The 142832-nt window shown below is 39.1% G+C and overlaps 11 protein-coding genes across 23 annotated transcripts; 5 read left to right on the top strand and 6 right to left on the bottom strand.

Moving 5' to 3' along the window:
* Positions 1-51067: 51067 nt before the first annotated feature.
* On the top strand, positions 51068-56102 carry LOC121745895 (peptide chain release factor 1-like). Of its 4 annotated transcripts, none has more exons than XM_042139836.1 (8): positions 51068-51323; positions 52025-52516; positions 52606-52681; positions 52805-52932; positions 53027-53097; positions 53206-53287; positions 54563-54612; positions 55972-56102. In XM_042139836.1, the coding sequence occupies exons 2-7, from the start codon at positions 52106-52108 to the stop codon at positions 54581-54583; spliced, it is 789 nt and encodes a 262-aa protein (XP_041995770.1). In that variant the 5' UTR covers positions 51068-51323; positions 52025-52105; the 3' UTR covers positions 54584-54612; positions 55972-56102. The 4 variants fall into 4 exon arrangements, with proteins under 4 accessions (XP_041995770.1, XP_041995772.1, XP_041995768.1 ...); XM_042139838.1 differs by lacking the exon at positions 55972-56102 and adding an exon at positions 54731-55196; XM_042139834.1 differs by lacking the exon at positions 55972-56102 and adding an exon at positions 54976-55196 and having other exon boundaries at positions 51069-51323.
* A 26-nt stretch (positions 56103-56128) lies between these two features.
* On the bottom strand, positions 56129-57523 carry LOC121760060. Its single transcript, XM_042155701.1, has 3 exons — positions 57434-57523; positions 56925-57150; positions 56129-56826 (listed from the first exon to the last, which is right to left on the bottom strand). The coding sequence occupies exons 1-3, from the start codon at positions 57521-57523 to the stop codon at positions 56240-56242; spliced, it is 903 nt and encodes a 300-aa protein (XP_042011635.1). The 3' UTR covers positions 56129-56239.
* Positions 57524-60795: 3272 nt separating this feature from the next.
* On the bottom strand, positions 60796-68295 carry LOC121745891 (mitochondrial import receptor subunit TOM40-1-like). Its single transcript, XM_042139831.1, has 11 exons — positions 67997-68295; positions 67144-67225; positions 66920-67019; positions 66088-66183; positions 65927-65977; positions 65700-65765; positions 63092-63193; positions 62294-62362; positions 62117-62200; positions 61193-61288; positions 60796-61074 (listed from the first exon to the last, which is right to left on the bottom strand). The coding sequence occupies exons 1-11, from the start codon at positions 68130-68132 to the stop codon at positions 61018-61020; spliced, it is 939 nt and encodes a 312-aa protein (XP_041995765.1). The 5' UTR covers positions 68133-68295; the 3' UTR covers positions 60796-61017.
* A 4108-nt stretch (positions 68296-72403) lies between these two features.
* LOC121797573 (adenine DNA glycosylase-like) lies at positions 72404-75892 on the top strand. Of its 2 annotated transcripts, none has more exons than XM_042196252.1 (7): positions 72404-72785; positions 72862-72921; positions 73585-73704; positions 73765-73862; positions 74060-74580; positions 74695-74792; positions 74959-75892. In XM_042196252.1, exons 1-7 carry the CDS (start codon positions 72456-72458, stop codon positions 75064-75066), a joined length of 1335 nt encoding a protein of 444 aa, XP_042052186.1. In that variant the 5' UTR covers positions 72404-72455; the 3' UTR covers positions 75067-75892. The 2 variants fall into 2 exon arrangements, with proteins under 2 accessions (XP_042052186.1, XP_042052185.1); XM_042196251.1 differs by having other exon boundaries at positions 74692-74792.
* Positions 75893-76196: 304 nt separating this feature from the next.
* On the top strand, positions 76197-77465 carry LOC121745874. The gene is made up of 5 exons (XM_042139818.1): positions 76197-76491; positions 76565-76634; positions 76700-76905; positions 76975-77047; positions 77114-77465. Exons 1-5 carry the CDS (start codon positions 76405-76407, stop codon positions 77269-77271), a joined length of 594 nt encoding a protein of 197 aa, XP_041995752.1. The 5' UTR covers positions 76197-76404; the 3' UTR covers positions 77272-77465.
* Positions 76437-81925, bottom strand: LOC121745879. 4 transcript variants are annotated; one of them, XR_006038897.1, is made up of 8 exons: positions 81846-81925; positions 81701-81735; positions 78595-79504; positions 78309-78373; positions 77916-78144; positions 77006-77251; positions 76677-76928; positions 76437-76578 (listed from the first exon to the last, which is right to left on the bottom strand). XR_006038897.1 is itself a non-coding variant. In XM_042139824.1 (2 exons), exons 1-2 carry the CDS (start codon positions 79870-79872, stop codon positions 79281-79283), a joined length of 345 nt encoding a protein of 114 aa, XP_041995758.1. In that variant the 5' UTR covers positions 79873-79901; the 3' UTR covers positions 79070-79280. The 4 variants fall into 4 exon arrangements, 1 of the variants encoding a protein (XP_041995758.1); XR_006038896.1 differs by lacking the exons at positions 81701-81735; positions 81846-81925 and adding an exon at positions 79752-79901; XR_006038898.1 differs by lacking the exons at positions 81701-81735; positions 81846-81925 and adding an exon at positions 79752-79901 and having other exon boundaries at positions 77916-78105.
* A 2082-nt stretch (positions 81926-84007) lies between these two features.
* Positions 84008-89155, top strand: LOC121745869. The gene is made up of 6 exons (XM_042139813.1): positions 84008-84144; positions 84237-84335; positions 85258-85483; positions 86540-86631; positions 87738-87845; positions 88738-89155. The coding sequence occupies exons 1-6, from the start codon at positions 84049-84051 to the stop codon at positions 88897-88899; spliced, it is 783 nt and encodes a 260-aa protein (XP_041995747.1). The 5' UTR covers positions 84008-84048; the 3' UTR covers positions 88900-89155.
* A 295-nt stretch (positions 89156-89450) lies between these two features.
* On the bottom strand, positions 89451-94798 carry LOC121745865 (auxilin-related protein 2-like). Its single transcript, XM_042139809.1, has 8 exons — positions 93939-94798; positions 91540-93163; positions 91314-91455; positions 91118-91212; positions 90922-90987; positions 90382-90471; positions 90063-90239; positions 89451-89793 (listed from the first exon to the last, which is right to left on the bottom strand). Exons 1-8 carry the CDS (start codon positions 94403-94405, stop codon positions 89755-89757), a joined length of 2700 nt encoding a protein of 899 aa, XP_041995743.1. The 5' UTR covers positions 94406-94798; the 3' UTR covers positions 89451-89754.
* Positions 94799-99687: 4889 nt separating this feature from the next.
* On the top strand, positions 99688-102500 carry LOC121797557 (60S ribosomal protein L5-like). The gene is made up of 9 exons (XM_042196250.1): positions 99688-99766; positions 100336-100405; positions 100494-100585; positions 100760-100886; positions 100966-101045; positions 101144-101260; positions 101532-101666; positions 101786-101955; positions 102120-102500. The coding sequence occupies exons 1-9, from the start codon at positions 99764-99766 to the stop codon at positions 102238-102240; spliced, it is 915 nt and encodes a 304-aa protein (XP_042052184.1). The 5' UTR covers positions 99688-99763; the 3' UTR covers positions 102241-102500.
* Positions 102501-113132: 10632 nt separating this feature from the next.
* LOC121745856 (probably inactive leucine-rich repeat receptor-like protein kinase At5g48380) lies at positions 113133-116074 on the bottom strand. Its single transcript, XM_042139804.1, has 3 exons — positions 115853-116074; positions 114447-115344; positions 113133-114340 (listed from the first exon to the last, which is right to left on the bottom strand). The coding sequence occupies exons 2-3, from the start codon at positions 115275-115277 to the stop codon at positions 113339-113341; spliced, it is 1833 nt and encodes a 610-aa protein (XP_041995738.1). The 5' UTR covers positions 115278-115344; positions 115853-116074; the 3' UTR covers positions 113133-113338.
* A 5053-nt stretch (positions 116075-121127) lies between these two features.
* On the bottom strand, positions 121128-126913 carry LOC121745826 (pumilio homolog 2-like). 6 transcript variants are annotated; one of them, XM_042139791.1, is made up of 11 exons: positions 126468-126913; positions 125731-126364; positions 124044-124704; positions 123179-123959; positions 122954-123095; positions 122740-122847; positions 122448-122660; positions 122241-122351; positions 121921-122115; positions 121555-121729; positions 121128-121474 (listed from the first exon to the last, which is right to left on the bottom strand). In XM_042139791.1, the coding sequence occupies exons 2-11, from the start codon at positions 126355-126357 to the stop codon at positions 121434-121436; spliced, it is 3054 nt and encodes a 1017-aa protein (XP_041995725.1). In that variant the 5' UTR covers positions 126358-126364; positions 126468-126913; the 3' UTR covers positions 121128-121433. The 6 variants fall into 6 exon arrangements, with proteins under 6 accessions (XP_041995725.1, XP_041995714.1, XP_041995721.1 ...); XM_042139780.1 differs by having other exon boundaries at positions 125731-126405; positions 126578-126913; XM_042139787.1 differs by having other exon boundaries at positions 124062-124704; positions 125731-126405; positions 126578-126913.
* Positions 126914-142832: the final 15919 nt, after the last annotated feature.

The raw sequence follows: 142832 nt of genomic DNA, 5'->3' as shown, positions 1-142832 counted from the left end.
AACAGAAATTCTGAAAAACATTGAGTAGCGGAAGCAATTTTGAGAGTTTAGCTACTACTATGTATGAAGACATAATAGTATCCGGAACAGTGATTTAATACGTTCTTGGATCATCGCTCAACATCCTCCGCCTCCCGACCTCGCTCAAACTGCACCTAGGGAAAACATATGCAGGGGCTGAGTACTTGATGCACCCAGTGAACTCACTCCCGACAAACATTCATCATTAAGATATGTCAAGCCATCATCGTGTGAATCCCGGGATTTACTTGAAAAAGAACCGAGAAGCACAAAAATTCATTTCCCCTAAAACAGTGTCCGCGCGGACTAACATCATCCTCCGTCATATACCATATCTGAACCATCATGTGAAACGAGACTGTGGCCACAATCTCGATCACTGGACCGGCCGACCTAGGGGACGGCTCACGATCCCCATCAGTGCACTAGTCTAAGTAGGGCGTAGACCCTAGTTAGACCCGAATTCGTTAACCATCAAGTCTAGTAGAGTTTGGTTCTAGTAGACAAACAGATAGGCAGTTTCAAAACATAAACACGGCATGACATACTTATAGAAACATCCTTATAACACCGAAAACATATTGATTTAAAATAAACGTTAAAGAATAAAGCCCACCTCAAAAGCTTAAGTTTTCCGTAAAAATTTCCTCGTTCCGACTTTCAGCGTGCGTGCGAACCACCTTTTCGGAAAACACATAAAATTCATATCAAACCTCTGTAACGACGATAATTAGAATGCATGCACTCTAATTAAAATCTTTTAAATTTTCTTTCTCGATTTTCGCCCATTTTCGGTTATTTGGCGGCCGCCCAAGGCGTCGCGTGCGACGCCGGTCGGCCGCTTACGCTCGTTCTTTCCTTCGTTGGCTCCTCGTATTTTCCATATCGTCGAAAATAATTTCAAAAAAAATATTTATGCGCATACCTTAACTTTTCTTAATTAATTCACCGTTGAGAAGTATTACTTCATACTTAGGTAAATTATTCTCCTTCAAAAAGCCTTCCGGAAATTAATGAAATAATTTCCCCCGATTACATTTTAATTATCGGCCCAAGAGATTAAATTTCTTAGCCACTTTATTTCTCCAAAATTAATTAGTGAGCCCATCAAAGCTTAAATTAAAGAGGCCCAATTTTATTTTAAACTTCCAATTTTTATTAACAAGGCCCCAACTAAAAAAAACAAAGGCCCAATTCCACAAAAACCAAAAGAGGCCCAATCTTCTTCACTCTCCTCTTATCTTCTTCTCTATCTTCTCTCTAACCGCCTCTCTCTCTCGGAAAAAAAAACGCAGCAGCCGCCTCTGCCGTGAAGACACGCCGCCGTAGCTGCTGAACCGGCCTGCTGTTCGTCGGCGTCTCCACTCCTCGGCGGAAATCGCCGCTGCAGCGAGGAGGGAGGACGCCGTTCGTTGCCATCCCTGCTCACTGCCGTCGCTGTGCGGTCGCTGCCGCCGCTGACCGCCACTGCTGCTCCGTCGCCGCCTGGAGTCAGCCGCCGCCGCTGCTCCGTCGACAGTTGCTGCTGCCACGAGGAGGAGCCGCTGCTGTCACCGGCCAGCTCGCCGCTGCCGGCTGCTTCCTCTTCTCCGGAAACACTCCGAACCAACCCGAAACTACCCCGAAACGTCCCGCAACACGCGTTATGGTTAAAAAGTTAAGTTCTTTCTTAGTGTCGATTAAGTACGGCGATCGTTCGGTCGATTCTTAAAGGTTTGCTATTTGGTTTTGGTTATGGAACAAGATTGTGTGGAAACAATAAGCAAGGCTATAATAATCTCATGCTTTGAGGATGGAGAAGAATTATACCTCCAAGAGCTTGAATTTGATGGTGGTTGAACAAAAATGGTGGAACCAACTCCTTCTTCTCCCTCCTTCCTCTCGGCTATCTCTCGCAAGTCTTCCTCTTTTTTTTTTTGAAATGCAAATGGTTACAAGAGTAAGTGGGGGTGGTTTTTGGGGTGTAGATATTGATGGGGAAAATGGAGAGGTAGATCAATGAGGAGTCTCCTCCTTGAAGAGGAAAAAAAACCGTCGAACATCATGGGGGGGGAAGGAAGGAACCGACGGACGTGGGGGGGGGAAAGAATTAATTTGGGCTTAGGTAAATTAAATCCATACTTGGGCTCCCATGATTTAAATTCAATTGGGCTAAAATCAAAAAAAAAAAATACAAGCCCAAGTAAAAAAAAAACTATCACTTGATGGATTTAAAGAGTTATTAAAATTCAAGTTATTTCATATTTCATTGGACTTCAAATTTATTTTTGGAGAGTCCAAAATAAATTCATACATTTATATATTTTTTGTATTTTCCTTCGTTAATTAAAATTCACGGTCCTTTATTAAATTTTGTTATCTCGTTCTTCATAACCAAGAATTAAAGTTCGAGAAATCCTACATAATTTATTTTTGGTGTTGTTCCAAAAAAAATAATATTCATTCAACCGTTCCTCGCTTTACGCACGTCGTTATCCATAAAACATATATTTCTTTCCATTTAATTCATTCGTCTTGCTAAAGAGTAGCAATTTCATCATCGACCTTTCAACGAGACCTTAAACGTGTCTCCCAACGTTCATGTTTAAAAAGAAACACATTCCTTTTCACATCAAACCCATAACCATATTTTTTCCATATCACATTTATCGAGAAGCATAACATTTCGAAATAATTTTATCAATTATTTCGTTACATAAGATTAACTTCGTACTTAAGGTACGGGTGTTACATTCCACCCACCTTAACAGAAATTTCGTCCCGAAATTTACTCATTTCTAACGAAAAGTTCCGGGTATTTCTCTTTCATTTTATCCTCGAGTTCCCAAGTAGCCTCCTCGTGGCCATGGTGTTTCCAAAGTACTTTCACGGACACGATCGATTTGTTCCTCAACTTTTGCACTTTCCTGTCCAGAATAGCTTCGGGCTTCTCCTCGTAACTCAAGTCAGGATTTAAAATCATTTCCTCTTGATGAACCACGTGTTTGGGATCGAACACGTACTTTCGTAACTGTGACACATGGAAAACATTGTGCACAGTCCCAAAACTTGGTGGTAGTGCCAGCCTATACGCTACGGGTCCCACCTTCTCAAGGATTTCATAAGGCCCTACGTATCGTGGCTTCAACTTCCCCTTTACACCGAACCTCGTTATCCCCTTTGACGGAGATACTTTCAAGAACACCTTATCTCTCATATTGAACTGTAAATCTGTACGCCAGACATCAGCGTACGACTTCTATCGGTATTGAGCTTCTTTTATCCTTTGTCAAATTTGTCGCACGATCTCTATCATTTCTTCGACCGAATCTAGTCCGAGTATTCTTCTTTCACCAACCTCATCCCAGTAAAGTGGTGATCTACATTTCCTCCCATACAATGCTTCATCCCGGTCTGACGTGATTGTTACTGGCACCCCATGTAGCCGAATGATTTCTTTTACATAAATCCGAGCTAGCTTGTCAGATCCATGAGTTATAAGGATAGGTATAAAATGCGCACTCTTGGTGAGGCGGTCTATGATTACCCAAATGGCCGTATTCCCTTGCCGAGTCTTTGGTAAACCTGTCACAAAATCCATAGTGATATGTTCCCATTTCCACTCCGGAATCTCCAACGGTTGCAACTTCCCATAGGGTCGTTGATGTAAAGCTTTTACTTGTTGACATGCCAAACATCTCTCTACAAACGAAGCTATGTCCCTCTTCATTCCATCCCACCAAAATGATCCCTTCAAGTCCTGGTACATCTTTGTACTTCCAGGATGAGCGGTGTATGGAGTCTCGTGTGCTTCGGTCAAAATTTCATTTTGAAGTCCTTCGTCGCCTGGCACACATAGTCTCCCCTCGTAGGTGAGAGCATCATTATCCTCTTCTCGAAACTTCTCTTGTTCGCCCTTCCTCACCTTCAGTCGAACTTTCTCCAAATTTTCATCATTGCGTTGCCCTTCTATTATCCTTGTTCGTAGATCGGACGCAATTACCAAGGTGGCAATCTTTCCCTTCACAGTTTCCGGAGTTCTCACCACCTCCAATCGCATCTTGCTAAATTCGCGAATCAACTCCGCTTCCTGAGTGAGAAAAGTAGCCAACTGCGGTTGAGCTTTCCGGCTCAAAGCATCCGCCACCACGTTTGCTTTACCCGGATGATAGTTAATACCACAATCATAATCCTTGACTAGCTCGAGCCATCTGCGTTGCCTCATGTTCAAATCTTTCTGCTCAAAGAAGTATTTCAGACTCTTGTGGTCGGTAAAAATCTCACACCGAACTCCATAGAGATGGTGCCTCCAAATCTTCAATGCGTGCACCACAGCCGCTAGTTCTAAGTCATGAGTAGGGTAGTTCAACTCGTGTGGTCTCAACTGCAGCGAAGCGTAGGCAATCACCTTACCATTCTGCATCAGAACACACCCCAGTCCAATCTTCGATGCATCAGTGTAAACCACATAGTCTACTCCCGGTTCCGGCACGGCTAGAACAGGTGCGGTGGTCAATTTCTCTTTCAACAACTGGAAGCTAGCTTCACACTCCGGTGTCCAATTGACCTTGGTCCCCTTCTTCAATTGTTGAGTCATTGGCCTTGCGATTTTAGAAAATCCTTCAATAAATCTTCGGTAGTATCCTGCCAGTCCAAGGAAACTCCGAATCTCGTTTGGGGTCTTTGGCGCCTTCCACTGTTGTACGGCCTCCACCTTTGCGGGGTCAACTCGAATCCCTTCGGCCGTCACAACATGCCCCAGAAAATTCACTTCCTTTAGCCAGAATTCACACTTACTGAACTTGGCGTATAACTTCTCTGTTCTGAGTGTTTCCAGTGTGATCCTTAGATGCTCCTCATGTTCCTTTTCATCCTTCGAGTAAACTAGCACATCATCTATGAATACCAGGACGAACTTGTCCAAGTATGGATGGAATACTCGATTCATTAAGTCCATAAATACCGCCGGTGCATTTGTCAGTCCAAACGGCATTACTACGAACTCATAATGCCCATACCTCGTTCGGAATGCCGTCTTGGGTATGTCCTCCCTTCGTACCCTCAACTGATGATATCCCGACCTTAAATCCATCTTCGAAAATACTCCTGCTCCCCTGAGTTGATCGAACAGGTCGTCTATTCTCGGCAGAGGATACTTGTTCTTGAGAGTCAACTTGTTCAATTCCCGATAGTCTAAGCACATTCTCAGTGTCCCGTCTTTCTTCTTCACAAACAGCACAGGTGCTCCCCACGGTGATACACTTGGTCGGATAAAACCCAAGTCCAGTAGTTCTTGTAGCTGGATTTTGAGTTCTTCCAACTCTTTCGGTGCCATCCTATATGGTGCTTTCGATACTGGTGCGGCTCCTGGTTCCAGATCGATAGTAAACTCCAACTGTCGGTCAGGCGGAGGGCCTGGCAACGCATCGGGAAATACGTCGGGAAACTCACGTACCACCGCCATATCTTCAATTTTCCTCTCCTTCTTGTCATGTCCTTGTAAATACACCAGATAGGCCGGACTCCCCTTTCTAATCATCGTGGTTGCTTGAAGTGCCGATATCACACAGGTTCGTTGATTCATTGAAATTCCGTGGAAGGTAGAGGGCTCCTTCCCCGGGGTTTGTAACGAGATTTGCCTCTCTTGGCATCGGATAGTGGCATAGTTTTCAGCTAGCCAGTCCATCCCCAGAATAATGTCCACATTATCCATCGGCATAACGTGTAAGTTGTGCGCCACTAAACTAAGTTCTCCCACCGTGAGTTCTATGTTCGAACAAGATCGTGAAATTTCTATAAGGCCTCCTACCGGTGAGTTCACATTCATCTTATGTTCAAGTTCATCAACAGGCAGTCTTAAAGCTTTCACGCAGGAGTGCGATATAAAAGAGTGCGACGCACCCGTATCAAACAGAACAGCAACAGGCATGTCAAGTAATGTTCCCATACCTGCCAGATTATCTTGTTTTGGCTCTCCCTGTGGGGCTCTTGCTTGATTGCGTCCCAAGGCATAGGCCCTGGCTTGAGTCGGGTATGGCTGGCGACGCTGCTGCTGCTGTGGAGGTGGTATAGGATTCCCTCGAGGTCCGTTCGGCGTTCCCCCACCTCCAGTATTGTTCTTGCTCGGGCACTCTTTGGCGAAATGTCCGACTCCACCACACTTGTAGCACACGTTGGTCCCGACTCTGCACTCTCCCATGTGGTTCTTCTGACATTTGGCACAAGGAGGTGCTCTCTGACGGAAATCTCCACTTTGGAATGGAGCAGCTTGTTTTCCTTTTCCCTGGGAAGAGTTTGGGGTACTCTGGAACCTCTTGTTGTCGAAGGGTGCGCGGTTCCCGTCCCATTTCCTCTTATCCCGGAAATTCTGCTGTGAGGCCGGCGGTGTTGGGGTAGTGGGTGTAACCGTCCTTTCCCGTGGCATCGCTTCCTCCACGTCCAATGCACGAGATAATGACTCGGCATACGAGAGTCTACCACGGCATGCCAACGCCATCCTGATTTCGTGTCTCATACCGGCACAAAACTTCTCCGCCATCTTCTCGTCGGTGTTTACTTGCTCGGGTGCATATCGAGACATGTCACATAGGGCACGGTCATATTCTGTCACAGTCATCCGCCCCTGTTTTAAATTGTAGAACTCGGCCTCCTTTGCCTTACGGTAGCTCCTTGGAATGTATTTGTCATACAGTTCCTCCTTAAAGTCTTCCCACGTCAGAGTGTCTAACTGTTCCGGCGTTATTGTCCGCTGCTTAGTCTCCCACCAGAATTCTGCGGACCCGGTGAGCTGATAAGTCACGCACGATAGGCGCTCCTGGTCAGTGCACCTCAAGAACTTAAAGATGCGTTCTATGGCCCGAATCCAGGTCTCGGCCTTGGTTGGATCTCCCATTCCATCGAACACGGGAGGACGTTCCTTTCGGAACTCTTTCTCGATGTTCCGTTCCGGCTGTGGCGGTGGTGGAGGTGGTGGTGGTGGTTGTCCTTCAGGACCCACACTGCTTTGGGTCTCGTTGCTTGCCCCATTCTCGTGGTGAACTGCGGCACGTCGGGGAGGCATTCTGTTCAATACATGCATTAGTATAAAATTCAACTTTACCATCACCACTCCACACAACCTTTCCAAAGCAATAACACAACTTTCCATACACAACGTGGTAAAACGAACACAACGATAAAACAACGTGAAACTTTATTATCTTAAAACCAACAAGTACGTGTTTCCACAAAGTCTTTGAAACAAGGAAGGAAAAACAAACGGCAAAAGAAACTACTACATAGTTCGTCAAAACAAAACATTCGAAACTAACAAAACAGCAACAGAAACACTACTCCTCGGGAGCTCTCTCGTAATTCGCCCCTTCCTCGCTATCAACTTCAACCTCTCTCGCAAGGGGCTCTTCTTCAGGGTCTTCCTCATCCTCCATGGGATCCTCCTCGTCTTCAAGGGGATCTTCTTCCTCTTCCTCATCACTCTCCCGCACATCAGTAGCGTCGTCGATATGCTCATCAACCACAAGGACTTCCGTCGCGGGAGGTGCGGAGGTACGCATCCCAAGCCTTCTCCTCTTAGGGCAGTTTGGTTGCGGCGTCTCACTCTCGTATCGACCCCCGCTGTAGGGACTGCGGCTCGATGAGGACGTCTCCTTCCTAGAAGGAGCATAGGGTGGCGGTCCACCACGAGCATCGACCAGTGCTTCCAAGAGAACCTTCACAAAACCATGCATGTCTCCCTGCATGCTGTAGTCGGGAAGCTTATGCCAGATGTATGACCGTGAAGCCTCGTCGGCCCACCTATTCCAAGGTGCTGGTAGTCCATCAATCAATCTCTTGATTCCCTCATAGTGCCTCACTCCACAGCCATGAGCATCCCGCCATAAGGTCAAGTAATCGGCGACATAAGATATCAAAGGGGCCCTCGCGTCCCTCTCGAACTCGCGATACATTTCCACTGCCTGCAATCCATTCTTTACGTACCTTCCCCTTAGCGGTGCGTGGATCGTGATTGCCATCTACAAAAAGTAAGTTCCCTTAGCAACCACTCGCAGAAAAAAGAAAAAAAACAAAAAGGGCGAGGTAGAAAAAAAAATAAAAAAAATACAAGCCCAAGTAAAAAAAAAAACTATCACTTGATGGATTTAAAGAGTTATTAAAATTCAAGTTATTTCATATTTCATTGGACTTCAAATTTATTTTTGGAGAGTCCAAAATAAATTCATACATTTATATATTTTTCGTATTTTCCTTCGTTAATTAAAATTCACGGTCCTTTATTAAATTTTGTTATCTCGTTCTTCATAACCAAGAATTAAAGTTCGAGAAATCGTACATAATTTATTTTTGGTGTTGTTCCAAAAAAAATAATATTCATTCAACCGTTCTTCGCTTTACGCACGTCGTTATCCATAAAACATATATTTCTTTCCATTTAATTCATTCGTCTTGCTAAAGAGTAGCAATTTCATCATCGACCTTTCAACGAGACCTTAAACGTGTCTCCCAACGTTCATGTTTAAAAAGAAACACATTCCTTTTCACATCAAACCCATAACCATATTTTTTCCATATCACATTTATCGAGAAGCATAACATTTCGAAATAATTTTATCAATTATTTCGTTACATAAGATTAACTTCGTACTTAAGGTACGGGTGTTACAATGATACTTTTGGCTTATAAATGTTAGGTTTACTGCATAAAATTATAGTTTTGCCGGATAGAATGATACTCTGAGTTGATAAAATGATAGTTTTGCCGGATAGAATGATACTCTGAGTTGATAAAATGGTAGTTTTGCCGGATAGAATGATACTCTGAGTTGATAAAATGATAGTTTTGCCGGATAGAATGATACTCTGAGTTGATAAAATGATAGTTTTACTGATTTGTAGGTATGTACATTCCTGTTTGTGATGATGCTTTGAAGCCAATGATTGGTATGAAATTCAATACATTAGTAGAAGCAGCTGATTTCTATGAACATTATGCTCGTTAAGTTGGTTTTGGCATTCGTAAACTGGGCAACAAATCAGTTCATGATATTATGTAATTATATTATGCATTGCCGATTATGTGTTAACATGATACTTTTGGCTTATAAATGTTAGGTTTACTGCATAAAATAATAGTTTTTCCGGATAGAATGATACTCTGAGTTGATAAAATGATAGTTTTGCCGGATATAATGATACTCTGAGTTGATAAAATGATAGTTTTGCCGGATAGAATGATACTCTGAGTTGATAAAATGATAGTTTTACTGATTTGTAGGTATGTACATTCCTGTTTGTGATGATGCTTTGAAGCCAATGATTGGTATGAAATTCAATACATTAGTAGAAGCAGCTGATTTCTATCCATTGTATCATTTTATCATTTGAAACTATCATTTTATCCCCTGAAACTATCATTTTATAATTTAAAACAATAATTCATCATGGAATAAGGTATGAATTGATGATACAAAACCAAGTATTAAGTAAATTCAAAGTAAATTCATCATGATGTCATATGTAACTCTAAATCTACACTAAAAAACTATAGAATCTAAAAAAACGAGAATCTCTGGCAAAATGATAAAATCGAGCAAAAACAAAAGTGAAATAAGTAATAAACTTCATCCAGCCTTCCTTCGATGATGCTTGAGCGTTTTCCTTCGACATATTCCAGAATTTGGATGATTTTTCCTTCGAAACTGAAGAAGCAAGGGTTTGAAATGCTATTCGGAGGCTTTGAGTGTGAGAGAAATTGAATGCAGCGTTTAATTCACGTTTTCTTCTTACCCGCACAATTTCACAACGAAATGTCAATTTTTCCCTTAATATATCCGAAATATGATAGTTTTATTTGATAAAATGATAGTTTTGTTAGAATAAATCTAGACCACATATTTTAAAAATGTGTGGTGGAGATTTAGTTATAGGGTTATCACACAAATTGGTGTTATCATTATAGTGCACCATATATATATATATATATATATATATATATATAGGGTTGTGATCAAGATAGAACCATTCTTAAACGTAGAACCATTCTTAAATGTAGAACCAATATTAATTAAATATGTGATGTGACGGTTATGTATATTAGTATATTGAATTTAATGGATTTATGTGTATATATATGCACGAGTCACTAAATTCAATGAATGGAAAGTGTCGGTTAATTTGATAAGAAGTAAGAAGTTATAATTATTCAAATTGATGGCAGTTATGATTGATCTTGGCCGTCCTTTTTCCTCATCCAAGGGATCAAATATAGTTCTATGTTCTACACTTTAGGATTGGTTTGTTTATAAGACAACCCTATATATATATATATATATATATATATATATATATATATATATATATATATATATATATATATGGATGTATTCATTTCCTTTTTGTATCTTTTGTTCTATTGTTCTTTTTAATCTCAGCCCCACGATTTTGTCATCCGACGGTTAGATTGATGCCACGTGTCATTTAATAATGCAGATTTTCAGTTGAATAATGCACACGATATTGAGTATCTACTACTTTGACTTACCAAAGGTGCGGGTTTTTCGTAGCCCAACGATCCAGGTATATTGGGTAGTGGCGATCATTATCTAGCGGTGCTATGATTGCTATTACGTTGAATCGTGCGTGAGGGGAGTCTCGTTTGATAACATCCACAAGAGGAGCTCGAAACAAGGTTTTATTATTCAGAACCTAGCTAGTTGGAGTTTAATTACTCCATGAATAATAAATAAGAGTTTCTTGCTAAGTCCACTCTTGGAGATTAAAATATGTGAATTAATTAAGTCCATAGCAGACAATAATTAATTAATGGATGTTTCTATCTTAAGCGTGGGAAATAAATTAAATGCAATTAAAGGAAACCCAGAATACTTGTAATTTCGGATTTGGAAGGCAGTGCAATATTACTTCTGTAGTGGCTGCTTGTAATATTCCAATATAAGCTTATATTAAATTGTGGGTTCAATTTAATTGGTAAAAAGCTAATTGGGTGAGGCATGTTCCAAATTCTTCCTTAGATCCCTGACTGGACCCAATATGTGACTTAATATAAATAGGAGAATAAAGGAGACAGAAAATACACATTATTACTCTATCAAATTTTCATCCCCCTCTAAGAAAGAGAGAGCTCGAAATTTTACCTCTTCCGTGAGCTGAGTTCTGTCTTCGTTATTCATGTCCTAGTACGTTGGTGAGATTTTCCCCCACAAATATCAGCGTATAGTCCGGGACACCAGTCAAAAGATCCAAGGTCGAGTATTGAAGATCTTCAAGTGGAGACGGAGCAAGCCTTCATCGATTCTTGATTGAATCAAACCCATAACCATATTTTTTCCATATCACATTTATCGAGAAGCATAACATTTTGAAATAATTTTATCAATTATTTCGTTACATAAGATTAACTTCGTACTTAAGGTACGGGTGTTACAATGATACTTTTGGCTTATAAATGTTAGGTTTACTGCATAAAATTATAGTTTTGCCGGATAGAATGATACTCTGAGTTGATAAAATGATAGTTTTGCCGGATAGAATGATACTCTGAGTTGATAAAATGGTAGTTTTGCCGGATAGAATGATACTCTGAGTTGATAAAATGATAGTTTTGCCGGATAGAATGATACTCTGAGTTGATAAAATGATAGTTTTACTGATTTGTAGGTATGTACATTCCTGTTTGTGATGATGCTTTGAAGCCAATGATTGGTATGAAATTCAATACATTAGTAGAAGCAGCTGATTTCTATGAACATTATGCTCGTTAAGTTGGTTTTGGCATTCGTAAACTGGGCAACAAATCAGTTCATGATATTATGTAATTATATTATGCATTGCCGATTATGTGTTAACATGATACTTTTGGCTTATAAATGTTAGGTTTACTGCATAAAATAATAGTTTTTCCGGATAGAATGATACTCTGAGTTGATAAAATGATAGTTTTGCCGGATATAATGATACTCTGAGTTGATAAAATGATAGATTTGCCAGATAGAATGATACTCTGAGTTGATAAAATGATAGTTTTACTGATTTGTAGGTATGTACATTCCTGTTTGTGATGATGCTTTGAAGCCAATGATTGGTATGAAATTCAATACATTAGTAGAAGCAGCTGATTTCTATTCATGGTATCATTTTATCATTTGAAACTATCATTTTATCCCCTGAAACTATCATTTTATAATTTAAAACAATAATTCATCATGGAATAAGGTATGAATTGATGATACAAAACCAAGTATTAAGTAAATTCAAAGTAAATTCATCATGATGTCATATGTAACTCTAAATCTACACTAAAAAACTATAGAATCTAAAAAAACGAGAATCTCTGGCAAAATGATAAAATCGAGCAAAAACAAAAGTGAAATAAGTAATAAACTTCATCCAGCCTTCCTTCGATGATGCTTGAGCGTTTTCCTTCGACATATTCCAGAATTTGGATGATTTTTCCTTCGAAACTGAAGAAGCAAGGGTTTGAAATGCTATTCGGAGGCTTTGAGTGTGAGAGAAATTGAATGCAGCGTTTAATTCACGTTTTCTTCTTACCCGCACAATTTCACAACGAAATGTCAATTTTTCCCTTAATATATCCGAAATATGATAGTTTTATTTGATAAAATGATAGTTTTGTTAGAATAAATCTAGACCACATATTTTAAAAATGTGTGGTGGAGATTTAGTTATAGGGTTATCACACAAATTGGTGTTATCATTATAGTGCACCATATATATATATATATATATATATATATATGGATGTATTCATTTCCTTTTTGTATCTTTTGTTCTATTGTTCTTTTTAATCTCAGCCCCACGATTTTGTCATCCGACGGTTAGATTGATGCCACGTGTCATTTAATAATGCAGATTTTCAGTTGAATAATGCACACGATATTGAGTATCTACTACTTTGACTTACCAAAGGTGCGGGTTTTTCGTAGCCCAACGATCCAGGTATATTGGGTAGTGGCGATCATTATCTAGCGGTGCTATGATTGCTATTACGTTGAATCGTGCGTGAGGGGAGTCTCGTTTGATAACATCCACAAGAGGAGCTCGAAACAAGGTTTTATTATTCAGAACCTAGCTAGTTGGAGTTTAATTACTCCATGAATAATAAATAAGAGTTTCTTGCTAAGTCCACTCTTGGAGATTAAAATATGTGAATTAATTAAGTCCATAGCAGACAATAATTAATTAATGGATGTTTCTATCTTAAGCGTGGGAAATAAATTAAATGCAATTAAAGGAAACCCAGAATACTTGTAATTTCGGATTTGGAAGGCAGTGCAATATTACTTCTGTAGTGGCTGCTTGTAATATTCCAATATAAGCTTATATTAAATTGTGGGTTCAATTTAATTGGTAAAAAGCTAATTGGGTGAGGCATGTTCCAAATTCTTCCTTAGATCCCTGACTGGACCCAATATGTGACTTAATATAAATAGGAGAATAAAGGAGACAGAAAATACACATTATTACTCTATCAAATTTTCATCCCCCTCTAAAAAAGAGAGAGCTCGAAATTTTACCTCTTCCGTGAGCTGAGTTCTGTCTTCGTTATTCATGTCCTAGTACGTTGGTGAGATTTTCCCCCACAAATATCAGCGTATAGTCCGGGACACCAGTCAAAAGATCCAAGGTCGAGTATTGAAGATCTTCAAGTGGAGACGGAGCAAGCCATCATCGATTCTTGATTGAATCAACGAGGTAAATTGGCTAATTCCCTAGTAAGCATGTTTTAGGGATTTTATATGCTAAAGCATGTTTTAATTCAAGTTATGAGCATGATATATGTGATAATTACATGTGATAATTACGCGAATAGAATTTGTCTAAATAATCTGCTAAATAGATCAAATTTATGTGATCATTAAATATTGCAAGCTTCCGCTGCCAACCCCTTCAGGGATCACTTTCCCGTTCCAATCCCATATTTGACCAAGGTCGATACGTGGGACAATAAGGCCAATTGGAAGCTTGACACCGCCGCCCAGCGGAGAGCCAGTGAGGCTAACCCATTCAAGGGGAGTTTAAGAAGAGGAGCATGCCGTTGCGTACCCCCATCTTCGACCCGGAGGAAGACTCCGCCTTCGATGCCATCAGTCAATACCACGAGGGATGAGAGCATTCGCATGCTCAAGGAAGTGAGGCGCTGCCGCAACAAGAATTCCACCGCCGCCGCAATAGGAGGAACCGCCGACGAGGGAGGCCGGATCCTCAAGAAGAATTCCAAGCCGGTACTTCCGCCCAACTAAGAGATATGTTCTCCTACACGCAAAACATTTCCAACACTTGGGACAACCGTTGGGTGGAACAACAACAAGTCAACGCCTTTAATCAACAAGGTTGGGAGGCGCAAGTCGATTGGCGGGCGACGGAGCAAGATTTTTGGGAGTCTCAAAGGCTCGCGGATGTGCAACAACGTCAACAAATCACCGAGCTCCAAAGGATGGCCGCCAAGGCTCGAGAGGAGCGCCGAACCATGAGGGGTGACATCACCTATCTCATTGGCGCCTTTGAAGACCTCAATGCCCGTTTCCCTCCTCCCCAAGAATGATGAAGTCAAGCTCATGACTTTAAATGAGCAATTGTATCATTTGTTTTTGTTTTAAGACAACTTTATTTTTGTGTTTTGACGATTATTGGTTATGTTTTTGAGTACTTTTTGGTTTAATTTTCATTTTTTTTTTGTTAATAAAAATTTTCGCAGGTTTTTGGACTACCGCCAGCGACCGCTGCAGAGTCTGCAGCGGCCCGCTGGCCGCTCTCTGGAAAGGCTCTGAATCGTCGCAGCGACCGCTGGTGGACTCCCAGCGACCGCTGCGCAAATGCAGTTTCCAGCGCGATTTTTTTCAAAGTTTTCGAATTTTCGCTCCTTCCGGTCACTACGTGAAAAATTTTCAAGGTACGTTTTCTTTTTAGTAGTTTAGTCACGTCCCTACCGACTCTACAAATTTATTTTACACTTCGTTGTAAATAAGTTTGGGGGATGAAGTGGTGGACCGTGAGTTTAGATTTTTGTTTTGGGTTTTTAATTTAAGTTTTTGTTTTAAAAACCCGAAGGTGAATCCATGTCATGAACTTAGCATGAAGAACTTAGAAACATGCATGCTTAGGGACACATTAGACCAAGTTGCTGATGATATTTAATTCCATCTATGTTTTAAGTATGGCTTGACGTCTTGATTTGATGGTTTGGTGAAAAGGTGCATAATTAGTGAATTGTTTGGTCGCCTTGAATCATGCTTGTACCTTATGAGATTTGAGCCTTAATTTCTTTCTTGTGTGATTTATCTGCATTCATGTATATGTTTCTAGAACTTGCTCTTAGTCTGCCTAAGTTTACATAGTGTTTAAGTTGATTTAGGATGATGTTAGACCATCTTTTCTTAGCGACTTTTATACCCAAATTTTCGACCCTCTCAAATTTTCCCTTTGGAGCCAATTTTGAGCCTTTAAGGCAATTCTTTGGAAACCAAATAAATTTGGACAATTCCTTGGGTTAGTTTAGTTTTTGATATCTTTTGTAAAGGAATTGGAGAGATAAGGAGGAAAGTATAAAAAGTAGTGTGCTTAATGTAGAAAAGTGCAAGTTGTGAAATAGAAAAATTCAAAATATGTGCTTGATCTAGAAAGGATGTTTATGAGAAGAATTGAAAAAGAAAAGAAAGAAAAAGAAAAGTTGTGAAAGGTTATGAAGAAAAGAAAAGAAAATCAAAGGATTGGAAAAGTGAGTTGAAGGAGAAAAATAAGTGTTAAAAGTGTTTTGGGTTTTTAGAAAAAGTGGAGTCATTTTAACTCTACTTGGGATATTTTTATGTTTAAAGTCACTTTTTAGCCAAATACTCCTCACCTACCAAAGAGCCTACATTACAACAAAAAATAAAAACCTTTCGGACTGTTGATGCTTAATCACATCTAGTAGACTTTGAGCAAGCCTATGGTAAACTTTGCATGATGCATGATTTGAGTGCTTATACACTTTACCTTTATACACTTTGAGAGTGAGAGAAAGAATCATTTCCCATCTTTGGAAGTTTGTCACATGTGAGTGCATGAATTCAAGGTGTTCCACGAGTTAGTAATGAAAGTGCACTAATAAGTCTTGCTTGATTTGATTGCATTAATTTGTGCTTAATCTATTTTTCCATCTTTTGAGGCAATTACGACGTCTAGTCCTTGTGCATTCCGTGCATCTATTTTGTGTCTTTTATGTTTTGTTCGAGGACAAACAAAAATGTAAGTTTTGGGGAGTTGATACGCTCGAATTTGTTTTAAGGCATTTATTTGGTCTGTTTTTAATGTCAAAATCACAATCCATATTTTATATATTTTCTCTATTTTGGAATTTTGACATGTTTTGTGAGATTTGTGCATATTTGAGCCTAAAAAGAAGGAAAAAGTTGAAGTTGGAAATCTGGAGCATTCGAGATGCCCAGCGGTCCACTGCAACATGCACAGTGACCGCCGAAGCTATTAGCGGTCCGCTCCGGAGAAAGTTTTGCTGAAATGAAGAACACGCTCAACGACTGTTGGGTAGTGCGCAGCGACCGCTCGAAGAGTTTCCGAAGCTATTGGAATATTCACAGCGGCCGCTGCAACACAATGTAGCGACCGCTATCTAAGAAGCAGAGTTTACAGATCAAGGTGCAGCGACCACTGGCCTAGGTGCAGTGGTCCGCTGCGAAAATGTGGCGCACGAATTTGACCTACTTTCTCCCCAAGATTTACCAAACTTAGCCACTTTTTGCCTTATTTGATGGAGCTCGATTTTTCCTCTATAAATACCCCCTAAAACCTCTTCATTATCATCTTATTTTTGCCATATAATTCTAGAGCATAAAATTGAGAGAGTTCTTCATTGTGCAAGATGTTGAAGAAGGAATCAAGAGAAGATCAAGGCTACAAGGATTCAACCTTTGGGTTTTATTGCTTTAGTTCTTATGTTCACTTTGTTTTCCCTTCATTCTATGTTTTTAGCTTATTCAAATATGTGTAACTAAATTCATAGGATTCTAGGGATGTGTTAGTAACGACTTTGGTTATACAATTTCGTTTTGCTATTTATTATCCGTTTTTTACTTCGTTTCTTTCCTAAGTTGTTCCATAATACTTCACGTTTGAGTGACACATTTGGTGATGATTTAATATAACTTGCTACATAATCGTGAGAGGAGGTTGGCGAGTTAGATCTACTTGGTAGACACTACAATTAGCTTCCCTTAAAACGTCACTGTTAATTGAGAGTGTTGACTTTTCAAGGGTCTTAGGAGCTTTTAGGAGTTACGGATCTAGGATTGACAACCCTAGTGTTAGTAATCTACGCTTGTATCGCATGGGCAAAACTTATGTGACTCATTCTATCGAAGTATAAATTGTGCTAGGGTATTGTAGTTGGAATTTGTATAACCATAACTGTGAACGCACATCCCTGGAATTCTCTTATCTGTCATACTTTTACCTCTTTGATTATTTGCAATTACTTGTTCTATTGCTTTCAAATTGCTTTTAGTTTTCAAAATTTTAAAAATTCTCGTTTTTCCAAATAGTGAACGGGGCTTAGTAGAAGGTAGCCAGTCTGTGACTTTATTCCCGTGTTCGATATCCGATACTGACCTTTAGCTATACTATATATACTTTGTATACTTGCAGGTTTATTTAGTGCTAATAAAAAAGTGCATCAGCTGCCAACCCATTCAATTGGTATCAGAGCAAGGTTTTGGCTATGATTATTTTGATTAAATCTCGCGAAATTCATGTATACATGTGTTATTTGATTTCGAAGTATGTTCTTGTATTTAGTTATTATTATTTTATGCATGATGAACTCAAGAACAATCGAATCACAGAACTTGAATTTTGGGCAAACGAGATGTGCGATTCGTCGGCGTATGCGCCTAGATGGATCGCGCTACATGTGTTCGAAGCGAGGGTTGTATGAACAGTGGGAGCAAGGGCGCCGATCAAAGGGCGACGCGCTGACGAGCGAGGGCTCGTGCGCACCGCCGATCGAGATCGGAAACCCTAGGCGTGTCCCGTGACTAGACGACGAAAGGAGTATGGCGTGATGCGGTGGTTCGACTGAGAACCAGCCGGGCATGGCTCCAAACGCTGGCCGAGAGCGACGAGCGAAGGTGTGCGATGCTGGCCGAAGCAGTGGGAGCTTCGGGTCTCAGGATGCCGAAACGAGCAGCGCCGTGCTAGCCGAGAACAGCCGCACATCCGTGCACGCTGCTAGCCAAGAGACAGCGCGACCCGGTGAGCCGGTGTGCGTGATGACTGGCCGAGACGCTGGCGCGCGATATGCGTGCTGCGGGCTGAGAGTCGTGTGCACGGAAATTTTCTAGCGACTTCTTCGCCGGTATTCTTCATCGTTCATCGTTCAAACATAGAACGATGAGATATCGATGAAGGGATTATTTTCATGATTATTTAATTCATGTAATTAAAAGAAATTATTAAAATATTATTATTTAATGTTAAAATATATTTTTGGGAAGATTTCCCTAGATTTTTGGAATATTTTAAGTATTGACTATATCAATGGAAATAAATATATTTTATTTATTCCTAGATGATATGGACTAGAATAATTTAATAGTTTCCTAAATATTATATATCTAAAATCGTAATAAGGATAGATATGTAGGAGTACATTAAATAATATAATTATTCTCTTCTTAATCTTGAACATGAAATTAATTTACATTTAATTTTTCATGTCTGTCCATGATATAAATAATTCAATTTATTTTAGATATATCTTATAAAAGACATGAATGAGAATTAAATTTTAGCATATTAATATAACTTCCTTAATTAAGATACTAAATATTATAAAAGTTTTAATTATCCAGTGAATTAAATACCAACATAATTTAATCAAGCCTTTTATGCCTTAAGGCTAAGGATAATTAATGAAAAACCATAACTAAAATATCTAAGCGATAATTACAAACCTCGTTTGTATATGGTCTCCATCGATTGGTCCACAACTTTTATGAAGCCATTTTCTTAATATTATCGCCACCCATGCTCCGGGGACAATAATCCTACGAACTAGCAAGTTCATATAAGTGGACTTCTTAAATATAAATAGTGTGAACTAGAAAGTAGTTTCGAATATTATCGTCACCCATGCTATGGGGACAATAATCCTAAGAAATTACGAGTTTCAGAAGTTCAAACAGAATTTATGAGATAGCTTGGTTTTGTTATCAACACACGAGCATTGTTATGAGAGTGTGTTGTAGAAATAAGATTTTGTAATGCTAAATCTGATGGTCGTGCTTAGGCAACATTTGGCGGCCATGCCGTATTGCAGTCTCTGGACTATTCGTCTGTGTTGTGACCAGTAAAAATGTTAAAGTTTTAATGCGTATTGACCTCTGCTTCAATGTGGTAATTGGCCAGCAGTTGCTGGTAGTGTTAGAGTTTGTATACTAGTAATCACCTTTCGAGTTATTGAATACTGTAAAAACTCTTATTTTATTTTCCAAGGAATAAAATAGATTATTTTTGTCGTAATTTTTACATTTAATGGATGCTTATTGCATATTTAAATGTATAAGCAACTTTACAAAGTCTAAGTCTTTGTTTTAGTAACCGGTTGTGGGCAACGTCCACATTAAGGTAACACGGTCAGTTCTTAACAAAGAAAAAGAAGAATTTCACAACCCAGATAGGCCTAGACTACCTATCATGAAATATTGCAATGTCAGTCCATATATTTCTAAGCCTTACTAAAATAAGATGACATTGGTGTGGTAGAGCACTGAACGGATCTAACAGCAAGACGAGTATTTATGCTATCTACTGAAAGACGAGGTCTTGATAAATGTTTACTTCTTAATCAATGTACGTTAGCATTGAGCATACGGTATTGATTATGCACTACTTTGACTTATCAAATGGTGCGGGTTTTTTGCAACCTAATAATCCTAATATATTGGGTATTGGTGATTAATATCTAGCGGTGCTAGGATTGCTATTATGTTGAATCGTGCGTGAGGTGAGTCTCATTTGATCCCGCCTCTACCTACATCAATAAGAGCTTTGCAAGTGGCTTGAAAATTTCTGCCAAGGATTAGAAGTACTTGCTTATCTACTTCTATATCAAGAATAATAAAATCAGTTGGGAAGATGAAGTCATCAACCTTTACCAATACATTCTCGATTGCTTCTACAACCTTTACCGCAATGTTATCGGCCATCCTTAAGATCACATTAGTTGTTTTGAGTGGCCTGATCTTCAGCTTTTCATAGTACTTCAAAGGCATGATGTTTATACTAGCCCCCAAGTCGCAGAGAGCTTTATCCGCCTTGTCTGCAATGTATCAATAAGAGGAAAGTTAGCGTGGACTTTGTAGAACTTATTTAAGAAGTGTCTAAACTGCTCTTCAAGCTTGAACTTCATTTTAGGTTGAAAAGGGAGAACAATCCCATTATGTTACACATGTTGTTTTGAGTCGGCTGCGTCTGACTCTTTTCCAGCGGCCCACTGGATTTCGCACAGTACCCAGATTTCATTTCGGAGGTGCTGACTTTGTCTCTTGGCTTCTTTGCAACCCACTTTTTATTGATCTCAGCGACCCATGAAACTTCCTTGGCTCTTTTCTCCTCTGCCTTCTTTGGACTTGGTCCATTTGAGTTTTGATAATCGAGACAGTGGAGGCAATGGTGTTTGTTCCCGCCTCAAGCTTGTTCAATCTTGATTCAACAACCCCAATCTTGGTGTCGTGGGCTTTTCTGCCTCCACTCGCGCTTTCAAAATTTTGAGGATCTTTTGCTTGTATTTCTCCTCCTTCTTAATTGTCTCAACTACTCTCCCTTTGCTCACATCAAATCCTACAAGAGGTTGCAGAAAAATATTGTTAGAATATGAAAGGTTAGGATGAGGACGGTTTCCACTATAATTATTGAAATTACCCCCCTGGACAAGGGCGATAATTGTTGTTATATGGACTATTTGGATCACCCACATTTTGAACATAGTTGATATCTCAGTCGGAGTAGGCGGGATGTCGGGTTGAGTGACTGTGATGTCAGAAGTTGGTGGAATTGGCTCCTCTCTCTTGGTCGTGTCCATCTTGTCTACTCTCACCCTAAGCTCGGCCAATTCCTTACCAAAGGAACTCTCCCCAGCTTCTTCTATGACAGCTACCCTTCTCGAGTTATGCCTCTCCTTTGACCATCTCTGCTATTGACGACGAACTCCTCTATGACTGCCATAGCCTCCGGTCCACTCTTCCATAGAAATCCTCCATTAGCCCCTGAATCCAACATGACATCAATCTTTTCAGTAAAACCATTATATAATATGCCTACCTGATGATCCCCGGTAAAACTAGAGGTGTCAAGTGGGCCGGGCCGACCCAACCCGGCCCAAGCCCAGCTGGGTCGACCAATATTTAGGCCGGCCTGGATTTTGGTTTATATTAGTAGGCCCGACACAGCCCGAGCCCATTTAGCAAGTGGGCCGGTTCTGGGCCGGGCCAAATTTTCATACTATTTTATAACAAAAATGCAGTTTTTTATATTCTTAATAAGCCAATGCAGTTTTATAGTATATTCCTAATAAACAAATATATTATAACTCCTATATTATAGTCTTGATATGTAATATATACATATAGGGATGTATTCAGATTCATAAGCTAAATAGTTTCAAAATCAAAACACTTGTAGTCCATTGGATCTTGTGATCTAACGGTTAGATTAATGTCACGTGTCATCTAATAATGTAGATTATTAGTCTAATAATATAACTTAGCTAATAATGTACTATTTTAGTAACATAATGTATCATTTTAGTCTAATAATATAGCTAGACTAATAATGTACCATCTTAGGCTAAAATGTTGCTTATCACAACCATCGAATCCAAGGGTCTAAGGGCTGAGATTTGCTTTGATTTTTAACAGAATTTCACTTATTGACCATAGTGCACCGATATATATATATAAGTAATAATAATCCCACGAAGTTAGGAATCAAGATCTACTAATCTAACTTGATGTTTATATACATACACGCATAAAAAATTCAATAATTCATTACTATAATTATGGAACTAATTTTGATATAGATAAGCTAATTAACAATTAATATCTATAATTATGCAAATCACTATTAATTCAAAAATTCACTATTTCAAAGAGATATACAGATAACAATTAATCTCTATGATTAGGCAAATCATGATTAATTCTAGATATAGGCTCCACTAGTTTATATAAAAAGAAATTAGTTAACAACTAATCACTATAATTAGGCAAATCAAATTTGAATGTATCGTATTTGTTGAAAACTTGAAATAGCCAAGATATCATTAATCATGGATCTTAATATATATTCAAATAATATCTAATCAAGATATCATTATTAGCTAAGTTACATTATTAGACTAATAATCTATATTATTAGATGACACGTGGCATTAATCTAACCGTTAGATCACAAGATCCAATGGACTACAAGTGTTTTGATTTTGAAACTATTTAGCTTATGAATCTGAATACATCCCTATATGTATATATTACATATCAAGACTATAATATAGGAGTTATAATATATTTGTTTATTAGGAATATACTATAAATCTGCATTGGCTTATTAAGAATATAAAAAACTGCATTTTTGTTATAAAATAGTATGAAAATTTGGCCCGGCCCAGAACCGGCCCACTTGCTAAATGGGCTCGGGCTGTGTTGGGCCTATTAATATAAACCAAAACCCAGGCCGACCTAAATATTGGCCGACCCAGCTGGGCCTGGGCCGGGCTGACCCAGCCCGGCCCACTTGACACCTCTAGTTTTACCGGGGATCATCAGGTAGGCATTTTATATAATGGTTTTACTGAAAAGATTGATGTCATGTTGGATTCAGGGGCTAATGGAGGATTTCTATGGAAGAGTGGACCGGAGGCTATGGCAGTCATAGAGGAGTTCGCCGTCAATAGCAGAGATGGTCAAAGGAGAGACATAACTCGAGAAGGGTAGCAGTCATAGAAGAAGCTGAGGAGAGTTCCTTTGCTAAGGAATTGGCCGAGCTTAGGGTGAGAGTAGACAAGATGGACACGTCCAAGAGAGAGGATCCAATTCCACCAACTTCTGACATCACAGTCACTCAACCCGACATCCCGCCTACTCCGACTGAGATGTCAACTATGTTCAAAATGTGGGTGATCCAAATAGTCCATATAACAACAATTATCGCCCTTGTCAGGGGGGGTAATTTCAATAATTATAATGGAAACCGTCCTCATCCTAACCTTTCATATTCTAACAATATTTTTCCGCAACCTCCTGTAGGATTTGATGTGAGCAAAGGGAGAGTAGTTGAGACAATTAAGAAGGAGAAGAAATACAAGCAAGAGATCCTCAAAATTTTGAAAGCGCGAGTGGAGGCAGAAAAGCCCACGACACAAAGATTGGGGTTGTTGAATCAAGATTGAACAAGCTTGAGGCGGGAATAAACATCATTGCCTCCACTGTCTCGATTATCAAAACTCAAATGGACCAAGTCCAAAGAAGGCAGAGGAGGAAAGAGCCAAGGAAGTTGCATGGGTCGCTGAGATCAATAAAAAGTGGGTTGCAAAGAAGCCAAGAGATAAAGTCAGCACCTCTGAAATGAAATGTGGGTATTTTGCGAAATCCAGAGGGCCGCTGGAAAAAAGTCAGACGCAGCCGACTCAAAACGACATGTGTAACATAATGGGATTGTTCTCCTTTTTCAACCTAAAATGAAGTTCAAGCTTGAAGAGCAGTTTAGACACTTCTTAAATAAGTTCTACAAAGTCCACGCTAACTTTCCTCTTATTGATACATTGCAGACAAGGCGGATAAAGCTCTCTGCGACTTGGGGGCTAGTATAAACATCATGCCTTTGAAGTACTATGAAAAGCTGAAGATCAGGCCACTCAAAACAACTAATGTGATCTTAAGGATGGCCGATAACATTGCGGTAAAGGTTGTAGAAGCAATCGAGAATGTATTGGTAAAGGTTGATGACTTCATCTTCCCAACTGATTTTATTATTCTTGATATAGAAGTAGATAAGCAAGTACTTCTAATCCTTGGCAGAAATTTTCAAGCCACTTGCAAAGCTCTTATTGATGTAGGTAGAGGCGAGATCAAATGAGACTCACCTCACGCACGATTCAACATAATAGCAATCCTAGCACCGCTAGATATTAATCACCAATACCCAATATATTAGGATTATTAGGTTGCAAAAAAACCGCACCATTTGATAAGTCAAAGTAGTGCATAATCAATACCGTATGCTCAATGCTAACGTACATTGATTAAGAAGTAAACATTTATCAAGACCTCGTCTTTCAGTAGATAGCATAAATACTCGTCTTGCTGTTAGATCCGTTCAGTGCTCTACCACACCAATGTCATCTTATTTCAGTAAGGCTTAGAAATATATGGACTGACATTGCAATCTTTCATGATAGGTAGTCTAGGCCTATCTGGGTTGTGAAATTCTTCTTTTTCTTTGTTCAGAACTGACTGTGTTACCTTAATGTGGACGTTGCCCACAACCGGTTACTAAAACAAAGACTTAGACTTTGTAAAGTTGCTTATACATTTAAATATGCAATAAGCATCCATTAAATGTAAAAATTACGACAAAAATAATAAAATCCCTAAAACATGCTTTCTACGGAATTAGCCAATTTACCTCGTTGATTCAATCAAGAATCGATGATGGCTTGCTCCGTCTCCACGTGAAGATCTTCAATACTCGACCTTGGATCTTCTGACTGGTGTCCCGGAACGCTGATATTTGTGTGGGCAAATCTCACCAACGTACTAGGACTTGAATAACGAAGACAGAACTCAGCTCACGGAGGAGGCAAAATTTCGAGCCCTCTCTTTCTTAGAGGGGGACGAAAATTTGATAGAGTAATAATGTGTATTTTCTGTCTCCTTTATTCTCCTATTTATATTAAGTCACATATTGGGCCCAGTCAGGGATCTAAGGAAGAATTTGGAACCAGCCTCACCCAATTAGCTTTTTACCAATTAAATTGAACCCACAATTTAATATAAGCTTATATTGGAATATTACAAGCAGCTACTACAGAAGTAATATTGCACTGCCTTCCAAATCCGAAATTACAAGTATTCCGGGTTTCCTTTAATTGCATTTAATTTATTTCCCGCTCTTAAGATAGAAACATCCATTAATTAATTATTGTCTGCTATGGACTTAATTAATTAACATATTTTAATCTCCATGAGTGGACTTAGCAAGAAACTCTTATTTATTATTCATGGAGTAATTAAACTCCAACTAGCTAGGTTCCGAATAATAAAACCTTGTTTCGAGCTCCTCTTGTGGATGTTATCAAACGAGACTCCCCTCGCGCACGATTCAACGTAATAGCAATCCTAGCACCGCTAGTAATGATCGCCACTACCCAATATACCTGGATCGTTGAGTGAAGAAAAACCCGCACCTTTGGTAAGTCAAAGTAGTAGATACTCAATATCGTATGCTAAATGCTAACGTACATTGATTAAGAAATTAATTATCAAGACCTCGTCTTTCAGTAGATAGCATAAAGACTCGTCTTTCTGTTAGATCCATTCAGTGCTATACCACACCAACGTCATCTTATTTCAATAAGGCTTAGAAATAATCGGACTGACATTGCAACCTTTCACGTTAGGTAGTCTAGGCCTATCTAGGTTATGAAATTCTTATTTCTCTTTGTTTAGAACTGACCGTGTTACCTTAAATTGGACGACGCCCACAACCGGTCTACTAAAACAAAGACTTAGACTTTGTTAAGTTTTCTTATACATTTAAATATGCAATCAACAACCATTAAATTTAAAACATAACAACATTATGATAAAAAATAATCTGTTGCATTTATTAGAAAATAACACTTAGAGTTTTACAGTATCCAATCACTCGAAAGGTGATTTCTAGTATACAAAACTCTAACAATCCAACTCCACTTGGAGAAAGAAAGCTTGGCCATTTAAGTCGGTCTTCAAAAACCTTACTGCAAAAAGCACTTCATGGGTGATAAACATCTCACCCATGTCCGGAGTGAAGTCCGTGGTCGGGATGCCGAGGTGTTCGGCAATCGTCGTGATCAAGCCCCCGCAACATATGGTGCTCCCCTTCTTGTTGAGGAGACTCCACATCACGTCCAACTCAGTTTGGGAGACACTTCCACCGTCGGTCCGAGCAAACATCAATTGAGTCATCGCCCGGTGGAGGTATCGTAGGATGGGGTTGCGGATGAAGAAAGACTTGGCATAAGCCGGGATGAAGTCCTCCCCCTCGATAGTCATGGCACCCCAAACATCGGAGTAGTCGTACTCCACTTCCTCCCCGGGATTGAGGTTGTAGCATTGAAACACCTCACATAAAACCTCCATGGAGAAGGAATGGTTGCGGTTGCCGAGGCGAAAATCTATGGACTCGGGGATCCGGAAACGGTGGTTTTTGTGCACCTTGAGGGTCCTAAGACACTCGAGGGTGAGTCTCCTATAGGACAGCCACCTCCCTTGGAACATGTGGCTCAAGCCATTCCCTTCCTTGACGTCGCACAATGCCCAAAAATCTTCAATGATCCCCAAGGTGGCGAGGGGAAGCTCGTGAGGGTACCTAGACGGCATCGTGTCTCTAGCAGAGACCTTCTTCCACATTGCCTTGTGGTTATCCAACAAAAGGCTAATTCCATAGCTCTTCGCATTCTCGGGCTTCCCTCGTGTTGTCATCTTCCTACAAAAGCAAATCAAACTCTTAAGAGAGCACCAAACAAGTAGACAAACAACAAGGGTTTCCCCCAAACTTGCACTCAACCAAACATATATCAAGAATCAACAAAGATGTGCAAGTTTGTACCAATAAGTGTTTCAAAGTGTAGTATGTGAACATGTAAAAAAACTTCATCACAAAGGAACAACAATAATCCATCCCCCAACGTGAATTAATCCTCCATGCAGAGACGTATCAACATAAAATAACAAAACAACAATCTCTATAATCTACACAAGCATTGCAATTCATGGAAGTAATAATAGTCTCTCAATGTTATTAACATGATTGCAATTTATAAACAATAAAGAACAAGAGAGAATTCACCAACAAAAACCAACAATTCACCATCCTTCACAACAATCTAACCATGAAAAACAAGTATAAACATCATCACAGTCATCCCCCATACTAAAACATGCTTTTCATCCGAACAATTTTAACAATAGAGAGCAAAATCCATGAAAGAATTGAAACTAAACTCAGAGATTAAAGTGAGGATTCATACCTTGTCTTGGAGTGAATTGGACGATGAAAGCTTGAAATGAGATGCAATGGATGAATGAGCGCGTGGGTGTGTGGAATTGATGAAGAATTTGAGTTGGGGTCGTATGCAAGAGAGAATGGAGAGAAAAGATGATGAAAAGAATGAGAAACATACTTTATAAGTACGCAGTTCGCGTCACTAACTCTCGCGTAGCAACCGCTGCTGGTCTTCTAAAAAACGGCGCGCTCTCCCGGACCGCTGTGGCCCGCACAATGACCCTCCCTAGGGCCCGACCCTGCACCTGCACACGTGTAAACGAGTAGCGAACGTTGTGGCTTGTGCAGCGGCTGCTACGGGTTAAATTTTTTTTATGTGCTAAATGCACGAAAATTGTAGGAAAAGAAAATTAACGAAAAATAAAGAAAAGAAGAAGTTGGGTTGCCTCCCGACAAATGTCTTTGTTTTAAGTCGTTGGCTCGACTTGAAGTGATCCAACTAGGTGGGCAAATCGACGACCCTTGTACTGAAAACCGCGAATAGGACCAATTTAGTGCCCAACTTTTTCCATCATTTGTATTTCCCTTTCGCGGTCTTGATCACATAGATTTCGGGGTCGACTTGTGGTTGAGTTTTCTTCTTTTTCATCTTTGATTTTTCCTTCGACGGAACCTTAGGATGATTAGGCTTGCCCTTTTTAGGAGCTTGAGGCAAAGCATTAACAGCAAAATTAGAAGGGTTAGAACGATCTTCCCCTTTTGTGGTCCCTTAGGCTTTGTTGTGTCGGTAATCAAAACCACCCTGCATTCGTACTCCATCTTTGCTCATTGCGCCTCTTCATACTTGAGCATCGCACTCTCTGTCTTGTAGGTGGACTTGCTAACATTGTCGCTAAGCGTGATCTCCCTCCTACCTACATCAATAAGAGCTTTGCTTGTGGCTAGAAAATCTCTGCCTAGGATTAAAGGTACATTCTTATCTACTTTCATATCGAGCACAATGAAATCAGCAGGGAAAATAAAATCATCTACCTTTACCAACACATCCTCGATCATGCCCACCGCATTGATTGCAGAGTTATCGGCCAACCTTATGATCACATCCGAAGTTTTGAGTGGTCCGATGTTGAGCTTTTCATAGTACTTCAATGGCATGATGTTTATGCTAGCTCCAAGATCGCAGAGAGCCTTATCCACTTTTCCTTGCCCAATTGAGCATCTAATGATGAATTGACATGGATCTCTTTGCTTCACGGCCTTCTCCCTTTGTATGATCCCGTTGCAGTGATGAGGCAACTTAAGGTTGGCTTTTGTAGGCTTCTTCTTCTTTAACACGGCCTCCCTTAGTAGCTTTGCATACGTAGGTATTTCCTGCAACGATTCGACAAGAGGAATGTTAGTATGGACTTTATAAAACATGTTCAAAAAGTGCTTGAACTGCTCTTCAAGCTTAAACTTCCTCTTCGGCTGGAAAGGGAGTATGATTCCATTGTGTCGCACGAGTCCATCCGACGCGGGTGCTTCTGCCTGATCGGTAGCGGCCCGTTGCGGAGCTTGCAGCGTTCTGTTAAGCGTTGGGCAGACACCAGAATTCATTCCGCAGTTGCTGACTTCGCCCGTTTTCTGCTTTGCAACCCACTTTTTGTTGATGTCGGCCACTCGTGTTGCTGCCTTTGCCTTGTCCTCCTCTATCTTTTGTTGGACTTGGTCCATTTGGTTCTTGATGTTGGTGACGGCGCTGGCAATGGTGATGATCCCGGCCTCGAGGTTGTTCAACCTTGCTTCAACGACCCCAATCTTGGTGTCATTGGTCTTTCTATCTTACACTAGCACCTCCAAGATCTTCATGATCCCCTTGTTATACTTCTCTTCCTTCTTCACGGGCTCAACTATCCCACCTTTGCTCACATTAAATCCTGCAGGGGGTTGCAAGAAGTTATTGTTAGAATAAGAAAGGTTGGGATGAGGACGGTTCCCATTATAATTATTAAAGTTACCGCCCCCTGGCCAGGGCGATAATTGTTGTTGTTATAATGCCTATTGGGACCGCCTCCTTGTTGCACATAGTTGACTTCCTCAGACGTAACCGGAGGAAAGTCGGGTTTGGTGACCGCTCTGACGGAGGTCGGTGGAACCGGATCCTCTCTTCTTGATGTGTCCATTTGGTCGACTCACACTCTAAGCTCGGCCAACTCTTTAGCAAGAGGATTCTCTTCGGCTGCGTTGATGGCAGCTATCCTTCGCGAGATATGTCTCTCCTTCGACCACCCTCTGCTGTTAGTGGCAAACTCCTCAATCACCGCCATGGCTTCCGGTCCACTCTTCCGCAGATATCCTCTATTGGCCCCTGAATCCAACATAGCACATATTTGTTCATTGAAACCATTGTAAAGTATGCCTACCTGATGGTCCATGGTAAAACTGTGGTTGGGGCATTTGCGGAGGAGGCCTTTGAAAGAAGCAACGGCCTCGTAGAAAGGCTCGTCGGGGCGTTGAATGAACTAGAATATTTCACTCTTCAATTTCAGAATGGTGCCTGGCGGATAGTACTTATCGAGGAATGCTGCCACTATACCCTTCCATGTGGAGACTTGCTCTGTAGGTAAACACTCAAACCACTCTTTAGCAAAATCTGTTAATGGAAAGGGAAAGAGTCTTACCCTAATGGCGTCGTTGTCGACACCATTCAGTTTCAGCGTGTTTGCAATCTCCACGAACTTCGAGAGGTGGCGGTTTGCATCCTCTGTAGCCCTACCTGCAAAAGGATGCTGCTCAACCCTTTGTATAACGGGTATTCACAGCTCAAAATTATTAGCATCTACACGAGGACCTTCAGGAAAGGTGATCATGTTCCCGTGATTAAACATATGCATAACATGAACTATCTACATGTTTTTCTTTTCTTGGGCCTCTCGGGCAATCTTTTCGTCCATCAACTGCTTTACTTGGGCTTGCAGCCTTTCCAACTCAACTCTAGTCTCGTCATCCATTGTGGTTCGATCACTTCTTATTTTCCTACGTGTCCTTTCAAGTTCGAGATCGAGCGGCTCTAAGATGTCCTTCCCAGACGCGTTCGCATACACTACTTGAAAAAGACAAAACTAAAATTAAAAACAGAAAGCAATTAAAATCCAAATTAGCAAATATGTCCGTTTGAAGATATCAATCACAAAGTGAATGTATTCCCCGGCAACGGCGCCAAAAACTTGATGCACTTATTATTAACACTAAATAAACCTGCAAGTATACAGAGTATATATAGTATAGCTAAAGGTCAGTACCGAATATCGAACACGGGGAATAAAGTCACAGACTGGCTACCTTCTACTAATCTTCGTTCACTATTTGGAAAAACTAGAATTTTTGAAATTTTGAAAAATAAAAGCAATTTGAAAGCAATAGAACAACTAATTGCAAATAATCAAAGAGGTAAAAGTATGAGAGATAAGAATTCCAGGGATGTGAGTTCACAGTTATGGTTATACAAATTCCAACTACAATACCCTAGCACAGTTTATACTTCGATAGAACGAGTCACATAAGTTATGCTCATGCGGTACAAGCGTAGATTACTAACACTAGGGTTGTCAATCCTAGATCCGTAACTCCTAAAACCTCCTAAGACCCTTGAAAAGTCCTCACTCTCAATTAACAGTGACGTTTTAAGGGAAGCTAATTGTAGTGTCTACTAAGTGGATCTAACTCGCCAACCTCCTCTCACGATTATGTAGCAAGTTATATTAAATCATCACCGAATGTGTCACTCAAACGTTAAGTATTATGGAATAACTTAGGGAATAAACGAAGTAAAAACAAAACGGATATTAAAAAGCAAAACGGAATTGTATAACCAAAGTCGTTACTAACACATCCCTAGAATCCTATGAATTTAGTTACACATATTTGAGTAAGCTAAAAACATAGAATGAAGGGAAAACAAAGTGAACATAAGAACTAAAACAATAAAACCCAAAGGTTGAATCCTTGTAGCCTTGATCTTCTCTTGATTCCTTCTTCAACCTCTTACACAATGAAGAACTCTCTCAATTTTATGCTCTAGAATTATATGGCAAAAAGAAAATGATAATGAAGAGGTTTTAGGGGGTATTTATAGAGGAAAAATCGAGCTCCATCAAATAAGGCAAAAAGTGGCTAAGTTTGGTAAATCTTGGGGAGAAAGTAGGTCAAATTCGTGCGCCGCACCTTGGCCAGCGGTCGTTGCACCTTGATCTGTAGTCTCTGCCTCTTAGATAGTTGTCGCTACACTGTGTTGCAGCGGTCGGTGTGAATATTCCAGTAGCTTCGAAAACTCTTTAAGCGGTCGTTTTGCACTACCCAGCAGTCGTTGGGCGTGTTCTTTGTTTCAGCACAACTTTCTTCGTAGCAGACAGCTAATGGCTTCGGCGGTCGCTGTGCATGTTGCAGCGGACCGCTGTGCATCTCGAATGCTCCAGAATTCCAACTTCGACTTTTTCTTATCTTTTTAGGCTCAAATATGCACAAATCTCACAAAACACGTCAAAATACTAAAATAGAGAAAATATATAAAATATGGACATGAATTGTGATTTTGACATTAAAAACAGACCAAATAAAGGTCTTAAAACGGTGTAAAACCCGAGCGTATCAGCAGCGGAAGCGCATACAAATAAATCAGATAAATAATTTTGATCTATTTAACATATTATTTAGACAAATTCTATTCGCGTAATTATCACATGTATCGTGCTCATAATTTGAAATAAAACATGTTTTAGCATAATTGATACCTAAAACATGTTTTTCTACGGAGTAGGAATAATACCTTAATGATTCTCCAAAGAATCGATGATTGTTCGCTACTTCTCCTCGTGAAGATGCTGAGTACTAAACCATGAATCTTCTGACTGGTTCCCGAACTGTATCCCGATATCAGTGTGGGATGATCTCAGTGAGATACTAGGACTTGAATAAATAGGGCAGAAAAATTCGATCTCCAGAAGGATAGCTGATGAGAAAAAATTGTCCCTCACAGTGTAGGAGAGGGGGACGAAAATTTTGGAGAAAAATAATGTGTGTATTTTCTGTCTCGTTTATTCTCCTATTTTATATTAAGTTCATTTTGGGCCCAGACAAGAATCTATGGAAGGTTTTGGATATGGCATCCCCCAATTAGCATTTTACCAATTAAATTGAACCCATAATTTAATATGAGCTTATATTGGAATATTACGAGCAGCCACTACAAAAGTAATATTGACCTGTCCATCCTAATCCGAAATTATAAGTAATCCGGGTTTCCGTTTTGACTTTTATTTCTCGCGCTTAAGATATAAATGTCCATTAACTAATTAAAGTCTGCTATGGACTTAATTAATTAACATCTTATTAATTCCAAAAGTGGACTTAGCATGGAATGCTTATTTATAATTCATAGAGTAATTAAACTCCAACTAGCTAGGTTCCGAATAATAAAACCTTATCAAATGAGACTCACCTCGCGCATGTTTTAGTATAATAGCAATCCTAGCACCGCTAGATATTAATCACCACTACCCAATATATCAGGATTATTGGGTTGCGAAAAACCCGCACCATTTGATAAGTCAAAGTAGTGAATAATCAATATCGTATGCTCAATGCTCGCTGTTAGATCCATTCAGTGTTGTACCACGCCAATGTCATTTTATTTCAGTAAGGCTTAGAAATATGCGGACTGACATTGCAACCTTTCACGATAGGTAGTCTAAGCCTATCTAGGTTGTGAAATTCTATTTTTTCTTTGTTCAGAACTGACCGTGTTACCTTAAAGTTGACGTCGCCCACAGCCGGACTACTAAAACAAGGACTTAGACTTTGTTAAGATTCTTATACATTTAAATATGTAATAAAACAACCATTAAATGTAAAATATAACAACTTTACGATAAAAATAATTTGTTTTATTCCTTGGAAAATAAAATAAGAGTTTTTATAGTATTCAATCACTCGAACGGTGATTTCTAGTATACAAACTCTAACACTTAACGTTTTGATTTGATGGTTTGGTGAAAAGATGCATAATAGTGAATTTCTTATTCGCCTTGAATCATGCTTTTTCCTTGTGAGATTTGAGCCTTAATTCTCTCTTGTGTGATTTATCTGCATGCATGTATATGTTTCTAGAACTTGCTCCTCGTCTTCCTAAGTTTACATAGTGCTTATGTTGATAAGGGAAGACGTTAGGCAATCTTTTCATAGCTGCTTTTTATCCAAAATTTTTGACCCTTTTAAAAAAACTCTTATATTCAAAAAAATTGAACCTTTTAAAAAAAACTCTTATATTCTTTGGAGCCAATTTTGAGCCTTTAAGCCTTTTCTTTGGAAATCAAATTAATGGGAGAAATTCCTTGGGTTAGTATAGTGTTTAGTTTATGTTATTTTGAAGGAATTGGACAGATAAGGGAGAAATATATTAAGTGGAAAAGTAGTGTTCTTAAAGTTGTAAAAGTGCATGTTATGAAAAAGAAGAAATCTAAAGTGTGCTTGATCTAGAAGGGACGCCTACGTTATAAAAAAAAGAAAGAAAGGAAAATAAAAATCAAAGGATTGGGAAAGTGAGTTGAAAGGAGAACAAATGAAGTGCCTTGGGTTTACAATAAAAGTGGAGTCTATTTTACTCTACTTGGGATTTTATTTTTAGTCACTTTTTAGCCAAAATTTTCTCACCTACCAAAGAGCCTACATTACAATCAAAATAAAGACATTTCGGACTTTTGATGCTTAATCACATCGAGTAGATGAGGGATTAGACTTTGAGCAAGCCTATGCTAAACTTTGCATAATGCATGATTTGAGTGTTATACACTTTGCCATATGCACTTTGAGAGTGAGAGATAAACACACTTCCCATATTTGGAAGTTTGCCACATGTGAGTACTTGGATTCAAGGTGTTCCACGAGTTAGTAATGAAAGTGCATTAATAAGCTTTACTTAATTTGATTGCGTTAATTCATGCTTAATCTATTTATTCCATGCTATGAGGCAATTACGACGTCTAGTCCTTATGCAATCCGTGCATCTTTATTTGTTTCTTTTAAGTTTTGTTTGATGACAAACAAAGAGTTAAGTTTGAAGGACTTGATACGCTCGGATTTTGCACTGTTTTAAGGCCATTATTTGGTCTGTTTTAAGTATCAAGTTTGCATCACATGACCATAAATTGTATATTTTATCTATTTGGTAGTTTGACGTGTTTTGTGAGAAATGTGCAAAATAGAGCCTAAAAGATAGCTAAAAGTCGAAGTTGGAAATCTGGAGCTTTCAAGAGGTCCAGCGGTCCGCTGCAATACAGCCAGCGACCGCTGGCCGCCAACGACCACTGAAAAAGTAGCGGTCCACTTCGGGAAAGTTGTGCTGAAAAGAGGAACACGCCTAGCGACCACTGGGGTGTGCGTAGCGACCGCTCTAGGAGATCCAGTAGCTACGGGATGATTGCCAGCGACCGCTGAAACAAAGTGCAAGGATCACTGATCAAGAGATAGAAGCTACGGAACATTGCACAGCGACCGTTGGCCAAGGTGCAGCGGCCTGCTGGGGAAAATGCGGCGCACATATTTGACCTACTTTCTCCCCAAGATTATCATACTATGTTGAATATTTGCCATAATTACGTTATATGAAAATTAGGCTATATATATATACCCCCTCAAGCTTCATCATTAAGGATCTTCTTTTTGCTGCATAATTCCAGAGAATAATATTTTAGCGTTCTACACTGTTCATCAAGTTCAAGGGTTTGAAGAAGGATTCAAGGGAAATCAAGGCTACAATGATTCAAACTTTGGGTTTTATTACTCTAGTTCTTATGTTTTTATTGTTTCCCCTAAAAACTATGTCTGTAACTAAATTAATAGAATTCTAGGGATGTGTCATTAACGACTTTGGTTATACAATTCCTATTTATTTAATATCCATTTTGTTCATTTACTTCGTTTCTATTCCAAGTGTTGGATAATTGCTTCACGTTTGAGTGACACATTCTGTGATGATCTATTGACTTGCTTCATAATCGTGAGAGGAGGTTGGCGAGTTAGAAGAGCTTAGTTGACACTAGAATTAACTTCCTTTAAAACGGTACTGTTAATTGAGAGTGATGACATCTTAAGGGTCTAATTGAGCTTTTAGGAGTTACAAATCCAAGATTGATGTCCCTAGTGTCTGTAATCTACTTTGTGCCGCATGGGCAATACTTATGTGACTCATTCTAGTGAAGTATGAACTGTGCTAGGGTGTTGTAGTTAGAATTTGTATAACCATCACTGTAAAAGCACATCCCTGGAATTCCCTTACCTCATCTGTTTTTTGTCTATGATTTATCTGCAATCTTTGTTTTTACAAGTTTTTATTTTCAACAATCCAAAACCTTTTGTTTTTTTCCAAATAGTAAAAGAAGTTTATTAGTAGATAGCCAATTTGTGTTTGTTTTCCCTCTGTTCGATATCTGGTACTGACCTTTAGCTATATTATATATACCTTGTATACTTGCAGGATTATTTAGTGAGAATAAAAAGGTGCATCAGGACTTTACAACACATTTACAACAATTTCATTTCTGTTGCCCTAGGGACTTTATTTGGGACTTTACAACACATTTTTGCGGATATCATATAATGCTCTATCTTTTCATCGATATTATGCACAACATATTTACAACAATTTCAAGAAACGCTTTTTTTTTAAAAAATTAACTTCATATATTTATATCATATATATATGAAGGAGGAAATTACAAATCAACTCCTATAATAAGGAGGAAAGACAAATTACGCCACCCAGGGTTCGAACTCGAGACCTCCAGAATGGACGCGGTATCCAGCACCCTTTACCGCTAGGCCAAGGGGCTTGGATAACAAGAAACGCTTTGTAGGGGAGTCAATGAAAGAAAAGATTTGATAGATATCCACATGGACGACTATCGAGGAATTCGAACAGCGTATGGAAGCGATGAGGGTGTTGATCCCACAACCTCATCAATATCTAGTGAATGTGGCCCAGAGAGAGAAATGGGTTATGGCATTCTATGGTCGTACGTACGATGTGACACAAAGGTGATGAGCTTTACTAAAAGTGTAAATTTTGTAATGCATTATTATACTCTGTTAATGTATTTGTCTGTTTCAGTCATATGTTAATAACATGTGGGAGACCTTCAACTCAAAAACGGCAGAGGTGTTGGAGATTGGAGAGTATCATGCAAGAAATGAAGGAGATTACATCAAATCAGGAGAAGATTGAACGAGATATTTAGACAACAAATTAGAGAGATTTGATTGGAGAAAATCTTACCATGTATAATACTCCCTAGGTCTATATATGATGTACTAATTCATTGTGAATAACATAACCTACAATTTCACAATTCTACATGGCATCCGAGCAGGTTAGGCTCAGAAAATTATCATCATAGCCCGAAACCATACCTCTCTCGACCGAAACGGCGAGAAGACTGAATCTGCCCAAACCTGGAACCTGAAAATGGCAGACGACAAACCAGAAAAACCCCAAATCGAAATTGCCGAAAAGATTAGATCAAGCAAGAGTGTTACCATAGCCTTCAAGTTGAACGGCTCAAATTATTCACTATGGGCACGATTGATGAAGGTGTACATTGGCGGCCGAGGAGTCTACCGCCATATTTCCGGAGTACCATCTCCACCAAAACCAAGCGAAATCGGATTCACCGATTGGGAGGAAATAGACTTAATAGTCTTTTCCTGGATTATCGACAACATGGAGACCAATCTCATAGCTGACTTCGCACATCATCAGACAGCAAAGTCGCTATGGGATACTCTCGCGGTAACATTCGCGAGTTCATCAGATTCATATTTGATATATGACCTGCGGGACAAAGCAAGCAAGATAGTACAAGGGGACTCAACGCTGGAAGCATACTGGAGCCGACTACACGGCCTCTGGATCGACATCGATCGGTGCTCACATAAAACGGTCAATTGTTGCGATAAGGGAGTAGAACAATACAGAGAAATCAAATCGGAACTGAGGCTATTCAAATTTCTCACCGGGCTCAATGAGAAATATGATTGGATCCGACGCGAAATCCTCAAGGAAGAACCTTACCCCTCAGCCGACGTCGCTTACGGATGGGTGAAACGGGAGGCAGCTCGACTTAAAGTCATGTCACCGGCGTCCGATTCAGCCTCCGTCGCGGTCGGAAACGAGACATCATCGGGAGGAGTCGGATTCGGATTTGGGGCTCGAGAATACCGTCCGCCGCAACCACAGAACAGGGGTCAGCCACCTCCGTCGCGCTTCACCGCCAACCGCCGGGGAAACGGCAAACCAGACAAGTCCAAGCTCTGGTGTTCACACTGTGGAATGCACAAACACACAAAGGAGACGTGCTTCCAATTGGTGGGATATCCGGAGTGGTGGGAAGAGGAAAAGACCGGAAAGGCGAAAGTTGCCATTGGAACCGAAAGCGGAGGGAGAAACCAGAACGAAGGAGGCCGAGAAACGACCGGGTTCCAGGAGAAAGGACCGGCTAATGGCGGTCTCCCAACCGACGGCGGCAGGCGCGGTGACGGTGGTAGTGGGGTGAAGACGGCAGAAGCCATGGTGGCTTCGCTCAGATTAGACGGAGGCGGAGAAACAGGTAAAGGGTTGGGGATCGAATTAAGCCCTAACCCGGGTAACTCTTATTCATCAATTCAGCCCAAATATTTTGGATATTCAAAAAAAAGACCCCATTTTGATAAGTGTAGTCAAACCAGCCCCCGAATTATTGATAATTTCAGAACCGACCCCATTATTTGCAGAAACTCATTTGCACCCCTAGTAAATTTATCATCTGCTTTTGAGGCCCAGGATTGTGATACCGTTAATGATACGGGATGGATTTTCGACTGTGGGGCAACCGACACTATGTCATACGACGGGAATGATTTTTTAGAAATTCATAAGACCCCTAAGTCACACATAAAAACGGCAAGTGGAGGAGTAACACCAGTAGAAGGGGCGGGAACCATAGAAATTTTTCCCAATGTTCTTATTCCTAACTGCCTCTATGTGCCTAAACTATCTCAGAAATTGATGTCAATTAGTCATGTGACGAGGAATTTGAACTGCTCTCTGCTAATGCACCCAAACTTCTGTATGCTACAGGATATCCGGACGGGGAAGATTATTGGACGTGGCACTGAGCGTCGCGGACTATATTTTGTGGATGAGATTGCTCGACGAGATGGTGCGGCGATGCTTGCTCACGGATCCACTAATCAAGATACTTGGCTCTGGCACCGTCGGATGGGCCATACCTCTCCGGGTTATTTAAAATCCCTATTTCCTAAACTTTTTGTTCCCAAAGATTTTTCTTGTGAAGCATGTGTTTTGGCCAAGAGCCACCGAAACTCGTTTAAACCAAATGATACACGTGTTGACACTGTTTTTTCCCTGATCCACTCTGATGTGTGGGGCCCAGCGCCTATAGGAACTAGTTTTGGCTTTAAATACTTTGTGATATTTATTGATGATTGCAGTAGAACTACTTGGGTTTATTTCATGAAACATAAATCTGAAGTATATGATAAATTCGTCCTATTTTATAACATGATTCAAACCCAATTTCAAACGTCTGTCAAAATTTTAAGATCCGATAATGGGGGGAATTCCTAAACAGTTCTATGACAAATTTTTTCGCCGAAAATGGGTTAGTTCACCAGACTTCCTGTTCCCACACGCCAGAACAAAATGGGGTAGCCGAACGGAAAAATAGGATAATCCTCGAAATGACCCGAGCCCTCCTATTCGACTCGAAAGTTCCTCCTACTTTTTGGCCTGAAGCAGTTGCTACCTCAGTCTACCTTCTTAATCGACTACCCACTAAAACACTAAATCGGAAAACCCCCCTAGATCACCTTTCCACCTTAACAAAAATTCCCTCAGCCTTATCCTTACCACCTAAAACCTTTGGATGTTCTGTCTATGTTCATGTTCCCAAACACGAACGAAATAAATTTTCCCCGTGTGCAATTAAGTGCGTTTTCATGGGGTATGGGATTAACCAGAAGGGCTATAGGTGTTATGACCCCAAAACCAAACGAGTTATTACCACCATGAATTGTAACTTTCTTGAAACCGAATTCTTCTACCACCTTGGGACTCAGGGGGAGAGTGAGAGAAAGGGGAAGACCCAAGAAAATGACTCCCTTCGGTGGTATGTGCCAAGTAACTTTGATTCGGACCCAACAGAACAAGTTGGCACTGTTCCTGAGCCGATCCCGTCTGCTAAGACCATAGCCTCGACGCTTCCGCCGCGCTCCTCTGATCCAACCGTAACGGAATCCGAGGTAATATCTGATAAAAAATCCATGGGTTCCATCCTAAAACCAATTAGTGATAGGAGGAGGGGCCCATGAGACTTATATACTAGTTTCAGTTTTATCTTGGCACCGATGTGGGACAGTTATATGTTATATTTTTAGTTTCAATTGCCAACACCCTCCCTCAAACCCTTCAAGGTGAACCTTGGAGGGGTTGGACTTTTTTCTAATCGATTGGACAATCGGTCCAATTTTTTTCGATCGGTTGGGACCACTTGGCCCAAATTTTCAGCCCAGTTATACTGCTGGGTCAGTCATTTTTTTCGGTTTCAGCCCAGATATACTGCTGGGTCAGTTAAATATGACCCACAGTCGGTGACCCGCTTTGATACCATGATAAAAAATCCATGGGTTCCATCCTAAAACCAATTAGTGATAGGAGGAGGGGCCCATGAGACTTATATACTAGTTTCAGTTTTATCTTGGCACCGATGTGGGACAGTTATATGTTATATTTTTAGTTTCAATTGCCAACAATATCTAGTCCGAATCATGAAAGTTCAGATTTTATTCCTGACTCACCAAGTGCAGAAGTAGAAGAGGAAGAAGATACCTCTATTGACCAGGACACAGGGCAATATGTACTCCCTCCACGAAGTACAAGAGAAATTCCGCCCAAGAAATACTCCCCAGAATGAATAGGGAGGAGAAGCAGATATTCGGTGGCCAACTTTGCTGAAGCCAACATATCCAAAATGGCAAGGGCATTCCATACTGCACTATGCGAAGAAGAGATTCCGAGAACCTTCGAAGAGGCCTCCAAAAGCAAGGAGTGGAGAGAGGCAATGCTTGTCGAGATGAAAGCACTAAAGGGAAATGGAACTTGGGAAGTGGGCCCGTTACCCGTTGGGAAACATACAGTGGGGTGCAGGTGGGTCTTTACAATTAAACGGAGACCAGATGGGAGTATCGAGCGATACAAGGCTCGATTAGTGGCGAAGGGGTATACGCAAACTCAAGGAGTGGATTATTCAGAGACGTTCTCCCCAGTCGCCAAGATGAACACAGTAAGAGTTCTACTATCCGTTGCAGCAAACAGAGACTGGCCACTTCATCAGTATGACGTCACCAATGCCTTCCTTCATGGTGAATTAAAAGATCCGATCTATATGGAGGCCCCGCCGGGTTTCAAAGAGGAATTCGGCCAGAACAAGGTGTGCAAGTTGAAAAAAACCTTATACGGGTTGAAGCAGTCCCCAAGAGCATGGTTCGGAAGATTCACAGATGTGATGAAACGATACGGCTATCAACAGAGTAACTCGGATCACACACTGTTCATCAAGCGAAGAGGAGAAAAGATCACTTGTCTGATAATTTACGTGGATGATATGATCATTACAGGGGATGATATAAAGGAGATAAGCGACCTCAAGGGGCATTTGGCTACAGAATTCGAGATGAAGAACCTTGGAGACCTCAAATACTTTCTTGGGATCGAGGTACTTAGATCTGGAAAAGGAATCTTCATCAGTCAACGCAAGTACATTCTCGATCTCTTGACAGAAATAGGGATGCTTGAGTGCAAACCAGCAGAGACTCCCATGGTGCAGAATCACGGCCTTCAAATAATCAAAGGAGCAGCATCGACTGATCGGGGAAGATACCAGAGACTGGTGGGAAAACTTATCTACCTCTCTCACACTCGGCCTGACATTGCATATGCAGTTGGGGTGCTTAGTCAGTTTATGCATAATCCACAGGAAGAGCATTGGGAGGCAGCACTCCGAGTAGTCCGATATCTGAAGGGAACCACCGGACACGGAATACTGTTCCGGAAGAATGGACACCTCGACATCCATGGATATACTGACGCAGATTGGGCAGGGAATCCGATTGATAGGCGATCCACAGGAGGATATTTCACCTTTGTGGGAGGAAATTTGGTCACTTGGAGGAGTAAAAAACAGAAGGTTGTGGCCCTGTCAAGCGCAGAAGCTGAATTCCGAGGTATAAAAAGTGGTCTCACTGAAATCCTTTGGCTTAGGAGGGTGATGAAGGAATTGAACCTTGAATCACAAAAGACGTGTAAACTTCTCTGTGACAACAAGGCAGCGATCAGTATTTCAGGGAATCCAGTACAGCACGACAGAACCAAACACGTCGAGATTGACCGACATTTCATAAAGGAAAACCTTGAAGAGAAGATTGTGGAGATTCCGTATGTAAAGTCCGAAGATCAACTGGCAGACATCTTAACCAAGGCCGTATCTGCAAAGAACTTTCACGAAGTTCTAGGCAAGTTAAGTTTCGGAGATCCCGTAACTTAACTTGAGGGGGAGTGTTGGAGATTGGAGAGTATCATGCAAGAAATGAAGGAGATTACATCAAATCAGGAGAAGATTGAACGAGATATTTAGACAACAAATTAGAGAGATTTGATTGGAGAAAATCTTACCATGTATAATACTCCCTAGGTCTATATATGATGTACTAATTCATTGTGAATAACATAACCTACAATTACACAATTCTACAAGAGGCCCGAGAGAAGACAATCATCACCATGCTAGAGGAGGTTCGCACGAACCAGATGGAACGAATCCAAATCAAGGGCCAGTGGATCAAGAACTACCACTACCATGTCCCTACGTTGATTAAAGAGATTCTAGATAAAGCTTCAGCGAAGGCAAGTGCTTGGAGATCGATATGGAATGAGGAGCATTCCTACCAGGTTTTAGGTCCTCCGGGCCAGTATGTTGCATGACGAGACGTGCACTTGTAGGCGGTGGCAGATTTGAGGTATCCCGTGCGTACATGCTTGTGCTTGTATTGTGAAGATGGTCATTCTCTGAATGACTACGTCTGCTGATATTTTTCACTGGATACTATGGAGAGCTTGTACAAGCACAGTTGTATCCTATTAGTAGAATGCACAATTAGCCCAGGACCTCTGAAGTTGGTATCGAGCTTGAGCCACCGAGGACAAAACACCAGCGTGGACGGCCACGCAAGAAGAGAAGAGAAGAGAAGAGAAGAGAAGGAAATCAAGTTCAGGTTCATGAGAGCATGCGCAGCAGTGGCGTCCGTCGCCACCGCCGTCCGCGCCGCTGGCACGGACGCCATCCGCCGCCGCTGCGCTCGCGGCGCTGGCACGGCGCTGCTCGATGTATCGAGCACGTCCGTGCCAGCGGACGCACGCCGTTGCATTCAAACTTTTTTTTTTAATCGGTATTTAATTATAAATAACGCTAAAAAATAAAAAAAAAATTCCAAATCCCAAAAATATGGCCGTTTTTTCCCGTTTTTTCTGAATTTTTTTTATTTTTTTCCCAAAATCATCTATAAATACACACATTCATTACTCATTTATCACATCAATTCATCTCTCATTCATCTCTCATTCATAATTCTTATACAAACTATCAACACATTCAACCTTCACTCAAAACATCAAATGGATTTCACTCATCTCATGGCGGAAGCGGAGCGCGAAAAACAAGAATACTACGAACAACATCGTGCCGCTTACGAAGCATATGTCGCGGCGAATACCCCCGCTCATTCGGCAACGAGTAGTGGTTTTTTTAATTTTTAGGATTTTAATTATGTAATTTTTAATTTTTAGGATTTTAATTATGTAATTTTTCATTTTTAGGATTTTAATTATGTAATGTTTAATTTTATTTGTCTTTGTAATATTTATTGTGGTTTTTAAATGAATTTTAATATTATGGAAATGTTATTGTTTAATTGAATTTTAAATTAATTGTGCTCGTCCTTGCGGAATAGCACAGTTGTGGGTGTTGTGCTCTTGCCAGAGAGCAGGCATGAATAGAACCGTCCGGGCCCACAACCGTGCCGCTGGCAAGAGCACGGTTGTGGATGCTCTGACGATGGAGTGGAATCACTGACACGTACGACTGTGATGAGGTGTTCGAGGTGTGGGTTAGCTGGCCACAACAAACGTACTTGCAAAACTGACCCACGCATTCTCCCTCCTCAGGCAAGCCAACCAGTCACAAAGGAATGGTCAGGTGAACATGCCTTCAACATCATCGAATCCGTCAACATTGAATCATTCAAAGCGGTCAAGAAATGTACTTCTATATTGAATGCTTTTAAGTTTTGTTTTTTCCATACTTACTGATATTTTCTTCCTTTATACAGAAGAAAGCTCCAGTTCCAACTGTTGTACCACAACCTCATACAAGAAACTCGGCCCAATGATGCGGTCGCCGTAAAAGCAAAGACTGATGCGTGTGCAGACTACTATGTTCACTATTTTGCCAGACTATTGTAATGTTATGTAGATTTTGTGCGGTTCAGTCCGTGAAGACATGATGATCAGTGTTTCTGAACTTAAGAATATCCCCAATGTATGGATATATTTTGTAGGATTATGAATTGTGTTTAGTTTTGTATGTGAACAAAGTCCTTGGTGGTTTTGTCTGTATGGTAGGTTGGGCACATTACGTTGTCGGTGGGAAACCTTGTGATGTGATTTTAATAGATATTGGATACTTCCGATGATATTTATATTGTGTGCCTCTTTTCAATCAACCAAAAGCTTGTACATTATTAATGACAATTTCCACCTACCCATCAATTAATACATACCTACCCAACATTGCTTTGGCTATAAAATGTTGGACATATGTGTTCGTGTAACCTTACTTCAAAAGTAATTTCCATCTTTAAGTGTATCCTGGTGCCCTTGTATTGCTGTCGAAGTACTCAAATATGGAACCTTCGTTTTGCCGTATGTTTTTCCCAGCGGATAACGAAATTCACTCGTATATGATTTCATTTTTTTTTCTACACATTTTGTCACAATTTTTTTGCATGCTTCGTATTAATTTCATTTGAAATATGCAGAAGTTGCCCAATCGCTTTGTATCTGAATTGGAAATTACACTTCCTCAGTCATGTAGGATCGAAAATGAATTTGGATGTGTTACCTTGGTGGTGTTTAAGATGGGTGGCGATGTGAATCATTTTGCACATGGGTCAGTCTATTGTGTGCGAGGGATTTGTTGATGTTCAACTACGAGGGTAATGGCTTATATGTAGATGACATTCTTCTAATTGGAAACAATAAAAAGATGTTGTCATCAGTACGGACATGGTTGTCAAACAGTTCGAGATGAAAGATATGGGAGATGCGGGACACATTCTCAGTATCAAGGTTCTTCGCAACTGTGCAAAGAGAACGTTGTGCTTATCCCAAGAATCTTACATTGATATAGTACTTAGACGCTTTAGCATGCAAGATGTCAAGAAAGGTTTCTTACCTTTTAGACATGACATCCATTTATCTCAAGGATGTGTCTAAAGACACCATCTGAGGTAGAAGAGATGATAAGGATACTATATGCTTCGGCAGTTGGTAGTCTAATGTATGCTATGCTTTGTACAATACCTGATATTTGCTTTGTTGTTGGCATGGTGGCGAGATATCAGTCGAATCAGAGCTAAGAACATTGGACTGTCGTGAAGAACATACTCAGTACCTTAATCGAACTAAGGACTATGTTCTAGTTTACAATGCAGCCGAGCTCTGTCCTTTGGGATATACTGATTCAGATTTTCAAGCTGATCAGGACTCAAGAAAATCTACTTCTGGTTATGTGTTTACCTTAGGAGGTGGTGTCATAATTTGGAAGAGTGTAAAGCAGAAATGCATTGCGGACTCTACCATGGATCCATGTCGAATATGTGGCGCTTCGGAGGTTGCAAAGGAGGTTGTATGGCTTAAGAACTTCCTTTTGGACTTAGGTGTGGTTACGAATCTGCCCAAGAGCCTCGCCATTTATTGTGACAATTCTGGTATTGTGGCAAACTCGAAAGAACCACGGGCTCACAAAGCGAGCAAACACATAGAGAGGAAGTATCAAATCATTAAAGATATAGTGCAGAGAGGAGACATACAAGTGGTCAAGATTGCGTCAGAGAACAACCTGGCAGATCCTTTCACGAAGGCATTAGCGGTCAAGCCGTTTGAGAGCCATGTTGAAGGAATGGGAGTTCGACTCATACAAGACCTCAACCCGCTTTCAGTATAAGTGGGAGAATTAGACGTTAGCACATTTATTTTTTATACTCGAAAGTGTTTTAGGTATAAGTGGGAGATTGTTAGAGTTTGTATACTAGAAATCACATTTCGAGTGATTGAATACTGTAAAACTCTCATTTTATTTTCCAAGGAATAAAACGGATTATTTTTGTCATAATGTTATGCTTTACATTTAATGGATGTTTATTGCATGTTTAAATGTATAAGTAACTTAACAAAGTCTAAGTCTTTGTTTTAGTAGACCTGTTGTGGGCGACGTCCACTTTAAGGTAACACGGTCAGTTTTGAACAAGGAAAAATTAGAATTTCACAACCTAGATGGAATTAGACTACCCATCGTGAAAGGTTACAGTGTCAGCCCGCATATTTCTAAGCTTTACTGAAATAAGATGACATTGGTGTGGTAAAGCATTGAACGGATCTAACAGCGAGACGAGTCTTTATGCTATCTACTGAAAGACGGGGTCTTGATAAATGTTTATTTCTTAATCAATGTATATTAGCATTGAGCATACGGTATTGATTATGCAGTGCTTTAACTTGTCAAATGGTGCGGGTTTTTCGCAACCCAATAATCCTGATATATTGGGCAGTGGTGATTAATATCTAGCGGTGCTAGGATTGCCAATTATGATGAATCGTGCGCGAGGTGAGTCTCGTTTGATAATGTCCTCAAGAGGAGTGCGAAACAAGGTTTTATTATTCGCAACCTAGCTAGTTGGAGTTTGATTACTCTATGAATAATAAATAAGTGTTTCATCCTAAGTCCACTCTTGGAATTAATAAGAAGTTAATTAATTAAGTCCATAGCATACATTAATTAATTAATGGACATTTATATCTTAAGCGCGGGAAATAAAAGTTAAAACGGAAACCTGGATTACTTGTAATTTCGTATTTGGATGGGGTGTTCAATATTACTTCTGTAGTGGTTGCTCGTAATATTCCAATTAAAGCTTATATTAAATTGTGGGTTCAATTTAATTAGTAAAAAGCTAATTGGAGGAGCCTATATCCAAAACCTTCCATAGATCCCTGTCTAAGCCCAAAAGGAACTTAATATAAATAGGAGAATAAATGAGATAGAAAATACACTTTAATTTTTACTAAAATTTTCGTCTACTCCCACATACAGTAGGGGACGATTTCTTTTTCTCCCTCGGCTCTCCTCCGTGAGATCGATTTTTCTGTCCTATTTATTCAAGTCCTAGTATCCCGGTGAGATCAGCCCACACTAATATCGGAATACAGTTCGGGAACCAGCCAGAAGATCTGTGGTCTAGTACTTGACGCCTCACGTGGAGAAGTCGCTAGCCATCTTCAATTCTTTGGAGAATCAATAAGGTATTATTCCTACTGCGTAGAAAAGCATGTTTTAGGTTTCGATTATACTTAAAGCATGTGTAATTCAAGTTATAAGCATGATACATGTGATAATTACACGAACAGAATTTGTCTAAATTATCTGCTAAATAGATCTGATTATTATGTGATTTATTTCATGCATGCTTCTGCTGTCAACCCCTTCAGTACGATGCTCGCTTGAATCGACAACTATTTTCAACTCTTTCCCGACACCAACACTTCTCATATTGGAATCTTAGCTACCTACACCCATTTCCTTGTTCTGAGCAATTAGTGGACATCGTCGACATTTGTATGATGGCGGTCGTACAACAGCGAAATAAACAAACCCAAGACGAAAAAAGAACAAGAGAGGGAGGAAGAGATGCACAAAATAAATTCCAAGTGGGACAGCTCACAAGTCTAGTTCCCAATCTTGGGAAAAGGAGAGAGAAGAAGATGAATGATATATAGTGAAAAGGGGGAAAGGTATTTCAAATAAATAACGACAAATCTTGGAAAATTAAGATGTCTGCGCAAGGTATGGAAATAGAAAGATAGTGTGCAGACGAATTCTCCCTTCACCCTTCTAGGGGTTATAAAATGTCAAGAAAAATTGTCGAAAAGTGAAAAAAAATCTTCAGACGTGCATAACTACAAGTTTGGGTACCGCTAGAGTTATTAACTTTGTTTAGGCACCACAAAAGTGAGAGGGAACAAATCTAGGGCTCAATTAGACATTTTACTCTAAGGGCGTGTTCAGGTTCATTGATATGGGAAGTCCATAATATAATCTTGTAAAGATTTGATACTTTTCCAATTAGTTATCTATGGAGTGTTTATAGCGTTCAAGTTCTCAGAGATAATGTAACGACCCGCTAAGACGATATTATTAGAAACAATATTATTAGCTTGATTATCTATATAAGTGACTTTTATGCGATTAAATCCGAGCTACGATAGATTGTCATTGTTGTTTGTTTTGACGTTAGGCAAGTGAATAGAACACGTAAATATATAATACACCTTTATGAATATAATAAATTTAAATGAATAAATAAATAAGATCCTAAAATTCAAAATCTTGATGTCCGATACATCCAACAAAAGTCCAACAAAATTTAATACATCCTACGTTCTAAGAAAGCGGGTACTTCAACGCGGACGGCCACGAACTTGAACCGATTATATCTAAACCAAATAAATAAACAAGTAAATATATACTCAAATAATTAAATAAAAAAAGAAAAGAAAAAAGAAGAGAGATGGGCAGATCCTGGAGGATAAACTTTTCAGAAGAAATCATCATTCTCTGACAAGAATAATGCAAGATACGCCACTTGCATCTTTTATGTATATGTACGTATATACAAATCTTTTTGTCTCACCCACATCACCATCAAATCCTAAGTTCTCTGCACACACCAACCCAACGTGGATAGAGGAGTCCGAGGAAGGAGAATTTCACCCAATTGTAGAATCAAACACTACAATCCAACCACACTTTACTTTCAACATAAAAAGGTAAACAACAAACCTTTCCTTTCGTTCATGTAAGAAGCATGCATATATGTATTTGGAAATAGAATCTGCCACCACAAGTGTAACAACATACTGTTTTTCACCATTAAGTCTTCCATATAGCAAGGCATATACTCATAATTCCCCAAATCCAGTAAATAGAAACAAAATAGAATCCTACTGCCTTAATAACTAGAAAGAATGAGAAAACTTATCTCGAGTATGAATCTGCCGGATTCCGACAGCAAGCTCGGCAACCCGTCGCTAACAATGACAGCCCAATACCCCAAATCCATCACTAAAATCGCAGCCTTGACGGATCTACAATTAAAAACACCAAACTTTTAAATTCAAGATTAAGTCCTTAAAAATAAAACAAAAGGGGGAAATGATAAAAATTGAGCATTACTTACCTGTCGGAAATCGGCGTCGGCGGCTGGGGGAGGTTCTCGGCGACGGTGGCGGAGGCGGATCCGCAGCGGAGGCGGCGGTGCGGCGAATCGGGGAGAGAGAGAGTGCAGACCGCCGCTGATACGGCTGGACTTTCGGGAGGAGGACGGCGAAGCCGCCGCCTGTGCATGCACAGTGGCGGCGGCGGCGAATCGGGAGAGAGAGAGAGGGGAAAGCGACGGCGTGAGACTGGGAGAAGAAGGGAGAGAGAAGAGGGAGAGAGGGGCACCGCCGAAGCGGCGGCGCTGGCAGGGCGGTGGATCGGCGGCGACAAGAGAGAGGGGAGGGAGGCTGTGCATTTGTGAAATGAGGGAGGAAGACAATGGTAGGGTATTTTTGAATGTGGGTTTCCTAATTTTGGGCTCATGAATTAATTAAATGGGTTATACAATTTATTCGAGCCCAACTACAATTAGAGCCCAACTACTTCAAATTAATTTGGGGCTGCAATGCATAGTGAATATGAGGCCCATTTCGAATTTAATTAATTTCTGGGCTTAAATCAAAATGGTTAAGTAAGATAAAATTATTTGTTATGATCCAAGTTGCTATATTTTTGTAGAATAATTAGTAAGGTATAGAACACCAATTTTAGTTGGAACCGAAATAGCAAACGAAGTAGTAATAGATAGTGTAAGTTTTGGAAATTTCTTAATAATAATAGTAATAATGTTGATTATAATAATAATAATAATAATGTTAATAATATGGTTAAACCTTGCGATTGTCTTTCTCATTTAATTAGTAGTTTAAAACTAAATTAGTATTTTCCTATTGTGATATTTTCAAAAGGGTACGTTCGCAAGTAAAGTCGGAACGAAAGATTCAAAGTTAAGGAAACTAAGCGATCAAGGTGAGTTTTCCTATAATAAAAATACAAATCGTATTTTATGAAAACACGAACACATGTTTGTGATTTTTTAAAGATGTTGTCTTGTCATAAATGTTTTGTGTATGATGCCTATCTGTTGGCTAAGGCCAAGTGAATTATGAATGATGATATATGTGAATCGAATTCGGGTCCTAGTGAGGGTGGTGTCCCTACTTGGACTAGTGTACATAGGAAACCTCTGACCGTGAACGGCAGAGAAGGTGGCCGTGCAAGGTGGCCACCTTCCCGACACATGGAAACCTCTGACATGTTGGGCAGAGAAGGTGACCGTGCGAGAACACCATCTCGACGGCACAATGTGATCAGATATGGCTAAGTACAGGAAAAGGGACTGCAGTCCAATGTGAATATTTTTAGTAAGCTCGGGCCTTTTCAATAAAACCCCGAGTGTTACTGTGACGATGGCTTGACAATATTTTCAAATGTATAATTGTATATTTCGGCAATGTGTTCACTGAGTACTTTTGTACTCAGCCCTGCATGTATTTCTAAATGTGCAGGTTGAGCAGCGAAGTGGTGGGGGAAGTGCTATTGAGACAAGACATTTAATTCAGTCAGATTTTGACTCTCGGAGGTTCATGTCTTCATACATGGAACCGCGTTCATTTGCTTCCGTTGTGCATCTTAAAATACTCAAGTCTATTTTGTTCAAAACCCTGATATTTTCAAATTTTACAAATAATTACTCGAGTTTTCAAGATCGAGTATCTTTTCTTCTATGTATCAGCACTTGATTAGCCATATCTCGCAACCAATGTTTGATTTTATTTTCCCTAGATTCTTTTCCCGCTTCTTATACCCCCGCCCCTAGTCACGGTTCCCCGACTATGCTATCCTTAGCAAGTGTGGTCGTGACAGATAAGTCATGAAATTTTCATTTATTTATTTTCATTTATTTGATGCGCCTCACTCTGTATTATGTCTAAATTGCCCATTCGGTTGTATCAATTTTGGGGGTGATTTGAAAATAACAGGGGCAAAAGGGTAATCTTCAGCACAAATCTGGATCCGAAATCCAAGGCAAGAACTAAAAAGCAGCTCATTTGGCTATTTTGAATTAGGCGCATTCTCCACTTGAACAGTGCGGGCCCATATATTATCAGCGGACTTCACACAAATTAATGGGGTAACTTGAAAAGCCACCAACTCAAAGAATTACACCCATATCTACACATCTATTGTAACTTGAACACGCCCTAAAATAAAAAAAAATTTAGAAATTAAACATGATGTTTTAGGGCTTGTAAATTGGATCCATCTCACTCAGATATCACACCTTGATGCCATTCGCGTTCACTCTCTCACCTTATCCATGATCAGATTTTAATCTTAAACTACGCACACATTTGTATGTTTGTTTGTGGAGTAATACGATTGAACTTCATTTGCTTAGCTTGTTGCTTGTAACTGTTCACGAGAAACCAACGACATGAGCGCTGGAACTAGGTATTTTGTTGGATTATATATAATTGCTGCTGAATTGATGGGTGTTTTCATTTGTTAGAGCTCAGGGGATCCTTTACCGTGATCATTGTTCGTGATTATTAATCTTTTCTAATTCGATGGGAATAGTGGTTGAAATAGTGGTCGAGATGGGAATTCAGGAGCATGGTCGTTTTGATTAGAAAATGGGATGGGCATTAACCATATAAAGGGATTGGATTGGAGACAACGGAGGTTTATACGATTTATGGAATATGCAATGACATTCTGTAATATGAACACAAAAAGAAAAGGCCAAAAGTAGAAAAAAAGTTAATATGTTCTGTTAATCCCAGTTTTATAGGGGGTCCATTTTTAGATAAACAATGAATTGAATTGAATTGAATTGAATTGAAGGAAGGAAGTAAGTAAGAAGAGAATGGATATTCCTTTCTAAATGAGACTGAAGCATCTTAGTGAGAAAATAGGTGTATGATTTTTTCCTGATATATTTTGGCACCACTTGCCTTGCTGCTTGGTTTTGGTTATTATACTTTTGCATCTACAAACCATAATATGGGGAATGTAAAGACCATAAATTTTAACTAAATGTCCCTCTTGTAAATTTGTCGTAAACAATATCCAGCTTTGTGTTTGTTTTGAAAGGGTTTCTTGTTGTGGTTTAAACTTCATTCACAGTTTTATGTTCTTCCTTCTTCATTCAGAACCAATAATGATGAATCATGTGTGCTGGTCAAGTGCTGCTTAGCTGTATTACTCATGCCTGCTGAACCATTTCATTTAAGATGGCTCATTCTATTCTGAGATCATTTTTAAAGTTCCCAAGCGGCGGCATCTGCAGTTTCGCAAAGTCTGCTTGCGCTTACTCCCGGTGGCATGGCAGTTTTTACTTTAATAGGAGAGCTAATAAAAGTAGGATTTCAGATGGAGTAACAAGCTTCCAGTTTGTTAAAGAAGCTAGTATTAGACGGTATCCCAGTGGAGCTATAGTGGCATGCTCTAGAAACTACAATTCAAATGTTACTAGTACTTCTGAGGCTGTTGATGGTGGCGAGTACCTAGCAATGACAGATGAGAAGCTAATGAGTCAGTGCGAGATGGATACATTTAAGGTATCAGGTCCAGGGGGACAGCACCGCAACAAGCGTGAGTCTGCTGTGCGTCTCAAGCATATTCCAACTGGAATCACAGCTCAGGTTCGTGTAAACCGTAGACGGCATGTTAATGTTTGTCCTTTGTTTATCTATCCACTTATTTCTGTGTTTGTACTTTTGATATCAAACAGGCATCAGAGGATAGATCCCAACACAAAAATCGGGCGGCAGCACTTTCTCGTTTGCGTAAACTTTTAGCTCTAAGAGGTTCACATTTGTAATATTTGGAACTATTTACTGACTTACATTTACTCTAATCAAAGAAAGCTGATTTCCATTAGATCCGGAATTGTGTCCTGCACATGAATGAATACTATTCCTTCTGTCTAGTTAGGAACACTATCGACCTTGAAACCTACGTACCTCCTCCAGAACTTGTTCAGATCCTTCCAACGAAGTCCACTATCAGATTGGACAAGGGGTCTCAGATTGGACCGAATAACCACAAATTTGCTCTGGTTTACCTTAATGCCTTCTCATTGTGTCAAGCTCTTGTTTTTGTCAACACAACACAATTATAATTTGATAATTATTTATGTCCTAAATTTTCAGGGAATACAAGCTTTGATTGACCTTATATTTGCAGTTGGAGGGTCTGTTTCAGATGCTGCAAAGAAATTAGGGTACTACTCTGAACAAACTTTAAATTATACATCGTTTTTCATGCTTGTGGTTGTCAAATATTATAACTTCCTTAGAAGTCCTAAAGTCTTCCGTCTGATGACCGATAGGTTGAGCACTGGAGCTTTATCACGGTTGATATTATCTGATGATTCTCTTCGACAAGCAGTCAATGAATTCAGGGTTGAAAAGGTAACTTTTTATACATCAGACGTGTATATTAACCTTATCTGTTCACGAGCACGATTGCTTTAAGGCTTAATACAATAATACTTACTCTTTCCACCCCCCGGAGAAATGCCATTGTCTGGTAGGTAGCGTGACATTGCTTTCAGCGTATTTTTATTTAGAATTGCAAATAGCAATGTTATTTTCTGTCCAGTCACTTTTTCTGGTGTTATCTGCTTCACCCAAGGTGTGTCTTCTCTTAGTCAAGTATACAAAATTTTCTTCTTTTTTGTGAAAAGCATGCAGCTAGCACCTAATGTCTGCATAAATGACTAAACAATGAAACTTGGAAAGTGCTTGCCGAAAAGTTTGTTTGGTATAACAATTATGTAAAACTCTAGAGGCAAACTGATAGAGATGATGATCATGATATATAATAAGCACGCTAGGAAATTCTGTAAAGACTGTTTGCCGAAAATTGGCAGGGTATAAACTATAAAGTGTGCTTAGGAATAAATTTCTAGAAGATATATTGATACGGTTGCTTGCTGATTAAATCAGTGGGTAATTATTTGAAGTTAGTAGAGAGTTATTTGAAGTTAATGTGGAGTTATTGGGTGGTTATATATAGCAGTTATTATTGTACTCCCTTCGTCCCCTATTAATGGGCACCAATTTCTTTTTTCGTATCACCCCAATTAATTGACACCCTTACTTTTTACTACATTCCACTAACGCATTCCACTCACATTTTATTATAAAATTGATATTTACAGGATTCACATTCCACTAACTTTTTCCACTCACTTTCTACTACATTTCTTAAAATCGGTGTCAAGTCAACCGGTGCCAATTAATGGGGACTGTGGGAGTATTTAATTGTATTATTCATTATTTCCTTAGTAGTACATAAAGGTCCCTTAAGGTTTAAGAGAGATGTCAAGTATTGAGTATAGATTAAGGATGGCAATTTTACCCTAGGGCCTCGTTACAGGATTGGCCTCATAAGAGAATTATCGTTGTTCATTTCAGAATTCAGTCTATGTTTCTATTTCCGTTTTCATGGCGGTTGTGTGTTATGCTACTTGTGCCAACATATTATCGAGATTACACAATCCACCCGCCTTTCACTCTATATCATATAATTAATTTTTATGCTATTAGACATGTTGGAGGAATGAATTGTTAAGCTGATAGTACATTACAACATTTTGTGGACTGCTATTACTTGACATGCCTCATTTACAACCTCTGCTTAACATTACAATTTTACAATACAACTTTTGTGGATTATCTTAGGGTATGAAGCCTCTCAAGTAGGACTCTCACTAGACAGCCAAATGTTTCAGGTACTGTTTCTCCTTAAAATCTGGCTCCTCTTATATTTTCTTTTGCGTTGGCTTCTATATCTTTCTTATGTGTGGAAATAAGAGAAAGCATGAGTTAATTCTAATTAATGCTCACCAGGAATAGGAGCCATCCGTCCCATTAAATATGACACATTTGCTTTTCGGCACGAGATTTTATGTAGTATTGTATTGTGAGTTAATGAAGAGAGAATAAAAAGTACAGAGAGTGTTGTTTCCAATTTAGGAAATGTTTCATTTTTAATTGGACATCCCGAAAAGGAAAATGTCTCATTTTTAATGGGAAAGGGAGTATTTTTTTTTGAGAAACTATTGCATAATAGTTTTATTATTGAATCAAACCAGGAAGCAATGATTAGCCAATGTTGAACCAATGAGGCTACAACACAGAATCTTGCAAGAAAGGGTAGAATGCAAATAGGACCCGTGTTTCTTTTAGATGTAAAACTGTAGCCTAGAAACTCATGTCTTAAAAAATGTGCACAATGTTTGGATTAGTTGGTTGTATCTGTTTATTATACTATTGCTCTTTAATAATTCTCTAATAAAGTCTTAGATCTTTTTCTTTTGGGCGTGTTTGATTGAGTTGTTAAGATATGCTAGGAATGCATAGTTTTAACCCAATCTGTATGATTTAATTGTGACATAGAGTATCTTAACTCATGTTTGGTTGAGCGGCATAACCACGGCAGAATTATATGTCTGTTTGGTTTGGCTTGGCAGAATTATATGTCTGTTTAGTTTGGAGTGACTATATCATGAGTACAAAAATGTATTGCCAAAAGTAACCTTATTATTTTTTGGGTATTACCAAAATATCCCTGGAATCCTCTAAATGTATCGTGTGTAGGGCTGGGGAAAAATATCGAAAAAATGATATATCGCTCGTATCGTATTGAAAAATATCGAAAAATTATCGGATTTTCGATATATCGTAATTTTCGATACGAAACGATACCGTATCGTAAGTTTTCGATACGATAACGATATGAATTTCCTTATATCGCGATATATCGTTTTATATCGAATATACGATATATATCGATATTTTCGATATATGGTTTTATATCAAATATACGATATATATCGAATATACGATATATATCGATATTTTCGATATATCGAATTTCGGTACGATATATCGAAATATCGATACGATAGCGATATAGATATCCTCCATATCGAAAGTTCGATATATCGAAACTTTCGATACGATAACGATATGAAATTCTTTCATATCGATATTTTCGATACGATATACGATACAACGTTTTCGATACGATATATCGTATCGACCCACCCCTAATCGTGTGCCATTATTGCTTTTACCTCAAATTTCAGATTTAGTTTTAAGCAAAAAGGGAATGGAGCACAGGAAGGTAATCAAATCCGGCTGCCAAGCCCCCGCTGATGCGGTGGTTTGGTCCCGTGTAGTTCTGTCCCTGCTCGTAAGTGACACCAATTACTGCTTCAAATCCATCATAAATATGAGAAACAGAGCACTGTGTGTAAATATTTATTGATTTGACGATGCATCAATTGGAAGGAGCTGTATTATGATGCACACCTCAGACTACATAGTTGTTGCAATTATCGTCCCAGCATCACATCAAAGATAATCGCAAATCCAGAAAACCAACAAATACAATATAGCATTACTAATAATTAATCCAGTTACTACTTGATCGATTAATGAAATAACAAAATAAACTTCAAATTGTTTAAAAAATGAACAATATATGTAGTTTTCGCTCGTCCCACATTGCTTGAGTAGGTCGTCCCTCATCTTAGTCCATGCAGATAGTTCGATACTGCAAATGAGATCAATCACAGCATCCTCGTCTTCAACCCCCATGCCGTTATACGTGTCAGTACCCAATTCCTCCTCAATTGGGTCCACCTCCATTTGACTGTGGATGAAATTATGAAGTAGGAAACATGCGATAATCAACCCTGTTTGAACTTCTATTGGGTAGAAACTTGCACTTCGAAGTATGCCCCAACGCATTTTAAGCACTGCGAAGGAACACTCGATGATATTCCTTGCCTTCGTGTGCCTGAGATTGAACAACTCCTTGGGTGATTGAGGGGCTGCATTCCCGGGACCCCACTCTTTCAAATGGTACCGAACACCTTTGTACGGTGTCACAAATCCCTCACAATTGGTGTATGCATTGTCACATAAATAATAACAGCCTACAAAACGAAACATAAACATCCAAAACCACTTGCAATAGATCAAATATCTTGCACACTACATCATTTCCTAAAAAATTTGACCACTACAGTCATACCTTTTGGCACCTGTAAACCAAGTGGTCTGCTGACTGCGTCACGTAATATTCTGGAATCCCCCGCCGACCCTTCCCATCCTGGAAACACGTATATGAATCGAAGATGCTGATCACAGACGGCAATCGTGTTTGTTGTTATTTGCCCTTTTCTGTTACGGTACCGTGGAATATCTGCAAGAGGGACGCGAACATTGATGTATGTCCCATCTAAAGCTCCAAGGCATCCCTGCAATATTAATAATTCAATTATATACAATTCACAAGTCACTTTGTATACTGCATATAAAGAAACATCAACTTAAAAATCATACCTTAAACCACTTTCATCTTGAATCGGTACACTCATCATCAATAGGAGTAGGTTGAACTATAAATAAGGACTGTTGGGAGAGCACACCGCGAAGCACGAGATGAATGTACCTTGATACAGTTTGCGAAGAGCGCATGAAATCATATCCAACAATTCATGTCTTCTTGTGGTGAGATAGAATACACAAAAACATGGCTACTTGCTCCTCAACTGTAACGAAATTTTGGTCAATTAAACCACTCCTATCCCTAAGAATACGACATAACCGACCAAATGTATTCATGTCCATCCGTTAGTTGTCAATACAAGATCGATCGGTGAGACGAACGAGCCTGTCCAAATACTATATATGGGCAGGCACCCTATCAACCATTTCACCGATGTTTCCCTACCCAGTCGTTTTCTTTTACGAGAGTTAGTTCCAATCAATGATAGAATCATGCGTACAAGGAGAAGGTTTATTTGATGGTTCCTTAATATTTCTTCTACCAAAATCAAAACCGTGGTCAATTCTTCAAGTTTGCTTGCCTGCATTGAGGTACACGGTTTTACAATACTCATCCCATAGAACACAATCAGAATTCAAATGTGTGTGTGTGTGTGAGCATTTGTCTGTATGCTATGCTATAGATATAGTAGAAATGTTCGATACCAACAAAAACACTCATGAGAATAACACTTTCTTGACCCAATCTAATTTTCCCATATTTATCATTCTTCTCCCCCCGCACCAGCACGAATTAGACATTTAATTACTCCCAAATTTAAAATTATTATTGATAACATGTGCAAATTTCGAATCTTTGTATCTTGCCTTGCACAGAAAATATGGGAGAATTGATTACATTGGCATATTCTATGTGATTTGGTGGTTATCCAATTCTGGGTATGAAGCTGTGGATGCAACTCAGGAAAAGGAAAGATTTTTATCATAAATTGGTGAAGTTGATTCGCATACAAATATGGGTGTCATTAAGAACGAAAAATTTCCATATATAGGTTAGGAAAATTGGATGGTTTTATTGTATTCTGTTGATTTCTTTTGTTTCTTTTCTGCAAGAATCCCTGCTAATATATTTGATTATTTATGTGTTCAATACTTATTTTACTTACATTCTTGAAACCAATTTCTTGGACAGCACTTGCTACTTCTTGAACGCAATAAAAATCATTCAAAAATTGAAGCTAAAACACCCTAGGTTGCAATAAAATGCCAATAATAAACACACAACCGGCCAAATTTTGCAAAAAATTCTGAAAGTGAGAGGCTTCTGTACATACAAATCTGCGGGTAAATCCACATCCGTAACAGAGATAATACCTTGCGAATTGGAGCTTGGTCGGACATGGTGTTTTTCGTCAACAATATAGATGAGTTCAGATGCGAATCCCGTTTCGAATCTTCCCAAACAGCAGGTCCTCGCTCGATTCAATCTCGGAGGAGAAATAAAACATTTTAGGAGGTGAAAATTTGGGTAATTACACAATTGACAAACACGAGGGAATACCTTACAGATCTGTGGTTTGTCGGTGGTGGTAAACCCGTATCAGTCGTCAATTTGAACGTCATCTTCTCCAAATTCGGGTGGAGAGAGAAGGACTAGGAGGGGCATAAAGGTCTAAAGCAGTAGGAGCAGTGTATCTGAGAATTTGTGTTTTCTTCTATCGGCCGATTTTATGAGGATATCATAATATGGGAGGGAGCACATTGTTGTGTTTGTGTGAATTTTAACCGGGCCACATTTTTTTTACCAGATCTTATAGATAGTCTAACATGGCAACCAAACACCAGGCAAGGACAGGGTTACTTGTTTATAAATACATGAACCAACATTTTTTATTTTCCCATGCAACTTTATTTTTTAATAGAAATATAAAAACTTTGGACATTTCTGATTATTCCATAAAAGAAAAATCAAAACAGATGTCGTTTTTTATTTATTATTTAAAAACATTAAAATTAAAATTCCACATTTCAATCTTCATTTGAGCTACATCTCTCCACCGTAGCATCACTGCTCATGATATGGAAATGTTTGAGTTATAAAGGGATATGTTACCGTTGCATAATTGTGCTTGGAGGTTTCAATGTTATGCATGACAGTTGCTAAAGTAGAGCTTTAGGTGGAGAATTATGCTTCAATATAAATGTTCATCTTTGGAGAATCACAACAATTCCTTTTTGAAGGAGTATTTCATTGCATTTCTTAGTATCACAATTTGCAAAACACTTCATCTTTCTTCTTTCTTCCCTTGCTATGCACATGAACGAGTGAGTTTGGCTAATGTTTCTCATAAATGGGAAATAGAATTTTACAATATAAAGCAATTATTCAATTCAAAATAAATTCGAAAAATATTTTCCAGTACTTAATATGCTCCAACAATCTACCACTCATGCTCAAAGCATCAAACATGAGCATCTCTAATGGCGGACGTCCGGTCAGACGTCGCGACGGGCGACCGGGACGTCCGCCATTGTGGCGTTTAGGGTCGGATACGGACTTCCCGTGAGGACGTCGGGTGTCCTCGGACGTCGGCACGACGGGCGGGCGGACGTCCGCCATTGTGGCGTCCAGTCGGACGTCCCGTTTTTAAATTTTTTTTTTTTTTAAACTCTATATATACGGCTCGTTGAATTTTATTTCATTTGCACCACTTGCGTTAACAAGTTTCTCTCTCTACATCTCTAATTTCAAGTATATCTAGAATGTCTAGTGAAAGTGATAGCGAGAATGAGTTGGAGGTCGCTGTTGAAGGTGCGATAGAGAGGCTGCTACAACAGAGGTCGCAGCGGCGGCAGCAGGCGGTACCTCGGCCGATCCATCGTCCAACTCAAGTACCCCGTGACCACATTGCTGCACATATTTGGTTGTATGCGGACTACTTCACTCCGCAACTGCGTTTTGGGGAAGCCTTATTCCGGCGACGCTTTAGGATGCATCGTCCGCTGTTTCTGCACATCGTGGGTACTTTAGAGAGAAGATACCTGTATTTTAGGATCAGAGAGGATGCAGCTGGCAAACCCGGACTCACGCCCTTGCAGAAGTGCACTGTCGCAATCAGACAACTGGCATATGGAGGCGTGGCCGACATGTTTGACGAGTACCTCCACATGAAGTTGTTAATTTTTCCCGTTCGTATTCTCGGTCAAATTTTATTTCCGTAAATGTTAATTGTTTTATTTGTAAATGTATGATTTTTTTTAATTGCGGGATGTCCTAGTGGGAAGGGCGATGGGAAGGACGGATTGTGCAGGGGATGTCCTAGTGACGTGGCAGTGGGATGGGAAGTCCTAGTGACGTGGCAGTGGGTGTTTTTGGAATGTCCTAGTGGGATGTCCGCCCACTGGAGATGCTATTAGTATACCCCTTCTCAAAACTCTCCCATTTATAGAGAAAGAAAGAAAGTAGGTCTAAGCCTTCTATGCATCTAACTAGTATATATCCTCAATTTTTATTTTGGTATGCTGAGATTAAAAATTTTTATATTTTGTTGTAATGATGGGGACTTTTATAAAATTCATAAACCATACCAAAAAATTCGATAATATTATACAAATTGAAAGAACATCTTCTCATTTATTATAGCTATAGAGCAAAGTTATCACAAATAAAAAGAATATCGCCAACCTGGAAAAAAACATCAACTAGCAAATGCAGGCTAACGAATTAAGGTCATCTGAGCATACAAAACTGATTCCAGTTTAAGAGGAAAGGGATTACCCAACTCCTGCTCTCACCTTGTAATTATCCACGTAATTTACCAGATATGGTTCATGTCCTATTCTCCTACTGTCAAGCCAAAGCCAAACTTGTAATCCTTTTTTCGGTGATCTATCTGCATGTCACAATTTGTGAACACATTAAGAAAAGTTTACCGCGGGAAACAAAAGTAGCGGCTGAGAGAGTTTTGGAGGGAGGGGGAAGGGTGCCATTGTTTACCCCGTTGTACTCACCTCAGCAGAAAGAAGAAAATTAAGACCCATATTGAGCCTCTCCTCAAGGAAAGCAGACACTGAGCCATTGGAGTCGATCTTGCCTCGCAGGCGGCACTGCCAAGAAACAAAAGGAGCCGGTTAGATGGCTTCTCTATTTGAACAATAGCACTAGTTGTGTCACGAAAGCTAATCAGAAAATTTAGGCAAATATTAAGTTTCAGAAAAGTACATCTGACAAGTTGGTTTATCAGATTAAGCAAAAAATAGGGGTGAATTTTATATGGTGCAAGGAGAATAAACCTAAAGCAGGCTGCATTAACAAAAGAGGGAAGGTCAGTCAATTGTTAACTAATACCTATAACAACAAAAAACAAAATTCAGTTTGAGCTATCATATTCAAAGTTGATGGATAGTTACAGCTAGAAAACTTTCAGCTTTCCTCCAATACTACTAACCAATATGAATGAGAATTGGACAGATGCATCCAATGGTTCCCATGGTAAAGCTTACCATGTAAGACAAAAGAAGTCTAGTGTTTCAAAAATGATGAGCAGTGAATGCATTAGAGGGAATGACATTATGATCTAACAGCATTCATACACACTAACCACCAACTTTAATGTTTAATCATGACCAATTTTAGGATACGTTTTATGCACACCTGATAAAAGCACCATAAATTGCTCTATTAATATATACTATATAGTACTCCCTCCGTCTCATGGTAGGTGAGACACTTCTCTACTTTATTCTCTCTCTTACTTTACTCTCTCTCCACTTACCGTGGGGCGGAGTGTATGCACATATATGATTTCCACAACTAAATAAATGATTATAGACCCAACAACAAAAGGTAGTGAATATTAAATGCAACTATTCAAACACTACCTGCTTGTTATTATTACATCAAAATAAATTTTTTGCTGTTGAAACAAATATTACCTGCCGAAGAATGTAATCATAACCAACGCTGGATGTTACATCCCCAGACATATAGTTATACATGAAGTCAGTTGCCAGAGAAACCTGAAGGCAAAACAATTTGACATTAGGTATACAAACATGAAAGAAAGAAATGGAATCACTATTATTTGGAAACACAGAATAAACTCAGATCACCTTATCAGATACTTTCTGGACATAGCTAAGGGCTACCATCCCAGTGCTGGCAACTTGTCCAGTTGCTACCTGAAATTGAAAAGGTCAAATAGACAATATTGAATCATTGATTTGTATCTTTCTAACCACAAGTCATAGAAAACTGGAGGAATCGCTCATCAAAGGTAGGGATAACCAATATGACCTGAAGTTATGCAGAAATAAAGGAAACAATGGCAATACAGAGACTACTTATGAGAAGTTATACTTGGAAAAAAATCTTCACCATCTTAACCCAGTACCCACAGAAAATGAAATATGCAAGTGTTAAATCTAATGGGTACAGCCATCTGAAGGCTTCATTTGGTTAAGTTTTGAGGATGCTACCCAGTTTTTCGATATCTCGGTTGATATAATCATTACTAATAGAGGCTTCTCAGTGCTTAGATACTTGTGAGATGCAGATGAAGCACTTTGGACAGATGTTAGGCAACAAAAAAATGAAAGTTCACAACAAAAATGTGTGTGCGAGAGAGAGAGAGGAAGAGAAAAATATTCTCCTAACAGAAGGAAAATGAAGGAATGTAGGAATAAAAAAATCCAATAAGAATTGCTCCCTCCTTCCCATTATTCATTATCCATGGCTTGTATTCTTTTGTAAGGCGTCCCATATAACATGGCATGTTTCCTTTTAAAGACACCTCTATTACTCACACGACTTTAAAAATATACATTCCCCACCACTTTACACTACTTTCCAAATCTCCTAAATGTGCGAGCCCAAAAGAAATGTGCCATAAATATGGGAAGGAGGAGTACCATCTTCTCAGTGTTATAACGTGCTGCATAGCCAATGCCAGACTTCCGATGTTGTCCAGCCCAGAATACCTCGCCACCTAAAGATAAATTACGAGTCACACTCTGCAAGCATACATTAGAAGAATTGGTCAGTACAACATAAATTTATATTGATACCAGTGTTGTTAGGGTCGCGGGTCGGTCCGGGGCGATGACGCTGGACCCCGGGTCGCGGGGCGATGGGGCGCCGGGGCGAGGGACTAACGAATCGGGGTGCAAAATTAGTTATTATTTATATATTAGTAATAATAATGATTAAATATAAGTCACTAATATATAAATACTTATACTTACCTAACAGGAAGAAAAAATATTTAAAATTCAATCTGACATTGGGTAGAAAATAATTATCGAAGGAATTATAGTCTATTTACTAGTTTTGATATTTAATTAATGAATTTTATAATTAAGTTATTTTGGGAAAACATGAAAAGTTGGCAATAATAATAAATTAAGTATAAAAAAGAGGAAAAGTAAAAAGGTGAAATGATTAGAGGCAAAAAGAGTCGGTGGGTGCCTAGGTTTTATCAAAAGGACTCCATATTAAAATACTAATAAAATAAAAAAAAGTTTCAGCTTCCTCCCTCTTTACACAAAAACGGATTCACGCCCCCTTCGTCGACCCAGACGCCCCCACCGCCCAAGGCGCGCCCCCACTGCGCCCCACGTATCTCGCTCGGCTCACCCATGTTGGGGCGAAGCCGGACTCGACCCTGGCGACCCGCGCCCCGAGCTCGTTTTTAACAACACTGATTCGTACTCACAACCCATTTATAGAGTCAACTGCGGCATTAGAACACATACATCTTACCTCACTAAAGAATAACAAATTTGGTTTTCATAGTCAAAAAAGCATTTAGTCAATCAATGTTGTAAATGCATCAAGTTCTGAGAGAGATTATGTTTTGACAGAATAGAGCAATAGTGTAATCAAGGTAAACATAAACGTAAAGAAGACACATATTTACGTGGTTCACCAACGTTGCGTTGGCTATGTCCACGAGCGGAAACGGAGAACAGATTATTCAGAGTGTTTTCAGATTATTCAGAGTGTTTTCATATTACAAGTTATGTGTCCTACTTCTATATAAATAGGCGCACAGACGACAGGCTAGGCCCAATATTAAATGTAGATACTAGACAGCATATTAACTTATGAAGGAATTCTACTGCCATCAATATTTTTGTCAAAAACAAAGGAGCTTCAGAATCATTCATACTTACAAAAACAGAAATTTATTCAGTTCATTTTTGCCATTTTGGTACCTCTACAAAAATTAGCCACTTTCCATTTATAGACACTACCAGACAAAATATTACCATCAATATATCAACTTATTTACATTTCTACCACATAGCCCACCATGTCATCCACTCGCAATTCATTTTTAATCATTATTAACCCTATTTTAAGGTGGGACACTTTCTCCACTCACAATACACCCACTTCTTTTAAAATCCGAGTCACACTCAATTAAGCCTATTTTGAGAGATGGAGGGAGTATTAGACTTCGGTTTAATACTTTAAGACATACTCCCCCCGTCCCATAAGAATATGCACTATTTTCTTTTTAGTCCGTCCCACAAGAATATGCATTTTCTAGTTTTGGAAAGTCTTTTCTCTCTAACGAGGTAGGACCCATTCTCCACTAACAATACTTTAATTATTTTTTCTCTTTACCTTTCTCTTACTTTACCAATTTTACATTAAAACCCGTGCCAAACCCAAAGTGCATATTCTTTGGGGATGGAGGGAGTAATTATTAAGTATTTATGACTTACAAACTTTTATTTTTTGTGTTTTCATATATTTTTTATGCTTTTATGTTTTTTATTGTATTACCTATAATATTTATGGATGGTGGTTTATGCCCCCGGACTGCCACAAGCCTCTTGAGGCAGCAGGTGAATGTCTCTCCATAAACATACTCCCTCCGTCCCACAGAAGATGACCCGCTTTCCTTTTTGGTTTATCTCAACTAAGATAACCCATTACTAAAAACAGAAACACCTTTATCTCTACTTTATTCTCTCCACTTAATACACAAAATAAAATTGCATAAAATCTCATGCCGCCCAAGGAAGGGGTCATCTTCCTTGGGACGGAGGGAGTATTTTTATTTTATAACCATCATTATTTCTGCATTAGTTTCCCCATTAAATTACTACAGAATATACTACATATTCGTTCTTCAGACTATCAAACTTGTTGCCCTCTAACTGGATTGTAACAAATCAAGTATAGTTTTCCAAGCCGTGAACTCCTTAAGTCTTCCATAAATCCAGATGCAAATATTCAACTTAGAAATGTGCAGACCTATACAATGATTTACCCATTCCGGCCACTTGCTAGATCAGCTAATGCTACAGGCCAATAACTCACCACACAAAGAGATTTGTAAAGCATTTTAAAATTATGATACCATTGTGAATAATGGAAAGTATACCTGGATTATAGATGCTACCAGATTTTTAAATATACTCAGGGTTCAAGTACATGCTCTACAACTTTAATAGTTTGATTGATTAGCTATGTAAATATCTTCCAAATCAGAGTCAGATTATTCACCTGGATGTAACTTGCACCAAGTAAGGCCCCATTTCCTACTTGAAACTGAGTCCTATAATCTGAACCCTGTATACCATGTGAAGACAGCACTTGTTAGCTTCAATTTGTACACCTATGTCAAACATAGCATCAATTATATAGTGAACGAGTACTATCATATCATGGCAAACTTAAGAAAGAGAATTTAGAATGCTAACATACAAAAGAACTAAATATACAACAATTACCTTATAATCAAAATTGAACATGCCATGGGACATATGAGGCTCGTTGGTGAGCTACAGATAAACAAAACAGATATTATTATATAATTTAATGGTATGAATTCAGGAGTATCGGACAGCTGCCGATTTTAAAACATTATGGACGAGTTGACAAATATGCCTACCTGGGCATTGCCCTTCAAGGTAAGATTATCAGCCAAATCGCATTTTAGTCTAGCATTTAGTCTGCCATCTGTCATCACCCTCCCAAAAAGCATCAACTGCAAGAAAAAAGTAATGTACCTTCATCAGTGTTGTTAGGGTCGAGGGGCGCACCGGGTCGATGAGGTGAAAATTCGGGTCGCGGGTCGACGAGTCGACGGGGTCGAGAGACCCACAAAGCTAGGTTATTTTTTTTGCCTTTTAATATTAAATAAAATAAATATATTGCTCTAATGTTTATAATATATCAAATAATATAAATGTAGACGCAATTCATGTGAATAGAGATAAAATGGAAAATACAAATGATCAAAATATCAAAACAATTCATAAGTCATAACACAATAAATAATTGAAACCATTGTCTGAAAATGTCAAACAAAGGAATATATGAAGGGTGGCAGCAAAAGATCTTTGAATTGTTTATTTGTTTAGGAGTGAAGAGGCCGAATTCTAAAGTGTAGAAAGTAGGTTTGAAAAGTTTGATGTGGTGCATGCATATATATAGAGAATTGTGATTGAGAGAGTCAAAAAACACGTGAGAGATTTGAGAAATCAGAGATAGCATGTGTTTAGGGCGACCCAGGCGACTCACTCGACCCAGGCGACCCACTCGACCCAGGCGACCCAGCGGCGACCCTGTATCTCGATCAACCCACCCATGTTGGGGCGGTGATGGTCTCGACCCGGGCGACCCGAGCGACCCGAAAGACATTTTGACAACACTGACCTTCATTAACCAAACTAGCCTAGTAGCCATTATATAAGTAAGAAATTATAGTAGACAGTGACTACCTTTGGATCTATAAAGTTGGCCCCAAACTCATAATTAGCAGTGGGGATTTTAATTGTCTCGGCAGATTGAGCAGGAATCTCGGTAGGTCCCATCATCACACTAATGGCAGATGTATTAGCACTTAAAACAATATGCACTAATGGGAAAATGGACAGCAATTAATGATACACAAATGTTAAAATATGTACTAAAATTGTACGGCAAAAGAACAAAGGTGTATAACCTGTGGCTGAGTGAAAAACTTTGATTGAGTCCTTTTGTAAAATCAAAACGCAATCCTTCAAAGAGTTCTGGCTTCAATGACACTGGCAGTAACAAGTTCCATTAGAAATTTAATTTATACCCCATCATTACAAAAATAAGCAAAAACTGGCTATAGAGAATTAAATTAACTTATCTGCATAAACATGTAAACTAAAATCCTACGCATGTCCCTATCCAGAAAATAAACCTTAATGGTTGGTACATTCCCGTGATTTTTAGATACAAGCTGAATTTATCAGCTGGCTTCAAGAATAATAAAGCACAACTCATAAAAGAGGTTAAAATATGAAATGATAGACACATGTTATGAGTCAATTACTGACATTAAATATGCCAAAGCCTCAATGCTGCCAGTAATGGACCTGAACTACAAATTATTTGACACTGCAATCGAGCTTCACATAGAATGGCACGGTGTATTCATCTTTACAACATTAATCAACATGCAATTTTGACTTTACAATCTACAGCAACAGCAACAGCAACAGCAACAGCAACAAAGTAACTAGAACTGCATTCTCGCATATTCAAGCTATGAAAAATGTCCTGGCTGCTCGCTGTTAGTTGCTTCATCAACAACCACTTTAGAGCATCTGAGTTTAGCAGTGAAACTGGCCTATTTAGTTAGGGGTTCAAACCAGCTCCTCACAGTAATGCGTATCAACATCGATTTACAACCAGAAACAAAATCAAACCCCATGAACATAAACAATAGAACCAACCTGCACCGAAAACACAAAATGCAGACAAATTGCAAAACACAGCTACATCAAACGCCAAAATGAAAATGGAGAAAAGTGAGAAGCACTAACTGAGTGCCTCCCGGTGAATTTCTTCGTAGGGAATGGGGCAAGGCAGATTTAGGTAGTCAACTTTAGGCTGCTCCGCATCTGAACTCGAAGCGGCGGCCGCTAGAACGGCGGGGGGCGGAGGAGTAAGCGCTGCCATTTCCAGCTAACTCTGCCGACGAAGAGGAGCTCCGTTCCTTCTTTCCGATTGCGGAGGTTGAAGTTGAAGAAGATTTTCTTCTTTCTCGGAGAAAAAGCGGCTATTTAATGTTCAGAAACTTGAGCCAAAAACATTGCCATTCCCCAAAATCATAAAACCCTAAAACCCACCGCTTTTGACCCGATCCATTTCGAGGATAAATTTGAATTATACATTTGTGCAGCTAAACTATTTTATTCACTTTTTGTTTTTATTTTACACTTTACAGTTTACTTTTTTAATTAGAATGAACTACATAATCTTTATTTTATATTATTTTTTATACTTGGTGACGAAAATAACCTTAGGTACAAATTATGCGATTTTTTTGTTATGGAGGATGTTTTTAGAAATTTCAATTAAATAGTACCAAACATGCGATTTTTTTTCTTCTTTTCTTATTTCTTTTCTTCTTCTCTAGTTTCTTCTTCTTTCTTTTTTCTTCATTTTCTTCTTTCTTTTTAGTATTTTATCTTTCTTTTTCTTTTTTCTCCTTAGTTCCTCTTTTTTTCTTTTTTCTTCTTTTTTAGCTTTCTTTTTAGTGTTTTATACATACATCTAATTGCATTCATAATATAAATCAAGAACAAAATACCTAATTAAATTAATTATTTAAAGTAATTAAAATAATTGAATATTTTTTATTAAATTATTCTATACTTAGGGATGAAACACCTAACTAAAAATATTTAACTCTTTATATCATTATAAATACAATTCACAATTTTAAATTTTTATTAAGACTATATTGATTAGTTATTAATTTAATATAAAATAATAATTATTATTATTATTATATAATATTATATCATTCATAATTTAAATAATTATACTATAATTATTTTTTAATTACTAGTTCTTAGTATTATAACAATAATATTATTATAATAATTAAATATAATTATAACTATAATTATAATTAAGCATATTTGAATTATATTAAAAAATAAATTAATTATTAATTTATAACATTAAAATAATAATATTACTACTTATTAATAATGATAGTATAAAGAGTGAGGAGAGTGAGAGAGGATATTAAATATCACTTTTGGTACTAATTTTGTGTATGCCTAAAATGTCCTCTATGACACAAATGAGAAAATGTACCAAAAATTGCATCAGGTACAAAAAATGTGATTTATAGGTACCAAAAACGATATAGAATAAAGATCAGGTACCATTTATGTGCGAAAGTGAAAGATCATTGACCATTTATGTAGTTCACTCTTTTAATTATCTCACGATCATATCTTGCTAAAGTGATACAATGATAGAGAATATAATAAGGTATTGACCATATATGAATGCTCACTTGCAAAATACTCGTTCATTAATAAATGTCTCATGTTGTCATTTTCGTTCATCCGCCAATAATTATTTTATTTAGTTTTTACGTTTTTAGTGGTTAATCTTTTTCCATCCACTTTCTACTACATTAATTAAAATATATGTCATATCTAATGTGGACTTGTAACTGTGAACTAAGGGAGTAAAGAATAATTAAATTCATGATAATCTATATTCACTCATAGAGATTACAATTGGAATTTCAGACATCTATAGTTCAAGAGATACTCAACGAACACTTGCAAATAAATAGATGTACATACTTTAAACAATTGTTGTCAAGTCATCACAGTGAGACGAGAATTTTTAGGCCTAGCCTTCCTCTCGCTTTTGACCTTTATATATAGGAAAATAAAGGAAAAAAATATAATAGTACTCGACATAAATTAACCTTCGTCTAAAAATGATATGCATCTATTCTACTAGTGATATGGATCTTAATTTTATATAATCACTTAAGAAGTTTATGTTATCCTTCCCGTTAATTAATACGGGGTTTAATCACTTCACTAAAAAGGCACGACGTAGAATTACTTAAGACTAATTAAATAAAGAGATTTAATTACATGAGACGTAAGTAAGTCATGATATTTAATTATTTGTGGTGTTAACTAAATTAAGAAGATTTAACTAGTTGTGATTAGTTAAATCAAGAGATTTAATTATTTGGAGCTAATTAAATCCAAGTCAAACAAATTAATTTAAAGAGCTCTTAAATGTCGTGAACCGCCAACTATGTTTGGGGAGAAGAATCACTCGAAGACCTCTTAAATGTCGTGAACCGTCAAAGTCTGAGAGAAAACAAGAGTGATGTGAGATGTTGATCGTGCGATAACTCAGGTACCTTTTAGAGCGTCCACAATGGTTAGGCGTGGCTATAGGCGATCTCCGGACGGTCCATAGTGGGGGAGTTGTTCGCCCCGCGGCGGACGAGGAGATGGGGGCGGTAGGCGGCGGACGACGGATAGGCGGAAAGAGGGCGAGGACGCGGCGGGTCTCCAAAGCGCCGCGCCTGCCATAGTGACCGGCGATCGGCGCTGCTACTGACATTGATCGAATTTTAATTTTTTTTATTTACCTCTATAAATACCACTCACCACCTCTTATTTTTTCACCATTTTCACATCATCCCTCCATTCACTATCTACACTTTCACTCTCTAAAAATGCACGGTCGAGACGAGGAAGCCGACTCCGACACCGAGTAGACGGTGGCGGAGTTTTTAGTTGTATTTTATTTTAATTATTCGTTGTATAATTTTACCCGTTTGTAATACAACGAATATTCGGCCCCAATTACCTCGCGTTCTAATTATTTACACTGCGATGATTTTAATTATACCTGATTAAAACTAAAAACATTTTTAAATGAAAATTGATTATAAAATTTGGGGGCTATTGGAAGTGTCCACTATAGTGGCGGAAACAAAATTTTGGGGCTATGGATAAAAAAACTGGGGCTATGGACAAAAACTGGGGCGGAGCTATTGGGGGTCCGCCTTATTGTGGACACCCTTATGTGTCTAACTTTGTGTTGCAGGTAACGAATCTCATGGTCAGCGAGAATTTGATAGGTGAATGTGGGAAACTTGCTTGGAGTAAGGTTGCCCCACCAAGAGCTCCACTTCATGCTTTCTCCTACACAGAAGAGGGACCAGTGGCGGATCCAGGGAGGGGCATGAGGGGGTGATCTCCCCTCCCTCCCCGGCAACCCGCTACCATGGACCCGACGTAAATTTTCCATAAACGCCCCCTCCAATAACTTCCGACGTTGCCCCTTCCCCTCCGTTAGCTTTCGTTAAATTTTACGTCTCTTCCCTTTTAGGATCTTGGATCTGCCACTCAATACCAAAGAGAGGCTCTTTAGACTTGGTGTTGTCGGGATTGTGGATGACCGTGTGTGTTTTGTACTGGGAAGAAACTGAATCTATTGAACATTCGTTTTTCGCGTGTAAGCCATCTAGCATCCTGTGGTATTCTGTTGTGATCGATGGAACATCTCATTGTGTCTCCCCAAAGGAATGTTTGTTTTCTTAGATTGGTGCTCCTTTCAAGAAATTCGACAAAACCCCGTAGACATCTATGTTTATGTCTTGGCACTTGGGCAAAAGGATGGTGTCTGAACTTCCATTCCCCCCGGAGCTTTATTTTTGAGAATTTAGACCGTATTAGAGAATGACAAGCCCCAAGAAAGTCAAGAAGAGGTGCGTTTTGAGTTATGGTTCTTGTGATGCTTTATACTCACCTTTGTCGTGTCTATTGTGGTGCTTGGGTTGATATCATATGGTCCTTTACTTCTTCCTTTTGCTCTGTCTTTGTTTTTTATTTTTGGCTTTCGGTTATCAAGTTGATGATGTTTAGTTCCAGGAGTTTGCAAGTTTTCTTCTCCGCGTCACTCTGTTTGCTCACCACTTTTGCTAGTTTGAGCATTTTGGAATTTTTATAAAAAAGTCTATGCACTATTAGAAAATGCTACTTTTTCAATTTGCCACATTGGTAATTACTATAATTGAATGATATGGAGTATAGACAGTGTAGGTATAGATTTTTGTAATAATTTTTTTATACTACTGCATCTCCGTATTCAAAAAATATAAACATTTAAGACAACATAAATTTTAATGCACAACTAGTAAAGTAAGTGAGAAGAATTGGTAAAGTAAGAGAGACGAAAAGAAAAATGAGTAAAGTAAAGTTATTAGTGAATTGTGCGGTACATGTCCTAAAATAGATAGATTCAAAGTTTTTATTTTTAAGGAACGATTAAAAATGAAAATAGTTGCTATTTTTAAAAAACGGAGGGAGTAGTTAGGGTGGACGAGAGATATAGGAAATAGGATTATGCTTACCTCAAAACTTCAAAATCAACTATTTAGCGGGAAAACTACATTCACCACTCCTCTCCCCACACCACTTGCCGCCGGCCTCCGCCGTGATGAAGAGATGCCGGCAGCCAAAATCCGTACAAAATGAGACGGTCGATGTTACTGACATAGAAGATATTGGTTTCAGCGGAAAAGAAATTCAAGAAATTAGGGCTTCTCTGCTACAATGGTACGACGAGAACCGAAGGGATTTACCATGGAGAAGAATCAGCAGCACTGGAAATGAAGTCGGCATTGAACAGAGAGAACGGAGAGCCTACGCTGTGTGGGTATCCGAGGTGATGCTTCAGCAAACCAAGGTTCAGACTGTCATTGGCTACTTCAATCGATGGATGGAGAAATGGCCTACAATCCATCATCTTGCTCAGGCGACTATCGAGGTCTGTCTGGTTTATCCACCTGATTTTTTGTTGTTTTTTTTAAAATTTTTAAAGGTGTCGTGTGTTATGTTAGCAGGAGGTGAATGAGATGTGGGCGGGTTTGGGCTATTATAGGCGCGCCCGGTTTTTGCTTGAGGTAAGTGTTAGCATGATTTTCACTACAATTTATTGCTTTTTATGTCTCTCGATTCGGTCATGGAAAATGAAAATGAAGAGGTTTTCATATCTGAAGTGTTAAACTATAGCCCAAAGAGTGAGTCAGATTGAAGACAACGTGCTTTGGTTTAGAGTCAGTCATTTAGTTAGTTTCATAGATAGTGTATTAGTGATTAATCAGTTGGTTAGCGTTGGTATCTTCTTTGAATAGTTGTAAGCCTTCTGTGGTGTTTAATCAAGGAAGAATAGAAAAGCATATTTCTCTTTCCTTTACTTTATCAAGTTCTTCTTAAATTTCCATACGTTTAGTTATTTTGTTGGAGTTAGAATCCACTCGAAGGATTCAAGTTCATAACATGAAGATTTTGCATTAAGAAATAATATGGTCTTTGCTCCATCAAAGAGCTTCATAGGTCCTTGTTCACTCACATCAACGTGTGAGTACAGCAATGTCTGTACCTATTCGATTTTCCAGGAAAGTATAACTTTCTCCATACGACTTCTGTGGCATGTTTCAATCATGTTTCACCTTACTTTGTAGACTGAAGCAGAAGCTTCTTTCTATTTAGAGATAGAGGTTTTGCTTGTCCTTTATCATGCTGGTGTAGTAGGATTTTTATTTGCAATGGCCTTACTGTTGTAGGGAGCTCAAATGATTGTTGAAAGTGGAGGTGAGTTCCCAAACACAGCATCTTCTCTTCAGATGGTCAGAGGGATCGGAAATTACACTGCAGGAGCAATTGCATCTATTGCCTTTGAGGAGGTTAGTATTGTACCTTTTCCTTTTATCCTGCGATGAGCTTGTCGTGATAGTGCTGTTCAGGCAGTGCCAGTGGTCGATGGAAATGTTGTTAGAGTAATTACCAGATTGAAGGCCATATCAGCCAATCCAAAAGACTCAAAGACAGTCAAGGATATATGGTAAGATTAAAGATGATAATCACTAGAATTGTTATCCTCTTCCTCTTCCTCTACCCACACACACAACCCCATTAACTTAATTGTTGGAGAAAATTACAGAACCGTTAACTTGATGAGATTAGTAGGTTTAGAAGTGTGTTTGTATCTATGTATGCCGATTTCAATAATTTTGATCTTCTGTACTTCAAACTGTTCAGGGAACTGGCGAGGAAGTTAGTTGATCCGTTGAGGCCTGGGGATTTCAACCAGGCTGTCATGGAACTTGGTGCAACGATATGCAGTCCAACATCTCCAAGCTGCTCGAAATGTCCTATATCCCTTCAGTGCCAAGCGCTATCTCTCTCCACGAACCAAGAATCAGTTAAAGTTACAGACTATCCAACCAAGGTTCGAAAGGCCAAACAAAGACATGATTTCTCAGCTGTCAGTGTTGTGGAGATAGTCGAGGAGGGATCCGACAGCAAATATCTTTTAGTGAAGAGACCAGAGGAGGGGTTGCTGGCTGGACTGTGGGAATTCCCATCAGTGCTATTAGAGGGAGAAGCTGGTGTAACCTCACGGAGAAAAGCGATTGACAGTTTTTTGAAACAGTCATTTGGTTTAGACATGAGAAAGTCCTGCAAAGTAGTGTTAAGAGAAGAAGTTGGGGTGTACGTCCATATATTCTCGCACATTCGTCTCAAGATGTACATAGAGTTGCTGACTTTGCGCATGACAGGTTTATGTTATCCCTCACTAACTCACTCCAATACCAAGATGTACAAGAAATTGACCAAAAAGTAGTTCCTCATTTCTTGCCAAACTGATGAGGTATACTTTATTTGATCAGAAGGTATGCAGGAAAAGCAAGAAGAAACCACAACTATTAAATGGAAATATGTTGATGAAAAGGCACTTTCAACTTTGGGGCTGACTTCTGGTGTAAGAAAGGTAATACCGTGTTCAATCAACTTTTAAATATAGGTAGTTGAAACCAAAATGAAAAGATGAAATATGTTTCTATTTTGCTCTTTTCAGCTATTGTTGGTCTCTAAATCTCGAGTCTTGGTGGAATTTGTAGAATTCACTAATTTTCTGCTAATATTTTGTGATGCAGGCTTACACCATGATCCAGAAATTCAAGCAGGGTTCATCTATACCTGCAACTGCAAGAAACAGAAGAGACAAAAAATCATCAACCAAAGCTCCTAGCCGTTTACGGTGAATTCATAACTTTTTGTCAAAAGCAGTAACCATACCATCACTTTTGGAGGAAGATGTAAAATGTAGGTAACATCAGTCACAGAGGTCAGATTCAAAGTTTGAACTTAGTTTCTCGACAGGAGATTAGCATAGCTGCATGTCTCATAGACTCCCTTTGTTCCTTGTTAATGGAGTCATTTTTCTATTTCGGGAAGTTCCAAGATAATTGAGGCAAAAATAGTTTCACTTTATTCTCTCTTCATCTCTCTTACTTTATTCACTATCCACACAACATACTATTCTTAATATCCATGCCGAAAAGTAGTGTCTCAATTAACAAGGAATGAAGTGAGTATAAGATTTTGGAGTTTTGCTACCAGTTTCTGTGTCTGTCTCATGACAACAGGAGTTTAGCACTCCCTCAGTCCGCAAATAGGAGTTCCGTTTTTCCATTTCGGTCCGTCCGCCAATAGGAGTCCCGATTTACTTTTATTATAAAATATATATAGGCCTCACATTCCTCTCACATTTCATTTAAAACTAATATATATAAATGAGACTCATATTTTATTAACTTTTTATCACTCATTTTTTCTTAACCTTTCCTAAAACCCGAGTCGAAAAGAAATGAGACTCCTATTTGCGGACGGAGGGAGTACTATATTTTTGCAATTTTCCCCCTCCGGAACCAATTGTTTATCATATGCTTCATGTAGACGGTGGATCTGTAACTCTGTTATCAAAAGTAATCGTATTTAGATCAAATTATTTATCCAGACCTCGTTGCTTGGTACCAGTTTGTTCTTCACAAATTGTTTCTATCCGTACATATACTTAGGTGGTGTTCGGTTTCCAAGATAAAATAATACCAAGATACAATCTAAGATTGAGTTGTGAGATTATTTTAGTCATAGGGGGTTAGCTATGACTAATTATTATCCATCTAGGATTGAGTTGTGAGGTTGAATCTCATGAACCAAACACACTATAAATTTAATCCCGGATACAATCTTGCAAACCGAACACCCCCTTGCTAGTTTGAATCAAGAGAATTGAATGGGCCTTTGCAACCAAGTATGAGAGCCCAATATGATGTTACGTGGCCCATTCAGGGCCCCAATCTCTCTTATCACAAGTTTCTGCAGAAAAGAAATCGTGACAACAATTTTTTTGGATGTCTTGAAATATAAAATCAGTGGCACGCATGCACTTAACCAATAATATGTGGATGATAGAGCTGCAGGCTTCATCTTCCTCCATGTTACTACATTCTCAAAATTTTACACCAAAATAAAAATTAGTTGAAAATTAAACCAGAGAGTAGCAAAAGAAGCTCCCTATAAAAACCAATACAAGAAACATGGCTACAACAGGAGGATCCGTTGCTTCTTTCAGATGCCCTTCTTCTTATTTGTGCCAGAAAAGCAGAGCTACATCATCATCACTGGTATCAGTTCAAGATTTTCCCTATTGCATGCAAAGATCTTCAGTGATTAATATTCTTGGCTTAACTTGTGCAGTTTGTGAGTGTAATCTGCCGACGAAGAAACACGTGCTGTTTAGCAGTTCAAGAGCCATCTACATCTACAGGTAAGCTCATCCACAGATACAAAAATAGAGTTCTTGTCTTACATATATGGTGATTGTTAAATCAGTTGCTGCTGCTGCTGAGACAAAGGAGGAGAAAGAGGCGGCGGAAGGTGCGACTGCAGAGCCGAAGCCAAAGCCTAAGCGTGCAGAAAAAGCTCCGGCAAAGCCTCTTCCTGAGATGATGGAGGAGGATGTGATCCCTTCACTCAAAACAACTCTTGCAGCCCAACAAGACATCTCCGAGCTCGAGCTTTCCTTCAATGATAACAAGGTAGGGGAAAGAGTGATTCCTCCCTGCATTTGTAAATTGCTGGTTCTTCATTTTGCTCTGTTTTTACAGTTGGAAGGCTCTTTTGTAAAGAAGGAGATACCTTATTCATTCTGGGCATTTTTCCCTGATGGAACTATCAATGGTATGCGAGTGATATTCCAGAAAATAAAATAATATATATGCTGATGTGCATTATTATCAACTATAGGGCCAAAGGGTTTCTCCATATCCTCATATGGTAGAGGAGTTAGCACTGTAGAGCCATTTCTGGTTGATGAGAAGAAGCCTACATCAAAACATGTTGTCTTTTGGGTTGAGAAGCGTTTAGCTGCTCAAGGCATTATCCCTGTTTGGCAAGAGTGGTGATACATCATTTTTTTTTTAATGTAAATCAATTTTCTTACTTCCATTTATCAATTTTCTCACCCCAAATGTTTTGCTTTTCTGTTATTAAGCACTGGAAATAGGCTTAAAGGGTGACAAAATTTGTAATGTTATCTTGACTGCAAAAGCTACCTGGCATGTCCTAGATCCAGAATACCAAGAAATATTCATTCCAACTCTATCAATAGAAATATACTACTATCATTCTAAACGGACACATTGATAGAGCTGCAAAGTCGATCTCGTCTCTTTAGCAGTAGACAATTCATCTAAGACAAACAGTCCGAGACTGAAACACGAGCTCGTCTCTTTAGCAGTAGACACAATGACAAACAGTCCGAGACTAAAACACATTTATCTGTCGGATTATAAACGCGTGGACAGCAATGCACATCCGCCACCATTCATTTTTTGCCCCAAATCATAGGAAAATAATTATATTCAAACCTAAGGGCTCCTTCCTTCCCAAGGAAGATGAAAATCGTTTAATCAACTGTTAGATTAGAACAAGTGCTACTGAACAAGACAAGATCTGATTGTCTTACAAGGTGAAACGTGGTCCTAAATGGACTTCAACGGAAATATAGCATCCTATGATACACGAGCAGGTAACAACACTGAGTTACCTTCGACATTGGTGCCAGGCGGATAGATTACATTGGAAGGGGCAGCATGGCATAAAGCACATACATCAAATCCTAGTCATACAGCTCAAGGATCAAATCCACCAAATGCAAAGTATAGGTGGTGAGCAACGGATTAGGAGAAGGGACTTGCATTATCCATTGCCTGTCGGAGTTCATTTAAGAAATCTCCCTGCAACCCAGTAGAGACCCCACCAGTAGGCTGAATCAGCTGAATGCATAAACCAAAACTTAATATCAGGGAGATATAACAAATGGCAAGCTTTTGTAGACTTCTTTGCATAATTTCAATGTTTGTTTTACCAATTTTTTACTTATATTTCTAGTTTCTTGGCCTTTTAATATTAGGAAATTGCATGAAGAAATCAACCATACCAGGTGGGGAAGAATTGAGCGACCCCATGGCGCAGCACTCTTCCTTGCATACACAACCGGCCTCTCTGAAAAACACAAGAACACCATCAACACAAACCAAGTCACAGATCTCAAAACCTCATTTTGGTGCATTATAAGACTGACATACTACTTTTGTAACCCTAGTGTGACTGATTCAAGATGTACTTTACAACAATCGTAAGACATATTTATTCAATGAGAAGATGGGTATACAATGAAATCCCTTTAAAACAAAGTCAAGCAATACCAATATTGTTATACTCACCAGATGAGTCTTCTGGCAAAATGCTATGAGCATTCATGGCAGCTGTCCAACCTTCAAAACATAATACAGTTGAAATGCATTAACTCGGAAAATTCTCTAAACTTCTAGGCAATATGGCACCTAAGGAAACCCAGAGAAAAGAAACAAAAATCAAATAAAAATATTTTACAACTTTATACTCCTAGCACAACAGCAATTCATAAACACAAATGATAGAGAAAATCACATCATTCAATGACATTGTGAATCTGTGATCAACCCTGTTTACAGGTAGCAATTTTAGTATTGGGTTACCATACATAGGCTCAGGTCTGTTTTCTATTACTTCTCAGACTGCACAAGAAAGGGTTTAAATTCAAATAAAACTCCTCATTAAAATAGGCACATCAAATAATATGAGAACCCAAATAATATGTAAATTGTAAGCTAGACTAGTACTGTAGTAATCCAATCATTATTCAGCACTTGAAGCAGCTATCAAAATTTTGAGGTCATCAATGCTCATATATACTATCATCTTTATACATCAGAAAAGAGCTCAAGTTCTCACAAGATTAGAAGACTAATTCTGTGCATCCATTGCATCATTTTAAACTTTACGTTGGAAGTATGGAAGTAGGGTAGAGGGCATTAGTTCCTCTCTAAATCTACATAAGTGATCACAAGGAAATACTAAACCAGTAATATCAACTCCAAAAGAAAGGCAAATAATGAAACATATGGCTGTTCAGCAGCTGAGAAGCTTCACTGTTGCAACATCCCTGTAAAGGAATTAACTTTGCACGAAGACTTTCATTGGCACGAACATTGTAGCCTAAATCCCCATGATCTGTGAGACCACCCCCTTTGGTTGCACCAACTGGGTTCCTATCTACATCATTCGCATAGATGTTTGCCCGTTCTAGTCGATCTGCATTATTGACACAAAAACAAGAGAACAGAGACAGGGTCACTAAACGGGTTCAGCTACAAGACCCTTTAGGAATTTCTAAATGGGTGAGTTTTAAAACAATTGTTCATATGGAATAATTGGGAGAGTATGATCAGCTTAACTACGAGATAAAACTTCTATTCATATCAATTGTAACGTAATGATGATTTGAAGATTTTTTTCTGTATTGACAAAATCGAGGGAAGCCAAAATTTTTTTAACTGACCACGTTCAGGTTCAGCCCAAGAACGCTGCAGCTGTGGAAGAAGAAAGATTGTTCTATGCCATTTTGGGATTATCACAAATACAAAAATTTCATAATGGTATGCTCTAGTCAGATACTTCATCAAGAGCCTCCCGTAAACAATTTGTCAACCAGCACACATGGGCAAACACACACAGACAGAAAGATATATTTCTCTCTCTCTCTGTCCCCCCCAAGGTTGCGGAGATTCCATTTTTGTTCTAGAGAATTAATGGAATTCCATTTTAATGAAGGAGATTAGATTTATTCCGAATGGAGGAGTGACGCAAGGGTTATGCGTCGTTATTATTGAACGACGCACAAGGATTATGCGTCGTTCAAAGACGCATAAGCATTATGCGTCTTACCCTAATGATGCATAACCCTTATGCGTCACACTGGTAAGCATTCCCGTCTGTCACCCGGGTGACCCGGGTTCGATCCCCGACAATGGCGCATTTTTACTATTATTATTACTATTATTTATTAGAGTATAGTCACCGCTATTACAATAAGTATTATTTTATTTTCTTATAATAGTGGGTAGAACATTCATTAATCAATATTGCAGCAAGGACTTTTGGAAATTATTTTATTTTCTTACAACATAAAGACTTGGATTATTTAATTAATAGTATATAATATTATGCCATGTATTTTATATAAGCGTAATCTATAAGTGAATAAAGTTTTGATTTTTATGTTATTATACAATTAACGGCATAAACAATAGTAATTTTTAAGATATTCGAAAATAAACTTAATATATAAAATAAAATAAACAATGGTCATAGATAATAGTAGTATAAATTAATTTGTCAATGTACATGTATTCGTTTTGGGGGACCAATTAGATTGAGCATTTATTCTTAACTTCTTTAATTAATTCTTTTATAACAGTAATATCTATTTGCCAAAAACAAATGTTTAGAATAACTCATTTTTATCAAATACTAATCACTTAAAAAAATGCGCCGTTGCAAGGGATTGAACCCGGGTCACCCAGGTGACAGGCTGGAATACTTACCAGTGTGACGCATAAGGGTTATGCGTCATTAGGGTAAGACGCATAATGGTTATGCGTCTTTGAACGACGCATAACCATTGTGCGTCGTTAATTAACGACGCATAAGGGTTGTGCGTCGTTCAATAATAACGACGCATAACCCTTGTGCGTCACTCCCTCATTCAGAATAAATCTAATCTCCTTCATTAAAATGGAATTCCATTAGTTCTCTAGAACAAAAATAGAATTGTTCCCCCAAGGTTCCACATTTTCATTAAGATGTACTCCCTTAGTCCACGATTTAAAGAATCATTTTACGATTTTGAAGTTCCCGCAATTTAAAGAACCATGTACTTTATTCCACTTTTGGTATGTGGACCCTATATTCTACTAACTCTTTTTCACTCACAATCCATTATAAAACCAATACATCCTCCGTCACACTATAAGTGAGGCGTATTCCTTTTTGAGCCGTCCCACTATAAGTGAGACATTTCCTTTTATGGCAAAAAACAACAATCTATCTCTCTCTTACTTTATCATTTCTTACTTTTTCTCTCTACTTTTTTCTCACTCCTACTTTATTCTTTCTTCATTTAACCACTAAACAACACTACCTAAAAACATGTGCCCAAAAGAAATGTATGACATATAATGGGACGGAGGGAGTATTAAAAATGAGACCTACATTCCACTAACTCTTATTTCACTTTTTTCTTAACGGGGTCAAACAATTTCTTAAAATTGATGCCAAGTAAAAAATGGCTCAATAAATGGTGGACAAAGGGAGTAGTAGGCAGGCAGTGCTAAAACTTTGAAAAGTAATCCACCAGTGAAGTCAATAGAAGAAACTAAATTGGAATCACAACGGAAATCAGGAGAAGCTGTCATGAAAACCTAATTCTTGCAGTTTGAATGAAATTACCTCCACCAGATTTACGCCTGCCAAGTGATCGGTTCCTGCATCCATCAATCAACCACAAATCCAATTTTTAAACCCAGTTGGTAGCACATGAATAATTGGCAAGAGCAAAGTGTAAATATATATATAAAAATAACAATCACAATACCGTTGATTCGGAGGAGCGTATCGCTTGACGGTGGCGGCTGGAGCATCTAAACTAGGGTTTTCCAGCATTGTCGATTGATTTTATACTCCACCGCCACCGCCGCCTCCACCAACGAAACCACCGCGGCGGGAGCTGAACTCTAAGTTCCGTTCCTCCGGAACGAAAGCGCAGCAGAACGCGTTGCGGCGCATGGTTTCGTCGCGGTGCCGTTCCCATGCCGTGCCGGGTGCCGGCGGCACGACTCGCGGCACGGTCTGTGCCGCCACGCGCTTCGGCGACGTGGCTCTCCCCGCGTCGTCACTCGCCGGCCCGCGAGTGGGCGACGCCACGTGCTGACGCAATAATTATTTTTTAAAAAAAAATCGATTTTATATTAAAAAAAAATTAACGGTAATATTACCGTTTTTTTACCATTTTAATTTTTTAAAAATTTTTATTTTTATTTTCTTATTCTATAAATACTTTTAATTCATCCTCATTTCACACACAACTACACATCTATTCTTCCTAAATCAACTTCATTTCCTTTCCAATTTTCATATTCAATCTCTTCACAAAATGTCTGGCGACGGCAACTACGGCGGTGGCGGCTCCGGTGGGTGGGATCTCAACGCGTTCGGCGATTGGGAGACCATGTACAATACACTTGGTGGTTCCGGTTCGTCGACGCCGGGCACCCAGGGGTCGGCGACGCCGGGTGGGTACCAACCACCCACTTTCGATGTGGATGCATACGCTCGACCCTCCGCCTCGCGGCTTTCTCAGGGATTGTCCCAGATTCGGGAGGATATCCCCGTTGAACCCACCCAGGGAGGAGGCCGAGGCGGTGGAAGCTCCAGGGCTGCGTCTGAGGCGGCCGAGGAGGAGGAACCGGAGGATCTGGGCCGGCATCCGTACAGCAACGAAGAAACAAAGGCGGTGTACAACATCTGGTTCACTGTCTCGTACGATCCCATCGTAGGGAATCAACAAGCCGCCAAGTGCTTCTGGGAAAAGGTCCGTGATGTCTACCACCAGACTAAGCCGAAAGGGGCCCGGAAGCGCAACTATACAATGCTCCGTTCTCACTTTGGCCGAGTCGACGTACAGGTCAAAAATTCTGCGGCATCTACTCGGCTGAAGCGGCGCACTACCAAAGCGGAGCTTCGGGTGGCTTTGCGCTCCTTCCACCAGGACACCGGTCTACAGTTCAAATTTGTTGATATTTGGCAGATCGTCAAGGACGAGGAAAGGTGGGCCGGCGGTGTCCGCTCCAGCTCGGGCTCAACCTCAAAGCGCACGAAGCACACGGCGAGCGGCAACTACTCGTCTGGTGACACCGGTGAGGCCAGCGAGGGCGAACCGCAGGTGTTTGGGGGTACGGCCGGCGAATACGGGGGATCCAGCCGTGGGTGCCGTCGGCCGCAAGGGACGAAGGCGGCTAGAGCGAGGAAGGGCTGAGGCGAATCAAGCCAGCCGGCCTCGGGGATCGGGCTCGCGGGGAGGCTCGGACACACTTATGGTGGCGTACATTACCGCTACAATGGCGGACACCTCCCGCTTCTCGCACTCCCAATACGTGGCCTGGTGGAACGGAATTGTGCATATGGCGGCACAACTTGGCCTTCCGACTCCCCCTCCACCTCGACCGCCTTCGATGGGTGATTCGCCGGCGGAGTAGTTTTTTTATTTTCCCACGTTTAATTGTGTGTTTTTTATTTTTTTTAGGATTTTAATTGTGTGTTTTTTATTTTTTTAAGTTTAAGTTGTAATTTTTTTTAATGTTGTGTGTTTTTTAATAAAGTGTGTTTGTTTTAATTAAATTGGGTTGGAAATAAAAATAAGAAATGAAATTGAATGAATAGTAATTTAAGGAACGGATAAGAAACGGACGGTTGCAAGTTCCATTCCTTAGTTTAGGAATGGAGTAAAAAAGTATAATGGAGCCTGCAAATAGTAGTTTAAGGAATAGTTTAGGAACGATATAAGGAACATATTGATCCACAAGAAAGCGTTCCGACAAATTTATTTGCGGTTTAGAGAGAGAACAAATTTGGTACGTTAATTCATTTGTTATTTCCAGCCACGCGCCTCTTCGGAGCGTGTTTACCACGACATTACTTCTTTTAAGTTTTCTAGATGCCCCTCAAGTTTTATTTAATAAATTATTTGGCATTCAATTGATGTAGATTTGGGTATCAGAGGCAGACTCTGTAACCAAATAATGGCGGGAGACGGTGAGGAGAAACAGCTACGAAACCATCGCCCTTCTTTGAAAACTCATCCTTCCTTCAGTAATTACACAAATTGGAAAAACAAGGTAAAGTATTGCAGCGATTCAATAGATCATACATCCGTTTCTTTGTGTAAGTTTGTGTATTGGACGTTTTGGTTATGCTGATGATGTTGTAGCTTCGGGAGAATTGCTTCAGAAGGGTTCGGGAGGATCGATCTCGGTTGCTATGGAAATTGAGACTACCCGATGTTAAGAGCCAATCTTCCAACAATAAGGTTTTCTCTCTCTCTCTCTCTTGGAAATTGTTGTTAATGGAAACTTCAATTGTTTTCATCTTCTCTCTTTTTCATAAGTGTAATGTCAGTGTGCGTATATGTAGTTCAAGCTGAGTAAATCACTAAAGGTGATGATGAAGGATTAATGTATCTAGATGAGTTTTTTGTATTAGAAAAAATTAGATGAATGTTTGAGCTTACTGATGCTGCTATAAGTTAACAAAAATAAGTCTCAAGGACACACTGATACAAGGTGTTGTTTTATCATAAAAGACGTGACTTAGTATGTCAATGGAAGGAAAGCATAATGTGCAGGGACTTCAATCCTGATTAGGATCAAACTTTTTGAATTTTGTGGAAGTAATTTTTTCTAGTTAAACCGACTGTTACCAGTTGAAAGGTGGGGATGACTAGTGGTTAAAACTATGAAAGGAGTGAAGGTGGGAGAACTTAGTGGTGATCAAAGAATTAAAGGAGGTGACATGAAAGAATAATGTGCAGCTACTTATGCTGCCATATTATTAAGTATTCACGGCCCACCTGCCTTTCGCTCCGTATCAGTGAGCCTCTAAAAACTCGTCGTCATAAATGCTACTAGGCTCGCTCACAGTGTGGCAGATTGTGAGAAGTCAAGCACATAAAGAGCAGGCAGGCATCTTTGTTGTTTTGGTCAGTGTTTTGCTAAGAACTTTGTCAACTTGGAGCGGGTAAATGTATAATAAGAGATACTGGGATAAGGATTAAAGAATGGTGGAGGGGGGCGGGAGGGGACATAAGAATTTCCACTTTGATGAGAAGTCATGTGGTGGAATCTTGTTCTCAAAGTCAGGCCACCAGATGTTTTAGTGATTTCATTCTTTTCCAGTGTTTTTTATTTTTCTCTTCTGCATTCAGTTAATCACTATTATGATTTTGGATGCAGGATCTCATCAATTCAAGCCTTCAAGGCATAGTGTCTGATGAACTAAGAAAAATTAAGGGATCATCACTTGATGAAAGTTCAGCCCCAACATGTTGTAGTGCTACTGATGACATGATATGGGAATATGATGGTCTTCAGACAGCTTATGCAGGCGACTGCGAAGAGATTCTGTTAGAAATGCAAAGAATATTCTATGAGGATCTTGGGCGAGGAGAAATTAGAAAAGGTCTAATACCTTTTCTCCTTTTGTGATTATGAATGCATTATTTGTGTTAGTTTCGATCACATTATGGATTTGTGATGTTTCGCCAAAAGAATATCTGTGTGTGTGTGTGTGTAGGCAGTGGTTCAGATAAAAAGTTTTATTGTGAGAACTCTTGGCCTGAACCCTATAGAGTAACTGCACTGAATTCAACACTCCGCAATATAACAAATTGCTGAGTATAGAGCAGTTGCTTAAATTGCTACTGTATATAAATTAAATGCAAGGGGTCTCACAGTGCAATTAGTGTTATCAAAATTCCGCATGGGCCGCACACGGGTCTCCTCCTGAATTTCCCCGAGGTAGGTGGGGTGAGCAAGATCCCAGGGAGAGGGCTGGCGACCTAGGGTGACTTTTTTTTATATATAAAAGTGACTTCTCTGACACTCTTTCCCCTAGGTTGCGTTTTGTTCTTTCTAGGTGGCTTTTTGTTTTCTGCCGCAGGTGACTTTATATTACATACGTGACTTTACATCTCTTTATGTGACCTAAGTGACTTTATATCTCTTATTTTGGGTTTAAAACTATTGATTTGAAAGTGCAATCTGTAATTTTTAAGTTTTAATTTATAGTAATGTTAACTAGGGATAGATAGATATATACATAATTTGGTTGTTACTGCGCCTTGCTGCGGTCCGTGCTCCTAAAAACACTGCTCACAATATGAAGTTTTAATAGTTTGTTACAATTTAGATGATTTGGTCAAAATGAAAGGATGTATAAGTAAGTTTTTCTCTTTCTTCGTATTTCTTTCTATTTTAATGCTAAATTAAAGTGAAGTATTACCAGAATGACTGATTGTCTGTTCAGTCGGGTAGATTAGATATTGAGACTTGAAAATCTCTTAATTTTGACCAAGTTTATATTTTAACATTAAATCACTATGCATAACATTAGAGTGTGACTATATCAGTAATTAACATGATTAAAAATAATCTCAAAATGGGTGCATATTAAGCAATCTATGTGGAAATATTGCCTCCTCTTATGGGCCTTATTGTGAATTTTGGATCTCTGCAGAGCCTGAAAATTTGATCACTACATGGGAGGATGAAGAAGATGAATATTTGGCTCGTGAAGTGTATGATCACATGCAGCTAAATAGTGATCAGGTATGATCCATATGCAACTAAGTCTCCTACTACTTGCTCAGCAAGGATGTTCGTTGCTAATTGTCTAACTCTGTAGAAGGACCTTATTAGTTAAACTGACAAACATGCATCATCCTTTTCTCGAACAAAAAATGAAGAATTTCTGCAGTATAATTGCTGAGCACCACAGTTGAATGTCCATACAACTTTTTGGAAGAATGGGTGCGTCAGTGCTATATTCTCTAATTCTGTACCTACGAATTCCATATGAAATCTAGGTAATATCAGAAGGTGTTGGAAAAAGTTGGCTTTGCAGCAATTTTGGGATTAACATTCTCCTCTCTAAAGAATATTAGAAAGAAAAATGTGGGGTTGTGCTTTATATATGAAATAGCCATTTTTTAGCTCTTAACAAACGATGGTTGAAATCAGGTTTATAGAAATTATTGTTAAACACTTTTTTTTATCAGTGTTTCCTCTGCTATGTTAAATTGATTAGTGCTCTTCGTAGTTGCAACTTTCCATGGTTGGATCACATTTGGTAGTAGCATAAATATATGTTACGACAGTATGGTGTTGAACTGTTACCAAGTTAACCTTAATAGCAACTTTTAAGTTCACGTTAGATGGTTCGCATACCTATAGAACATATTGAGTTTCATCCAGCCCCTTATCATGATACTCTAGGAATCTGGCTTCTCAACTGCGGAGGTGGTCTAATTCTCTACTTTCTTTCTATCCTTGGGTAAGTTGAGAGGGAATTCACCTTATGAAATTGATGCTGCTAGTTTGAATCATATCCAGTATCACCCTGCATAAGAAGCACTGAACAAGCTTGATTTCTGTCCCAGGCCCATTTTGCATCCAGATTTATTTTTGGTGACCGACTAGGTGTGTTAGTAGTTTGTAAGTATGATTAACTGGTTGCAATTAGGTAATTACATGTTACCTATGCTATTGTGGTTGGTAGGACACAATTTGAAATCTATTATCCATGTAATTGCAATTGCACTACTTTTTTTGAAGAGTCACGGTTGTGAATTGGCAGGTTTACAAAGTATTTTTGTTCTATTGTCTATATCCCAGTGAAGCGTGGAACTTCTTAACAATCTTGATTTGCCATATAGGTTACACAGGAGGTTTGGTGTCCCATCTGCAAACAAGGGAAGCTACAGCAAAATAGCCATCATATATATTGCAGTTGTTGCAAATTCGAACTAAAAAGAGACCATGAGGTACCTTTCTCTGTCTCTCGTAATGGTGATCTAAGAGGGAGAAATGTGAGTTTGAATAGAGGAGTTAGATAGGAAGCTTACTTGCAAGTAGGGGTGAGCAAAATACCTCAAAACAGAATATCCGATCCAAACCAAACTGAAATTTAAAATTCCGTTTGGTTTTTTTCGGTTCAGTCCAGTTAAAATTTTTGGCAAATTTCGGTTTTTGGTTCAGATATATAAAAACCAAAAAACCCAAATTTCTTTTTAATTTAATGTACATATAATATATTATAACATGCTGATTTATATTAATACATGTAATAATATTTAGATTTTATAAAGATTGTAATTGTTTGGATATGTTAATTAGTTGATACGAGTACTATTTTTGTGTTAATTATAGAAAAAAAATAATTTTGGGTTTTTAAAGGTTTTTTTGGATATATTATGCACTTTTGATTTTTCGGGATCGGTTTTGTAGTTTAGATTTTGGATTTTCGGATTTATTGAATATATTTATTCAATTTCGGTTTTCATTTTCACAAAATTTCAGTTTTTTGGTTCGGTTTAGGCAAAAAACCGAACCAAAAACTGAATACTCACCCCTACTTGCAAGAGTATTGAGGGGATCAGAAATTAAAGGCTCAATTAGTTATTTTGCCTAATATACTGCATGCAACTCGGAGGCCTCAGCTGACCAGAAATTTCACTACAAAACAAATAGAAGGAACAATACATCTCTAAAATCGATAGATGAATGGAAAAGGTTATAAGTACTGATAGCAGGATACATGAAGCAGCTGTTCGAGTTTTTTCTAGAGGGCCTGACTGTTTCAGTTAGAGGGCATTTACGCTACTTGATAGGGTCAACGGTTGCCATTACTAACTGAAGTATATTCCGTGATCTTAGGTTGATCTGAACTTCTTAAAGCTGAGGCTGGGTGAAGCTCACACAGAGCATCTTGTTAAAGGATGCAGACTGAAACCTGAGTTCTGCGTAGAAACTAAGTTTCAACTTACTGCTATATATATCAAGTGTGTAGGCTGTGACACATTTGATATTGTGCTATAACCCGTCACCTTACAACGAGGCCAGGGAGATGATGTGTAGCCAACTCCCAGGTAAAGGAAATCAACAAAGGTGGCATTTGGTAATTATTACTTCATGCTGCCATTTTTTGTAATTGCATTCCTGAAAGAATGCTTTGATGTAGAAACAGGTTTTGTTTTATATCTTCTGTGAGGATTCTTGTTTCTTGAGGAATGTGTAGAGCATACATACACCATACCAGTCACCTATATATGTTAAAAATGGCATCATTTCAAAATGGTTTCTTGTCTTTCCTCTCTGCTATTCACTTATTCAGGATTGTGCATTTCCTCAGAATCCACAATTAAGTTTTTGGCTCATTGGTTGCAAATCCACAAATAATTTATGTTTTTTAATTTATTTTCTTTAAATTTGTAACAATGGTGTAAAGGAATGAATGTTCAAATTCAACTTACAGCCAAATCAAAATCAATGTGCCATAAAAATAAACAACCTGGCAAGTTCAATAAAAAAACCGACGCTGATTTTAGCAGAATATAATTCTAAAACATGAAAGAGATGATACGAGTGAATAGAAGGGGGAAAAAACAGAAAAAGATATGGTAATTGGTAATCAATATTCTCTATCTTTCAAGTTTGGTTCACTTGTATTATATGTAGCATTTCCATCAAATTTACACGTAGATGTACAAACTTTTCAAGAATCTCAGCAGCAACCGCAGAGCAGAGGTCTCGTATCATATTCCACCCTTCGAAATACCCAAAAAACGCACCAAAGAGTGTCATTACTTGCATGCAATGCTTTGAGACCACTGATTTTACATTCTTCAGATGGTGTGTACTTCCTTCTCAAAGATTAAGAATTCGAGCCAGCACTTAGAAAAGCTCCTCCGAGTTGAATTTATTCCACGCCTCCTGTTGGACGTATCAAAATGACAATCAATATCCACACAGAACTACCTCACAATTGAAAGGAGATATCTACAAGCATAATATATGGTTAGCTCAATGCTCCCTCTCTCACTATGCTTTGCTCAACGCAAATGAAGGTGGAGAGAAGAGAACAATAAACAAGTCCATTCGGTGATAGCCAAGCAACGGACTTCCCCAAGGTCTCAGTTCATCCCCACCACCCCGTCCAATTGACATGGAGAAAAACATTGATGCAAGAAGCTTGATACTACCTTCAGCAAGTCGAAGACCTTTTCGGTGATGTACTTCTGTTGGAGAGTGGCACCCTTTTGCTGCATCTTGTCAGGATGAATGCATAGGGTAGCTTTTCTATAGGCTTTTTTGACAGAGGCACCAACAATTAAATCTGTCAGTGAAACAGGCTGCCAGCCACATTCGGGCCAAAGCACCTAGCATTCAGGGAACACAGTTTAGCAATTTATTGACAACATTTCTGATATTGGAAGTGAAGAGAAATAATCACATATCTATAATTAGCATAAGCAAAAGTTGTTAACATGCTGCACTAGGCAGACACTAATATAAACGCACATATTGCAAACTTGATAATAAGGCTCGCATATTTCCTTCTTTTCCAGCCGCCCAGCGCTTGATTTCAATATCTAATGTTGCGGCCATCCTCTGCAGTAAGACCAGATAAAACATCAAGTCATGGCACCCAACATGTATACAACTATATCTAGTAAGTAAATGAACTCAATCATATTAATAAATAAACTCAGACCCAAACTAGTTAATATGTAAAACCACAATATTAGTACAATGTAAAGGGTAAGGTAACTTGAGGATTCTCCATGTGATCACCCCTTCTTTTCTACTATAATTACCCGTCATTTAGAACTATTAGCTAATAACAGATCATACAAAAATCTGAAACAGTAATCTGCACCTATTAACAGAACAAACACGCAGCATAGAACAAAGTTGCCATCATAAAATGGTAAACGATATTGCATAAACTTACTATGAATGCACAGAAGGAATTAGGAATTTTTAGCACTCCGTATTAGCTGAAACACCATATCTAGACAAATTCAGTCACAAAAATATCTACTTTACTGAGGGACTTACATGTCTTTCTTCCTGCTCCATCTGAGCTTGCAGATCCCGTTGATTCTTCTCAGCCACAGCTTTAGCCTGGGTATATGACACAAAATTTATTAACAAAATAGCACATCCAGAAGATGAAACCCCATAAAGTCAGTACATCTAAAACCAATCAAGGGATAGTATAAAATAGGGTACAACATATGACAGAAACACATACAGCACGCTCTTGAGTGCGTTGGTGGCGCTCCAGCCTGGCTTGTCTTCTTTCTTCAGTTTCCCCTCCAACCTCTTGGAATTCTCCAGCTGATGGAGCTGTTTTGAATTATTTCAAGACAAAAAATATTAATCGGTCAGATACAGTATAAAGATGCCAAATAACATCAGCTTCATAAGTGATATAAACAGTCATATACCTCCAAAAACAGATGATAAATCATCAATAATATTAGAACTGGAAGAAACTTTCTTCATGTTGGACGAGACTCCATTAGAAGATGTTCTCTTTCCAGATTCAGCACCTCCCTTGTTCTGATACTGCTGACTAGAAAAGGGATTCTAAAAATACATCAAAGAAAGAGTCAGAACATTAAATGGCAAAATATCATCAACTGAAGTATGGATCATGATTCTACCACTTACAGTGGAATTTTCTCGTGCCTTAGGTGCACTGTTTGCTCGTCCCATGCCAAAAATTAATTCCAGATCATCATCATTCCTCTGATGATTCATCATTGTAGCAGTTGCAGCTGCTGCTGCCCTTTCACGTGCTTCTGTTGCAGCCCTGTCAACAGCAGCTCTTTCAGCCCGACGTCTTGCTTCTGCTTCAGCCCTTACCGCAAAAGCTTTTTCCCTAAGTTCTTTATCTTTTGTTTCTGCAGCAGTGGCTCTTTCCCTAGCTTCTGCAGCAGCCTTTTCTGCTCTCCCTCTGGCTTCTGCAGCAGCTCTTTCACGGGCCTCAGCTTGTACCCTTTGCACTGCTACTTTTTCAGCACGTCCTCGAGCTTCAGCACTTACCTTCTCAACAGCAGCCTTTTCAGCTCTTAAGTGAGCTTCAGCGGCTTGTTTTTCACGTGCATGAACTGCTGCCCTACCACGTGCTTCACGATTAGCCCTTTCTACAGCCTGTCTACCCTTCTCTCTTTCAATCTCCATTGATCTCTCCCTCTCCCTCTGAAGTCTTATCTTCTCTCTCTCTTCCTCTTCCTTTTGTTTCCTTGCATGCTCCAATATGTCATTGATATCTCTCAGATTTCTCTCCTGACTATCATGTTCATCTTTCTCCAGCTGTACAGATTCCTTATATCTTGCAGTCTTCACATATTCCCTTTCGCGCACCTCCTTAGCATGCCTGAATTTAGCCTCAGCTTTCTCCATGGCCTCCTTCATAGCTGCAGCTGATGCATCAGCAGCAGCAGAGAATGCATTGGTATCTTCAGTAGAATGTAGGGTTACACTTCCATCAAGGCCATTTCGGGACCCACCCTGGGCAAAGTCATCAAGTTCACCAAACTGCGAAAGCTGCTGGCCCTTGGTCACAGGACGTGACATCTTAGGACTTTGGGAATATTGATGATGATTTGACGGGGGAGGGAATTTATCACCTTTCTTTTTTGAACTTGAATAAGAGGAAACTGTTTCTGCCCTTAACTTATGATGAGGAATGGGTGGCGGAGGCCGTGAGGGAGGTGGAGCAGCTGTGGGTTGCGTGAAAAGAGGAATCTCAGATACAGTCAACCATACATCATCTGACTGCTGTCCTAATCCTGATGATGGGGGAGATGTATCAATGTGTGAGCTTGTTTCAAAATATTGAGGAGCAGTTTGATCAAAAGATTTCTGAAAGTCTGTAGAAAATTTTGGCATGCGAAATAAGGGAGGTTCCTGAAAGTTATCTAGAGGACTTTTCGTCTCCATATTGCTTTCTGAGTATCTGGAAGAAGAACTCCCTATCTTTTCTCTTGAAACAAATTGCGGAGATGCAGATCTTGAAGGACTCCCTTCTTTACCTCCTGTATCCTTCCCACGGGAAAAAGACTGGGCAGGTTTTCCAAAACTATTAAGAGGATTTAAGTCCTCAAAGCCTCTGCTACCACCTGATGAAGCTTTAGCCCTTGTTTTCCTAGATTTTCCATGCTTACTGATATCCTCTAGTGGATCAGGAAATACCCTGGATGACGAACAATCTTGGGCTGAAACTGTCTCATCCAGAACACTTCCATGCTTTGAGCCACCAACTGGTACAGAGCGCAAATCTGACTCTGTTCTGTTCTCATACATTAAAGGGAAAATTTTAAGGTTCCTAGTATATTAGGATTTCAGAAAATACTAGGATTTCTTTCCTTATCTATGGGTTCTGTGTTTTTATATATTGGACTCATAACAAGAAGATACACGAATATCAAGATTAAGTAAGATTAGGGAAAGTCATTTCTGCTTCAATTCTTATCCAGTTACAAACTTTGAGCATAAGGTCAACACCCAAACAGAATAACTGGGCTAAATTTCTGGTCGTCAAACTGCAAAATGGTGCTCTCATAATGACCGGGCTAAAAGTTCGGATTTTTTATAGGAATATTAAGAATCAAGAGAAAATATATTGACAATTGCACTCTGACTTCCAGAGATAACCACGAGACATTTCTACGTACATTCTTTGAGCGAAACAGCAAATTCAGAAAGTTGTGAGAAACACTACCTAAAGAAATAACCTATCCCCTTTGGCCCCACAGAGTGGATAGGACTGATCCTAGCAACAATCTCATGAAGGTAGGTTTTAATACAAAGTGGCGAATTGCTATTGTTATTCAAGATAATTACATCAGAGTCACACAAGGATACAATATATAACAATCGACGAACAGATAAAGCGCAGTACCTTATCATAACCACTTAGTTTCAAACACTTGAACTACATTTGCCTACCTGCATTCTAGCTAATACGAATGACATGTGATAACTTGAGCACAAGTTTCCACTCTCTAAAACAAAGTTAAACAGTAAAATTTAACTCTTTAACTAAAACCAAAGCCAAGAATCACCTGTTGCTAGCAGCAGAAGGGGCACTCCCAAACCCTGCAAGCAGGTCTTCATATCCCTTCGAACTTGAATTGCTCTTGCTCTTAGCACTATTGCCCATAATGTTCTCCTTTGCTTGCTCTCTCCTACCAAAATTCCCCAACATATCATCATAATCATGGTTCTGATTTCCAGCAAACACGCCATTGTCAAACCTAACCGCCGAGGAAGGTGAGTTGCTCTTCAATCCCGGCAGCCCTTCAAAAATATCGTCGTCATATACCGGCTTATCATAAACAGGAGCCGAAGACCTACTATTGTTTGACTCCGAACTGAACAAGGAATTATAATCGATGTCCCCCATTGAAGAGTGTTGACTGCTAGGTGTGAACTTGGCGGGCTCGCCAAACACTTCGCTGAACTGCGCGGATCTCATCGGTTTGGATTCCCTGAACCCGAAGTCGCGGGCCATGATATCCAGATCGTCCATGGATCGAAACACACCGCCCTAATATTGGCCGGATCGAAAAATTAAACGGAATCTAGATGGCTCCGACCAAATCAAAGCGGGTCTGAGTAGGAATTGCGCGATCACATGTGTGATTAAGGATTGTGATGTGTAGGTATAGGCGAATTACCAAATTTTGGCATCGCCATTGCATTCATGAGAAGAGAGGGTAAACTCTAGGGCTTCTAATTGAACTTCACTTCTCTTCCTCTGTAAAATCAATTGCATCTCTCTCACTCACTCTCCCTTCCTCTTCATATGGCGATAAATTAATCGAACTCTTCAGCTTTTCATCGAACTTATTACTTCTATTGTTTTCGTTTCTTCTCCGCCTGCATCTTTTTTATCTTTACTTTTTTTTTTCCTTCCGTTGAATTTTCTCACCTGTGATCTTGAGAATTTGTGTAAAAGATCGTACATTAAAAAAAATAGTACTCCCTCCGTCCCGGACTACTTGCACATTTTCTTTTCGGCACGGAGATTAAGGAATGAGTGTATAGCAAAGTCAACAATTGCGGCTGTAGGTGATAATTTTTACTAAAAATGGAAAGAGTGCAAATAACTTGGGACACCCAGAAAGGAAATAAGTGCAAGTAGTCCGGGACGGAGGGAGTATTAGTAGTGTTAAAATCTTTCTTGAAACTAAATACTCCTGCTTCTTCATAGTAGTTGAGTCATTTTATCATTTTGGTACGTTCCGTGATAGTAGAATCATTTTCCTTTTTAGTGAAAAGTGAACTACATCGTACCTGATCTTTCACTTTACATGCTCTTTATTTTATATCGTTTTTGATATCCCATGACATAAATAATCCAAGGTGCTAAACATGTGATTTTTTTTTGTTATGAGAGATATTTTTAGAAATTTCAATTAAATAGAACTCCTACCAAACATGTGATTTTTTTTTCTTACTTTCTTATTTCTTTTTTTCTTCTTTAGTTTCTTCTTCTTTCTTTTTTCTTCATTTTCTTCTTTCTTTTTGGTATTTTATCTTCCTTCCTTCCTTCTTCCTTTTTTCTCCTTAGTTTATTTTTTTTTTCTTTTTAGTATTTTATACATACATCTAATTGCATTCATAATATAAATCATGAACAAAACACCTAATTAAAATAATTATTTAAAAAATTAAATCAGTTAAATATTTTTTATTAAATTATTTTATACTCATTTTAGGGTTGAAACACTTAACTAAAAATATTCAACTCTTTATATCATTATGAATACAATTCACAATTTTAAATTTTTATCAAGACTATAATGATTAGTTATTAATTTAATATAAAATAATAATAATTATATAATATTATATGATTGACAAAGTCATAGTTTAGGATGTTTAGGTGGGTGATTAACACAAGATGTTGAGTAATTTGAGGTATAAAGTTTAGGTTTCATCCACTTATTTGTTATTTTTAGAGCTAACGAGAGTGTCAAAGTCTTGATGCAAAAACAGGTCTAAAACGAGCTTAAACGGAGTTGAATGAGCCAATACAAAGAGTTTTGCCCGCCCGGGCATTTTCTAGGCGAAGAAACACCTGCCCGGGCGTTCTGGCTGGAAATGCACATAGAGAGACAGAGAATTCGCCCGGTCGGGCGTTTTCTATCCGAAGAAACCCCCTCCCCCCCCGGGCGTTTTGAAGCGAGTTGCGAGTTCCAGACAAAACACTCGGTCGGGTGTTTTGACAGTCACAGATCACCCGGTCGTGTGTTTTTTACAGCTTCCTTATTTTGCCCATTTTTCACTCCAAATATAAAAGAGACTTCACACATTCGAGCCCAACCTCCCACATTGCAAAATCAAGAGAGAAATTGAGAGATTGAAGAGGATTGAAGACAAGGAGGCTTACATCTTCAAGAGATTGAAGAAGAAGAAGATTCTCCCCAACATCAATTCCACCTTAGGGAGTTGTGGTTTCCATTTCCATTATGTTTTCCTTTGTTTCATTTGTATTTTCTTTTGTTTTATCTCTGATCATGAGTAGCTAGATCTTCTTTAGGGATTTGGTGAAGTATGAATGGTTTGTATGGATTGAATCTATGGTTTAATGCTTATCTATCTAATTTTATTGGTTTTGTTGATTCTTGAGCTTTTAATATCTAATTGCTTAGCTACCAATTAGATACATCATTTTTGCCTAATTGTTGTCATTGAGAAATGCATGATTATGATAGATGTGTAATCAACAACTTTGTGCATTACATGTGATCGAGAGATGCATGAGCTAGAGAGAGGGCTTGAGTCCGTTGTTTTAGGGAGTCAATCTCGAATTATATGGAGGAGACTTCTACTCTAGAGATTGATCCACGTGTTAGATGCACCCAAGAGGGGGTCAAACCAACCTTCCCGACTTTCCTAACCACAATTGAGGCCCAATAGATGAGCATGACACTTAGATGACATCATTGATCCATTCTAACGGATCTATTTCCCTATCCTTTTCCCAATTTGTGTGAAAAATCATCTTTTACTTGCTTTGCTTAGTTAATTGTCTTTACTTGATTGTTTACTGTTTAATCTTTGCTCTTAGTTTAAGAAAACTAAAAACCCCCTTTATTAGTCTAGATAGTGTTCAAAGTTGCATCGTAGTACTCAAACCGACTTTTAGTCTTCGTGGATCGATAATTTTAACTTGCCACGTGCTACATACTCCATACACTTGTGGGTGACATTTTGATTGCAAAAATAGCATGAGTCAATGATTCATACTTTCAATAATTCTACTATAATTATTTATTAATCACTACTCGTTTTTAGTATTATAACAATTATATTATTACAATAATTAAATCTAATTACAACTATTATTATAATTAAGTATATTTAAAGTTTAGATATTAAAAAATAAATTAATTATTAATTTATAACGTCAAAATAATAATAATAATAATAATAATATTAATAATATTAATATTGATTAATAATAATAGTATAAAGAGTGAGGAGAATGAAAGAAGATATTATAATATAACTTTTGGTACTAGTTTTGTGTATACCCAAAATATCCTCTATGACACAAATGGAAAAATGTATTTGTTTGGAGGGCATTTTGGGGTGAAAATCGCATCACGTACAAAAAATGTGATTTATAGGTACCAAAAACAATATAAAATAAAGATCATGTACCATTTTATATACGAAAGTGAAAGATCAGATACCATTTATGTAGTTCACTCTTTAGTAAAAGTCAATACATTTATTGTCACTTACTTTATTCTCTCTTTATCTCTCTATTTTTTTCCTTTTCTACTTTATTTTTCCTTTACTTAACTCACTTAACACAACTTTCCTTAATTTTCTTGGCGGAAAAAAATGTGTCTAACTAAGGAGGAGTAGCTTGTTATCTTCTTCTTATAAAAGAATGTTCGCGGTGAAGGTAAATCAAAAGTGGAGTGTTTTTATCTTAAGTTGTAAAGGGTGGGCTTTATATCCGTCGTCACGTTTAGTGTCGATAAAGTTATTAAATAGAACTATCAAATATTTATGAAATACTTAATGTTTTTTCTAAAACTGGCACTTACATGTTTTTTAATATTATCTTGTCATAAATTTTTTGTGTTATGATATTATCTTTTTGGTTGAGCTAAAATAGATGAATAATTAGAATTCATGACTCCAATAGGACCGAAATCCTATTTACATTAGTGTACACAATGGATCAACGGTCTTCGGGTCTAACTGTGTTAGAATATGGAAAAGAATAATAAAATTAAGAAAAATATCATACAAATAATGTGTAATTGATGATATATACTTGGAATAGGTGATTTCCTTACGTATGTAAATTAGGTCAATACTTCCATATTGTTCCCTCCGTCTGCTATTTATAGTTTCATTTTAACTCGGCACGAGTTTTAAGAAATTTTTTGACTTTATGAAGAAAAAATGAGAAAATGAATTAATGAAATATGAGCTCCATTTTTATATATATATATATATATATATATATATATATATATATATATATATATATATATTGGTTTTATAATAAAATTCGAGTTTACGAGCATCCGCATCGGTGCTCTATGCGGAGGACGGCGTTCGTGCCACTGGCGCGGCATCCCCATGTCCGCCGTTGTGCTCTTGCCGACGGCACGGCGCTGCTCGATGCATCGAGCACGTCCGTGCCGCTGAGCAAGGCGACGTGTCGCGTTTCTATTCTCCGAGGGCTTAGCCGTTGGATTTTCTATTTTTTTTAAATCGAAAATAATACCAAAAAAAATGGATTCCCAAAAATATAGCCATTTTATTACCGTTTTTTTGAATTTTTTTAATCCAAAAATCATCTATAAATACACACATTCATCACCCATTTTCACATCAAATTATCTCTCATTCATATTTTTTCATACAACTCATCTACATCTTCCTTTCTCACTCAAACCCTCTCTAAATTCAAAAATGGATTTCAACGATATCATTACGGAAGCGGAGCGCAAAGAACAAGAATACTGTGATCAAATCGCCGCTACATCCTTCGTGACCGAGAGGGAGCCCACGAAAGGCTCGTTGCCGATGTGTGCATACGACGGTGCGCGAGAGGATCGAAACAAGACACACAATGCGCGATACCAGAACCCACATTGAGCTACAAGAAGACCTAATCAAACACATTTGAGCTACAAGAAGACCTAATCAAACTTGAGCGAAGTTCGGCCACGAGTAGTAGGTTTTTTTAATTTTATGAATTTATTTATATAATTTTTAATTTTTAGGATTTAAATTATGTAATTTTTAATTTTAGGACTTTAATTATGTAATTTTTAATTTTTAGGACTTTAATTATGTAATTTTTAATTTTTTTAGTAATTTGTAATAGTATTCCGGTATTTTTAATGCATTTTAATATCGTGGAAATATTTTTTAGTAAATTGAATAATAGAATAGTGGAATCCTTAAGCATGTCCTTGCGGAAGAACATGAATGTGAGTGTTGTGCTTTTGCCAAAAAGCAGAAAGTAAAAAATGAATAAAAATGGGTCCGGACCCACTTCCATGCTCTTGGATGTGGGTGTTGTGCTTTTGCCAAAAAGTAGAAAGTAAAAAATGAATAAAAGTGGGTTCAGCCTACATCCATGCTCTTGCTCTTTGGCAAGAGCATTGATGAGATTGTCTACTGATTTAGTTGAGTAGTACGTTCCACCTATCTAAAATGAGAAAATCAAATGAGAATTTAATGAGTGGAATTTTTATTATCCAAAATAGAGGCCCAATAATTATCGTGTTGGGTTTTATATTGGCGGCCCATATTAGGTGTTAGGGTTTTGCTCTATTATATCTTCCGCGTCTGTAATTCCTGTCTCCTCTCTCCCTCCTGTCGAGCTCACCGCTGTTTGGTGAAAATGGTAAGCTTTTTTATGAACTCAACGCCATTCCCGTCTAATTGCTTTTCAACTAGGCTATTTTGCCTTTGTATCGAACAAACTCATTGTTACTGAGCCGCATTGATTGTTTTAGGACAAGATCCTATTGTTGGCTGTCATTTCAGTTTAGTTTAGATGCTTGAAATTGTGTAAGATTTGATTTTGATTAGCTCTTGTTCTCGACTAGAACTATATATGCTTTTTGTATGGGTTGATTAATTGAGGGATGAACTCCTATTATTTCATCAGTTATTGTCGACATTATTCGTTTTAGGCCGTCGTCGCTTTTAATATTTTTTTGGGTTTAGTAATTGATATTGTTAACATGTAAATCAGTGTTATTTTTAACTGAATTTGAATAGAGCACGGCATTTTATATTGCATTCTGAATTCTGAGTGTTTCCCATGTAATTTGAAGGCTTAGAGGAAATACAATTGTGCTTTTACAGTTATTTTTAGTGTTGACATATGCTTGGACTCCTGGAATTGGATACTGGTCGATGTTTTAGGTTATGTCTTTGTATATGCTAATGGGTGTTTGCTACCTTTAGGCTTTCGTCAAAGCACAAAAGTCAAAGGCGTACTTCAAGCGTTTCCAAGTTAAGTACAAGAGAAGAAGAGGTGAGCAACAAAGATATGTTTCTCTCAACTGATGTGAGGGTTTTTTTTCCTTTTTGATTTAACTTAATCATGATATTTCTCAATTTAGAGGGGAAGACTGATTATCGGGCAAGGATTCGCATGATCAATCAGGATAAAAACAAGTACAACACTCCAAAGTTTCGCTTTGTTGTGCGATTTGTATCCTGATGCCTGTAGTGTTTAATTTTTCCCACTCTAGAAATTTGTATTTAGTACTTTATTATCTTTATTCACCATTTACATTCAACCGCTGATTGTAGCTCTCTTAATTGTTTGGATTGTGCTTATCATTTATCATGTGTGATGTAATGTTGGCCTTAACATCTTTATTAGACCAACAAGGATATAATTTGCCAGATTTTGTCTTCGAGCATTGCTGGTGATCATGTCCTTGCTGCTGCATATGCACGTGAGCTGCCTCGTTATGGCCTAGAAGTTGGGCTGACCAACTATGCTGCAGGTTAGTATGAATCTAGAATAATCTTTTCTCTTAGTAATAAAAATTATCTGAAATTATTTGAAATGTTGTTATGTGACAGCTTACTGCACTGGACTTCTTTTGAGCCGCCGCGTTCTGAAGACCCTTGAATTGGATGAGGAGTATGAAGGAAATGTGGAGGTAACCTTTTTATATTTTATTTGTTTGCATGTATTGTTGCAGAAAGTTACTTTTTGATGATATATAATTCAGTTCTTATACCAATTTTGTCGTTTCAGGCAACAGGAGAGGATTATTCTGTTGAGCCTGCTGAAAGCAGAAGGCCTTTCCGTGCCCTTTTAGATGTTGGTCTTATCAAAACTACTACTGGAAACCGTGTTTTTGGTGCCCTCAAGGTATTAAGCTGGTTTTGGCACTTGTTTGTGTAATATTTTTTCCTACAAGAAATTGTGTTTTTCATATTAATTTTCTCAAGAATGGAGTGACGTGTGCATGACTGTTTGCTTTGTTTAGGTGAAGTAGCACAGTTGTAAATGTTTCATTGTTGTCTGCAATATATTCTATAGCTATTACTTGAGAGAGTATATTACTAGTATATATGAAGATTGTGTTGTATGTTTACTGTCTAGTTCTTAAGCTTCAAGAGTTTGATTTGTTGTGTTATAGGGAGCCCTGGATGGTGGACTCGATGTCCCACACAGTGATAAGCGGTTTGCTGGATTTAGCAAGGACAACAAGCAGCTTGATGCTGAAGTGCACCGCAAGTACATTTTTGGTGGCCATGTTGCTTCCTACATGAACGTATGTACTTTTCCTTTTCCCAGTGTAGGGAAAATTGAGAAATTTCTACATCCGCCTTCTTTCATGTGCTTTAAGGTTTCCTTTGATCAAATTTATTTAACTATATGATGTCTATCCAGACCCTGATTGAAGACGAGCCTGAGAAGTATCAGTCTCACTTTAGTAAGTACATTAAGAGGGGTATTGACACTGATAACATTGAAGAGGTGTACAAGAAGGTTCATGCAGCAATTCGTGCTGACCCTACGCCTAAGAAATCTGAAAAGAAGCAGCCAACGGAGCACAAGAGGTAAGACTTATGTTATGCTATTAATACTCTGCAGCCATTATCTGAGAGATAACTAAAAAACTATTTTCCCACTAAAATATGAATATGATTCTCTTTCCAACTATATTTGGTACAAACGGTCTTTGCTGTATTTTCCATCGTTAACTGTATCACTCGTTATGCAGGTACAACCTTAAGAAGCTAACTTATGAGGAGAGGAAGAACAAGTTGATTGAGAGGTTAAATGCACTGAATGCTGCTGCGGGTAATGACGACGATGATGATGAGGAGGAAGATGATGAGTGAACTGCTGTCACTGATAGCCAGTAGTTTGTAATATCTCGTCAAAGTTTTACTTTGATGCGGTAATCTGTTGGATGCTTCTATTTTAGGGGTATGACAATTTATTGTTGCTTTTCTAGACAAGATTTTGCTACCCGAATTGATGCTCTCTTGTCTAGACTTTCATCTATCTTTTCTAGTCTTTTCTTTCCTCCTGAATTGATGAGCTTGTTTTTAATCCTACTTGTACTTTTTTTAGGGTATTTCTAGTTTTTCCGTTACCACCTTGATTGTGTTTTTTGTTCTTGAAATTTGTAGTCAAATCCTTTATTACCAATGCTTAACAAAATTAGATATGTTTCCACAATATAGCCATTTTGTAAAGAGGAAAAGTTAATTTTGGTCCTAAATATATGACAAAAATACGAATTTGGTTCAAAACATTCACTTTTTGAAAAAATGAAATTTTTATCGGAGTGGTCACGGTTTCGTCAAAAATTGAATGGTCATGCCACTGTGCATTAGCGTTGATCGTTAGTTTTTTGATTGAATCCTAAAAAAAAAAGGACTATTTCAGCGACATTTTTATTTGTTATAGACCCGTTGTTCAAAAAGTTGATATTTTAGGCTAAATTTGTATTTTGATCATATGATTAGGATCATTATTGATCTTTATTCATTTTGTAAATTATAAATTTCTAACTTAGTCTTATTCAAGCATATACTAAATGATAGTTGTAATTGTTTATCAATACCTGAATGGATGCAGTATACTCTGGTATAAAATATTTGACTTTCAGGAATTTTATGTAGTGTTGTTTTGTGAGTTAATGAAAAGAGAGTAAAGTATGAGAGAGGTAAAAATAGAGTGTTGTTTCCATTTTTAGAAAGTTACATTTTTAATAGGATAATTCAAAAAGGAAAACGGTTCATTTATAATGGGACAGATGAGTACTTACGAACCTATTCATTTTTTTCAAATGAAGTGATGCAAGTCAACAACCACGACAAATTTTACTTGCTGGGCTAGAGATCAGAGAAGTGTTGAAACAGTTCAAAACATCCATAATCCATGCATGTGACAACGATGGTAAATACTGCCTTTAGAAGCTACAACACTTGTTCATATAAATATCGGGATAAAAGTCTCTCAGGCATATACATACGATATTCTAACTATTACAATTGAAAGAAAAAAAAGAACAATAAGTGGAATGAAAATTGCAACGAAAATAATAAAGTACGCCAAACTATAAGTCGAGTCGAAGCGAACACTCTTTTCGCAGTGCAAATTATGCCCAGGCTAGTGCTCTTGGATTTACGTAATGTCCCAAAGATAAAACGTCTTCCTCCTAGCGTGTAGAAGCACCTCATACCTACTAGGCACCGATGAACTTGACAGACTTCAAGAAATTAAGCCAACAATACTCCTAAAATGATGTAGAAAGGCAGATAAAATAAAGAATGCTTGTTGTCTGTGTGTCTTTCTCTCCCTCACTTTTCACCTATTTATAGTCTTGAGATGCAAATATGAAGAAACATGACAATAAGACAACATCAACCAAAACATTAAGGCAATAGAAATTACAAGAGGTGGTGACTCACCAGTCCGAGTGAAAATCTCTGGAGTCTTCGCTGTATAAAAGTTCCACCCGGCCGGGTGGAATTGTTGTACAGAAAATTCACCCGGCCGGGTAATACGTATTGGACTCCGATAGGCATCGCGTTTCCAATCGGCCGGGTAGAATTTAATCACTATATATTCACCCGACCGGGTGGCTCTCTTTTTGCACCAATTTCGTCTGTTTTCGCCTACAACACCCGACAAACACGTGAACTCCGAAAAATAGAGTAATTGGCTGGAAATAACCATTTTGAGCACAAAAACTCAACAATTATGCACATCAACATACCAATCACAACACTATAAATACGAGTTTGTCAGGTGGAAAGCCAAGGGGCTCCCCATTATCTTTTTTTTTAGTGTCTCACGTTTCCTATAATCCCCACATGGTATGAGCCTAGTGTTGTCCACGGTTCGAAAACCGGCGGTTCCGGTTTGGTCGAAGTCGGAACCGGAACCGGACCGTGAGGCTATTTCACGGTTCCGGTTCCGGTTCGAAAACCGGCGGCTTCGCGGTTCGATTTTTTTTTAAAATTTGAAATTTGGACTCATACAATAATTGGAACAAGACAATGGATAATTTAAATTGAAATAAGGCGAATAAGGTGAAAATGATATCAATTTTATTGAATTTGAGTTGTAATGGACAACGATACAATACATATACAAGTATACAACATGCACCAATGTAATATAATTTACAAGTGTAGTCGGGACGTAAATAAAAAAAGCATGAAATGGGGGGAAAAATTTTGAAAAGGGCTTAAGCTCAATTTAAACTTTCAAAGTTAAACTTTTTAAATTTAAGTTGAGTTGCCTACATATCCACAATTTTATTGAGGAATCAAAGCCCACGTAGTTCTCTTACCTTGCATACCTTTTTGGTCGGCCGTGCTCGCCATTCACCGCCCCCCCGTCATTGCTATTGTTGAGTGCTCTCGCCTCTGACCTCGTCATCACCATCGGAGGATAATTCTTCTCCATCACTCTCTACACGGAAGTCGAAATCCGGCTCTTGTGCTCTCATGTCCGCCTTTGCCCAATCATCAAGTAACATAGTGGCTTCCATGTTCTTGGCGGAGAGATTGCTCCTTTTGTCGTCTAGGACACAACCGCCGACACTAAAAGTTTGCTCAACGGCGACGGTGGAAGCGAGAACGGCGAAAATCTCCTTAGCCATGATGGAGAGTATCGGAAACTCTTTGTCATGTGTTCCCCACCAATTAAGGACGTCAATTTGTTGAGTAGGAGGACCTGCATCTTGAAAAATAGAGCGCGGTTCCAAATATATATCTAACTCACTAGTAGCTCTAGTCCTATTGGTTGTAGTACCGTATAGATCTTGCAATTGTGATACTACGTCTGGATCAATCATGACATTGCTAAAATTCCCGCCACCAAAATCAAACGTGGAAGGACTAGGAGGAGCACGTACCTGGTGAGCGGTGTTATACGACATTTCATATTCCGCGTAGAGAGCACGAAGTGCACTATCTAACCTTAGATTGATTTCATCAACATCCGAAATACTTAGTTCGAAGCATTCTCCTCTTGTCAATCCCATTTCGCGAAGTTGAGAAAAATCCAAATCGTGCAAACAACCATAGTACATGTCTAAAATTTTATAAACACCATGCAACTTCCACTTTGGATCCAAGCATTTTGCAATAAAAACACATTTGGAATACGGGCAAAATATTTTAACCATTTTTCAATCATATAAAACAAAATAGCCTTCAACTCAATGAATTGAGTATTTTTCACACATGTCTTAAAACCAATTGCCACATACATGCAATGCTCCAAAACGCGCACAGAAGTAAGATAATAAACACTGGATAACTCAACAGTGGCATTTTTTAAAGCGCGGAATAATCGAAACAAATCCATGTTGTGGTCCCAACAAGGGGGTATCAAAAGCAAATAAGAAGGAACATGAGGGCAAGTTCTAAAAAAATCACATAAATATTCAATGTGGTTCAAAGTTGACTCCAACATATCATACGTCAAGTTCCAACGAGTTGAAACATCCAAACGAAAGTTGGTGTACCTGCATTGCTTGCTATGACAATATTTCTTCTAAGCTCTACCAATAGGAGCTTTGTTATGAATCAACTTAACAGCAGTTCTAATAGGATCAACATACTTTTGCCACAAATCGATCGCATCTTAAACACACAAATTCAAAATATGTGCAATACATCGCACATGAAAATATTTGCCATCAATAACAGGGGAACATGCACTGATTAGTTCATATATACTAGCAGTGTTAGCGCTAACATTGTCAAAACCAATGGAAAGAATTTTATTGATCAATTGAAATTCATTCAAAACTTGAATGATCAATTGAGCAATTGCTTGTGCAGTGTGTGGTGCGGGAAATTCCCGAAATGCAATCAAACGTTTGTTTAAAGTCCAACTGTGATCAACGAAATGCACAGTGATGCCCATATATGAATTTTTGCAAAAACAATCAGTCCGCACATCAGAGCAAATAGAAACTTTATGCCCTAAGTTAACAATAAACGTACCTAATTGCGCCTTCTTTTCCATACATTGTCTAACAACGGCTCGAGTCATAGAAGTTCGACTCAATTTTCTTGCAGTGGCATTATAAACTCATACTCAACTTAAAAGCATCGTTATCAAAAGCATTGAATGGAAAATGTTTCATAACGGCAAATCTAGACATCACATTAAGAGCATTTTTGTGATCATATTTCAAAAGACTATTGCTACACATACCTGATGTTTGGGATGAACCCGTTCCACTCCCGGTCCTGACTCCATGTTGAAAGTTGAGTTGAGTTTGGGTTGGAGCGATACCAAACTCGACCGGATGCGCTTTCTCCATGTGGCGGGTAAATGTACCGTATCCTCCACCATTTCGGAATGTGTATACATTTTTGCAATAGTTGCAATACACATTATAAGTGTCAGGATCGTTACTATCTTGTACCTTCTTGAAATGTTTCACCATAATGTTTGAGGTTAAAGACCTTTCAATTGGTCTAGGAGGTTGATGAGGGTGTCCACGACCACGACTAAGGCCACGACGACTCCTTGGTGGTGCTGGGGGTGGCATTTCTTGAACCTCTTCCGCCTGTACCTCCTCCCCCTCCTCCTCCTCGTCATCATCAAGATTCACATGGGTTGGAATTTGTTGAGAATAGGCACCGCGACCGGGATTACCACTACCGGTACCAACATAAGCATCGCCTTGGGATTGAGAGCGAGAGAGAGCAATAGCATGTGCCATATCTTGCTCTTCTCGAGTCTACAAAATAATATTTGTATTGTAAATATCAAATAAAATTATGAACAATAATGTAATGTAATTCAAAATTAATTATATTAGTAGATAATAAATATTAACCTGCCACGCATCCATGTTCATTTGAGAAATCTCATCAATAACGGATCTCCGAGATGGCCTCTTGGACTTTCCCTTTCCCTTATCAACATGACCTTCTCGGGATGAAGACATCTTGATAGTAACAAATTATATAGTAGAAATCTAGAAATATGGAATAATATATATTTTTTTGTTTTAGCAATTGAGAAAGAAAGACAACTTATAAAACTACGGGACCAAGTATAAGTGTATAACAATGCGTAATAAGAGTAGCACTTGAGTAATTAAATGGAAGCACAATATGACAAATGAGAAATTGGAGAAAAGAGAGAGAATTGAGAGATTGAAGAGAGAAACTCTTATTAACACAAGAGTGGGGTGAATGTAAATGAGGATAGAGGGGGGTATTTATAGATAAAAATGACGGGAAAATGGAAGAATTTGAATTTGAAATCCGGAAAAAAAATTGAATTTGTCGGAAAACTGGCGGTTTTGGCAGAAAACCACCGGAACCGTCGGTTTCGAAGACAAAACCGCCGGTTCGGTCAACAAACCGTCTGCCAAAAGCTACGCCATGTCGCCTCGTGTCCCGCACCGTCATCGAAAGCCACCGAACCGGCGGTTAACCGCCGATTTTCACGGTTAACCGCCGATTTCCGGTCCAAAAATCGCTGGAACCGGCCGGTTTTAACGCATGAAAAGCTGCCCCTCGGCCCCCTCCCTAACGCCTTGGTTTCCACGCCCGAACCGGCGGTTCCGAACCATCCCGAACCGGCAGTTCGGTGACGGTTCCGGTTTGAAAAATCTTGAACCTGAACTGGACCGAGGTTCGAATTGCGACGGTTCCGGTTCGAGGAAATCACCACGGTTTTGGTTCGGAACCGGAACCGGTGGGCATCTCTATATGAGCCTTATGATCAAAATACTAACATAATAAAACATATGCACGCATGCATGAATGTATACTCTTTGCTTAATTCCCATGAAATAATATTGCATTTAGAACAATAGCTTTGGGCTTTGAACCTTACATAGCCAACATTATCAGAAACATCATGGCTTGGTGGACTTTTTTTTTATATCAAATGAGGATCGACGATGGTTCCCCATCTACCCCCCGAAGTGACTCGGACCCCCGGCCTAACGGTCGGAGGTGAAGCGTCTTCTTACCACCGAGCTGCACTTCGTTGTCGGGATGGGAAGGAACGAGTCAGCCAATCTTACCCAAGCACGGGTCCAGACCAGTTAACCTATCAACCCAATCAAGGGGACTTAGTTAACCTATCTCCCCCAGCGCCTGGGTCCAGGCCAGGACTCAAGAACCCCCCAGGGGAAATTAATCCCCAAGATGCGCCTCCCAAGGGTCGAACACGTGACCTCTAGGATGGCGCGGTATCCTTGCCCCTCAACCACTTGAGCTAGGGGGCTTGGATACACCGCGGCTTGGTGGACTTTATGTCTTGAACCATTCATTTTTTGTGTATATCGAGACAATGATATTGACACAATATTATTTACAAACTCATCAATTATCATGTTTGTGTCATTTATTGGCCATGAAACACCAATTTAGATTCACGAGTGATTCACACGTTCCCACTTCTCACTTGCATAGTGATTCTTTTTCTATTATCCCACCTTTTGGAGGTTTATAAAAATCATTACAAGTCAAATCTTAGATGTAGTTAGGTTACCACTATAATCCCATGAGATCTTCTAATTGTTTGGTTGGATTACCACTATAATCATCTTTTAGATGAGGTTTTCAAGCTCATTCCTTTTAGTAATTTAAGTATTTGATCACGACTTACATTTTGGTTGTCGAGACTTACCATTATATAAGCTACTATAGCAGTATTCCCTCCGTGCACAAAAAAATAGTCTCATTTGTAGATGACACAGATTTGATTGAGAAATCGGTAAAGTAAGAGTTCCCTCCTTGCACAAAAAATAGTTTCATTTGTGGATGACACGGATTTTATTGAGAAATCGGATAAGTAAGAGAGAGAAGAAGAAAAAGTAGATAAATTAAGAGAGATGAGAGAAAAAGTGAGAGTAAAGTATGGGATATTTGAGAAAAAATGAAAAAAGTATGAGAGAAAAACTTTTCATTTTAGAAATAAGATAATTTTTTTGTGAACATCCAAAATGGTTAAAAATGAGACTACTTTTATGGATGGAGGAAGTATATCACTACTGTTGACACTGACTTCTTTCAATATGGAATATCGTCTAGAAAGTTTCTAAGCAACTCGGCTTTTTCCCCTACTTTGTCCAAAGTGATAAACTTAAATTTCATGGTGGATCAAGCTATATACAAAGAAAAATACTTTCTTCTATATTTTGGGTAACAACTTTTGAAGTACTCCATACAAAGCAATGCTGATCAACAAAATCGGTGTTATTATGTGTAAATAAAAGTATTTTCAATCTTTTGTTCTAAACTCAAACGCATTTTAATAGAGTTTTATTTTAACTATTTATATTAAACTAAAATTTAAAAAAATATTTTTTATTTTGTTTTACTTATAAAATTTGAAAATAGTGATTAAGTTTATTTTAGTATAAATCTAAAGATAGATATATTATTTTACTCAAAACAAAAAAAAATAAATTAGTTTTTAGTAATGAGTCATCTTGATTGAGATAAACTAAAAGGTAAAGTGAGTCATTTTCAATGGTACGGAGAGAGTATTATTTTTTATAAAACAACATCCGAATTGAAACGCCTCACTTGTAGTGATATAGAGAGAGTAATAATGTAGGATCAATATTACTTTTACTATCCTTTTCCTCGTCTTCAATTTTATTTTATGAATTTTATTTGAATTTTTGTATGCAAACGGAGGAGTACTACTAGTAACGACAAAATTCAAGAAGTTGAATGGCGATGAGACTATTAAATGAGAGTTAAAAATGAGCGAGTTTAAAATATAGCAAGAGCCGACATTCATTTCCTTGACGTCTGCACCACCACCACCGCCAGCGAGTCGAATATCAGGAAGATCGTGAACTCCACATTCGGCGCTATGTTTGCCTCCCCCGGGGGCACGTTCTTCTTGTCGTCCGCGTACTGCCCCGGAAGGGTGAAGATGGCCGCGAATGCCACCGTGGCGATCAGCACGGCCACCACGGTGGTGGAGGTGATGGCGTTGTTGAGGCCCTCCGCCTGCATCTTGCCGAGGTGTGGTGGAGCTGGTCGTGGACCTCGTGCTTGATGTCGCTCACTGTTTGCTTCAGCTGCCGGGCGGCGGCAGGGACTTGGCGCTCTTCACGCCCGATTGCTGGAGGAGGCTCACCACGCCCGAGTTCCCTGTTTTCTCGGCCGTGTCCAACGCCGTCTCCCCTGTTTTGTTTATGGCTTCCTTGTTCAGCTCTGTGTATTTCAGCAGTCCATATCCATTATTCTGTGCTTGCTTTGCTTGCGTTGTGCTCTAATGGAGCTGGATTTCTAGACTACCATTTCCCCCCCTCTCTCTCTGCCCCCACTCCACTCCCCAATCTTCTTCCGAATTCCCTATTACGTAATCTCCATTTTCAGCCACTCCAGCTTGCTCAATCAAGCCATCTGAGGATAGTTTGTGTGACGACGGATGACTGAGAAATGTGCTTCATTTTGCGGCTCGATCCGAGATTTGTTGTATTTCGAGGCTGCTAATTTCAAGGAATTAAGAAAATGACTCGTGGTGTTTGTGCAACGGTGGAGGAACCAAGTCGGAGAGAATCAAGGCCGCCAAGGCTCCGTCCATGGCCAGAATTGACGGAGGCGGCACCGCCTTCCTCATCCACCGCACGCCAATCTCCCCTCCGTCGCAGCCGAGATCCGCTCCGCTTCCTTATTCCCTCACCGGTCAGTTTTCTACTATAACAATTTCTATTCGCTAGATTTGTGCAAAAAGTGGATAGGTTAGGTGGTTGGATGTTGAAGATCAGTTTTTATACCAATCTACTTTCATAATGATAGAATTGATGGTAAGATGCAAAATGGTTAATATTACATCTAGAGTAATTTTACAATTATGATTTTGAAATGATGGAATTAGGCAACTGTTTTGTAATGTATAAGTTCCCCCAAACACTTGAATTGTTATTCATTTCCACATTCACATAATTGAAGAGAGAGGCAATGCTTTCAGCAGTACTTGATGTTCCTCCTGTCTAATGCAGCTTCTTTATCACAAGCTCCGTTCTTGACCTGACAATGGTGGGCCTTGACACTTTTGATGGTGAATCCCGTGCAGCAGCATTTCGAAACTGAATCTGGAGCTGGGAAGTATAGTTTTATCTTTTGGGGCACACAGATAAACAGGAGTTGGCAGTCGGTGTAGTAATAGCTACTGACAATCTGATTAAGTTATCGACTGATGGAGTGACATGGAGCCCGGGTTCTGCTGGTTTTGATTTTCATGGCAATCTCTCCTGCGATCCTATGAAGCTTCTTGCAACTTCTCCAAATACCAAATCCACTTCAACTTCATCATCTCTCCTGCGATCCTATGAAGTTTGGCATCCCTATGCCCGTCATCTGTAATCAGCACTGGGAGGGGAACCTCGATGAACTCAATAAACCCAAACTACCTCTGATCCGATTGATGTCCTCCGCCCAGCATTCTTGTGCATCATTCACCACGTAAGTCAACGGAGGGTGAGAATGAGGGGACACCATCTTCATCCAAACCAGTAGAGCAGCAACCTGGACCAAGTTCAGCAGCTGTCCACACTGTGGAAGTCAAAGATGAGAAGACCTCAAGTGGTGACTGGCAAGGCGCTACTCATGCTCCCGGTATCCCAACTCCTGAAATTTACGAGTCCCCAATGCTGCGGATTGGATTTTAAGAAAACTGGTGGCTGTGTTTTTGAATGAGTGTGATTATATGCCTGTGCCTGTTCAATGGATTGCTTGGGCTTCTTCTCCCCGTTCATTCGGTTTGCTTCTGCTACTACTATCATGTTTGCACCTCTAACTTAATTTAATTCCTTGAGAATATCCTTTGATTTTAGGATAATATTTTATCAACGCTTATCAAATTCGCCAAAAAATTCTTGTACTACTACTTATGACTTTTCATTATTTTTACACCTATTTTTGCTTATTGCCATTTGTAACAAAGCTCTTCAGTTTGAGATCACTGTAATACTACTTATAAATTTAAGTTCATTTATTATCAAGAAAAAAATAGTACTGAATATTTGTTCCTGATTTTTTACTCTCAACTTGGACCATGTATTTTTTTTGGTAAGAAAAGCAAGCTAAACCTGAGTTGACAATAAACTAACGACAATATGAATTGCCTAATCTATCATAATTCATAAATGAGCAAAATATTAAGACCTGATGGTGGTTGATTCAAAGCATGTACCCCAAGCAAAGCTGTAGGCATGGTGTGATAAGAAGTCCCGCTGCAAAATTCCCCTCGCGATGCACATGGCGCACCACTGCCGAGTCAAACTGTGAGATTAATTTACAAATACTATAGCCTTGCAATTAACGGACATCTCAAATTTTCCCAACATCATAGCAAATGCTACAAAGTTATCGCCCTCCACCTCCAACACAAGCTTCAACCCATGGAAAATACACCAAATTTCAGCCAAAAGAAAAGAACATACCCCAATATTCACAACAAATCCATGTATGCATTGCCCTATATCATCCCGAATCACGCCACCACCAAACGATTGTCCCGATTCACTCTCCAATGATGCATCAATATTTAGTTTCAATATACTCGGCAGAGTGGGCTTCCAAGAGACTTGATATCAGTCCTCTAGGAACTCTTTCATCTACTATGGTAGCAAGTCGCACATCTAGTTGGTAAAAACACCCGTTTTACGGAGTATGTTTTAAAAACAGTAGATATTCGTTACAATTTTGTCAGCAAAAATAAAAAAACTGTGCCCAACAAATGCAAACACAATGGCAATGCAAAAAGATGATTAACAACGAGCTGCATTCATCGTTGCGAAGATAGATAAAAACACCATCTATGTAATGGCACCAAAAATCTCATCTTGACTCAAGAAATCTACCAACACTGATCTAAATCAGCACACAAAATATATTAAAACACAACATAATTACACAATATGTAACAGACACTTCCCCCTCTCTGGGTTTTGATTTGGTCGTAGATCTCCTCCTACTTGTCTTGAGCAACAATGAGTTCGACGACGTTGTCAGCACCCCCTGAATCTTGCAGCATCAACATATCGTCTTCCGTAGTAAAATCATACCTCTGCCCAATAGCTCTCAGGAGCTGGTACACCTCGAACATGGTGGGCCGCTCCTTGTGCCCTGGCAGCACGCAACTACAAGCCACCTTCAGAAACTGGAAGAGCTCGCTGTCGTGGCCTTTCCCCACCAAGGACGTGTCAATTGCATCGTTGAGCTTGGAGGCCGCAGAGAGCTCAGATATCCACTCCACTAGGCTTCCCTTGAAGGTTTCCGGGGCTTTAGATACATGTGTAGGCCTCTCACCTGTCACCAGCTCGAGAAGCACAACGCCAAAACTATATACGTCCCCTTTTGGCGTGGCCACCAGCGTCCGTGCATACTCAGGAGCAACGTAACCCAAGTCACCAAACTCACCGTTCACGAAAGTGCTCAAATGGGTGTCGACTGGATTCATGAGCCTAGCAAGTCCGAAATCGGATATCTTTGGTTCGTAATCCGCATCCAACAAGATGCATTTCGAACTGATATTTCTATGGATAACACGCGGATTGCAACTGTGGTGGAGCCAAGCGAATCCTTTGGCAGCTCTGATCCCGACTTTCAGCCGCAGGGGCCAATCCATAACTTCACCCTCAATGCTCGAGTTTATTTTATCATGTAGGGTTCCATTAGGCATGTATGTATAGACCAAGAGGCGCTCCTTCTTAGCAACACAAAAACCTAGAAGTGGGACCAAGTTGCGGTGTTTTATACTGCCTAAAGTATCCATCTCGGACATGAATTCTTTCTCAGAGTGTTGAGTGTCCTGCAATCTCTTGACCATAAAGGATGTCCCGTCTTCGAGTGTTGCCTTGTACGTTGTCCCAGTTCGCCTCGACCCAATTATATTCTCATTACTGAAGTTGTTCGTGGCCTTCATTAGATCGCCTAGGTTCATTTTTATCACTGTATTCTCAAACATCGAAAGCTGAAAAGGACAAGACAGGAATTGAAACATTAAGTCAAGAACAACTGCAAAGTGATTTACATTAGTGGAATAAAATTTATGAAAAGGAAATCCGAGTTTATCTTACCTTGAAGCGTTTTGCGCCCTTGATGCTCCTCGCCCATTTGTTGCCCAGAGGGTCATCTTCCTTCTTCTTTCTATAAGCTCTGCGCAAAAAGAACATAGCAACCAAGAAGGCCAAAGCTGCAATGGTCAACCCACCAATGGCTGCCGCAATAATGATAGGAGTATGGCTAGCCTTCGACTTGCCATCACAACGACGTAAAGGGCCGCCACATAGTCCAGCATTATTTGCGTAGTTTTCTGCTGGAATGGTGGCATTTGCAAATGAGGGAACTAGTCCACTCAGTCGATTATTTGCCACGCTAAATGTCTTGAGCCGGCTGAGTTGGCCGAGCTCAAGAGGGATCTGACCAGTGAACTGGTTGTTATCGAGTCTCAGGATATTCAGGAACGTGCAATTCGCAAGATTCGCAGGAATCTCTCCCGACAGCTGGTTGGATGAAAGATCAAGACTGGTGATAAAACCAATTAGCTTTGAGATATCATTTGGAATATTTCCACTGATGCTGTTTCTAGAAAGATCTAGGCCCGTTAGGGACTTGCAACTGGCAATACCTTGAGGAAAACCACCCTTGAGTCCCATGTCCGGCAATCTGATATTCAATATCTTGTTATCATCAGCGTGCCAACACTCGATCCCAGTGAACTTGCAGATAGACGTTTGACTGTTGTTGCTGAAATCCCATGTCCCTAAGTTTCCCAACGGGTCTTCCAAAGAACTTTTTATCGCTCTGAGGCAGTTGACATCGTTTTGAGCAAACGAGCCAAACGGGAGCAGCCAAACGAGAATAGTGATGAAAGCCGAGAGGACTCCAGAGCCTGATAAGATTCTCATCGATACAACAAACGAGCAACCGATGACATACACGGGTTCAAGATTTTTGGGAGACCAACTGCTTCATCTTATGATTGGAGACAAAAATAACAGCATCATCAGAACATAACTACTCAATGAGAAGTTACAACAAACCACTAATATGTTTTATACATATATATCAGTTTAAGTACTTATGGCTTGGGATTATGACTCTAACTAAAAGCAACCTAATAGGAGTAGTAGTATACACGAAAATATTGGTAGCTCAAAAAGGAACAGGAATTATATTTACTCAAACCGAAATCAAGATTCAACAATTAAAACAGTACAAAAATTCAACAAGAACCGAAAATCAAAACAGTAAACACAAAGAAGCTTCAACTCTTCAACCACAATTCATAATCCCATAAAGCCATAACAAACAAACGCTAAATTTTAAAGGAAATTACCCAGAATTCCAGACTTAATTGGGCTTCATAGAATAAGAAAAATCAAGTCTTGTAAGGGAACAACCTAAATAAACTCAAGACTGATTAAATACTGAAACAAAAACTACAAAGAGAAGAGATTGGGGGAAAAGAAAAATAATTTACCAGAAGTTTTAAGGATTGGATCTTCGTCGACGACTGAAATTGGAGAGAAAATTAAAAAAATGGTTGAAATAAGAGTTGAATCAATCACTGTTAAGAGGCGGGTCAAATACGGTATGCTAACAGTTAACACTCAAATTAGCCTTCCTTGAATTTTCTTAGCTGGTTTCCCACTCCGACTGTAGCAAACACTGAAATATGCGACGACCAAAAAGGGCAAGACTTTTGCTTTGCATTTTGCCATTTTCTTCGAATTAAATAAATTGAAATCACATTTTGCCACAGAATACCTAGCGTCAATGGAATTATGAGTAATAATATCTTCAATCATTTATACTTATTAAATTCAAATCAAATTGTAAATATCAATTAAATAAGTAATTTTACTCTAACTATTTATTCTAAATTCAACTAATTTTAATGTAAATATCACATTAAATTGTAATTTTACTCCAATAATTTACTCTAGACTCAAACTTAAAAGAATAATTTTTATATTATTACTCACAAATTTAAAAATACTTTTATTTTAGTGCAAACCTAAAGATAGATACTCCTTCCATCCTATAGAAATAGAAATAGGGTAGTGAAATAATGCAAACTCATATATTGTACAAACTCCAAACTATAATCTGAATCATTAAAAAATATCAATAGATGACAAAATAGTAGCAACAGAAAATGTCAACACAATATCAACACAACATCAACAGTTAATATTGTGTTGACATTTTCTGTTGCTACTATTTTGTCATCCGTTGACATTTTTCAATTGTCCAAATCATAGTTTGGAGTTTGTACAATATTTAGGGTTTGCATTTGATCACATTCCAATAGAAATATGTCATATTTTCTTTTTTTGTTTGTCCGATAGAAATAATCTATATCCATTTATGACAATTTTTTTCTCATTCTCTTTTAATTTATCATTTGTGGGTCAATCATTTAATATATAATTTCAACTACTTTTCCCATTCTCTCTTACTCTTTACCAGCTGTACATTAAAACTCGTGTCAACACCAAATGGATTATTTATATGGCACGGGGGGAGTATATTTTACTCAAAACTAAAAATGAGATTGATTTTACAGTAATTACCTATTCTATTTTAGTTTTTAGTGTACTATCGGAAATGGTGTAGGGTTTAGTTAAACCAAACTCGTAATTTATTAATTAAATTGTGATATTTAATCATTAATTTAAACTTCAGATTTGAAGATTAATTTTATAAATAGTCAGTAAACTAACTATAATATTGTAGTAAATTGGTTACTAAATTTTAATTGTCTGAAAGATACAACAACTCTGAATAGAGAAAAGCAAGAAAATTGCTGCCTAGGTTCACATTAAGACATTGTTTGTTAGCTATGTTTTGTTTCGACTAGACATGATATAAATAATGATGGTTATTGTAGTTTTGAATAGTTAATTTATTTTGATCGGGTGTTTAGTATGTAAGGATAATTGTATGTTATCCTATTTAGATGTTTGATACAACAAGTTACAAATAAATATAAAAATTAAGATTGTCAAAATTATCCTCATTAATTTAACTTAATGACTAAACTATCCTCACGGTGCCTTAATTTTGAGTGGTTTGACGATTTGTTGACAATGATAAATACTCAAGCATACCATTTCTTATTATATAAAATGCTAAAAATGAGGAGTACATTACAAATATGATCATAACTTAAATTTGTTAATTTTATTTTTTATTATACAAAGTATAATTTTATATATATAAAAAATATCCAAGTATACCATTTTTAATTATATAACAATGCTAAAAATGAGACATTAAATAAATATGATCATAACTAAATTTGTTACTTTTATTTTTATTTTTATTATCATATATTTTATGTATATTAAAAATAACCAAGGATACCACCGTAACTTAGCATTTCTCATCTTACATTAACTATATACTTCCTTCATCCCCTATTAATTGGCACCATTTGATTTGGCACGAGTTTTAAGAAATGTAGTTGAAAGTGGATTGGAAAAGTTAGTGGAACGTGAGTTTTACTTTTATATATTCATTATATAATAAAATGTGAGTGGAATGAGTTAGTGGAATGTGATGTCAATTACCAAAAGTAGTAAAAAGTAAGGGTGTTAATTAATAGAGGACGGATGAAAAATGAAATTGGTGTCAATTAATAGGGACGGAGGGAGTAGTTTAGGTCTTGTTTCATTATACTATTTCACATCATTAATTATAGTTTGGTTCTTGTTTCATTATATTTTTTCACATCATTAATTACATCAATTATTATTTGTTATATTAAAATATAATTAATGTACGTGTATAAAATAAGTATAGTGTATACATATATATGGTTGTATATAAAACTGATGAGTAAAATTGTACATCCCTCCTCAGTCCCATTAGAAATGAAACATTTAGTTTTCGACACGAGATTTTATGTAGTGTTATTTAGTAGTTAATGAAGAGAGAAAAGTAAGAGAGTAGAAAAAGTAGAGATGATATTGTTTCCATTTTAGAAAACGTTTCATTTTAATGGGAGAACCCAAAAAGGAAAATATTTCATTTTGAATGGGACAGAGGGAGTATTTTTCTAAAACTAACTAGGCAGACTTGATTTGTAACCTAGGGAAATGTTGTAGCTACGTTGTTGTTTGAAACATAGGCTTTTGAGTGGACTTTGTCTAGGCCGGATACAAAACACGGATTATGCAAATCTGTAACATAGCTCCTAAATACACAACTAGACCCGAATGTATCCCATTATCTAGCCGTAACATAGCTACCAAACAGTGCCTAAGTTTTTATTTTGAATAGAGAATAAATATAATGTGATGAATAATACTACTCCCTCCGTCCCAAAAATTTATCACTTTTCATTTATACTACCTTTTTTTGGTAGTGGACCCACATTCCATTAACTCATTATCACTCACATTTTATTATAAAACTATTATATAAAAGTAGCTATACCATTAACTTTTTAAACCCAATTTCTATTACATTTCTTAAAACTCTTGTCATGTCATTAACCCAATTTCTATTACATTTCATAAAACTCATGTCGTGTTAAATGATGACAAATTTTTTGGGGACAAAGGGAGTAGTTTATTAAGTTAACATAAATACAAAAGTTATGTGGCATTTTCAATTTTCATTTGAAATAAAAATTTTAATAAACGAATTAATACCAAAGCATAAAAAATACTTCCTCCGTCCTAAAAAATCGACAAATTTGTATATGACACGGGTTAATGTGCAATTGGTAAAGTAAAGGAGAGATTGAAAAAAGTAAGAAAGAGAGAGAAAAAAAATAGTGGAAGTAGTGTTAGTGGATTGTGAAATTCACATTATTAGTGTGTGTAATTGGTTGAAAACTTTCAATATTTAACATTTGTCTAATTTTGGGGGACGGCACAAAATAGTAAAACTAGTCTATTTTTTGGGAATGGAGGAAGTATAAAGTTAGTACTATCATTTTTTATACAAATATCATACTATTTACGTCATTAACCTGAACTAGAGATGCTCAAGGTTTACGGTTTGAGCGGTTAACCACGGAACCATAACTAGCGGTTACGGTTCCAAACCGGAACCATGAGATTTAAATGAAACCGAAATCGTCACTTTTGGAACCATGGGCCGGTTCATGTTCCAAAATTCCGGAACTGAAACCATGTCAGAACAGCAAAAGCTGCTAGAAAACCGTGAAACCGAACCGAAAACCGCAAAAACTGCCGGTGTCTAGCGTTTGGAACCAACCGAACAGCGAAAAACCGCTGATTTGGAATCAAAACTGAAACTATAACCGCGAAATGCGCTCAAGGTTCGGTTCCGGTTCGAGATTTTCCAGAACCGAAACTGGCAGCTCCGAAACCTTAGGCATGTCTAACCCGTACTGACTCTGTTACCTACTGTGAATGATGTTCACAACCATTCTACTAAGTAGAAGAATTAGACTTGTTTGTTTCTCACACTTTTAAATGCAGTAAATAAACTTACAGAAAACATTATGACAAAATACTATTTCTCATTAATTGGAAAATAAACAAAAAGTTTTTACAATATACAAGCACCCAAAAGATATTTTGTACTCCCTCCGTCCCATTCAAGATGACCACCTTTTCTTTTTTGTTTGTCCTAATCAAGATGATCACTTTCCAATTTTGGAAATAACCTCCTCTCTCCTCTCTTATCATTAAAATATTCAACTACCTTTTTACTTTCTATTTTATTCCACCTAACAACACTTCCTAAAATTTCGTGCCACTAAAAAATATGGCCATCTTGAATGGGATGGAGGAAGTAGTATACACAACTCTATGAATTGGTCAAGAGATGTTATACATGGCCTTTGTAACTATGATCATGTAGCAAATGTTGATACAAGAAAAAGACTACATTTTCGATATGTTTAGTTTAACTGTCAATTGTAAATCAGGTTTGTAAAATGTGGTTGCATTATCTACAACAGAAGCAGAGAATATAACACTTACTGAGGCAGTTAAGTAAAGTATTTGACTTAAGGGGTTACTAGATGACTTTGGTATTCATCAAGAATCAATAGAGATTTGTCTAACAAAGCATCATGAGACGAGACATTTCATAAGAGAAGTAAGCACATTGATATACCAACGCATTTCATTAGGGACAAAAGGGAAAGGTGAAGATAGATAAGGTCTCTAACTAAGCATAATGCTACATATATGCTCACCAAACCTCTACCAGTTTCAAAATTGCATCACTATATGGAGTGTACTGGATCTAGACCTATTTAATCACAAAGCCAAAGTAGCTACCAATAAAATATTTTTATCTCATACTCAGTTATAAGTTGATAAGCGGGAGCTGTGAATTAGAAACAACATATATATACCAATCAAATTAGCACAGCTGAGAGAGATCATCAATTGAGAGAGAATTGAGTTGAGCTTCTGAAAATAGATAACGTATTCAATTCATTGATCTTTTTCCTATCGTGTTGAGATTTGATAATTGTTAATATTCATATGGATTTTGAAAATTCTCTAAAATCTCAAACCAGACCAATTTTTTTTAGTTTTATTCCGAACAAGCTGAATCTAGTAATCTTCTAGCGAGTGGCGAGATTTAAATCCGTGACCAAAGCTCCACACCGCCAAGTGTGCTATAAAGCATTAGTAAATAGTAGTCATACTTTTAGTTAATTGATATGTTTATTCGGAGTTTCGTTTATATTTGCTTCTGCTTAATGTTTTCTCAGCAATCCATGTCAAGAAGTAAAGTGATATATGTAAAAAACCAAATGAAGAGTTAAAAAAAGCAACGTATAACTTTGCAATGTAAAACTATATTACACCCTCGGATATCCATTTCGATATTTCTCCTCAGCAGCAGCAGCAGCAGCAGCAGCATTCTTCTCTATGTATAAACTTAACACTACACAATGTACAGGTTTCTTAGTACACGACGGCGACAGCTTTATTCGCAATCAGCTTATAACCTCATCATCATCAACTACTCCATAAAACATGAAAGAAAGATGAGAAAGAGAGGTATAGCGCAAACTAGCCTCAGTTAGCTTTACAATTTCTTTCTTTCCTACAACGCGTCTATGCTGCTGGATTTGGGGTCTGAGCCGCAATTCTCCTCTCTACCATTCAACAAATAAAAACCATTGATTAGTAAGTGTGGTTGCCCAAATAGGAATCAGGAAGTTGAGATTCAACATACCCCCAGCCGCAACAAGTTTCTCCACACGGGCTACTATGTGCTTCCCATATGTGTATTTCTTCAATGCATTCAAGTGAACTTTTATTCTTGACATGAGCAGTTCACGTTGCTGATCGCTACAAGTTTCTAAAACCTTCTGTACAACGTAATTTGCAAATTGGTCTTTCATCATCGCCTGATTTTGAGGTAGAGTCAGAAAATACATGTTTAGAAAAGTATTAGTTCACCTTTATGCATAGAAAGACGAACGATACAAATCTAGGCATATCAAAATTTTGTTGATAGGCATAGGATCAAAGCTTGATCTTTTCAATTCTGAATAATACTATCAGAAATTACGATAGAAGACGAAAGTGAGCCACAAACCTGAAGAGGCTCATTCTCATCAGTTGTTCCGAGCATCTCATTCACCAACAGTTGGCGTTCACTAGGATTGCTAAATGTTAAGCATTTCTCGACAACGTTTGATGCAAACTTCTGCTGGCTCATCTGGACAATCTTCCCAGCTAATTCCTGAATAATGGCTGATCGCTCGTGTGGCTTTCCCTGCTCCAGAACATGCTATATAGCAGCAGCATAAAAATCAGTCAGTGAAAAGAAGCTAAATGACAGACATTCAAGTACGAGTTTTGCAAGTAAACAAATGAAACCCATTATACATAACAATTTCATAGGAAACTACAAACCTGAACTACGTAATTCCCATACTGATCTTGTGCCAGCATACTTACGGATCCCAAAATTTCTTCCATAACTTTGCTCTGGGTAATTTCATCCTTACAGTGCTCTAGAACTCTCTGCATAATTCGAAGTATATCATGTTCTGCCTTAACATTTTGAACGCAATTCCAACTAGAAGTGTGAACCAAGACATAAAAACAGTTCTTAGTAACCTGTATCACACGGCAACCATAAGGATGTGTCGAGAGGGTCACAACTTGATCATAGAATGTCAAGACAATAAACTGAATGTGCTCCTCAGGGACACATTCGATGCACTTCTGGATAACATGATTCCCATTCTGATCACGGACACAACGCATGACACTCCCATCCAGCTCCTCCACCATTTTGATCTTTTGATCCACATCGACAACTTCTATTGCCTACATAATCCGAACGCAAGGAAGATTGATGTAAAGAGTCATTTCATCATATGAATGCGAAATCCAAAGATGATGCTACCTTTTGGATCACTCTACAACCATACATCTGGAGGCTTAAGCTAAGTACATGGCCGAAAAGCTTGTCAGCAAGCTCTCTTCGTTGAGACGCCATACCATGTTCGAAGAACTGGGAATGCATAAAATTCAGTATAGAGGTGGATTAACAAAGCCAAGATACAATGAAGTGATCAGAAGCATACATATCAACTACAACTAGTCACAGAACTCTGTACCTTTTGGATTACATAATTACCAAATACGTCAGTCATTAATGCAAGAGCTTGCGGAAAAATTTCCTGAAAAACCATGTTCTTCTCATCTGTTGTTGCAGTTTCAAGCTTTTGTTGGATAAACCGGCTTCCATATTGATCAGCACTGACATAAGATGTAGAGACCAAAAGTCAGAAATCAAGAGCCTCACAAATGAATAATAATTTCAACTTAAAAAAAAGGCAAACCTGAATTCAACAACATGACCAGCAATCTCTGAAAGCTCAAAGCACTTAGCTTTATTGCTCTTGAACTCTTCCAGCAGTGAAGAAGCAAAAGTACTATCCATGTTATCCAAGTGCCAGGGTCCAATTACGCGCCCTGAAACATTTCTCAACCCACCAGGGTATCTCACATTGAAATCTCCATGCCTCAGAGGGCTACCGGGCCCTCCTGAACTTGGGATTACCGGACTAGCCAAGGGACTTCCAGGATATGACAATCCGATCCCAAAAGCAGGATTCCCGTAGTAACCATGAGGGCTAGATACACCTGTTTTACCACCCATGGGAGCACCATATTGAGATTTCTGAGGAGATAACAGATTCCCTAGATAGGTTTTCTGGAGCAGGTCCATGTATGAGTTACCCATATAGTTCCTATCGACAGAAGGATCATTAAGAGCAGCTAATTGTGCAGCATATTCAGCAGTTCTCAAATACTGCAGATACAAAGGGTCGATATAAGGTGCCTGCAGTGTGCTACCCGGAACCTGATTTCCTAATCTTCCAAGGCTTTGCTCGGCAGCAGTAGCACCAATATTTGATCCCCCCAACATCCTAGAGTCCATCCCAGGTAAAGCCATAGCTGACACTGCAGCAGCATTTTCAAACAACGGTGGCAAATTGGACCCACCAAGTTGACCTGATATTGGACTCATAGGGTACCCACTTAATCCATAATTTGAAAATGACGAGTTTGGACCATCCAGATGCTGATACTGAGAAATTCCACCTCCCCCGCCATTAGCTGCAGCATTAGGAAAAACTTGCAGGTATGAGTTATTAGAAGGAACAACATTTCTGTGGAGCTCAGCTTGAAAATAATGATTACCATTTAGATTTGACTCACCACCATTTCCCATACCAGAATCAGAAGGCATTATTTTACCTGCCTGGGGAACAGAAGTCATATTGTACGGCCCAGCTTCATGTTTCTTTGTATAAGATTGTTTCCTTGCGTCATTCTGGCCACCCTGAACACTAAAAAGATAACTATTGTGGTATTCAGCATCCGGCTCATTCCGGGAGGATAAATGATTCTCCTCCTCCATGATGCCATTTGAAAGGTTCAATCCAGATAAAGAAGATACAATATCAGCAGGTTCATTAGAATGGGAAGCTACACCATTGAAAGAGTTAGGACTATTTATGTTTCTTTTCTCTGAATTTCCTCCCCTGCCTCCTCCAATGGGAGTTGGGCAAGGACTTGGTGCTCTTGCAATGCGTTGAGGATCAGGAGTTGAGCTTCTCGACAAGGATGCACCCAAGACAGCAGCATAAGAAAATGATGCAGCTGTTCCTGTGTGCTGAGGAGCAGATGTAGTCTGGATATTTGAAGTAGAGTGTACTAGATCAGATGAAGAAAATTCCCGACGCAGATTAGCCAACTCAGCCTCAGCTGAATCCATATCACTAGAGTTCTCATCAAAAGCGTTTCTGCTAGCTGGGCGAGAAGGGTGTCCAGGAACAGGAGAAGCACGGTTCATATCATCCTGTAGAGATATTAAGATCTTAAGACCAGATAAAATCGTAAAAAGGGATGGAGAATGCAGGACTAGAATGCATTTTGATAGAAATGGGTCCAAAGTACCAACTTGGCCTTCACTCATCAATAGATGCAACACATAAATGACTCCAAGTAAAGTTAAAAAGTACAAAACATTTACATCTGATTATCAGAAACTGATGATAACTCAGAAAGTAAAATATGAAATGCTCTTCCTGCCAAACAGGAAGCTTCTTAGAGAAGTATAATAAAGAAAGAAGACTAGCTCATGATAATGCTGCATATATTCATTCAAGAGGAGAAACAGAAATCTAAACATGACCACAACTACAGAAGAAATGATAGATAATCAAGCTCATCAGGATTTAAAAAAAAGAGCATGTGATATTCATATGCTTACCCACATTGCCAGTTAAGCAATGGGTTCACAAGTACTCAGACTCAAACGATGATACATATATAATTCAAATTGCAAACACCCTGGGGGTGTGTCAGATATCCTAATGGAGATAAACTAATGACATTTAGGAGGAGCATACATATAATATGCAAGCATCCCATATTCTAGAGTTCATTGTAGAATTAAATCATGTTGTGCTTGCAATAGTTTAAACAGAAAGGGCATCACTTTAGCAATGGTGCTCCACTGATAAAGCATAAACAAAGCCAATCGCAATGATAGGGACATAAGGAACAAATAAAGAGCTATTATATCTGAAGAACTGCTGAATGATCTTCAAAAACTCAGTCTGTATTAGAAAAAAAACTGTGCACACCAAATTCTCCAGAAAAATCCTAAGTTGCATGTTAGGAAGCATCAAGTTCAAGGAAGTGTGAAATACACCCATGAGATAAAATGATAAAGGAACATATTCAATGGAACTCTCAGCAACTGAGCAGAACTACCACACTCCAATTATACAAAATCTGCAGGCTTTGCCAGGAACTTAAGATACCAATATCATTAGCAGAAACAGAACATACAAATAAAGGTAGAGTGAAAATTGCTAACCTGAAAAATCTCGGCGAGGCTCTTCTGCTTGCTACCTAGTCCTAATCCAGGCAAACCAATTAGTCCATCACCACCCCACTCCACAGAACCCTGCAGCTTGTCCTCATTCTCACTCTCTTGCTTCTTCGGATTGAAACCAGGAGGCATTGAAAATACGGATCTCCCGCCATTGCCACTATCACTCCTGTTCACCTTCCTCTTATCCCCAATAGCAGAACTCCCTCCTTGCAGCCTCTGAGCAAAGCGCCAATCCTCTCTCGACAACATAGGAGGCGGGAGGCGCGGGTTCAAATTGACATTCGAGTAATAGTAAGATAGATACGCGGGATCAGACCTAAGCTCCTCCTCAGACATGAACCCATTACCACTCTTATTTCTTGCAAACTCAGCAATTGCTGAAGATAAACCAGCTCCACTTCCAGAGCTGCCGCCGCTGCTGGCTCCATGATTGAACAACCCACCAACTGCACTTAGTGAGCCCTCGACCGTCGGTGGAGCTGAACCACTTCTATACAAGTTAAGCTCTTTTTCAAGATCATCAGCCTCTTGGCTCCTCTGTTCACGGAGCAACAGCCCTATTTCCTGCTCAAACTCATCCGGATATGAATTCTCACCATTTCCAACCATCGGCCTCCTACACAATTCGGATAACATGTTTATTCAACCGGAAATTCACTGTTCATTACAAGAAGAAACAAAGCTTAAGTCAATTCAATTGCAAAACAGCAGATACCAACCCTGGAAATCCTAGAGAGCTGCCAAGAACGGAACTTTACTAATTCAGACAAAGCCCACAAGAGCAAATTAGAAAAAAAAAATCAAATCTTGGAGCTCATAAAAAAACAACCTTTTGATCATCCAGGCCTCAGGATAGCTCAGTTCTTGAAGATGAATGAAGTCTACAGCCTGATCAAATAGAAAGGAAAGGAACTCATCTCACAATAAATGAAGTGCTGGGAAAAGGGTCATGTTGATTGAAATTAATTTGTAGAAAAAATTTAATCTTTTTTAGTTTCTGATAGCAAACACAAGGAGGATATAGAAGGTCAGTTAGGAGAGTGAATGAGAATGAAAGGCATAATATATATAGAAAAGAGAAAGGATGAATATGGCGGCGAAATGTTCTTACAAAGAACCCATTTTAGGGTTTTGTTTTGGAAATGTGTACAGAGTGAGAAGAGAAAGGGGTGTTGTGACTAAATACATAGTCACCAAATATATCTAAAAGTGGCTATTATTATTCTTGTTTCTAAAAATACATTGGCGATATTATTCACAAGGGTTTTGCTAAATTTTGTTAATAACAAATTTCCTCAATACTAGGTGGTCTAATTGACCTAGTGATGATAACGGATTTATATCAACAGAAAGAAGTTCTACTATGTAAATTGTTCACAAATGTGACGTTCGTTTGCCATGACTAATATCATGAGACTATCCATCTAGGATTAAGTAAGTTGTGGGATTATTTTAGTTGGAGGGGAAGGATATGACTAATTATCATGAGACTATCCATTTAGAATTAAGTTGAAGGGTTCAATCTTATGAACCAAACATGATACATATTTAATGATGAGATTTAATCTTGCCAATCGAACACCAATATACGGGTGACACGTTCGATCTTTGCATTCGAAGTTATATTATTCAAAATGCAACGCACTGCTACTATATCTCACTCCAATCAATTGTTACTGTTGCAACTTTCCTATTCTGTTAGGTTTATTTATGACTTTTTTACCATTTGACATCTCAAATTTGCCCTCTTGCACATGATAATAATGCTATAATAGTACTCACTCCTGCTGTTATTATTTGTTACTTAGTTTTTTTGCTATAATAATACTCACTCCGGCTGTTATTATTTGTTACTTAGTTTTTTTCTCGATCTATCTGTCATGTCAATACAGGTAGTCACACTTAATTTTTTACTCCCCCGTCCTATAAGAATATACACTTTTGTTTGGACATGAGTTTTAATGCATAATTGATAAAATAAGAGATAAGTAGAAAGAAAAAAGTAATTAAAGTATTGTTAGTGGAGAATGTGTCTCACCCCATTAAAGAGAAGAGTTTCCAAATTTAGAAAATGCATATTCTTGTGGGACGGATGAAGTACTATTTTTGGTAATGGATCTCACATTCCACTAACTCATTTCACTCATATTTTATTATAAAACTAATATATGGAAGTAGGATTCATATTCTACTAATTTTATCAACTCACTTTTCATTACATTTTTTAAAACTAATTTCGGACCAGAGTGTGACTTTTCAATCGGGTCAACCGTCATCGAATTGCAGGTTAATCAGGTGTATGTTAACAATTTATCGTGTTACAAATATTCAACCCTAACCCTAACTATTTGGGTTTTAGACTAGCTTAGTGAGTTATCTGGACTGCTACCGATAAAACTAACATGTGGTCAATTCAATGCATAATTATAAAAATTAATCATATTTATAGGATGAAAAACATTTAATATGATAATTTTGAGATATATATTTAAACTCAAACATAATTCCATTCTAATTCAAAATTTTAATAAATAAAATAAAAGGTAAACATATTTTGAGAATTTTAAAGCATATTTTAGAATTATACTATTTCTCGTAGTAAATATGATTTGTTAAAATTTATTTATCTATTATTATATTCATAAAATTTTGATATATATGTATAATACATATAAAATTGAATGGTTTTTTATATTTATATTTATATAATTATGTGTTAAACATGAAGAAATAATAGATAATAGTTGTATTTAGGTCCAACCATTGGGCCAGCTCATCGGATTTTAGGTCTGGCCCATTCGAGTTACGAGCTATTCAATGCGAGCTAATCCGATTGTAATTATCGTGTTGAAAATTGTTAACCCCTGACCTCTAAATTTAGTGAGTTATTCAAGCCAGCCCACGAAATGTGGGCTGCACTGAGTAAGACCCTAGCTATGAGGTATTACACAACATGGTAGAGTTGTGATCAATTGAGATTTTTTAGCCTAATTGAGATTTGGGATGTATTATCGGCCACTCATTTTTATTAAATGAGTGGTCCAGAATTTGCCACATGGAAAATATTTTTAGATTAATTAATTATGAAAGTGCAGAATGGTAATTTCATGGAACATTTTATTCAATATATACTTTTTTTAATTTTTTTAAATTTTTTTTGTCAACTACATACACAATTCATGTCAACTACACACATATAATGTCAACTACATATACAATTCATGTCAACTACACACATATAATTTCAACTATGTGTACAATCCATGTCAACATCTAATACCCGATATCTGATCCGAATATGATTTTGGGTACCGAATATCCAGTCCCAAAAAATCGGGTATCCGATCCCGATTTTGGATATTTATTTATTTATTTAAGGAAATTAACTACAAACTTGTAGTTCGAATTTGATACAAATTTGAAGTAGATCGAATTTAAGAAAAAAAAAACTACTACAAAATTTTAAAAATAAAAAATTCATAAGTTTTAACATCTGTCATTCATCCATAATAAACATCACAATTCATACATTAACCCTAAATTTGATTTAAAAGTGAAGGATTTGGGGAGTATGTTTAATTATTTAATTTTTAAATAATAAAATAAAACACAATTTATTAAATTAAAAAACTAAAAATAAAAAAATTGGTAATTCGGGTAATTTGGGTATACCCGATCGGATATCGAGTTACCTGATAATCCAAAAATCCTATAGCGAACCTGATCCCGAAACCTGAAAAATCGGATATCAGGTATCCAATTACACGATATTTCGGGTTTGTATATCGGGTATCCAATTGATAAGGCTCATTTCATGCATCGGTTTAGGGGTAAAATGTATGCTACTTGATCGGTTTTATCGCGCAAAACATGTGTTAAATGTGCAAGAATGCCGCATGACCAAGGCAACAAGGCCAAACTGATCAAGCTAGTACAATAGGCGAAAAAGGCCAAATATCGGGGGAAGTTGATCAAGGGGAGTAACCAAGCAGTTAAGGAGGGGACCACTGGATTTCAGAAGAAGGATACGCAAGGCTATGAGCTGGATGGTGCGCAACATTCTGTTATCAAGGACAACGTTATAGAAGGGGACACGTGCTGATATATGAGACGCAAGGACGGAGCTGAGTCACGAATTTGTTACTAAAAAGCGTCGTCGTTCTAGAAGAAGAGCACGTAGCAATTAATGGTCGCTCACTCTCAGGATGAGGGAATATTCCCTGCCAAGATCGTTATCCAGCTGGAGGTCATGCCGAGCCTATAAATAGAGGATGTGCCACCACACAAAAGAGATCCGATCCTTTACTTTCCGTCTTAGTTTAGCTTAGTTCTCTAGCTTAGTTCAGTTCTCTAGAATAGCTTAGCTTAGCTTAGATAAAGTAATGCTTAGTTAGAAAGGGCGATCGAAGGAGCGCTGCAGAATACTTGATATCTGTCGGCGTTTTCTTAAGTTTTCCGTCGAGGATCTCCTCGGTTTTACTTGCTTTCGTATTTTCTGAAGTGTTAGCTTAGTTTAGATTTCATGCTGTACTGTTCTGAGTTTAGTTTTAATCGAAGTTGTTTCATTTTCATCATGGTGTTTACTGCTTACATAGTTAAATTTTCATTCCTGTCTGAAATTCACTTGACCCAGTAGTTAAATTGTCATTGAGCAAGTAGATAGTTACTTTTCTGTCTAAGTTAAAATCAGTAGTTAAAAACTCCCAAAGATAAAGCGTGGCAGCAACCAACCCCCCTGTTCACTACTCACACACTCGATACACTAGCTTCTCTGTGGGATCGACCCCGAACTTGCCTCTTTACTGTTAAAGTAGTGCAAAATTGGGAGTTATAAATTACTTTGGTAGAATTGAGTGAGAGCGAGATTGCATTGATCAAGTGGCAACGACATTTGCTAACTGATCCAACCGGTTCGGTTATCTTCCATATAACTTGATCCATTCACGCAACCTCCCGTTTGAGGCCTTCCAAAATGGCGTCGTTGCCGGGGATGCATGGTGTTATTTTATGTTTGTGTGTAGTGTGTAGGTGTATATAATCTTATTTCTTTATTTTCTCATTTGTTTTTTCTTACTGTTGATGATAAGGTACCAACGCGGTGGACACTGGAATCATCCCTTTTTATACAGAGAAACTAACGCGCATTGGAGAGTCCAGGAAGCTGGCGTCGTTACCACTCGTTACAGAGCAGCACTAGCAGCAGCAGCAGCCGCTGATCAACTGACCAGCGAAGAAGAAGGAGAGCAGAACGCGCTACCTAAACCACCACCACTTGAACAAGTAGAAGCAGAGATGTACCTCGTTGACAACGATTCTGGAATCGGTTCTCTGCACGCTCATGATGAAAAGGAGCCCACACATGCCATTGCTGCTACTCCTGGGACGCGGACCATTGCGATCAAGTCAGGAGTGCTGGCCGTTTTATCTCACTTTTACGGCCTTTCAAAGGAATGTCCGTACGCCTTTCTGGAGGAATTTTGCCGATACTGTGATATCCAGCCTATACCGGCTGGATCTACATCTGAGGATTATAGGCTGAAGGCCATCCCTTTCGTTTTGAAGGGCGAAGCTGGAGTATGGCTGTCGAGACTGCCAGAAGGGTCCATCAAAACATGGGTCGAGTTCCGAATGATCTTCCTAGATCGTTTCTTCCCCGCGTAAAAAATGAGTGCCCTCAAGCTGGAGATCACGGAAGCCAGACAGGAGTACGATGAGCCCCTCGGCCAATACTGGGATAGATTCCAAGGGCTGCTTCAAGCATGCCCCAACCACAAGCTGGGGGAGCGGGAGGTCTACTCGATCTTCTATGGTGGACTGACAGTCGACAGCAAGAACGACCTAAACCTCGCAGCTCAAGGGGATTTCTCAAAGACCCCATTCAGCCAAGCCAAAAACATCCTGGAGATACTGATCGAGGCTAAGCGGTCGTATGAGACATCTCGAGGGCAGTATAGAAGAGGGGCAGTGCACGTAGCAGAGGCGCGCAATGATGAAAAGTTGGAGGCTCGATTTGAGCAAATGGAGAAGAAGCTGCTTGAGGCAGTGGAGAAAGCCAGACCGCCTCCACCACCTGCACCAAAAGAAACGCAGTATGCGCCGCCACCGCCTCCGCCAGAAGAGCATCACTATTACTATTGCGAGTTTCCCCCTGAAGCGGAACCGCAAGCCCAAGTGAATGCCGTCAGCCACTGGAATGCGAATGGCAACTGGATCCAGGGTAAACAGAGAGACGCTCCATGGAGACACCACCCTAACTTCAGGTGGAGTGATTCAAATCAAAGCCAATCACCGCAACCAGCGCAACAGTACTTACAACTCACCGAAGGGCAGCCCAACTGGCCTTCTCGAATCCAGGATAGACCAAACACTGGAGGGAACAGAATGCAGGGAAGTCAGGCAGGTTGGTCAAATGGACCCCAAGGAAACTGGTCCAGCGGAGGACAGCCCAACTGGTCAAGCCAACAACATGACGGAAATTGGGGGTACCAACACCAAGGCCCTCAGCCAAGCAGCCAGGGAAGGCAGCCAAATAATCAACTAGTGAATCATGTCCCACCGTACCAAAGATGAAACCAGTACTTCCAAGGGAACCAACAGAATCATTTTCCCCAGAACCAGCCAGAACACAATATGGACCTTCTGGCTACCATCAACAAGGCTATGGAGGAGGTCGTTTTAATCAGAGATATAGCAAACAACAAAATGAAGGTCCAGGAGATATGATGATCCCACATCAGCCCTATGATGCAATGCGAGAAATACAAGAAGCCCAGAAGGAACAGAGGGCTGCACTAGATATGCTCACAAAACAGTTATCTCAGGTCGCCATGTCACTGGTCGAACTGAGGGGAAATGAAGGGAAAATTCCGGCTACAGTGCAGCCACCTATCGAGCGAGAGAATGTCAATGCAGTCTCTCTGAAATCAGAAGGAGTTTATCAAATCCCATCTGTGAGTTCTCCAGCACTCGACGACGAATCTAGTCATAAAGAAAGCTTTGAGTCCAACACCTTTGATCAAGTGTCAAAAGAAGGAGAGCGTAGTGCCCTTGGACAAGTCACTGAGAAAGGAAGGATGGTCGAAGCAGAAAATAAAGCCGTGGTGATCCAGCCAAGTGATCTTCCACCAAAGAAGACCGACCCAGGGGTGTTCACACTCTCAATTTCCATCAGAGACGTTCAAATGGAGCACGCAATGTGCGACCTAGGGGCTTCCATCAATATTATGTCGTATTCTATATAAGAGAGGCTGGAAGAATCTAAGCTTGTCAAAACCGATATGGTGATACAGCTAGCAGACGGATCTTGCATTCACCCCGAGGGAGTTCTGAAAGATGAAGTCGTCAAGGTAAACAAATTCATGTACCCCGCCGACTTCTTCATCATAAAGATGACAGAGCTAGGAGCGGAGGAGTCTACCGGAGTCCTTTTGGGAAGGCCATTCCTATCTACAGCCAGCGCAGTCATTAACGTCCGCCATGGAACGATGAATCTGGGTTTTAAAGGAGAGCAACTTACATTCGATATTGATAAAACTGTGAGGAAGTGATAAGTCACATTCTAGGCCTTGGTTACTGGTCAGTATAATGTGTTTAATTGGATTATATCTGCAAAACAGTTGCTAAAGTGTGCAGGAAAAGGGTACAAGTCAGTATGAAAGGGGTCGGATAACTCAGGTGAAAAAAGCGCCAGAAGGGTGCAATATGACCAGGATGCATGCCAAAAAGGCTCGAGATGGAGAAGAGGGATTGCTGGGAAGGATCAACCATAAACAAGGGCAAAAGAGTCATTTTACGAAGAGAGTCTACCCTAAAAAGCAAGGGCAGGCCTCCCTATAAAAGGAAGCCACTTGGAGAGAAAAAGGGAATCATCATCATCATCGACATTCACCCTTAGTTAGAATCTTTTCTCTCAGTAGTGAAGTTCCTTCAGCATCGTCCAAATCTTCTCGTTCCTCGCCACAGCCATGGTCACCTGAACTACCTCAGTCCACCGGAGAATTGCCTTCCATCGTTCCAGCCAGTTCATTTCGTAGTTATAGCAGTTTCATCGCCCGGAGTGGCAAAACAATCTTTATTTGCTTTCCTAGTTAATCTTTACTTGTTTTCCTTTCGTTGGATCTGTTGCATTTTTAGTACTTGTGATCTTTTGAAGTGTTTTGTTGGGATCCAAACGTTCTATGCAATGAAGTTGTTTTTATGCATCTCTTTCGATTTGGATCTATTTCATTCTGCCTAGGTAGCTTAGATCTAATTGTTGTGCTAATTTCTAAGTGTTGAAAGCATGTTTCCATTTGGAGTTGAACGATCTGAGATTATGAGTTTAGTTTGTTGTTAGATTAGTTCTGACGTGGTTATGTGCAAAATCTGAGTTTACGTGATTCTGCCACCTTGCATGTCGTCCAGTATATGTAGTTCTTGATTTCGCTCGTTTAATCTTCGAATTTTAGTGTATTAATTTGTGGATCTGAATTGTGGAGTTGTTAATCTGTAATTTTCATCTATGGAATCTGAGTTTGTTTGATTTTGTTCATGCTTGTTGAAGAAGACAACATCCACATCCAAATTTAGGACCACTTTTGCTTTTTAGTTGCTTTTTGCTTTTGTCCTTTACTTTTCTGCTGGTACTCTACAGATCTGACAGTGTAGCCACCTAACCACCACTTTTTTCTCTGATATTTCGTTTAGCCTTTTATAGTAACCGAGTACTTTCCACATGTTCCTGAAACACCGTGTCTCCCACTCTCACGTACACAACTACATGTCGTTCACTTTCACACCACTCAGTCAGTAGAGTACCACCACCTTTAATTATTGTCTAGGTAGAATCTCAACCCAAGCGTGGTAGCTAACCAACCCCCTCCAGACTATCACCACAATTACCCAAAGTGCATCCATCTCTGTGGGATTCGACCCTTACCTCCACTATACTAGCCAGTAGAAGTGGGTTGAGGAATTTCTTTGATGCCAGGTTCAGGTTGGCTGGGAATTCTATCCTGATCAGTAGGATACATCCTTGCTTAACACGACACCTGCGAGCCTGCGAGCTTCATCGAAATGGCGCCGTTGCCGAGGATGGATGGTGTTATTAACTGTTATTGTGTGTGATATTTTGGCGTATATATTGTGCATAAATTTTCTCTTTTCTTTTTATTTCAGTTTATGAGAAGCAGTTCGGCTCCTGACCATTGGAAGCCGAAGATACTCCAACGAGGGACTATACTTGTGACCACTCGTTCTGGCCTGTCGACAGCCCTGTCTGACCTAGGCACGAGTAGTGACGAAGAGCAAGACGCCATAGAAGGAAGAATACCAGAACCGGTGCTACAATTGGAAGGTAACCCAAGGAGGATGGCTGCCCACGTAGACGATGACCCAGAGATCGGATCGCTAAACGCGCATGTCGACGGAGAACCGCCGCAAGCCATGGTTGTCACCCCGGGACAGACAACCTGTGATGTAAAGCCCCATGTTATCGCAATTCTACCCACGTACTGTGGGAAGAGCTATGAAGGGCCCTACGAGTTCCTTCATGAGTTATGTAAGATTTGTAAGACACAGAGAAGGCCAACGGGGGCGATCGGGGATGACTACAGATTGAAGGCCTTGCCGTTCGTCCTAAAGAGGGAGGCCAACACATGGTTCATGCGCCTGCCACCCAACTCCATTGAGAGTTGGGCCGATTTCAAGTCAGCCTTCCTGGGCGAATTTTTCCCATCATCGAAGACGAGTGCGCTGAAGAGAGAGATAACCAGTGTGAAGCAAGAGTACGATGAACCCCTGAGCGATTATTGGGCGAAATATATGAGCCTTTTGGATGCGTGTCCAAACCATCGCATGGCAGACATAGAGATACATCACACATTTTATGAGGGGATAAATAAGGCAACAAATGATCTGGCAAACTCATCGTCAGGAGGAAGCTTCACGCAACTAAGGGTCAGTGAAGCGAAAAAGGTCTTAGGGAAGCTTCTGAGCGCGAAGAAGGAGTACGACAATTCGAGATACGGATACAGCAGAGAAAGTATTGCGAGTGCTTCGTCCGCTGACCAGGAGCAGAAGATAGAGCAGAAGATGGACTTGAAGATGGAAGAGCTAAAAAAGGCGCTCCTGAGCGCGATCGAGAAGAACACGCCACCGCCTTCCCCAACTGGGAGCTACAAGGGTGCAGAGCAGGGAAATCAAGGGCCAACCTACGATCAGTCGAATGACTTCGTCAATATGGAGCAAGTCAATGCTGTAGGGTACTATAACTCTAGTGGGAATTGGATCCCGGGGAGATAGCGGGACACACCATGGAGGGACCATCCAAATTTTCGATGGGGCGATGGGAACCAAAATCAAAACCAAAACCAAAACCAAAACCAAAACCAAGGTCAAGGTCAGAACAAATACAACCCCCACCCGAACCAAAATCCCAATCGTGGCCCAGCAAATCCCGACCACCAATCCAACTGGTCAGGAAAGAACCAACAACCCCACAACCAAAACCCACAGAACCAAAACTCAAACCCTGTTTATATGCCACTCCACCAGAGGAACTACCAAAATTACCAGAATCAGCATAGTCAAGGTCCCCAACACCAACAAAACCAGAACCAGTTCAAAAACCAGAACCACAATCAATATCACCAACACCAATACAACCCTCCTCCCCAGTATAACCAATATCCACCTAACCAGAACCAGCAAAACTTCCAGAATTACCAGCACAACCAAAACCCCCAGTATAACCAGCACCAAGGTCCGAATCAGTTCCAATATCCTAACAGGTCAAGGAGATCTATGGAGGACATGATGGGAGAAATGCTTGCTTCGCAGCAGAGTATCAAGGGTGAATTGCAGTCCAATAATGAAGTAGTGCAGGGGATGCAGAATGCCCAGAAGGAGCATAAGGCAAACATAGATATGATGACTAGGCAATTAGCCCAGCTGGCGAATTCAATGGGTGAATTGAAAGGGAATTCAGGGAAACTCCCGTCTACAGTCCAGGTACATGAAAAGGCAAACGTGAGCAAGGTCACATTGCGGTCCGGTACTGCCTATGATGGACCACAACCGAAGAAACCCAGTGGAGAGCCCAGTAAAATGAAGGTACTAAGCGACATCGTCTCGGTGAGAGAGCTCAACAGACCTCTTCCTCAGATGGAGGATCTATTTTTCTTGGATGAAGCACTGTTGGATAAAGATGGAACCAAAGGCGTACAGCCTAGGGAAGACCCTCCTAAAGAAACGGAACCCACGAAAGATTCTCAAGCCCAGAATGTGCCCAAAAAAGACTCCAGGAAGGCTGTTGAAGAACCGGTAGAAGAGGCGAAAAGGAAAAAACCATTCCCTTACCGTTTCGTGACTAGGAGGAAGAAGGAGAACCCAGTGGACTACATGTCCATTTTTTGGAAGCTGGATGTCACCATACCGTTCCTCCAAGCCGTGAAGCTACCCCCACTTGGAAAATTTATCAAGGAGTTCATAGCCGGGAAAGCCCAGGAGGATGGAAAAATCATGGTGGAAGGGATAACGTCAGCAACTGTGCAGGAGAAGCTACCGTCCAAGAGAGCCGACCCAGGTATGTTCACTTTACCTGTAACTATAGGAGATGTAAAAATCGAGCATGCGATGTGTGATATGGGAGCATCTATAAATGTTATGGCATTATCAGTCTATAATCGGTTGAAGGGAGTAAAGTTGTCAAACACTAAGGTGTTAATCCAACTGGCTGATAGGTCATGTATAAATCCTGAGGGTGTGCTGGAAAATGTATTGGTGAGAGTGCATAATTTAACTTACCCTGCTGACTTTTATGTGATCAAGATGAGTGAGTCTGAAGCTAGGGAGTCTAACAATATATTGTTAGGGAGACCGTTTTTTAGAACAGCTAAGACAATCGTGGACATGGCTGAGGGGACAATTTGCATTGATTTTCATGGAGAGAAATTCACCTTTGACATCAATAAGGCCATGAAGAAGCCTATCGATTATGAAAATCTATGCTATGTTGATGTAATTAATCCACTAGTCCAAGATTTTCTTGAGACCGAATTATTGCAGGAAAACTCCAAGCATTGGATGTATATGAACATGCTGATGTAGAAGCAGCTGCATGGTGCGACCTAATCAGTAGCCAAGGATTGACCGATGAAGAGATAGAAGGAGCAATTAAGGACTTTTGTTAGAAATCAGAATTTATTGGAGCCGCAGGGGCTCAGCTACCAGCTAGTACAGAGAGACTCTCAGATGATGAATTAGAAAAGAGGGGGATGCTGCAAAAAGCCTTCTACCCGCAGACACACTTCCCCCACAAGTCGAATTGAAGAAACTACCAGCAAACCTGAAGTATGCCTTCCTCGGGGAAGAAGACTCATATCCTGTGATTATCAGCAGCAGCCTTACGGAAGAGCAAGAGGCAAGGCTACTGACTGTGCTGAGCAAGAACAAAAGAGCGATTGGGTGGAGCCTTACAGATTTGGTGGGAATAAGCCCCAATGTCTGTATGGACCACATCAGGCTGGAGGAAGGAGCAAATCGAGACTCGCAAAGGAAGGTGAACCCTAACATGCGGGAGGAGATATTGAAGGAATTTTTGAAATTGCTATCATTGGGAATTATCTATTCGGTGCCCGACAGCGAGTGGGTCAGCCCCATTCACATGGTCCCCAAGAAATCAGGGATCCAAGTGGTTCAAAATGAGAGGAATGAGCTGATACCAACAAGGCTAGTCACTGGTTGGCGGATGTGCATAGACTACCGCAAACTGAACGCCGCAACCAGGAAGGACCACTTCCCCCTGCCTTGCATCGATCAGATGTTGGAGCGACTGGCTGGGAAGAAGTACTTCTGTTTTTTAGATGGTTACAACAGATATTTCAAAATCTATGTGGATCCCGAAGACCAGGACAAAACCACCTTCACCTGCCCATTTGGAACCTACGCGTACAGACGCATGCCGTTCGGTCTGTGCAATGCTCCGGGTACATTTCAACGATGCATGATGAGCATTTTTTCCGATCTGATCGAGGAGTGTATAGAAATATTCATGGATGACTTTACGGTCTACGGAGACTCTTTCGACTCGTGCCTTCATCACTTAGACGTAGTTCTGGAGAGGTGTCAAGCAAAGAGCCTAGTCTTGAATTTCGAAAAGTGCCATTTTATGGTCACAGAAGGGATCGTCCTAGGACACATGGTTTCGAAAAGTGGTATCCAGGTGGATTAAGCCAAAGTGGACGTCATATCCAAGTTGCCATTCCCTACTGACTAGAAGGAAATAAGGGGTGTTCTGAGGCATGCAGGATTTTATCGACGATTTATTAAGGACTTCGCCAAAATTATACAACCCCTTACCAGACTCCTTCAAAACGAGGTGGAGTTCATCTTTGATGAACAGTGCAAAGCCGCTTTCAACCTTCTCAAAGAAAAGCTGATATCCACGCCAATCATCCGGGCTCCTGACTGGGATCATCCTTTCGAAGTGATGTGTGATGCCAGCGACTATGCAGTGGGAGCTGTTCTGGGTCAGAAGATCGAAGGAAAAAGGTATGTGATATTCTATGCATCTAAAACATTGAATGAAGCTCAAAGGAATTATGACACCACAGAGAAGGAGATGTTGGCGTGGTGTATTCATTTGAGAAGTTTCGACAGTACTTGTTAGGATCCAAGGTCATCGTCTATACTGACCATGCGGCCATTAAGTAACTGATTGCCAAGAAAGAATCAAAACCCCGACTGATCCGATGGGTACTCCTTCTACAAGAATTCGATTGGGAGGTGGAAGACAAAAAAGAAGTCGAGAATAAAGTAGCAGATCATTTAAGCAGAATAGTGCAAGATGAGAGCAGCGAGGAGTTGCACGACCGTTTCCCGGAGGAACATTTGTGTGAAGTGATTTTTGCTGTCAGAAAAATTGATTGGGAAGAGGTAATGAAGCTCACTGGCCAGGATACAACAACAAAAGGGAAAGAAAAAGTAGGGCATAAGCCATGGTTTGCGGACCTAGCCAACTACCTAGTTTCAGGAGAGCTTCCAGAAGTGCCAAACGTTACCAAGGCTCAAAGAATGAAGATCAAAAGTGAAGCAAAGTACTATTTTTGGGACGACCCATACCTTTGGAAAGTAGGAGCAGATCAAATGATAAGAAGATGCGTTCCTGACTGGGAGCAGAGGCACGTACTGACACATTTCCATTCCTTAGCATGTGGAGGACACTTCGGTCCCAAGAAAACAACAAGAAAGATTCTGAACAGTGGATTCTACTGGCCAACTCTCAACAAAGATGCTTATGAATTCTGTAGAAGCTGTGAACGTTGCCAACTGACCAGTGGGATCTCTGCACGAGATGTAATGCCACAAGTACCGGTTATTGTCTGTGAGTTGTTCGACATATGGGGGATGGTCTTCATGGGTCCCTTTCCCTCGTCCTATGGGAACCTGTATATTTTAGTCGCTGTTGACTACGTCTCTAAGTGGGTAGAAGCCATGGCCACGAGCACGTGTGAGGCGAAAGAGGTGGCCAAGTTCCTCAAGAGTAATATTTTCAGTCGGTTCGGAGTACCAAGGGCCATCATATCCGATCAGGGAACCCACTTCTAACCGCATTATCAAAGCCTTGATGAAGAAGTACGATGTTCACCACAAATTATCTAGCCCCTACCACCCACAAGCGAACGGTCAAGCGGAGATCTCTAACCGAGAGATAAAGAGTATTCTGGAAAAATCTGTCAACCCTTCCAGGAAGAACTGGAGTGTGAGGTTAGAAGATGCTCTGTGGGCGTACCGGACAACCTACAAAACGCCAATAGGAATGTCCCCATACAAAATCGTTTTTGGGAAGATGTGCCATTTACCAGTGGGGATCAAACATCGAGCATACTGGGCAGTACAACAAGTTAATATGGATGCTAAGGCTTGTGAGGAGGAAAGGAAGCTGCAGCTACAGGAGTTAGAGGAACTTAGATTGGAGTCGTTCGATTCTACCATGTGCTATAAAGAGAGAACTAAATTGTGGCATGATAGAAATCTAAGGACCAAAGACCTCCATGTTGGCCAGAAAGTACTACTCTTCCTGTAACACCCGTACTTTTAAGTACTAAACTAAAGTATGTCATGGGATAATTAATAAAATTTTTATTTATTATGCTATGCCTCTCGTTAAATGTGCTTCGGGAAGTAGTATGGTATTTATGTGACGATGTGACTTTGGGACGTTTTTATTTAATTATGAAACTTTGGGAGACATGTTGAAGGTCTCGTTGAAATAATGATGACGATATTGCTATATTTAGCATAAGGGATGCGATGCGGGAGATGAATATTTTATGGAAGATGACGTGCATAAATCGAGGAACGGTTGAGGAGACTATATTTGGAACAACACCAAATATAGGTTGTGACGTTAGGTGTTCTTTAATTGTTGTTTGTGAATAACAAGATAAAGTCCTGTGAATCTTAATTAGCGACGGAAGTGCGAGAAAATAAAGTATGTATATATATTTATATTTGGGCTTTCGAAATTAAATTGGAGTCCAATTGACTATCTATAAAAAGGGCTTGGGCCCTAACTATTTAAAAATCTAACCAAGTAATAATATTGCCAAGTTGGGCTTACAACAAATTGAGCCCAACACCATTTAATTAATTTAAGAGCCCAAATCTCTCCAAGCAAATGGGAGCAAGCCCAAAGAACTTCCTTCTCCTTCTTCTTCAACCATGGTCGACGGTTTCCACCAAGGACTCTCCATGTTTCCAACTCCTTCACCTTCCATCTTCCATCTTCCATCTTCCATCTTCCATATTCAATTCTACAACCCAAGGGTCACACAAGTTTAATACATTAGCTTCTTCACTTCTCTTCTCATATTAAACTTACAACAAGAACAAAGAGAGAGATAGCCGAGAGAGTGCCGAGAGAATGGGAGGAAGAAGAAGTTGCTTCCATTTTGTTTCAACCACAATCAAGTTCAATTTTTTTGAGGTATAATCCCTATCCAATCCCCAAAGCATGAATTTTAGTAGCTAATTCATACATTTTGTTCATACATCCACTCCCATAAATAATTCAAACAATCCAACAATTGAAACCAATCGAACATCGCCGTAACTAATCGAAAACGTGAAAGAACTTAATTTTGTAATAAGAACGTATCTTGCGGGACGTTTCGGGGTGGTTCCGGGCTTGTTCGGAGTGGTTTCGGGGGGAGGTAGCTGGCAGTGGCGGCTGACGGACGGCAGAACCGCCGCCGGACCCTGCGACGGCCAACCGGCGACTGGACGACGGCGAGGCTGACCGGCGAGCAGTAGCGACGGCCGCGAACAACGAGCAATGGCGACGAACAACTGCTGCAATGGCGACCTGCTACGGCGGTGGTGAGAGGCAGCGACGGAGGCTGACCGAGAATAGCAGCGACGACCCCTCGACGGGATGGGACGACGGCGGTGAGCATCGGCCGGCGACGGGAAGAAATTAGCAGAGGCGCGAGCCAATTTTGAAAGAAATAAAGAAAATGTCGAAGAGAGAGAGAGGGGGAAGAGAGAGAGAATGAAGGGGGTGATGAATGAGGGAGAATAAGGGGGTGGGCCACTTTTGTTGGGCCTTGTTTTATTATTGGGAGGCTTTTGTTTTTTAAAAAAGTTGGGCCTTCTTTAATTTTTTTTGGGCTTCCTAAATTTAATTGGAGGAATAAGGTGGGCTAAGTAAATAAAACTTTGAGCCGTCAATTAAATTAAATCATGGGAAATTATTTAATTAATTCCGAAATATTTTGGAGGGTGAATAATTTTATCCCAAGTCCGAAATAAAATATTTTCGAAGAGAAATAATTGCGATCATTTAAGAACGCGCTTAAATAAATTTTTTTAGAAATTTATTTCGACGTCATGGAAAATACGAGGAGCCAACGGAGGAAAGAACGAGCGTAAGCGGCCGACCGGCGTCGCACGCGACGCCTTGGGCGGCCGCCGAATAATCGCAAATGCACGAAAACAGAGTAACGAGATAAAAGACTTTAATTAGAGTGCATGCATTCTAAATGTTTTCCTTCTTGAGATTGATGTGTACTTTAATTGTTTTTCGAAAAGGTGGTTCGCATGCT

The sequence above is a fragment of the Salvia splendens genome, chromosome 1 (genome assembly GCF_004379255.2).
Source record: "Salvia splendens isolate huo1 chromosome 1, SspV2, whole genome shotgun sequence".
In the NCBI taxonomy this organism is placed as follows: domain Eukaryota; kingdom Viridiplantae; phylum Streptophyta; class Magnoliopsida; order Lamiales; family Lamiaceae; genus Salvia; species Salvia splendens.
The sequence above is the reverse complement of the archived record's forward strand: the minus strand, read 5'-3'. Positions and strand labels throughout refer to the sequence as shown.

Excerpts from the sequence above, each read along its gene's own strand:
- LOC121745895 (XM_042139836.1), top strand. The coding sequence starts at position 52,106 with ATGGCTCATTCTATTCTGAGATCATTTTTAAAGTTCCCAAGCGGCGGC. Across the intron at positions 52,933-53,026 it reads ATAACCACAAATTTGCTCTG|GGAATACAAGCTTTGATTGA; the intron begins GTTTACCTTAAT and ends CTAAATTTTCAG. Across the intron at positions 53,098-53,205 it reads GATGCTGCAAAGAAATTAGG|GTTGAGCACTGGAGCTTTAT; the intron begins GTACTACTCTGA and ends GATGACCGATAG.
- LOC121760060 (XM_042155701.1), bottom strand. The coding sequence starts at position 57,523 with ATGGACATGAATACATTTGGTCGGTTATGTCGTATTCTTAGGGATAGG. Across the intron at positions 57,151-57,433 it reads TCGTTACAGTTGAGGAGCAA|GGATGCCTTGGAGCTTTAGA; the intron begins GTAGCCATGTTT and ends TTAATATTGCAG. Across the intron at positions 56,827-56,924 it reads TGGTTTACAGGTGCCAAAAG|GCTGTTATTATTTATGTGAC; the intron begins GTATGACTGTAG and ends TTCGTTTTGTAG.
- LOC121745891 (XM_042139831.1), bottom strand. The coding sequence starts at position 68,132 with ATGGCAGCGCTTACTCCTCCGCCCCCCGCCGTTCTAGCGGCCGCCGCT. Across the intron at positions 67,226-67,996 it reads AATTCACCGGGAGGCACTCA|TGTCATTGAAGCCAGAACTC; the intron begins GTTAGTGCTTCT and ends TGTTACTGCCAG. Across the intron at positions 67,020-67,143 it reads AGTTTTTCACTCAGCCACAG|TGTGATGATGGGACCTACCG; the intron begins GTTATACACCTT and ends ATCTGCCATTAG.
- LOC121797573 (XM_042196251.1), top strand. The coding sequence starts at position 72,456 with ATGAAGAGATGCCGGCAGCCAAAATCCGTACAAAATGAGACGGTCGAT. Across the intron at positions 72,922-73,584 it reads GCGCCCGGTTTTTGCTTGAG|GGAGCTCAAATGATTGTTGA; the intron begins GTAAGTGTTAGC and ends TTACTGTTGTAG. Across the intron at positions 73,863-74,059 it reads AAGACAGTCAAGGATATATG|GGAACTGGCGAGGAAGTTAG; the intron begins GTAAGATTAAAG and ends CAAACTGTTCAG.
- LOC121745874 (XM_042139818.1), top strand. The coding sequence starts at position 76,405 with ATGGCTACAACAGGAGGATCCGTTGCTTCTTTCAGATGCCCTTCTTCT. Across the intron at positions 76,492-76,564 it reads GAGCTACATCATCATCACTG|TTTGTGAGTGTAATCTGCCG; the intron begins GTATCAGTTCAA and ends TAACTTGTGCAG. Across the intron at positions 76,906-76,974 it reads TTTCCTTCAATGATAACAAG|TTGGAAGGCTCTTTTGTAAA; the intron begins GTAGGGGAAAGA and ends CTGTTTTTACAG.
- LOC121745879 (XM_042139824.1), bottom strand. The coding sequence starts at position 79,872 with ATGAAGTATCTGACTAGAGCATACCATTATGAAATTTTTGTATTTGTG. Across the intron at positions 79,505-79,751 it reads TTGGGCTGAACCTGAACGTG|ATCGACTAGAACGGGCAAAC; the intron begins GTCAGTTAAAAA and ends TCAATAATGCAG.
- LOC121745869 (XM_042139813.1), top strand. The coding sequence starts at position 84,049 with ATGGCGGGAGACGGTGAGGAGAAACAGCTACGAAACCATCGCCCTTCT. Across the intron at positions 84,145-84,236 it reads ACACAAATTGGAAAAACAAG|CTTCGGGAGAATTGCTTCAG; the intron begins GTAAAGTATTGC and ends ATGATGTTGTAG. Across the intron at positions 85,484-86,539 it reads GCGAGGAGAAATTAGAAAAG|AGCCTGAAAATTTGATCACT; the intron begins GTCTAATACCTT and ends GGATCTCTGCAG.
- LOC121745865 (XM_042139809.1), bottom strand. The coding sequence starts at position 94,405 with ATGGACGATCTGGATATCATGGCCCGCGACTTCGGGTTCAGGGAATCC. Across the intron at positions 91,213-91,313 it reads TTTATCATCTGTTTTTGGAG|CTCCATCAGCTGGAGAATTC; the intron begins GTATATGACTGT and ends AATTCAAAACAG. Across the intron at positions 90,988-91,117 it reads AACGCACTCAAGAGCGTGCT|GCTAAAGCTGTGGCTGAGAA; the intron begins GTATGTGTTTCT and ends TCATATACCCAG.
- LOC121797557 (XM_042196250.1), top strand. Across the intron at positions 101,667-101,785 it reads ATGTTGCTTCCTACATGAAC|ACCCTGATTGAAGACGAGCC; the intron begins GTATGTACTTTT and ends ATGTCTATCCAG. Across the intron at positions 101,956-102,119 it reads CAGCCAACGGAGCACAAGAG|GTACAACCTTAAGAAGCTAA; the intron begins GTAAGACTTATG and ends CTCGTTATGCAG.
- LOC121745856 (XM_042139804.1), bottom strand. The coding sequence starts at position 115,277 with ATGAGAATCTTATCAGGCTCTGGAGTCCTCTCGGCTTTCATCACTATT. Across the intron at positions 114,341-114,446 it reads AGGGCGCAAAACGCTTCAAG|CTTTCGATGTTTGAGAATAC; the intron begins GTAAGATAAACT and ends TGTCCTTTTCAG.
- LOC121745826 (XM_042139774.1), bottom strand. The coding sequence starts at position 126,384 with ATGTTATCCGAATTGTGTAGGAGGCCGATGGTTGGAAATGGTGAGAAT. Across the intron at positions 124,705-125,730 it reads GCCTCGCCGAGATTTTTCAG|GATGATATGAACCGTGCTTC; the intron begins GTTAGCAATTTT and ends ATATCTCTACAG. Across the intron at positions 122,661-122,739 it reads GTTGTAGAGTGATCCAAAAG|GCAATAGAAGTTGTCGATGT; the intron begins GTAGCATCATCT and ends CGGATTATGTAG.